We start from the raw sequence: 139,309 nt of genomic DNA, 5'->3' as shown, positions 1-139,309 counted from the left end.
CCACCTCTCTCAACTGTCCCGACGACACCTCAGCACCCACCTCTCTCAACTGTCCCGATGACACCTCAGCACCCCCCTTTCTCAACTGTCCCGATGACACCTCAGCACCCACCTCTCTCAACTGTCCCGACGACACCTCAGCACCTCCCTTTCTCAACTGTCCCGACACCTCAGCACCCACCTTTCCTTTCTGCCAATCCAGTTGGCTAGCCCTCATTTTTCCCTGGCCTCTCCTCTTCCCACATCTCAACTGAGGGTTCTGATGCAGCTGTCTCTCATTGCCCGCTGAGCCTGCTGCATCCTTTCCCTTCTTCCAAAACCCATCTCAGGCCTCCTCCTCCCAGAACCTTCGATGAAAGCTGCAGCCTCCTCTGTTTCTGCCATATTCAGACCCTTCACCCTCTCCTCCAGTCTTCCTGATGGGATGGATACTCATGAGGCTACCTGCGACCCCCTTAAAAGCAGGTGTTGCCTCTTCTCTTTGACGCCTCCTGCAATGCTTAGTCAAGAGTCCATCACTGAATGAATGAGTTAAGGACTGTTACTTAGAAAAGCAATAGCCGTCTGGGATGAAAAGCATCTTTCTAAAACCCAGAGGAAAAGATCCAAGTGGGCCGCCGTAGGATTCCTGAGTTAGAAATAAAAGAAGCTGGAGGTCTTAACCTTGGGAGGGTTATGTCATGTATTCTCTTCTCCTTGCTGCTATAACAAACGACACAATGATAGTCACCTAATGTGAATGGATTACCTCCCCATTCTACGGTCCAGAAAACTGACTTTTAGATTGGGCTAAAAACCATGGTATCAACAAAGCTATGTTTCTGGAAATTCTAGGAATAAACCCCTTTGTGCACCTTTTCTAGTTTCTGAAAATACAGGAATTTCTTGCCTGGTCACCTCTTCCCCCTTCTTTAAAGGTAGATATACATCATCTCTCTGGCTCCGACTCATTCCATGTGCCTCCACCTTCTGGTTTTAAAGACCCTGCTGGTTTCCTTGGGTCTGCCTGGATCCCCCCAGATAAACTTCCTGAACTCAACTGACTGGCAGCCCTCCCTCCTCTTTGCCACATAACCTGGATATTAGAACATGGATACCTCGGGTGGGGGCGGAGGACATTCTTACCCTGCTGTCCCTCCGGATTTCGATGGAGGCATGAAAAAGGCCCTAGAGCCCAAAGAGGGCCTCAAATTATTCCTAGTAGCTCTCTGTGCTTTGGGGGCATCTTCTCTGTTTTCTCTCTGCAGACATATTCTTGCTTTTTACTCTGAAGAGCATAGTGCCTGCTCCCCGGCACTTGAGCCGCTTGGTTCAGAAGAATATTTTGTGTCCAAATCCTCCGTCGAGAATCTGACCCAGGCCGAGTCAGACAACTCTCTCTGACTCCTCTAATAGTCTGAGTCCCTGGGCCAGATGCCAGCACTTCAGGACAGGCCAGCTCTCCCGGAAGGAAGAGAGGTAGCACCAGTACTACCAAAGCTTCAGGAGATGAGGCCACCCGGTATCAAGGAGGAAGAAAGAATAAAGGAAATACACAAGTATCTTCTACCCTCCCCACCCACCCAGTTCACCTATCCTCCCGTCCAACTGTGCCCCCAATTCCTACAAAAGTCTCCAAGTGACCACAATATGGGACGATGGGACTGAGGTGCCACTCACTGAACTATGAGATGCCAATCACTCAGGACATTCCTATTAGCTTTGTTAGGCCCGAAACTCTCACCTAGGTCTGATTTAGCCAGAAGACAGGATCAGGGAGGGAGAGAGCAGCCACATTCGTGCAAGACTGCCCCTGATCTGGTGAGTGGGAAGCCCCACACCAGCAGAGGTTCCTGAGGTTTTGAGTCCTTGGTTTCTTTGCGAGTTTGCTTGCTTTCTTTTTGACCGCTAAGGCCCTGGAAAGCCGCTGGACGTAAATCAAAATACTTTTATGGATTAAATTTTTGGAGAAGGCTCCTGTTTAAAACCATCTCTCTGTAAACACTAGCCTGTATTCATCTGCTGGAGGCGTGCTGACCCACGGTTTCCCCAAAGCAAAGTGCATCTTTTACAAAATGTAGATTTTGTAATTTTACAAAATGTGTGTCATACTTCACAAATGCTGGAAATGTCTTTGACACTGGTGGCCTGACTCTGCAGGGACTGGCTTCTGACTTTCAATCCCACTGTACCTCACGTGGCCTTTTCAAGGGGCTGACACTCTAGAAAGGCAGCAATGGGGAAGTGGGCTCCACCATAAAGGGCAAACGAAAGAATGTTTTATTTACGCTTATGCTCTGCCTCGGAGTAATTCCACAGTGCATTGTTAATTCTAGTTCCCACGGGCACTGGGAAAAGCACGGGGCACTGTAACATTGGGACATGGGCCCGGCAAATGTAGGGTTCGGGAACACTTTGAGATCCTTAGGAAGAAAACAAGGGTTGTGTGGAGGATCACAGGGGAGAATGTTCCCAGTAGAGGGAACTGGATGGGCAGAGAGCTAGGAATTGGGGGGGGGTGTCTTAGAGAGCCCAGGAATGCGAACAAGAGTCCCAGAGCTAGTACCAAGGGGAGCAGAGGAAGCTGGGGTGCAAGTGGGCCAGGAGGCCACTATGTAGGACTTCGTGGCCTTCCTGACAACTTCGATCATGACTTTGGCGAAATGCTAGCTTCAGTTTGAAGCTTGTAGATGAATAGGAAGGTAAAAGACAGAAGACATTTCCCAGCTCAAACAACCAGTGTCAGGGAGGTCAGCCCCTCAGAGTCGGAATAGGATGCTTACAGACACCAAATCTCAGCACCAAGGAGACTTACTACCCAGGAAGGGGCAAGCAGGGAGTCGGGGGAGCCTACAAAGGCAGATGGCAGGCAGTAGCAGCGGCAGCAGCAACAGCAGCAGCAAACAGGTGTTTTTGTTTGTTTGTTGCAGGAGTGAGTGGGTTTTTAAGGCAAAAAGCTGAGAGTCTGTGTTAGGAAGGGTCAGTTGGTAAATCCTGACTGAACAAATTAGCCAAACAGTGAATTGTGCTCATTTACTTTTTCTTAAGATTTATTTTTGTTTATGTGCATTGGTGTCTTGCCTGCACGTGTGCCTCTGTGAGAGTGTCAGATCCCCTGGAACCGTAGTTACAAACAATTGTGAGCTGGAACATGGGTGCTGGGAACTGAACCCTGGTCTTCTGGGAAAGCAGTAGTGCTCTTAGCTACCGAACCATCTCTCCAGCTCCAAACAGTGAATTTTGATTGTTGGACTTTGATATTTTGTCTCAAGAATGAGTCAGTGACCAAATAAGGGAATGGACCATGGGGACTGGCTTTAGGGACGTAATCTAATGGTTTTCAGTAAGGGACGAAGCATGTTTGCCATGCTCAGCCGACTAGCATCCTTCCACCAGTTCTGAGTCCCATCTGGGAGAACGGACTGAAGTGAGGACATCTAAGCGTACCAGAGGTCAGTGACAGTTAATCCTCATTGCCAGCATGACAGATTTGGAATCCCCGAGGCTTCAAACCCTGGATGTGTCTGAGGGGGCTGGCTTTCCAAGAGAAGTTTAACTGAGGAGGGGAACTGGCGGTAACTGTGTTCTGCACCATCACGGGGTGAATGGAGACAGGGAGCTGAGCACACACATCCATCTCTCTGCTTCCTGACTGTAGATCCAACGTGAGCGGCTGCTTCCCACTCCAGCCCCAGACCTCCACTGCCATGGTGGACTGTGTTCTCCAACTCGGAGCCCAAACGAACCTTTCCCACTTTCAAGGCTTCTGGTCGGGTATTTGGTTACCACAAGTAGCCAATTCAATGTCCCGCCCGAGCTGGAGAGGAGTCAGGCACGCAGCAGCCACACACTGCCTAAAGCCGAGGTGATTTAGCTAATGGCTGAAGAGTTGACAGTTACTCTAACCTAAAATAGAAATAGAGAAAGCACAAAAAAAAAATGTGCCATTGGCAAGAGGGTGGAGGTGTGTGAACAGACAACGGTGGGGCCTCTGTGGCTGCAGTGTCATCGTATGACTCAGTACCTTCCCCATCCATGCTGGAAATGATCCGGGTAACTTGGGTGATGAAACCCAGGTACCCTGGCCTCCTCATGCCTCACCCACCCTCAGTGACAGCTGAGGCTTTGGAGCTGGATGAGTCTGGTCTCACATCAACACCCCACTGCCAGGAAGGTGAGGTGGGAGTAAGCTGTGCGCCAGATGTCATGGAAACCACCAGGCCACCGGGTGGAGGTGGGAGGTCTGGGAGGGGAAGCTGAGGACTGAAGGCTTGAAGTATATACAGGTGAAGCTGACAGGGACCAAGGTGGGGTTGGAGCTAGGGTTGGGGGAGAGCAGGAAGCATTTCCAGGAAACGGAGGCACACATGGCAAAAGGATTCGGCTACAGAAAGAGAAATAGATGGGTACAGGGATTGCTTCAGCCCTGTACCAGACTTAAGGCACATTATTAGCTTTAGTGCAAACCCAAAGTATCAGCAATCTGTAAAAGTGAATTTATAGTAAAATGCCCGGTATTCTTCCCTGGGGACAGAAGTGTGAACTAGGAAGTCTCTTGCTTTACAAATTGTTGGTTCTATCACAGAAAACAGTCATGAAAATAACGAACAGTAAGGGACTGGCAAGGGAGGGTGCTCTGTTGTTAACGGTCTTTAGAACTGCAGTGCCTGTTAATCTTTGTTTCCCCATTGAGAAGCTAAACTCGGACTTGCGGGTCACACTGACCAATCCACCGAGAGACCCTTGTCTGTCTGGGAAGGAAGAGGGAAGGTGCAGCCAATCAGAAGGATGGGAGGGAAGCCTGGGGCCTGCACCTGGGGGCTGGAATCATAGCTCCACTGGATAATCCCTTGAGTGAGAAAATGACCCTTTGTAAATGCCAACAATTTTGGGAACCGTGGGACATGGGACTGAAGGGTATGACAGAGATCCAAGCTGCTCACACATCCTAGCAACCTGGACTTCCTCACCCCAGGGTTCTCCTCCTGGAGGACAAGCCGGTTATGTGACTTACAGTAACGCACCTTCACAGTGTGACAGGAAGCGTTCCTGTGTGCCCACAGCCTCTTTAGGACCTGGAGGCAAAAGTAGCTGACACAAATGTGCCCAGGCTCATCCTGCCTGCTGGGCCCTGAGTGATGGGATCCGGTCTGACTCAAGAGCATCCTGTCTTCTGCCAGCATCCAGGAAGCCAGCAAGGAGGATAAAAGCCTGAGCCTTCACAGCTCTGGACACACCCTGTTTACTCTTCCATTTCAGTGTTCTGGGTCACTTCTAATGGATGCATCCGAGCTACAGATTCTTGCAGTATAGTAACAGACCAAGACAACTAAAGAGCCTCTTGCTAGGGCCCAAGTATGAAATCCCCGGAGTCACTGTTGAGGTCTTAGACCCCAGCTGGAAGGCTCTACAAGGAGGCAGTAGAAACTTTAGGGGGTGGGTCCTGGCTGGAGGAAGTAGGCTCCTGTGGGCACATCCTTGAGGGCTGTATTGTTCCTGGCCCTCCTCTGTCTCCCTCTGCTTCCTGGCCACCGTGACTGAGTCCTGTCCTCATTTGCTGGACAGAAACCTTTGAAACCATCGGTCACATTCAATCCTCACTTAAAGCCTGATGTCAGCAGCAAGAAAAGCTAGCCCAACCCTGTCCGTATCACTTTCCCAAGAGCTGCCTACTAAGTTGGCAGAGACCAAGGCAGTACTTGAGGGTATTAAAAACACGAAAATAAATAATGAAACTGAAAACAGTTGCAATCACCCGGGAGAGGGGTTTTTATAAACAATATAAAATCGTCTTTATTTCAGCTTTCCATGATTACACAGACCTCCCTAAAGTAAACAGGGACAGTACGGCGCAAGATGTTTGGATCCTGCTGTGCTTTTCTAAGCCGTGATCTGTAGCTCCACGTGGCACTGATTTTCCAAGGGGCAGAAACAGTCTTTGATCTTTCCAAACCACTTGTCTTCAAATTCTTTGGAGGACGCAATCACCAAGGCGGCCAGGGCTGCGGGGCCAACACACTTCACCTCTGAATGAACTTCGTCTTTTAGTTTTTCTGGGACAATATCTTCCCCCATAGCCTGCAATAAGAGAGGAGGGGGTGAGAGTAGCCCAGTTAAAGGGGCAGCAAACACAGATGGGAGATTATTTACCAGCTGTAAAGCCCTGAACACAAACCCCCCGAGGGAGGCACTCTACCACACCGAGAAGGCCTGTTTCAAAGCTACCATCACAGGTGCTGTTCCCACTCTCACGCTCCCCCGTAATCAAATCCCTGCATCCTCCGGTGGCAGCTGCCCCACCTGGGCTCCTGGGAGCATTGAGTCAACCCTTTCATGTCAGACTGCTCTGTGACAGTGCACCTGTGGCCTTCTCCCTCCTGGCTGGGGCTTGGGCTGAAAAGGTAGGGGCAGAGCTTAGGGTGTGGTGTGAGTCTGGATCTGTCTCCTACGTGTTCTCCCTAAGAAGTCAAAGGCAGCAAAGAATCAAGCGACAAGACTATGTACACCTCTCACGGACCTGGAGACCAAGCCTCCACAGCCAGGGCTCTCTAGAGCCTTAGCACATCCCTGATAAAGGCACACCACTGCTCCCTTCTGGTCACAACTGAACTGCAGGACACACACTCAAACACTGGATTCCTGGATCCCTAGCTTCTCTTTGATGAGTGTCTAGAGAGCCTTTATGCACCCTTCTAAGTGACCCTTTGGCGATGACGGTGATCAGAATGAAGTCCTGACAACTGCCACACTGTCCACCAGGAGCGTTTGCACAGCCTCCAGCAGGGATGCTCACTGTACCGGGAACTGGAGACACTACCATAAGGCCAACCTTGAGGTCTCATGTGGCCTTGAAAACCACAAGTATAGCTAAAGAATGGCTCTTCATAAACTACATGTTTGTGTGTGTGCATGTGTGTGCACGTGTGTGGTGTACGCACGCCTGTGTGTGCAAGTGTGTGTGAGCATATGCACCCTTGCTTGTGTATGCCAAATCCAAATAAAGAATTCTGCTGCCACTCTCGGCCTTCACACGTGTACACGTGAAGAAGAGACGTCAACCTTGAGTGTCAGTCATCGGGCACCTCTGTCTGGGTTTTTAGACAAAGTCTTTCACTTGGCCTAGAAGCCACATCAGGGCATTCTAGTTGGCAAGCTCCAAGGGTCCACCTGCCTCTGCCTCCCAGTACGGGCACCACCACACCCACGTATTGTTTTTAATGTGTATTCTGGGAACGAGATAGGAAGAATGAAAAGAGGGAAGGAAGAAAAGCCAGGCACGCGGACATGCATCTCTAGATCTGACTGCTCAGGAGGCTGAGGCAGGAAGATCCCTGACCCCACAGTGTAGCCTGGACAGCACAGGTTGTCAGGTGACTTCACACAGCAACAAGAAGAGGAATAAGACCTGGCAATGACAACAATACACAGTGTTTCTTAAAGGAACGATGTCAGATGCACACAGATGGGTCGCTCTCATGGGAGAAGCACTGGTGTTGAGCTGAGGGCCAAGCAGACGCTCTGGTGTGCGAACGGGCACCACAGTTAGCCATCTGTCTCGGTTTCTTTGGGACCTGACGCTGTCGAGTCTGGTGGGTACAGAAAGGAAGCAGAAGAGCTTGAGCACATAATCCCCCAATGCATCCTTCAACAGTGTTCTCTACAGAAGGGCTGACAGAGGCTGAAAATGTAAACATCCAGGAAGTGACAGGGTGGACAGAGAGGGAAAACACTTTTCACATCTGGCCCACACTGGCCTTTTAACCTCAGGGAGCCACAACCTCTCTAAGCCTCAACTCCAGTTCTGCCCCTCTTGACTGGCTGTTAGGATGAGTGGAGGGAAGGCACATAAAACTGCACAGCTATGGACATTGGTCCACTAGTTAGAGTAGTCATGGACACTGGTCCACTAGTTAGCGTAGCTATGGACACTGATCCGCTAGTTAAAGTAGCTATGGACACCTGTCTGCCAGTTAAAGTTCAGTACCATATGTGGCTCAGTAGCTTAGTGATTGTGCAGCATGTACAAGGTCCTGGGTTCAATCTCCAAAAAAATGAATTAATCAGTTATTTCCACACTGAAACAAATAAGACAACATGTCACTTAGGATGCTCAAGTGGGCAGGCACTAATGTGACGTGGGATGTCCTTCTGTATATGTGTTGCTTTTATTGGCTAATGAATAAAGCTTCTTTGGCCTATGGCAGGGCAGAATATAGCCAGGATGGAAGAGATATAGAAAAAGAGTAGGCAGAGTCAAAGAGATGCCAGGTAGCTGCCAAAGGAGGCAGACGCATGTACCTGCCCAAGAAACAAGAGATAAGAAATCACAAGCCTCGTGGAAAATATAAAATAATAGAAATGGGTTAATTTAAGATGTAAGAGTTAGTTAATAAGAAGCCTGAGCTAATAGACCAAACCGTGTTGTAATTAATATAGTTTCTGTGTGATTATCTGGGTCTGGGCAGCTGGGAAACAAGTGAGCAGTCTCTGTTTACACTAATGAACACTGGCAAGAACAAGAAGAGATACACAGCAGGGGAATGACGATAAAGGGCCACTTGGATGACTCGGGCAACCCAAAGGCACACAATGAAGAGAGACACAAGTCCTCCAGGAGGAGATGAGATCTGGTCCTGCTGTGGTGTGGGAACGGCACAAGTCAGCACAAGGCTCTGCTCTGCATAGACCTGGATACGCACCTCCTCCATCAACAGCAAAGCATCTGCAGGGAAGTTGAGCTTCTTCACTCTCTCTGCAATTTCCTGCTGAGTTCTCAGGTTCCTCTCCAAAGCAAATGACATTTGCTGAGACTGAGTAAGCTGAAGCAAGAGCCTGAAAAACCAGAAAGTCTCAGTGTGAGAGGCTCTGCCACAGGGCAGCAGGGAACACACACTCCGACAAAGTCAGGCCCTCAGCATCCGCGAGTCTGCACCCTGCACTAGGACCTTCCCCGAGTCCCTAGACTTCAACTCTGAATAAGCTGCCTCCCTTTACATCTTATTCTAAAAGAAAGGACTAGAACTCAAGGGGCTGGGGCAAATCTCAAGTCTGAGGATAGCAGAGTCTACAGTGAGTCTTTGTCTCAAAAACAATAAGGAAAGCCAGCAGGCAGGCAGGCAGGCAGCTGAAAGCAAAAACAACTGACTGAGAAAAGCTTTCTGTCCTGGGTCTGTTCCCAGATGCTGGCATCTCTGACTCCACGGAAACTGAACCCCAAGGACTACTTAGCTTCGCCGGCACACCTGAATACCAAACAGGGCCAAACCTCTGACAACCACTTCACAACTGCCTTACCATGGATGTCCCAGTGATCCTAACCTGGTCTCTTCAGCCATTCATCCCTTCTTCAGAGCTCAACTCCCCATTCTAACGAGGAGCTCAGGCTGGATGTCCCACGGGCACCCAGGTTTCAGTACATCAAGCTGAAGTCATTCTTCCTTGGACCCTGATCTGCCCTGCCTACCCTTTTGTATGCTCCATCCCAGCAAATGGCATCCAAGCCACCTCTGCACCCATGGCACTCTTTGGTGTCTCCTCTTCCTCACCCCCACGCTTCCCGTATAGTCGCTGGTCGCCAAGTCCCATCTGTTCTGTAATGACTCTGTGTTCTACTGCTATTACCACTGCACTAGTCCAGGTCAGATCCCATCACTGATGACCACTGCCTCTCCACTGCTGTCCAAAGTCCCAAATGGCCATTTCCAGCCACCCCCACCCCCAAAAATCACAGCTCTGATCACACTCCAATTCAAACAGGACTAAATCTTGATGACACCTAAGCCAGGGTGGCAGCACATGGCTATGGCCTTTGCATTGGAATGGCTGAAGATGAAGGCATCCAAGTTCCAGGACGACCTTGGCTACACAGTGCGCAATGCCTCAAAATCAACCAAGGAGCCAAAAGGGTAAAGACTTAAGGCAATAAAAGACCAAACACAATGAAAATGCTTAATGGCTACCATTCACCAATAGCTCACCAGCGCCTGTTTCTTCACTGACAAATCACAGACCTGGTCAAAGGCGTTCCTTCTTCCCTTTCTCTCAAACCCATATATTGTTAAGGATCCAAAGTAGTTGGTGTCCCTAGAAGCTAGCACGGAAGGCTCTGTGGCATGAACTAAGCACTAAGCACTATGTACTGTGCACCAAGCACTGTGTGCCCATTATTAACACTGAATGCAAGAGCAGGCTTTCTTCAGATTTTTGCCAGACACAAACAAGAAAGCTCTTCTTTAGAAACGGCTTTCCCTCTTAAATGTGTGTGCATTTTAATTGCTCATCGCATACTTTGTTTCCAGTCTTAACACTCTATCTCAAGTAACAGGAGCTGCATTTTATTGCTTTTTGTTTCTTTCAGGACAGGGCAGGGCACTGACCACTGAGCAGTGTCTGCCTCTTGCCTCCACCACCCCCCGACACTCCTGGGGTGGCACTGGCTGTTTTCCCTGCGCTGACTCCTACAGAAGCCCCCCACCCACTTCCTTCTCACATCACATGGCGCTGGGGTTTCCAATCTACAAGTGCAGGGGAAGGTTTCTTCAGTGACCACTGCCTGAGTTCTTCAGAGGTCCAACCCGTCGTCCCTCACGCCCCCAACTATGAGACTTTGTCTTGTTGAGTCAGGGTCTCACTGCATAGTTCAGGCTGGCTTTGAACTCATGATCCCCCTGGCTCAGGCTCCCAAATGCTGGGATTCCAAGTCTATACCAATAGTATTATGAAATGTTTTAACGTTTATTTGTGTGCTATTGTGGCTTAGTATTCATTTCCCCAATGGTTGAGCTTTCTTGTAACAAGAGAACATTAGAAACCATCATGTCTACTTCTTAATCACTGTAAACAGAGCAGTGCTTACCATGGATGCCCAAGTATCTTTGGGGCATGTTAGTTCAGAGTGCTTCAGATATATGCCACAGATAGGTCATATGATAGCTTTATTTTTGGCTTTTATTTTGGGGTAGATTTGTTTGTTTGAGACAGTCTCTCTCTACATAGCCCCAGCTGTCCTGAAACTCTCGATACAGACCAGGCTGACCTCAAACTCACAGAGATCTACCTGTTTCTGCCTCCCGAATGCTGGGATTAAAGGCAAGCACACCAGGCTCCTGCTTGGTTTTATTATTTTATTTTGGAAACCCCACACTGATTTCTAAGTGGCTGCACTGGTCTAAGTGCTCACCATCCTTGTATGGAATTCCTCATTCCCTACATACCAAGGATGCTAACCTTAAAAATTAACTTAAGTAAGCAAGTCTTTCCTCCCTTCAAACAAAACCCACCTTTCTCCAATCGCATCCTGTGTGCTGACGTGCTCTTTCTTGGCTTACCTGGTGCGAACCAGAGAGGCGCATGCTTTCACCCGAGCCTCCATCCATGCTGCCTCTCTCCGTTGTGCCAGACAGTTCTGCGTATTCTTTGGAGCCTTTTCAGTCTTCTCGATATTACAGCCACTTGCTTCCACGGAAAACACTGCGCTCTCAAGCAAGGTTGCTGGGAAACACAAAAGACGGCCTGTTCCGGAGTGCACAGTGGAGGAACCGTTGGCTTTGTTACTTGAGGGGACACTTGTCTGTCCCCAAGATGATGTACACAGGTCTGTTCCTGGACTCAGGTATGCCTCTGCCAATCTCCACCAGCCCCAAGGGTTCAAAGGATGCAGGGAAATCAGTTTTTGTAGGCACAGAATTGTCTTCTCCAAGCTCTGCAAACTGGAAAAAACAGCCAAGTGGAGATAGAGCACCGTGGTGAGATGGTCCGTGTTGGTTGCTTTATTTTCCTGAGGAGAAGAAAAGGGACAAAAACTCTTAACTACAAAATGTTTTCATATAAAAAACGAAAGCACCTAAAAGCCCAAGTAGTGTATGTTATAAACCAGAAGTATTCTTAAGTGCTAAATGGGTCAAGTGAACTTAATACTTCCACAGACTTTGTGTTTCAAATCATAACTTAGGGTCAGTAAGAGGGCTCAGCAGATAAAGGCATCTGCAGCCAAATCTAACGAAATGAGCTTTATCCCTCGAACATACATGGTGGAGAAAGAAAACAGACTACACATGAAAGCTGTGGCTGGCTGGCACACGCACACATGTGCACATGCACACACACACAAATATGAAACCATAAGCCTAGAAAATGATTCAGCAAATGGTCCCCAGAAACTCCTAGATACCTGTCCTAGGGTTTCTATTGCTGTGAAGGGACACCATGACCATGAAAACTCTTATAAAGGAAAATATTTAATTGGTGTTGACTTATAGTTCAGAGGTTTAGTCCATTATCGTCATAGTGGGTGACAGAGTGGCATGCAGGCAGACAGGTGCTGGAGAAGAAGCTGGAAGTTCTACATCTTGATCCGCAAACAGCAAAAGCAACTCTGTGTCATACTGAGCATAGCTTAAGCATAGGAGATCTTAAAGCCCATTCCCACAGGGACACACTTCCTCCAATAGGGCCACACCCCTAATAGTGCCACTCCCTGTGGGGGCCATTTTCTTTCAAACCATCACAACACCCCAGTGCCATAATGCAGCAACACACGTGTAAGTGGCCTGACAATGTTCAACACCAAAAAACCAATCACCATGGATTGTTCAACTCTCACCATGGTCCTGCTCTGGTTATCTGGGGTCAGGCTGACGAGGGGTGAACTTGTGATGCTCAGTCACAGCACTCAGGGAGCATCTAAGGACAGTTCTAGACTGTACTACTTCAGTGGGGAAGACTTCATGAGCTGGCTTCCTATATGGAGAAACTGGAAAAGAGCCTGCTAGCAACTCTGTCCCACATTGCCTTGGCTGCCAGAAAAGGCTGTTGTCTCAGTGACACCCCCTCCATCATGTCAACTGCCTCACTGCAGCCCGAGACACAGCCCAGTGACCACGGAGAGTGGACTCGGAAACCATGCGCTAAGCACATTTCTCCTGCTGAGTCCTGTCTATTACAGTGATGAGGTCTGACGTGGACTTTCTTACTAGGTACTGGTCTACTGGTTTCATTTTCATACTTCAGGGTTTTTAAACCCCAAGGTAATTTCCTTGGGGACTTGAAGGAATCCCATCTGCATCTTTGACTTGGCTTGAAACTTCTCTTACTCAGGACAACTCTGAAGCTCTCAACTTGTTACTGAACCCAAATGCCTTCCCTGCTGTCCCTGGCAGCAGGAGGTTGTCAACCCCTGAAAATCACACGGTGGAAGGACAGACTAACTCTCACCAGTTGTCAGCCCCCATGATCCCAAAGGGAGTGGCACTATTAGGAAGTACGGCCTTGCTGGAGGAAGCGTGTTATGCAGAGGCGGGCTTTGAGGTCTCTTCAGCTCAAGCTTTGCTCAGTGTGACCCTCAGACCACCTCTTGTTGCCTGTAAGATGGAGGACTCTCAGCTCCTTCTCCAGCACCATGTCCACCTGCACGCTGCCATGCTCCCAGCCATGATGACAACGGACTGAACCTCTGAACTGTAAACAAGCCACCCAATGAAATGTTTTCCTTCACAAGAGGAAAACATTTGTCATGGTCATGGTGTCTCTTCAGAGCAATAGAAACCCTAACTAAGACAACTAACCCAATAAATAAGGATTTGATGGCATAGTAGGCATGTCCCTCTTTGGGCATTAAATTCCATCTGAATGTGTTTTAGGGATTAGAACTTGAACTTGAACAATGGGAACTAGAGACGATTCAGAGGTTAAGAGCTCTTGTTGCTCTTGCAGAGGACCCAAGTTTGGTTCCCAGCACCCACACTGCGTAGCTTACAACCAGCGGTGCTCCAGCTTCAGGGGGATCCAGTGTCTCTAGGCTCCTCAGTACCTGCACTCCATGTCCATACCCACACTTGAACCCCAACACATATATACACATAATTAAAATTTAAAATATATCTTTGAAAAAAATCTAAAAAACTCACACAAAATCCTACCACGCTGAGTATATATTCCTCATAAAAATAAAACTTCTAAAAAGAAGATTTCTAAGCAATAATTCTCATCTTAGCACAGGATGAATATTCCAAGCACATCTATCATTGAAGCTCTGAGCTTCAGGTCAATAATGACACTGCTGATAGTTTCCTTCTGTAATCCCAGCCCTCGATTCTGCCTTTAGCAGGAAGTTTGTTTTTCAGGGAGTAAAGAATGCTGACGTCCCTGGCACAGGAAAGTGTGAGAACAAGCGATGGAGCCACTCACCAAGTTTGCTGCAATCTCCAGTGCTTCCTGGTGTCTCCCCAGGTGAGCCAGACACCGAGCCTGGCCTTCCTGGACATCCCTTTTCATGGCAAAATTGGTAGATGGCAACTGTTCAGAGATGCTGGAGTATTCCCGCAGTGCTTTCTGGAAATTATTAGGAGAAAGAAGGGAAGGCATAAAGAGGGTGGGGAAAGATCTAGTGCAGAGATGACTGTTCCCTGTGCAGAAAGTATTATAACTGACCCCTCCAAAGACCTACAGGAGACCTAAGTGTTTCCACCAGGACTATTAATGTTTTTCTAAAAGGCAGAGACAGAATGGCTGCGGAACATAATGTCTACAACTATGGTAAATATCACAATGTTAGAGCTAGTACATTCTACAGGCAAACAGAATAGGTGTGAGTCCTGGATTGACTGGGACGTGTGTGTGTGTGTATGTGTGTGTGTGTGTGTTATAGATTAATAGACCATAAACTCACAGGGATCCACCTCCCCAGCATTGTGACTGAAGGCATAGGCCACAAGGCCCAGCTATATACCTTATTAATATCTGCACAAATATGAAATGGGACATATATGTGAAGCACTCTGGAATCCAATTGTTTCATTCTTCCCTTTTCCTGCACATTTTGGGGTATTCTGTCCCTGTGACGCATTGGAGAGTCACACGAGAGTCCATATAAAGCCTGGGGAAGCAGACCTATAGGAACTCCCAAAATATTCTTTGGTTGGAATTATAAAAAAACAGAACATAGTATGGACCTCATAGAAAAGACCAAGACTTAGGCTTCTAAGGTCATCTACAGGTATCACGGAAGACTAACTCCATCTCCACGGAGCACACCCCGACCCTGGCGCATGCTCGTTACATGTGCGATTTAGTAGAACAAGCACCCATCACAAGCATCATAGTCTGACACGTGTTGACTCCCACCTCGTATTCCCGTTGTCGGTAGGCCAGGTCCCCTCTAAATTTCTTGAGAGTGAGAACTTCGGAATCATTGCCACTTTCCATCTCTCCATTAAACCACTAGAAATCAAGAAGATGGCGTTTATGAGGAAGAGCGAAGCTAGGCTTTTCTACTTCGCGATCAAAAGAAACTACCATAATACAACTAGACATATTGCTTCAGGATGAGACTCAAGGGAAGACAGTGGACACAGAGTGGCTATTTTTTATTTGGTTCATGGAACGGGGTCTAATTATCTGCACCCCAAGTGCTGAGATTACAGACATGACCACACAGACCAAATGACAGGCAGTTGTATGTCCAGTATATATGTGTGTGCAGGTGTGTATATGCTGTGTCTGGGTGGTGGAAGGGCCAGAAATCAAGTCACTTGTCTTTCTCTATCAGTCTCCATCTTACTATTTCAATACAGGGTCTCTCTCTGAAGCTGGAGCCTGCCATTTGGCTAGACTGGATGCCAGCAAGCCTTAGGATGCTCCTGTCTCCACTTTCCAGGATCGGTTGCCCTACTCAGTTTTTCACACGGGTGCTGGGGTCTGCAGGCTTCGTATCAAACACTACCCACTGAGCCCCACCCCCAGCTACCAATGACAATCTTAATGATGGCTGACTTTTTAAAAACATTTTTTTAATTTATTATATGTGAGGTCAGATGCATGCCACAGTGCACATGTGGAGGTCAGGACACTCTTTGCTGAAGTCGGTTCTCTCCTTCTATTGTGGGGGTTCTGGTGACAGAAGTTGGGAGAAAAGAAAGAAAGAAAGAAAGAAAGAAAGAAAGAAAGAAAGAAAAGAAAAAAAGCACACACATTTTCAACCATATCCTGTATGGTATCAAGGACTTTTAAAGTGTTATCTGGTGCTGGAGAGATGGCTCAGCCGTTAAAGACTAGGCTCACAAAAAAATATAAATGTGTTATCTGTTTTCTTTTAGAGTAAGGAAATGAAAAGGAACTGGCAATGCACAAGCCACACGAGACTGTGGTTATGACAACGGCGCTGTGGTGAAAACGTCACACTGGCACACAGAGAATCCAAGCAAAGGAAAAGGAGGGTCTGGGCACCCCAGACAGACTCAGGAGAACCTCAAGACGGGCCTCTAAGAACGCTTCCTTCTTCTGGTTTAAACGCCCTGCATACAAAGTGAGACTGAGATTTAACTCCCAGAGAAAGGAGACACACACACACACAAAAAAAAGGATGAAAAGCATTCTGTATGCCCAAAGAAGTGTCTCCTACTCCATTTTACAACAAAACCCGCTGAGGCTGAAGAAAGTCTGTCTCTAAATTCTGTTGACTCAAATGTAGTTAGCACATTCTGATGGCTTGGCTGTGTTTCTAAAACACTTCACTAAGTACCAAGACTCATCACAAGTTTGCTAAATTAGTTTCTCTCCTTTTCCCGAGTCATCACGGTAGGGAAAACCTGATTGTATTCTTCAAACCGTGTCACTCAATACTAGATATCTGAGCCACAGTTAGCTTCGGCACTCAGAAGCTATCTAGTCACATACTAGCCAGTCCCAACCTCTTAACAATAATATATAAACCTCCATCCAATTTTCATTATCCTACTAGGGAACGATGGAACAAAACCGGCTTTAAATTATTTTATTTTTCCAAGCAGCCAGCTGGCCTGCAAGAATGCGCAGTTGATCAGCTGGACGGGGCTGGGGGCAGTGAGCTGTTGTGTGGCACTAGCCGGGGCCGGCCAGCGGGACGTAATGGCCGTGGGGGTAAGGAGGGGAAGGTGGGGGAGGCGCAGAAACCACGAGGCTGGGAGAGTGAGGAGGCCGTGCTTACAAGCCCCGGCTCCAGGGCGGCTAGACAGTGACGGTGGCTGGCCTCGCCGCAGACAGGCTCCGGTGCGGGGCGGGGCGGCAGGAGGCCAGCTGTCTCACCTGCGGCTCGCAGAGCTTGGCGCCGTAGGGCGCGGGGGGCTCGGGCCGCCGCTCCGGCCTCTGCTCGAACACTGAGTCCTCAAATTCGCCGCCGAGCACCCAGCACCCGGCCTCCATCGCGTGTGCACGCAGCCAGGCCCGGGAAGGAGGTGACACCTAAAAACGGCGCCCAGCCCCCAGCTTCCAAAACGCGCCGCAGCAGCCAGACGAAACGGTACCCAGAGCGGCGCTGGCGCGCAGCCCGCCCGGAAGCGGTGGGCTGTCGGCCGGAGCGTAGAATTCTGGGAGTAGTAGTCTTCCAGCGGCCGCGCATAGAGTTATTATCCCAAACTGGGGCAGAAATTATTGCCGGACTCTCAGGCTTCTTGAAGCTCACAACGAAGGCTTTGACTTCTCCGTGTCAGGAGCTGGATAAAGTACTCTTTCCCTGCGTACCTTGAAAAGTCAGGGTCCCTAGGGAGCCGGTTAACTTCTTAATGGCCAGTTTTAAACACTGGCAGTATTCTCATTGTGTTACCCGGCCCCCCATTTTATTTTGCATTTTCGGTCTTCTCCCAATAACAATTGCGAGAAAGGCAGTAATTCCTGTTTTGTAAACGAAAATATTGGGCTTGAAGAGATCATGTAAGCTAGCTGAAAAAGCCCTGTGTCTCTAGAGATCAGAACTACTCACGTGTTTATAAAAAATTGGACATAGAAATTTAGACTCAATCAGACTAGCAGAATTTTGAAACTTTCAAGAAATATCTTGATTCTAAAAAGTAAAGGCTGTGAATGAAACACTAATGCAGAGTTAGTTATGAAGCTTTTTTGTTTTTCCTCCCTCTTGATCCTCTTCCACCATTTGTCTTGCAGGGTTCTTTCTCTAGGGCAACCTAAGACCTCCCTCAGTTTCGAAATCCATTTGCTCATAACACACAATGTGGAACCTAGCTTCGTATTCAACAGCCTCATGGGGTAAAAAACAAGGACTTCTTGAATTTTGCATACAAATGGATGGAAATAGAAAACACTATCCTGAGTGAGGTAAGCCAGACCCAAAAAGAGGAACATGGGATGTACTCACTCATATTTGGTTTCTAGCCATAAATAAAGGACATTGAGCTTATAATTCATGTTCCTAGAGAAGCTAAATAAGAAGGTGAATCCAAAGACAAACACATAGGCATCCTCCTGAATATTAACCTTCATCAGGCGATGAAAGGAGACAGAGACCCACATTGGAGCACCGGACAGAAAGGTCCAAATCAGGAGCAGAAGGAGAGGGAGCACGAGTAAGGAACTCAGGACCTCAAGGGGTGCACCCACACACTGAGACAATGTGGATGTTCTATCGGGAACTCACCAAGGCCAGCTGGCCTGGGTCTGAAAAAGCATGGGATAAATCCGGACTAGCTGAACATAGCGGACAATGAGGAATAATGAGAACTCAAGAACAATGGCAATGGGTTTTTGATCCTACTGCACGTACTGGCTTTGGGGGAGCCTAGGCAGTTTGGATGCTCACCTTACTAGATCTGGATAGAGGTGGGCGGTCCTTGGGCTTCCCACAGGTCAGGGAACCCTGATTGCTCTCCTAGCAGATGAGGGAGGGGGACTTGATGGGGGAGGGGGAGGGAAATGGGAGGCGGTGGCGGGGAGGAGGCAGAAATCCTTAATAAATAAATAAATTAAAAAAAAAACAGCCTCATGGGAAGACTCCACTTAGGCAGCCTCCAGGTGGTAGCTACTGATGGATTCATCCAGGGGAAGTCCATTTTTAACAGCTGGTGGGGCGGAGGGGTGTTATTTTGTTTTCTCATCAGAAATGCAATACTCCATATTAAGAAAAATTTGGATTTGGATACTGTAGAAAAATAAAATAAAATAAATCCATAATACTATCACCAAGGGGGGGAAATGAGATCCTAAAGAGAGAGTGAGATTTGCCCTAATTCTGGTATGCATCTTAGAAGGCAATACACAGTACTGAAGGCTGCAAGAGCCTCGTGTATCTGGAGACACGATCCTTGCCTCATTAGCTGTTCAGCCCAGTATGTGAAATGGGTATTGATTAAAATAAGGCTCATAAAGCTTGTCAGGTGGTCAAAGAGTAACATGCATTCATTCAAAAATCCCTGCTTCAGGAGAGCCTAAAAGCATAGCAAAGGAGGCAAGGGAATTTCTTCTAGTCTTTTCTTTATGAAAGCTGTTTGCTCTCAGAATTCTTCCCTCCTGCTCTGAAGCCAGCTAGCTCTAGCCTCCTGCCCAGCAACTAACTGAGCTAGCGCTTGCGCTGAGAAGGCTGCAAGTTGTTTTAGGGCTGCATGTGGGTGATAGTTGCTGTGGTATGGTCTATCCAGACACTGTGGATATATATTGTTCTCACTGGTTGATAAAGATGCTTCAGTGTATGGCAAGGCAGGATAGAGCCAGGAGGGAAATCCAAGCAGAGACACAGGAGAAGAAGGGCAGAGTCTGAGAGATGCCAGCCAGCCATGGAGGAAGCAAGACATGTAGAAAATGAGTTAAAGCCAGAGGCCATAGAGAGATACATAGATTAACAAAAATGGATTAATTTAAATGTTAGAGCCATTGGCCAAGCATTTATAATCACTATTAAGTCTCTGAGCGGTTATTTGGTAACTGGCAGGTGGGAGAGAAACCTCGAGTTACAAATAGCATCCTGTTTAAAGAGAGAGAAACCTGTGATTACAGGTAGTTCTCTGCCCTTTGGACTCAAGATTCCTGGGCTCGGTAGTTTCCAACTTTTTGTCATAAAGCCTTCTTGGCTACTTAACTCCCACAGCCATGGCAGATTTGTATACAAAATAAAACTATGCTTATTGACTAATAATTGCTTCCCTTTCTTTTGAAAAACTGAACCCAAATTCTGCCTAACAGCCAGACCAAGCTTCTACCCAGCTTGAATCTACCAGCATTGCCTTGGTGTATGATAGAATTCCAGTTGAAAGTGAGAATGTAGTTGTTAGGACTGTGATAAGCCTGATAGACAGCAAACTAGTTAGAATTAGGAATTTTCTAATAATACAGTTTGAGTCCCCTGTTGCAGTTTGTTGCGAGATATTTGATTACACTATGTAAAGATGTGTCACTGCGATTGGTTTAATAAAAAGCTAAATGATTGGTTAATAAAAAAGCTAAATGACCAATAAGAAGGCAGGTGTGACTTCTAGATAGAGAGCTCTGGGAGTAATAAGGCGGAGTCACCATCCAGACACAGAGGAAGCAGGACATGTATAAGGAGAAAAGCTATGAGCCACATAGCAGCACTTACATCAATAGAAATGGGTTAATTTAAGTTTTAAGAGCTAGTTAGAAACAAGTCTAAGCTAAGGCTGAGCTTTTGTAGTTAGTAATAAGTCTCTATGTCATTATTTGGGAGCTGGCTGGTGGGACAGAGAAAGATTCACTACAACAGTTGAGGAGCCAGGGTCTGGGAACCTGAGTTGCAAAACACTGCCTCACGTGGTAAGCCCAAAATGGTAAACCACTAAATCAAGAAGGCATCAGACACTGTAACAGTTAAATCTATGTATGCCTCAAGCATAAAATTATTTTCAATCATACTTCATAACTGTAATCTTGCTACAGTTATGAATCATAATGTAAATATTTTTGGAGATACTGGATTGTCAAAGGGGTTCAGGTCCGCAGGTTGAGAATCACTAGGTTAGAGAGTAAACAGGATTTCTACAACTATCAAACTGAGTGGTTGTGATTTTAAAAAACTGTTCCTATAGCTTAATAGCTATTAAAATCTTTGATTGAGGTGCCTGTTTGAGTTGCGAATCACAAGGCAGCTACCCTGTTTTCAGGCAACACTCTGCCCTGTTATCTCCCCCACTGTGGCATTCCATGCACTGCAGACAAAAGGTTGGACACTGTCTTTCTTCACCCTTGGAAACCTAGCTCCCATACAGACCTTGGCCAGAGCAGTTTAATCAATGCCTGCTAACCGGATGAGTGATTGTAAAGGAGGAGCAGTAAGGAGGGCAGGAAAAGTCTTCTCACCTGTGGCTCTCGTGATGGTGTCCTGCCTGGGATCTGGGGAGAAAAGAGCCAGTGTTTCCCTGTAAAAGTGTTCCCCAGTCTAGACCACGAGTCTACCCTGCCTGTACCCCATGGCCTTAAGTGAGCCCTGCTCTCCAGCCTTCTGTTCTCAATAGGCCTACCACGGTCAACCCTCAGTCTTTTCCCTCCTCTTGCAACCCTCCTTGTTCTAACCGGGTACCAACTCACCATTTCCTTTATTAGGAAGGCACCCCACCCCCAGTGCCCTTTAGCTATCTGATTGGTTCCCAGAATCCTTTCCTGACCTCCCCTTCTTTCAGCCTGACTCCCATCACCATCCAGGTTCACACACCACCATGTCCAGGGCACTTTGCATTTCCAAAGGTTGGGGTTGAGGTTTTTGTTTGTTGTTTTGTTTTGTCTAATGCTCACTTGTCAGTCACCATATTAGACCATGAGTTCATTTAGGCCCCAACTAGGTCACTCACTTCTATGTCAGCAGCATAGTCAAAAGGTATGTTACTTTGGAGAAGAGGTTTTGCTTTTGTTTCCACAGGAAATGAGAGACTATGGATTCATTCTTGGTTAAGAAAAATAAGGTTTGATTGAAGAAGACCCCCTGAAAAGTCTCCAGTAGGAGCAGATGGCCCAGATGATCCAACGTTTCACAGCACCTCTGATGCAGTTTCCACTGAGTTCTACATCCAGAAGAGCCTCAAGACTGCAGGCTGAGATGATCCAGCCTCAAAAAATACTCCAGTCAGGACTTGACCATAATCCTAAATTTTCTTTAGGTACCCATAAGATTATCAGCACCCTAAATCAGAAAAAAGTAAGTAGCCTAGAAAACTAAGCCCACATTCCCCCAAAAATGGATTATGGATGTTTGTCTTTGTTTGTTTAGAGTATTGGTTACAAGTTATTGTTGATAATGCTCAGGGGGAAAAGCTAAACAAAGTAGATTAGATTCAGAGTTCTTGTTTTGAAAAGTAAAAGAGGGAAAGTGCTGTGAGACAATGATCTTGTACCCTGTAAAGATTTGTTTTTGTAAAGATTTTGGTTTTTTTGGCTAGTAGCCAGGCAGAAAGTATAGGCGGGGTGACCACACTAGAAGAATTCTGGGAAGAGGAAAGGCTCAGTCTGCAGTCACCAGCCAGATGGAGAGGAAGCAAGGTGAGAATGCCCCACTGAGTAAAGTACCAAGCCACATGGCTAAATATAGATAAGAATTATGGATTAATTTAAGTTGTAAGAGCTAGTTAATAATAAGCCTGAGCTAACAGGCCAATCAGTTTATAATTAAAATAAACCTCTGTGTGTTTTGTTGGAACTGAACAGTTGTGGGACCAGCAGAACAGAAACTTCCATCTACAAATGGCACCCAATGTGGGATGATAGAAGTATTTTTCTTAATTTGCCAAATGTAATGGACTAAATATAGTAACTATAATTTTTGCTTAATAACTGTTTTGTATATGTAATTTTACTAAGTTAAAGTTAAAGCTTTCCTTTTAAATTAGACAGAAAAGGGAAGAAGATGTAGGATGTCCTTCTGTATATGTGTTGCTTTTATTGGTTGATAAATAAAGATGTTTTGGCCAATGACTTAGCAGAGTAAAGCCAGGCGGGAAATCAAAACTATATATATGAGAGAGAGACAGACAGACAGACAGAAAGAAAGAAGGCAGAGTCAGACAAATGCTATGTAGCTGCCAAAGGAGAAGGATGCCAGAACCTTACTGGTAAGCCACAGCCCTCATGGCAATACACAGATTAATAGCAATGGGTTAATTTAAAATATAAGAGCTAGCCTGGAACAAGCCTGATCCATTGGCCAAACAATGTTATAATAGTTTTTGTGTGATTATTAGGGTCTGGGTGACCAAGAAACAAACGTGCAGTCTCTGTTTACATATATCATATATATGATCCTTGCTTCCATGTAAGTCCTATTTTAGGGAGAGACAAATAATAATTAGACAAATAATAATCTGTGTTCTCAGTGTGTGCTCTACCTCCTAGATACAGAAAATGCAGAAAAACCCTCATTATAAATTATTAGATATGTCTATTCTAACTGCCAGGATTTATAGAAGATCCATTTACTTTATATAACCTGGAATTTTGACTAAAAAGCAGTGGGTGTTGTTGGAAAGTGTTTTTTTAAAACTTTTAAACTTTTTAAACTTTTAAAGTCTTGGGACAGATGATTAGTCAAAACAAAATATCATAAAGGCTGAGAGAAAGGAACGGCATCGATTCTTTGTAAATTCACAAGTTCTTATGCATTTGGGAGACGTGGAAAAGCTATGCATATGCCCCAGGCAAGATGTGTGCACAGAAAAGACACAGGAGGATACTAAGCTCTTCATCTGGATGGTTCTAGCTTAGTCCATGCCTGGCTAAATGTCAGAGTGTTCCAGCATGCTCAAATACTGAGATATTTTTGGCCTTTTATGTTCCCCTTCATTTCTTTTTTCATAATTTTAAAATAAATTTTATTTTAAGCATTATTATATAAAAACACATTGAGAGAAAATTTCCCTTTCTGTTTTTTTTTCCTCCTTTGTTTTTTTTTTAAGTCAGTGTTTCTTTCCCTAATAGATGGGTGCCTGGAATTTGCTCTATGGTTCAATCTGACCTTATTCTCTTGATTCTACCTCCTAAGTGCTGGTATAAGTAGAGCATGCCCGTAAACAGAACACCTCTCTGTTCTGACTTAAACATAGTATTAGAGGTCACAGCCAAAGTGATTAGACAAGCAGAGTAAATAAGAGGCACTAAACTGAAGAGAAGATCTACTCACAGATGACAGGATCCTTTGTGTAGAAAGAAAGTCTAGTGAGCCCACAAGAAAGCTGGTAGATGATAAACTGGGTAAGTTGCAATTTACCATATCAAATAAAAATGACTTGCATAATTCCAGGAGCTGGAAAGATAGCGTACCATTGTAATAGTGTACTGCTCCCGCAGAGGACCCAACCTCAATTACCAGCACCCATAGTGGGGGGTTCAGTTGGCACCCAGACTCACATGTACATTTACACACACACACACACACACACACACACACACACACACACACACACACACACACACACATTAAACTAAAAGGGAAAGCAATCCCATTAATATCGAGATCTAACAGAATAAAATATATAGGAGTAAATCAAAAGTGAAAGACTTTCACACTAAAAACTATAAAACATTCCTGAAAGAAATTTACTAAGTCCAAATACATAGAATAGCCAATATCCTGTGTGCACACAGGAAGCCCAACATCATTAGCATGTTATTGCTACCCAAAGAAATCTACAGAATCAGCATAATCTCTACCAACTGTTCAACCATCTGTTTTAAAATGGAGAAGCCAGTTCCCAAATGTACATGGAATTGCAAAAGGAGCTAAACAATCCGCAAAGAAAAAATTTAAATTTATTTATTAATCTTCTATGTGTGAGGGGTCATATATAAAGGTCCAAGAACAACTCAGTTCTCTCTTTCCACCATGTGGTTCTGGAGATGAAACTTAGGAAGTCAGGACTTGCAGCAAGTGTCTTTATCCATGAGCCATCCCCACCAGCCCACAAACAAAAATCACAGAAAAGACAGTTGCTAAACTCATACTCTTGATTTCAAAACTTATTACAAATCTACAAAAATTAAAGTGGTTCAGAGCAAGTATAAGGCCAGAAATATATACCAACAGGATAGCATTAAAAGTCCAGAAAAGAAGCCAATTAATATTTGACAAGGGTGCAAAGTTCGTTCAATGGGGGAAAAACGATCATTCAACAGACGGTTCTGAGACAACTAGATTATCATTTGCAAAGGAAGTAAGTTAGAAATAGCAAAGCAAACTGGATCTCTACATGTACAAGAATTAGATTCATAATTTACTCTGCAGGCATGCACACACTCACAGACACAGAAGACACACACATATTCAAATGTATCAGACCTTAATTTGGAACAAGGAATGGCTCAGCTGGTAAAATGGTTTTGAAACATGAGTACCTAAGTTTGTCCTCCAGCACTAGGTTAAATAAATATTTTTATTTAATTTTTAAAAAGTAGGCGGGTACAGTGACACTAGCTTGATATCACAGCAAGTGATAACTGGGGAGGCAAAGTTAGACGGGTTCCAGGGCCTTGATATCACAGCAAATGATAACTGGGGAGGCAAAGTTAGACGGGCTCCAGGGCCTTGATATCACAGCAAGTGATAACTGGGGAGGCAAAGTTAGACGGGCTCCAGGGCCTTGATATCACAGCAAGTGATAACTGGGGAGGCAAAGTTAGACGGGCTCCAGGGCCTTGATATCACAGCAAGTGATAACTGGGGAGGCAAAGTTAGACGGGCTCCAGGACCTTGATATCACAGCAAGTGATAACTGGGGAGGCAAAGTTAGACGGGCTCCAGGGCCTTGATATCACAGCAAGTGATAACTGGGGAGGCAAAGTTAGACGGGCTCCAGGGCCTTGATATCACAGCAAGTGATAACTGGGGAGGCAAAGTTAGACGGGTTCCAGGGCCTTGATATCACAGCAAGTGATAACTGGGGAGGCAAAGTTAGACGGGTTCCAGGGCCTTGATATCACAGCAAGTGATAACTGGGGAGGCAAAGTTAGACGGGTTCCAGGGCCTTGATATCAAAGCAAGTGATAACTGGGGAGGCAAAGTTAGACGGGCTCCAGGGCCTTGATATCACAGCAAGTGATAACTGGGGAGGCAAAGTTAGACGGGCTCCAGGGCCTTGATATCACAGCAAGTGATAACTGGGGAGGCAAAGTTAGACGGGCTCCAGGGCCTTGATATCACAGCAAGTGATAACTGGGGAGGCAAAGTTAGACGGGCTCCAGGGCCTTGATATCACAGCAAGTGATAACTGGGGAGGCAAAGTTAGACGGGCTCCAGGGCCTTGATATCACAGCAAGTGATAACTGGGGAGGCAAAGTTAGACGGGCTCCAGGGCCTTGATATCACAGCAAGTGATAACTGGGGAGGCAAAGTTAGACGGGCTCCAGGGCCTTGATATCACAGCAAGTGATAACTGGGGAGGCAAAGTTAGACGGGCTCCAGGGCCTTGATATCACAGCAAGTGATAACTGGGGAGGCAAAGTTAGACGGGCTCCAGGGCCTTGATATCACAGCAAGTGATAACTGGGGAGGCAAAGTTAGACGGGCTCCAGGGCCTTGATATCACAGCAAGTGATAACTGGGGAGGCAAAGTTAGACGGGTTCCAGGGCCTTGATATCACAGCAAGTGATAACTGGGGAGGCAAAGTTAGACGGGCTCCAGGGCCTTGATATCACAGCAAGTGATAACTGGGGAGGCAAAGTTAGACGGGCTCCAGGGCCTTGATATCACAGCAAGTGATAACTGGGGAGGCAAAGTTAGACGGGCTCCAGGGCCTTGATATCACAGCAAGTGATAACTGGGGAGGCAAAGTTAGACGGGTTCCAGGGCCTTGATATCACAGCAAGTGATAACTGGGGAGGCAAAGTTAGACGGGCTCCAGGGCCTTGATATCACAGCAAGTGATAACTGGGGAGGCAAAGTTAGACGGGCTCCAGGGCCTTGATATCACAGCAAGTGATAACTGGGGAGGCAAAGTTAGACGGGTTCCAGGGCCTTGATATCACAGCAAGTGATAACTGGGGAGGCAAAGTTAGACGGGCTCCAGGGCCTTGATATCACAGCAAGTGATAACTGGGGAGGCAAAGTTAGACGGGCTCCAGGGCCTTGATATCACAGCAAGTGATAACTGGGGAGGCAAAGTTAGACGGGCTCCAGGGCCTTGATATCACAGCAAGTGATAACTGGGGAGGCAAAGTTAGACGGGCTCCAGGGCCTTGATATCACAGCAAGTGATAACTGGGGAGGCAAAGTTAGACGGGCTCCAGGGCCTTGATATCACAGCAAGTGATAACTGGGGAGGCAAAGTTAGACGGGCTCCAGGGCCTTGATATCACAGCAAGTGATAACTGGGGAGGCAAAGTTAGACGGGTTCCAGGGCCTTGATATCACAGCAAGTGATAACTGGGGAGGCAAAGTTAGACGGGCTCCAGGGCCTTGATATCACAGCAAGTGATAACTGGGGAGGCAAAGTTAGACGGGCTCCAGGGCCTTGATATCACAGCAAGTGATAACTGGGGAGGCAAAGTTAGACGGGCTCCAGGGCCTTGATATCACAGCAAGTGATAACTGGGGAGGCAAAGTTAGACGGGCTCCAGGGCCTTGATATCACAGCAAGTGATAACTGGGGAGGCAAAGTTAGACGGGCTCCAGGGCCTTGATATCACAGCAAGTGATAACTGGGGAGGCAAAGTTAGACGGGTTCCAGGGCCTTGATATCACAGCAAGTGATAACTGGGGAGGCAAAGTTAGACGGGCTCCAGAGCCTTGATATCACAGCAAGTGATAACTGGGGAGGCAAAGTTAGACGGGTTCCAGGGCCTCGATATCACAGCAAGTGATAACTTGGGAGGCAAAGTTAGACGGGCTCCAGGGCCTCGATATCACAGCAAGTGATAACTTGGGAGGCAAAGTTAGACGGGCTCCAGGGCCTTGATATCACAGCAAGTGATAACTGGGGAGGCAAAGTTAGACGGGCTCCAGGGCCTTGATATCACAGCAAGTGATAACTGGGGAGGCAAAGTTAGACGGGCTCCAGGGCCTTGATATCACAGCAAGTGATAACTGGGGAGGCAAAGTTAGACGGGCTCCAGGGCCTCGATATCACAGCAAGTGATAACTGGGGAGGCAAAGTTAGACGGGCTCCAGGGCCTTGATATCACAGCAAGTGATAACTGGGGAGGCAAAGTTAGACGGGCTCCAGGGCCTTGATATCACAGCAAGTGATAACTGGGGAGGCAAAGTTAGACGGGTTCCAGGGCCTTGATATCACAGCAAGTGATAACTGGGGAGGCAAAGTTAGACGGGCTCCAGGGCCTTGATATCACAGCAAGTGATAACTGGGGAGGCAAAGTTAGACGGGCTCCAGGGCCTTGATATCACAGCAAGTGATAACTGGGGAGGCAAAGTTAGACGGGCTCCAGGGCCTTGATATCACAGCAAGTGATAACTGGGGAGGCAAAGTTAGACGGGCTCCAGGGCCTTGATATCACAGCAAGTGATAACTGGGGAGGCAAAGTTAGACGGGCTCCAGGGCCTTGATATCACAGCAAGTGATAACTGGGGAGGCAAAGTTAGACGGGCTCCAGGGCCTTGATATCACAGCAAGTGATAACTGGGGAGGCAAAGTTAGACGGGCTCAGGGCCTTGATATCACAGCAAGTGATAACTGGGGAGGCAAAGTTAGACGGGCTCCAGGGCCTTGATATCACAGCAAGTGATAACTGGGGAGGCAAAGTTAGACGGGTTCCAGGGCCTTGATATCACAGCAAGTGATAACTGGGGAGGCAAAGTTAGACGGGTTCCAGGGCCTTGATATCACAGCAAGTGATAACTGGGGAGGCAAAGTTAGACGGGTTCCAGGGCCTTGATATCACAGCAAGTGATAACTGGGGAGGCAAAGTTAGACGGGTTCCAGGGCCTTGATATCACAGCAAGTGATAACTGGGGAGGCAAAGTTAGACGGGCTCCAGGGCCTTGATATCACAGCAAGTGATAACTGGGGAGGCAAAGTTAGACGGGTTCCAGGGCCTTGATATCACAGCAAGTGATAACTGGGGAGGCAAAGTTAGACGGGCTCCAGGGCCTTGATATCACAGCAAGTGATAACTGGGGAGGCAAAGTTAGACGGGCTCCAGGGCCTTGATATCACAGCAAGTGATAACTGGGGAGGCAAAGTTAGACGGGCTCCAGGGCCTTGATATCACAGCAAGTGATAACTGGGGAGGCAAAGTTAGACGGGTTCCAGGGCCTTGATATCACAGCAAGTGATAACTGGGGAGGCAAAGTTAGACGGGCTCCAGGGCCTTGATATCACAGCAAGTGATAACTGGGGAGGCAAAGTTAGACGGGTTCCAGGGCCTTGCTGGCCAGTCAATCTAGACCAATTATTGAACGTGAGGTTCAGTAAGACCCCTCTCAAAAGATAAGCTGAAGGGCTGGCAAGAATGCATAAGTAACAGGCACTTGCTACCAAACCTGACCTGAGTTCAATCCTCAGGATCCACATGGTGGAAGGAGAGAATTGGTGCCTGCAAGTTGTCATTTGACTTCCACGAGTGCGCTGCAGTTTATGCATTCATAAGCAAATTAAATATGTAGGAAAAACTAAAATAAAAGTGTTTAATGTGGAGAGTGATTGAGGAAGACATCCCCATACACAAACACATACACGAACACACACACACACACACACACACACACACACACACCCCAGATCTAAAACTCTGAGGCAGTGGAGAGACAACTTCAAGATAGACAAATAGGCATAAACTTTCAGGAAAGCACTCCAGTTTCAGCCAGGGATGGTGGTCCACACCTTTAATCCCAGCACTCAGGAGGCAGAGGCAAGTGGATCTCTGTAAGTTCAATGTCAGCCTGATCTACAAAGTGAGTTAGGGCAACCAGGACTCTTACAAAGAAGCCCTGTCTCAAAAACCAAACAAACAAACAAACAAAAGAACTCCATTATCAAAGGATGTAAAGGATGTATAATTTCAAGAACTGATGGGCTTACATGGAGCTCAAAAACAGCGACGGGGCACAGAAAACCATCAGAACAAGAGACAGCCTACAGAGTAGGAGAAAATCTTTGCAAAGCATACATCTGACAGAGAATTGATACCTAGAATCTATAGATTCCAAAAGCTAAACAAACAACATATTTCATCATCAGATAAGTGTAAATAAAAACATTGAGACTCCATTTCATCTCTGCTGAAAAGGCTATTATCAATAAAACAACAGGGACTGAAGAGATGGGTCAGTGGTTAGGTGAACCTGGATTTGATTCCCAGCACTCAAATGACAGAAGACAATGGTCTGTAATTCCAGTTCCAGGCCATTGGCCTCCAGGGGTGCCAGGCACTGGTGTGGTGCATTTACATAGATGCAGGCAAAATACACCTGTATTGCCGGGCGGTGGTGGCACATGCCTTTAATCCCAGCACTCGGGAGGCAGAGGCAGGCGGATCTCTGGGAGTTCGAGGCCAACCTGGTCTACAAGAGCTAGTTCCAGGACAGGCTCCAAAGCTACACAGAAACCCTGTCTCAAAAACAAATATATATATACACACATGTATTTATTTAGTTAGTTAGTTAGTTTCACTTTTCATGACAGGGCTTCTCTGCATAGCCCTTTCTGTCCTGGAACTCGATTTATAGACCAGGCTGGCCTCCAACTCAGAGATCTGCCTGCCTTTGTTCCTGAGTACTGGGATTAAATGTGTGTGCCTCCAAGCCGAGTTCACCCACATATAAGAAGAAAAGAAAGAGGAGGAGGAAGAAGAGGAAGATGAGGAGGAGGAGGAGGAGGAGGAGGAGGAGGAGGAGGAGGAAGAAGAAGAAGAAGAAGAAGAAGAAGAAGAAGAAGAAGAAGAAGAAGAAGAAGAAGAAGAAGAAGAAGAAGAAGAAGAAGAATTAAGGAAGATGCCTGAAGTATAAACACAATTGCTTGTGAGGTCATGGGGAAAGAGACCCTTTCTATACTGCTAGTGGGAATACAAATCTACAAATAGATGCAGTCAATATGGAAATCATTGGGGAACTTCCTTACAAAGCCGAACTTTTATGGTCTGCTAGATGGCTCAATGGGTAGAAGTGTGTGTTGTGCACAGGGAACTGACAACCCAAGGTTGTTCCCTAATTCCACAAAGTGGCAGCGAAGAACAACTCCTAAGATTGTCCTCTTACCTCTACACATGCCATGGCACACACACACCTGCACTTACACACGTGCGCGCACAAACACACACAGAGAGGGAGGGGAGACGGAAAGGGGAGGTTAAAATATATTAACTGCTATAAACCATTCCTGGGTATACCCAGAGAAATCTAAGTTAGCATACCACAGAACACCATGTTTATTGCTGTTCCATTCACAACAGCCAAGTTATGCAACCAGCCTGCATGGCCATTGACAGATGAACCATTAAAAATGTGACATATATACTCAGCTGTAGAGAAGAATAAAATTCTGTCATTTTCAGGAAAATAGGCAGAAGAGGAGATCTTCATGTCAGGCAAAACAAGCTAGACTCAAACTAATACTGCACGTTTCTCTCATAACCAGAAACTAGCTTTAAACACAAATACAGATATGGCATGAAAGTGGGAGGGGCCTCAAGTGGGAAGGAGGAGATCTAAAAGGAAAGAGAACAAGAGAGGATAAGGAGGGGACACAAAATATCATAGATTGTCTCTGATGTGAAATAGAGATTTAAATATACACGTGACATGAAAAGAGAAAAGGGATTGTGTGTGGGGAGAGGTCCAGCAAGAAGTGGGGAAGAATATGAGTGGTGGATAAATACGAGCAAGGTATAATGATAGATACATATGGAAATGTCATAATGGGGCTAGCAAGATGGTTCAACTGGAGGTGGTGCTTGCTGCCAAGCCTGATGACTGGAGTTCAACCCATGGGACCCACAGATTGGAAGGAAAGAACTGGTTCCTGAAAGGTGTCCTCTGACTGCTATTCATGCACCAATGTGTGCACTAGATAAACAAATAAACGAATAAGAGTGTCATAATTAAAGCCAATGTTTTAAATGCTATAATTTTAAAAGAGAAAATAATGATTTTAAAAAAGAAAAAGAATGGAGTTGGACACCTTACTCCATAACAAAACTAACTAGGAATGGTTTAAGAACCTAAATACAAGACCCAAAATCATAAAACACTTAAGAAAAAGATATATGAATTGATATTGGCTTTTAAACATGATGCTAAAAGCATAAACAATAATAAGAAATTGAAAATTGCCATGCACCATGCCCGTGTCTGCACTCTGTGCACTGGCACCCAGTTCCCGAGCTTCGGGCACAGGGCTGGAGGTTGAGAACACAGACACAGAGATAGACTGACACACGCAGCTCCAAACGCTGGTTCAGAAAGCCCATCTTTATTAACACCATGTAGACTTAAATACACTGCAGTTAATGGTCAACACGTGATCCTCTGATCCTCTAACTAGGCACAGCTTCTAGTAACTTATATTAGAAGGTTCCAGGAGGGAAAAGCAACTGAAGGCCAGGACTCATTAATCCCAATAGAAAATGAAACTCACAAAAAATTTAAATCTGTGTATTACCAATAAACTAAAAATACAACCCAACACAAAGGAAAAATTACAACTGATTCCCACTACTTTCAATGGTGATGTTCCATAAAAGCACATTATAATTACTGAATAGGGGTTGGAGAGATGGCCCAATAGTTAAGAGCATGTACTACTCTTTAGACAACCTGAGTTCAGTTCCCAGTACCCACAACTCCAGCTCCAGGAAATCTAATGCTCTGACTTCTTAGGGGACCTGCACGTGTGTGTACTCTGTGTACCTGCACACAGACATACATATGCATAATAAAAAATAATAATCAATCTTAAAAGAGAATACTGAACAAGAAGATGTGGTGATTCATGCCTTTAATCCTGAACTTGGGAAGTAGGGGCAAGGAGGATCAAGAATTCAAGTCATCCTTGGCTATGCAGTAAATTGAAAGCCAGCCTGGGCTACATGAAATGCTGTTTCAAAATCAAACGAGAAAACAAAATACAAGCTTCTGACCCTTCCATGTTTTCATCGGTCTCTAAACTTGTCGTATTTCTGTTAAAGACACCTTAGTTAACATACACTATTGATTAATTAACACTGGAAGAACGGCTAGCAGCATGGCAGCTTCCGCTGGAATTCAGCTTAGCTAGCATGCATTCCTCTACATGGCACAAGGCAGACTTACTGCATTTACTAGGCAGCACTCCAGCATTACATTCGGGAACTATTTTTTTTTAATTTATTATGTATACAATATTTTGTCTGCGTGTGTGCCTGCAGCCAGAAGAGGGCAGCAGACCTCATTACAGATGGTTGTGAGCCACCATGTGGTTGCTGGGAATTGAACTCAAGACCTTTGGAAAAGGAGTCAATACTCTTTTTTTTTATCAATATATTTATTTATTAAAGATTTCTGTCTCTTCCCCGCCACCGCCTCCCATTTCCCTCCCCCTTCCCCAAATAAGTCCCCCCCCAGCCCGAAAAGCAATCAGGGTTCCCTGTCCTGTGGGAAGTCCAAGGAACCCCCACCTCCATCCAGGTCTAGTAAGGTGAGCATCCAAACTGCCTAGGCTCCCACAAAGCCAGTACGTGCAGTAGGATCAGAAACCCATTGCCATTGTTCTTGAGTTGTCAGTAGGAGTCAATACTCTTAAGCGCTGAGCCATCTCTACAACCCCTCGGGAACTATTTTAAACAATGAAATTACCAACAAAAAGTACAAGCATACTAAACCTAACATGACACTGCAGAAAGGCTGTTTCTTTGCACTGAGAGAGTTGACACAGCTGACTGACCTCAGCTGGGAATGTGCTCACAGACAACTCAGATGTTTTGCTACTCTGTGCACATAGAGGAATAGCCACACATGTGCACTGAGTATTGAGTTAGGGTTTGCTAATAAATTTTAATAGGTAGGAGCATCTGCATATACAGCATCCACAAATAATGAGGACTGGCTCTATTTGCAAACTATAAGACTTTTTACGGCAGATTATACAAAGCATTTCTAGAACTCAACAACAAAAAAGGTAACCCAATTAAAAAACTGGGTAACGGACTTGAACAGACATTTACAAAAAAGGTATACAAGTGGTTGTCACCACACGCAAAGATGATGTCACTATGGAAATGTCAATCAAAAGCACAATGCTATACTTCACATCCAAGGTGACTATCAGACTGTCATTTTGTTCCCTACTTCATGTTGACTGTATAATACTTGTAATGGTTGAAGGTAAAAGGTATTGGGAAAGATGTGAGAAAGATCCCTTCTACATGGCTGTTGATATGTAAAATGCTTAAGATGCTGGTGAAAACATTTTGGCGCTGTGTAACTGAGTTGGTGATTGCTCAGAAAGTTAAGCAGATATAATGCTAGGTATGGGGCCACAATCCTGTAATCCCAGCACACAAAATGAGGAAACAGTAGAATTGAGGGTTCTAAGCCAGCCTGAGCAATGCAATGAGTTGGAGACCAATCTGAAATGGGCTTGAATTTTTTCTTAAAAAGTTAAGCATAGGCTGGGCAGTGATGGTGCATGCCTTTAATCCCAGCACTCGGGAGGCAGAGGTAGGCAGATCTCCATGAGTTTGAGGCCAGCATGGTCTACAAGAGCCAGTTCCAGGACAGGTACCAAAAACTCCAGAGAAACCCTGTCTTGAAAATAAAAAAAAAAATAGAATTTATCATATAATTCAAGATGTATATCTGAACAAACTGAAAACAGGACTCAAAGGTCAGAATTCATTGCAACATTATTCACAATAACATGAAGGCGGAAACAACCCAAGCGTCCATCAACAGATGATAGCCAAAAGTTAGTGCACAATTCAGCCACCAAAAGGAAATATTATGATATATGCCACAACATAGATGACCTTAAAAACATTATGCCAAGGGAAATGAGGCAGACACAGAAGAAAACCCTGTGTATTTCCACTCACTTGGAATATCAAGTGCAGGCAAATTCATAGAGCAGGAAGTAGAGCAGAGGTCATCAGGAGCTGAGGATGTGGAGTTATTGCTTAATGGTTACAAATCTCTGTATGGGGTGATGAAAAGGTTTTGGAAATAACACTCATGTTGTGTAACACTGTGAATATAATTTAGTGCCATTAAACTGTACACTTAAAATTATAACAGCAAATTCTGTGCATATTTTACCACATTTTTTTAAAACGCTAGCTCAACAAAATTGAAAAAAATCACTCAAAACTGCTTATTATTGCTAAGTTTTATTTTGTATTCAAGGACACAGTCAACCAAGAAAGAAAGGCTCTTTTGCGTTGTCAAATAAATGTGTTTAAAAGCTAGCAAACATCAGAGCAGACTTCCATCTAGCCTGCCAGAGAGATGGGAAATCACGGAGTTATTTGCAGCTATACAAAGTTAGCACAGCACAAAGGAAACATAATGTAAATATATTCAAATCCTTCATCTCTAATCCTTGACATTTTAAGGATTGGATCTTGAGAACATTGAAATTACTGTCAAATAAAACTCAGACCACATTAGCAATGGTTTTAAAAAGGGAGCAATTTAATCATTATAATACAGAGTATTTAAGAAGTTTTTAGATGTGTAAAAGAAAAACAGCTTAGTGCATTCAATTGTTACAGTCTTTACATCACTTCTTTTTAAAAAAGTTAACAGTAGTATGAAAAAAGCCACCCACAAAGCCAGCTGTCTGAGTGAAGAAATCAGCAAATTGCAGCATTTGGGAATTGCTAATAAAGCTATAGTTAAAAAATAAAAAGTTTATAAAAATGAAAGCAGCATGCATATTCAAGGCTTTTTCATAACAGTTTCATTAGCTGACAAACATTTAACCAAGAGCTTAGTATTTATTATTCATTAAATTAGAAAACAAACTGGCCAAACCTACCACATGTGATCATTCAAAAATATATTTTTTGAAGTCCGATCTAATTGAAGCACATTTTGAAAGGTGGTCCTCTGATCACAGAAGAAAGGGGCCTTTTCCAACATGAATGGCAGCACCGTCTTAAATTACAAGTCAGTAGGAACCAAGTCCCCTGATACAGCAGGCACCGTGAACACCCCGATTCTTACAGGAAAAGCTAATTTTCAACTCATTAGGATCAGTTCAGAATTTTTTTTTCATTGTTCACTGAAATCGTTACACAAGGTAGAATGTCATGGAAAGATAATCTTGCAAAATCTGTTCTGCACCTGTCTGGCATTGCGGACCCGCACACCCGGAAGGACACGCTGCATGTACTTGACCGTGGACTGTTCCACGTTTGGAACAGTATTTGGAGTTTCTCCCCAATAAGCTCTTTTCCCTTTGGGCTAGTATCTTCAGTCAGATGCTGACAGAAAGCAGTCACACAATACTGCCAGTGGAAAAAGTGGTTTATCTCAGGGTTTAGAGGAGGGTGCGTGCAGTCATGAAGGCCAGCAAGTCTTCCTGTTCCAACACAATACTCCAGGCTGTTTTTACACTGCAAACTGGGCAAGCCCATGTACAACTTTTAATTTTGGTGTAGGACCTGATTAATAAGACACATAAGTAGACTAGGGTGTGGCTCCCCCTCCCATTTCTAAGAACTTTTACTCTGAAAATGTTTGGTCACTCAAAGCTGTGAGCTTAATCACATGTCCAAGAAAACAGGCGACGCTGCCTACTTTCCACAGCTGTAAGCTCGACTACAAGTGAGGACAAGCTGTAGTGGTCATTAACCCCTTAGAAAGTCAAAGATTCACAAAGTCTCCATCCTAGCAGAATAAAAACGGACTGTATTAAAATCTCACTTTTTACAAGTTGTTTTTAATTAGCGCTCTATTTACATTGCAGACCTTCCCTTGACTGCAGACTTTGGCACGACATCAAGTTCCATTTCTTTTGGACATTGGATCCTGTTTTGAGAGTATGTATGCCCAAAGTACGCATTTTCAGTGTCATCAAGGACTGGGCCATTCACAGTAACTCAGACATCTGGAGCTGAAGAGCTTATTCTCCTTCGGAACTGTAAGTAGCTATAAAAGAAAAAAAAAACAACAACAAAGACAAAACCCTGAAACTTTAAGTACAGCCATATTTTAATTTTTGCTTTTAGAATAAAAAATAGGCTGTTAGCCACAAATACATTCCGCATCCTCTTTAACAGTGAAGTCGCTTATCACACTCACCTCACAGTGCAGTGTGTGTAAACCATGTGTATGTTCTTAATGTACCACATTTGCTTTTACACATACGCCTTTCTGTGATCATTTATAAAATTATTATTAAGAAAATACTTTATTGTTAGTATTTGTAACATGAAATCCAAAGATCTATAATATTTGTTTGTACACAAGACTAGCATGTGAAAAAGATATATGTATATGCATATACATATATATATTTCATGTTCTGCAGTATCTTTTTATCATATTCCTTTGTGTATTTATCAAAGTTCATAATGAGCAATGAGTTCTGGGTTGTAAAAGGGGAATTATTTTTGTACCTGTCTTTTGTGGCTTTGCCCAGTTGCAATGACTATTTGGGGAAGGTTCAGGTAAGCATTTTTGTAAGTTGAACCACATTTAAATGAAACTTTTAAGAGGAAACCTATGCTGAATACGTTGGCATATTTTTTTAAATGAATTATAACATGCTGATTAATGTGTCTTATAATTTTATATTTCCAAGTATTTCTTAAATTGTGTATATGGGATGTATGCTGTGCACATGTTCATGTGAGGGGTGCACATGCCCCATGCACATGTGCCAGCTGTTGGTAGGTGTCACCCCCGGCGTTTCTCGGCTGCTTTTCACCTTAGTTTCAGAGACAGGCTCTCTCAGTAAAGCCAGCTCTGATTCAGCTACCCTGGCTGGCCAGTGAACTCCAGGGACCCAGCTTTTTCCACCCTCTCTCCTAAGTGCTGGGGTTACAAGGGCCAGCTACTGCACCCATAGATGGGTACTGGGAGTCTGAACTCAGGAAAACACTTTACCACTGATCCACTTTCCCAGCCCTGATATATATAACGATATATATATATAGGATACATATACTACATACAATATAAATTTTTGAAAAAAAAGTTTCACGTGAGCTTTATGACCATAATTAGTATCCCTAATCATGTTACTGTATAATTGAAGGTCAGATCCAAGTAAACTGTATGGAAAAGCTCCACCTACTTTTAGACAATTACAACTCCCCAGAAAATGACTGCAAAGGCTGCAACAACAATTCACTGCAGCAACAAATTTGCTGATTTAATCTTGGCTGAGTACACATTCTTGTGTTTAGCAATATAAAAAAAAGCCTGTTAAAAATATTTTATGCATCTGGGTCAGAACAAAGCCTGTCCAGAAGTCTTCTGACATGAGGAAGTGGAGGACTGGGTTTCAAGGTAAAGCTACAAAACGCTTGAGCTTCTTATGACCTAAAATGATGACACAATGTTCTATGATCTGCAATGAGACTTAGACTGCGATGTAAATAAGTGGAGCTCAGTTCTTCTGCCCTTCTGTCTTAAGAGTGTTAGTGAGACGAAAGCTAGAGAGAAACTGTTAGCAATAGGACTAGTGTGTAGCCTTTATTAAGGCCTCTATAAATAATTACTAAAATAAACAAATCAGGAAGATGCCACTCGGGAATTAAGAAAATACTGTGTAGAATAAGAGAGCATGCAAGTAGGTTAGAGAGAAAATAAGAAACTATGCTCATATACAAAATTAAGTCTACATTTCCTTTCCTCCCTCAGTATTTGAGAATACTACAGTAATTTCTGACAAGACACTATTTGAGCTACAGAGAGACAAACACAAGCATTTCATGACAACTACATTGTTTTCAAAATAGTGTGCTTTTATTCTGGAATAATCCCAAAACAAAGAACAGAAAAAAATAAAACGATGTTCTTGGATTCCACAAGAATAAAGAATTGAAGTCCCTCGCTGAGAATGCATGAACAATCCCCCAGTTCAAACCCCACTATGGGAAACTTAAATAGAAAGAATTGAAGTCCTAACTTCAGGTAACTGCTTGCAAATAATACAGTACATTTTAAATTTAATCTTTAATCTATTAAAGAACATGCCAACACTTTTCCAATTTAAACCGTATTTATTTGCACTATTAAGAAGACTACAGAGATTTTATATTGCTTTAAGAGAGGGCCTTGCTATGTAGCCCAGGCTAGCCTCAAACTTGAACTCCATTTCTAAATGTTAGGATTATGAAAATATGGAGCCACATCCAGCAGGAAATTTAATTTCTTTAAAACCAAACATAGTACTTATAAATATTTTGAGGGAGTGAGAGTTAATTTATATCAAATATCAAATCTGTTATCTGCCTTTTGATCTTTATGAAGAAGAATTGTGGCTGCTCAAAAACAGATGCCACTGAAGCACACATGACCTAGAACAGGCAGGCCTTTGTCTTTTAACAGAAAGATCTTAAACTCCAGCTGAAAGGCTGTTAAAGTTTTGGGCAATGGAGAAAAGAAGCACCTACTTTTATTTAGGTTTTCTAAAACCCATCTGTCCTTGTGCTTGTGGTCACTCCCTTCAGTATACCCGTCCTCTTTAGTTTTTCTTAATTGTTCCCTTACACAGGCAAAAATGAAGCATTAGTAGAAAGAAGGTTACAAGAAATATCTTTATTATCTTTAGTGTTTGTTTCCCATTTCCCTTCTTACTTCCTTTTAAAACAAACTAAAATGTTTTGTATGAAAAATAAATAAAGGGACATTAAGACATTAAAATCTGTATAATACAATTACCAAACTACATATCATAACAATACATGTTAGGACTAGTGGCACCTGATCCTCTCATTAGGAAAAAAAAAATATTAGGAAAAAAAATAGTAAAAGTGAAGATGATGGCTAGGGAGATGGCTCAGGTCACTAAAGCACTTTTATAAAGCATAAGACTCTGAGTTCAGACCCAAGAACCCTCATAGGAGTCATGCACAACAGTGTGCACCTGTATTCCTAGCTCAGATGAAGAGAGAGGTGGATTCTTAGAGCTCCCTGGCCACACAGTATTGCTAAATCAGTGAGCTCCAGGTTCAGAGAGGGATGCTGAAATATATGGTGGAAAATAGAGGAAGACTCTGGCCTACACACACACACACACACAACTCCATGTACACACACATATGCACATATACCACACACACAAGTGAAGACGACTGAACCAATAAGGTGGCTGTTAAAATATATGTATGACTGATGATGAATACAAAGTTTAAACACTTACATTTCAGTCATCTGATTTAGAAAGCTTCCGCTTCACATGTCGTGGGGGTTCCCAAGTGTCACTATCATCTGTTTCTTCTTCATCTTCTTCCTGATCATCAATAACTTCATCTTCCTCCTCATTTTCCTCAAATAATTCTATACCTAACTCAGATCTTCTCTGTCTTTCTGCAAACCACTCTCTGACCTGCTCATAGCCCATGTGTGATCTGTTGACAAGTTCATCAAGATCTTGCTCATTAAGAAATTTGTGCTTCAGGTAATAATCCTTAAGTATTGCTGTTCCAGTTTTAAACTTTATGAGTGTTGGTACCCTGTCCCAGGTGTTCATTCTTTTGCCTCCTCTAGGCCTCCCACGCGGTCTGCCTCTGCCCCGTCCTTTGGGTCTGCCTCGCCCTCTTTTCCTATGGGAAGAAAGACCATTCAAACTACTTGAATTGGAGCTTTGATAGTAGTAGTACCATTTCAAGTTTCCATTCTTCCAAGCATAACGGGTGTCCCCAAACCAACTAACTATGTCTGTTCTGGCAAGTCCACTTTCCTCAGCCAACTTGTCATACTCTTCTGGTGATGGCCACTGTGTTCGAACAAATGCACTTTTAAGCATGTGCAGTTGCTCCGGTGTTTTCTTACATATCTTGCCTGTACCTCCCGACTTAGGTGCAACTGCTTCGTCTGCAGGAGAGTTTTCTCCAGGCTCCTCTTTGGAACTGCCTACGTTACTTTCTCCAGGCTCCTCTTTGGAACTCCCTACATTACTTTCATCTACTTCTTTTTTCTCAGCCTTTAAAGCTTTTGTTTTCTTCTTCTCTGTAAACCAAGCGTCAATTTCTCTTCTAGTAAGTTTGGTTTGCGCTCTTAACCTATTTAATTCTTCATCTGTAAGCACAGAACTGTTGAGAAAACTTGCTTGAAGGACACGAAGTTGCTCTGCAGTTTTCTCCTTAAACTTCTGGGGAGCAAAGTCAGGAAAGGGATTCCAGGATTGTTTCGGCTGTGTAGTAACTGCAGCTGGGGGTTCTGGGGTTTCATCACTGGAGTCTATAATGATAGTGGCAGAGGAGTCATTATTGAGATGTAAGCACTGATTACTCTTTGAATTTCTCTGGTTGTACCTTGTATCACTAAACCATTTTTTAATCTCGCCTTTAGTAAGGCCTGTTATTTTCATAAGCCTAATAATTTCTGAGTCGTGGGGAAACTGGTTTTTAAGATAGCTAACCTTCAGTTCTGCCAGTTGTTCTTTAGTCTTTTTGGCTCGAATACCAAATGAATCCGGGTTCACTAGTGCAGCTTCAGGTCTGACACTTGGCGATGCTGGAACTGCTGCTGTGGCTGCTTTTGTTTCTGTAGCAGGCTGAGCAGCAGGGACTTGACTCTTTTGTACATTTGTTTGATTTGGAACCCCTGCCACTGTCAGGGCGATAGGTGCTGTTACTGGCAAAGTGTTTGCTCCAGCTACTTGAGTAAGAACCAGACCTGGCTGACCAACTATTTGGCATGTCTGTAAAATAGACGGTAACCCATTGTTCCCTGTGGAAATGTGTGTAGGAATAACAGTTATAGTCTGAGGTACAGTATGTACTGTTCCATTGAATTGTTTCCTCCTTGCCTCCTCTACTTCTTCAGGAGTCCAACTAACACCATGCTTTAAACGTTGGGCTGAAAACCAGATCTTGATCTGTTCCTCTGTATATTTTGCTTGAGCAGAAAGAACTGTAATTTCTGACACTGTAGGATAAGGGAATTTGTTGTAGGTATTGAGTAGAAGGGGATTGTTATCCAATGCAGCATTGTAGGTAGGAATGCTATTAACAGGGATTAAGACTTTAGGAACCAAGTTCGAATTCTGCTGAGCAGACACTGCAGTGATCACCTGTGCTAATCCAGGAAGAACAGCAGAGGGCGTCACTACTGTGCTAGCGGGATTGGGATGCACTCTGCTGATGGTGGAAGTACTTGTATTGGATTCTGGAGCTGAAGAAGTCGCACTTTCTACATTTTCTTCCCGGCTTACTTTTACTCCATTCTCTTTCTCGTCAGGAGTGTCCTCTGCGGAGTTATGATGGACTGTAATCCGTTTGTTTTCTACCTTATTTTTCATCATTTTCATGATGGGAGTTTTACTGATGGAGATTCCTGAAGAAGAAACATCTATGGATTCTCCATGCTCTGAATTCTCCTCTTTAACAAAACTACCATCAAAAGTCAGATCATTTATTGTCTGTTCAAAGATTGTCTGGTTATTACGCTTCACCATAGTCAGCTTAAAATTTTCTTCTCCTGGGTGGTACTTCAGATTATGCTCAGAAAGTGCATCATACCTTTTGGTAAGAAAATTGCATTCAACACAAACATAGGATGAATTCAGGACAACATTAGGATGTTCTGAATCTACATGGAAAGTAAACATATTTAGATCTGGAGTTTGAAAAGTACAATATTTACATTCATAGCCCCCTTCCACTTTTTTATTTTGCTGATTGTCAGAATCCACAGACTCATGAACTTCTTCATCACTGGAGACACTCTCTGCTTTAGCATTCTCTACGGGGGTAAGGACAGGAGGACCTTCATCCAAATCTGATATCAACTCAAGGTCTGGATCCTGCTCACTGGCAAGGACCATGCAAGGTGTTGTTGATTTTCGTCTGCTTGACATTTTGATTTTAGGGGGTAAATATCAGTGGTGATTTAAAAGCACTGAGGCTTAAAACTGGAATCCTTCATTTGAAAACAGTGGCTTCTGGCTCTTCAAGTCCACTTTTGTGCTCCGCAAGTCTCATTAGTAGCATTTCCATGGTGCAATCAAGTAAAAAGCTTAGTTGGCAGATAAAACACTGCTGAGCTGTTGAAATGTGTGAAGCACAACTCCAACCACCTACATCGGAATAAATTTAAAATGAGTGACTACGATTTTAATAAAATTATGCTACTATATGTACTTAGGCTGTGGCATAAGCCAGTTATACAGAGCTACAATGTAAATCAGGGATCAGGAAAAAAGGGCTCTAAGAATCTAAACAGATGTCTGTCTCCAAGCCAACACACTGAAGACCATGGGATACTTAGGGGTCAAACCCAAGTATGTGTATTTGACTCCTTCAGTCCGCTAGATGGTAGAAAACTAGAGAAGGAGCCTGCTATGGAAGCACACCGTTACCAGTGTAAAGTGCCACCGCCAACAAGGAAGGAGCTGTACGGGCAGCTACAGTGGCATCTATACGAAATTCAAACCATCGGCTAGGTCTTCTTCCTACTCGCCTGTCTGGGCTCAATGCTGACAAAAGAGAGCTGAAGTTCCTTAAGGCATATGCAGTTCCCTTCACTCTCTGGCCCCAACCTCACTTTTCTGCTTCATCTCTTGCCATCTTCTTCCTTTTTCCCATGTCATTGGGAAATGATGGCCATTCCAGGAACACCTGATGTACTTTCACGATTTTACTCAGGCTGTTCTCAATTCCAGGACACTTGTTTGTTAACTTGGCGTAATGTCTTCCTGCATTGTAAATCACCTCTTCTATTTATTTCCTAGTCTAGTGCTAACTATATTGCACCAGATCCCTGCTACCATTTCTGTTCCACTCCCTGCCTATATTTGCGTATCTGTTGTCTCCTTATTAGTGATACTGTGTCCTGTTCTTTTTTTCTCCCCAGTAACAACTTTGTTATGATAAAGGTCTCCACAACTCTATACAAAGCAAAAGACCTCAGTATCTTCAATCTAACACTTTCTCAGCTGAGCTGCTCTGGTTGACCTCTCATGTCATGTTTGATTGACAGTGCAAACAAGAAGTCAGTACTGAAGCAGGTCATCACAGTCAATTAACCTGAATCGGTAGGAATAGGAAAGTAGTTCCAGAGAACCTAACTGGGTTAGAGCATCTAGTATCGTCAATAACCGCTGCAACTCACAATATTGATGCTGTCATCAACATATACACTCTTGAAAATCACTGAATTTTATGTTGAAATAGGTGGAGCTCATAGTACGTGAACTATAGCTCAATAAACTTTTAAATGATTTATTTTATCTTATTTTATTTTTGTTTTTCAAGACAGGGTTTCTCTGGCTGTCCCAGATCTTGCTCTGTAGATCAGGCTGGCCTTGAACTCAAAGATTTGCCTGCCTCTCCCTCCCAAGTACTGGGATTAAAGGTGTGTGTCATCACTGCATGGCTATAAATCTTTAAATTAAAAAATATTCTAATAAACTTGCAATCAAAATATTTAAAGTAAAATTTTGAGGCTAAGTCGAGGTTTATGTGTTTCTGAAGTCTAAACCAAATTCAAATAAATACAATTAGTGTTTATACTTATTTGCCACCAGAATTTCAAGTGATTTTTTTATATATCAGCATCATCCTGTCATTGCTGAAGGAAAAGAAGTCAACTTCAAAGACCTTATAAGAAGGTATGCTGACAGTAACTTTCGGGAAATGAAGCTGTATGCCCTGATTTGAAGGTGCTAAGACTTCTTACATCTGATCATTTAGATACGAACTACACATTCATTGGACAGATACAAAGCAGCACACTAAAAATTTGTATTAAAGATCCCTAACAACGAGCATTAACTGAGTTATACATAGTATTAACAGTCCAAATTTCCACTCTTAAAAATTAAATCATGGGGGCTGGAGAGATGGCTCAGAGGTTTAGAGAACTGGCTGCTATTCAAGAGGTACTGAGTTCAATTCCCAGCAACCACATGGTGGCTCACAACCATCCAAGATCTGGTAGCCTCTTCTAACATGGACATGCAGGCAGAACACTGTATACATAATAAAAAAAATAAATAAATGTAAAAAAATTAAATCATGGGCTGGAGAGATGGCTCAGTGGTTAAGAGTACTAATTGTTCTTCCAGAGGACCCAAGTTCAAAACCCAGCATCCACTTGGTGGTTCAAGACCATCTGTAACTACAGTTCCAGAGAATCCAATGCCCTCTTCTGGCTTCTGTGGGCACTGCATGCATGTAGTGCACAGATATCCATGTAGGCAAAACAACAATATGCATAAAATATAAATAAATCTGAAAAAATGGGAAAAATTGCAAGAAATTGTACAGGTATGGAGGTCATTATGTTAAATAATCTAAAATAAGCTAGAGCAACTGCATATTTTCTCTCATATGTAGAACCAGGCTTTAAATCGTTGTGAGTACATGTATGTATGTATGTACACATATATGAAAACAGACCATATACATATATAGGACTATGTAAAGGGATGTTGGTGTGTCATGAAAGTATAACAGGAACCATGAGCAGAAAGAAACAGTTCTTAAGGGAAAGGAAGAAAGGGGGGGTGGTAGAATATGTGTAGCAGGAAAGCATTAGGGAAGACTGTCTGCAGGCAGGAGACCAACAAGAGGGGATTATGGGGAAAGCACAGTGAAAGCTGGGTATGAATAAGAACAAACTATAATAACATGTATGTGTGAAAGTACCGTTTTAAAACGTGTTTTCTATAATAAAACTTTTTATTTGTAAGAGATTATAAAGAAATCTCTGAAATTCAAACTATTTAGCTCTTATAAACTAGTATCTCCTAACCAAATAGGAATCATCGGTATTTCAAGCTGTCAATCACACAGCTATTTGACAGCTGTTTATCATTAAAAATGGGATTCTCATGGTGAATGACAGCAATGAGACTCTGGGTTCAATCTCCAGGACCAGAAAAAAGAGAAGCAGCAGCAGTTGCCAAGTGGAAGAGCAATGCGTAAACATGAGGACACCACAGAAGGGCAGGAAGTGAGCTACCTTGTGACTTCATTCTCCTGTCACAGAAAGAGGCTGGGATGAACTACCAGCTGTCAAAATTGAAGTTTTAAAGAAAGGAGCCCTTTCTTCAAACAAAATTACTCTGAGAAGCCAAAATGTAAGTCAAATTCTGTTTATCAATGTACACAACTAAAGATCATCATATAAAGTGAAATAATCAATCTCAGAAAGACAAATATTCCCATGTTTTATATTCTTTGTGGATGCTAAGTTTTGGTTTTTTTTGGGGGGGGGTGTTTGTTTTTGTTTTTCTAGACAGGGTTTCTCTGTGGTTTTGGGGCCTGTCCGGGAACTAGCTCTTGTAGACCAGGCTGATCTCGAACTCACAGAGATCCGCCTGCCTCTGCCTCCCAAGTGCTGGGATTAAAGGCGTGCGCCACCACCGCCCGGCATGGATGCTAAGTTTTAAACAGAAACATAAAATTTATTTAATTTATATAAGACATGGAATAGAAGCAAAACTAACTGGAAGAATGGATGAGAATAACAGGAGGTGGGGCTGAGAAAGAACAGGAGGGATGAACATGGTCAAAGCACTTGGTAAAAAATATGAAAATATCTTTTGAAATATACTGCCATATACAATGAGTATATGTCAATAAATACATTTCAGTCGGGCAGTGGTGGCGCACGCCTTTAATCCCAGCACTCAGGAGGCAGAGGCAGAGGCAGGTGGATCTCTGTGAGTTTGAGGCCAGCCTGGTCTACAAGAGCTAGTTCCAGAACAGACTCCAAAGCTACAGAGAAACCCTGTCTTGAAAAAAAAACACACACAAAAAAATACATTTTAAGGTGAGCTGATTGAAGGAGACAGAGCTAAACTACTCCTGACTATAAATAGTCCAGGATCCCAGGATCCCATTTCTATCTCTGAAGGGTTCTATGAGGTATTTGAAAATCTATGTCTTACAAACTTGAAACACTTTCAAAACAATGTATCAATTTCATCCAAATCATCTCTTTATGCCACTACTGTGCATGTTATCAGAAGCCACTCTAAAGTGAATTCAGTGTGACTTTCAGTTAGCTGAAGAAGGCAGACCAAAGGGAGGCTGACACTGGCCAAAAGTTTGAGGCCAGCATGAGCAATTCAGCAAAACTGATTAAAAATAAAGTGTCAACTAAACAAAGTGAGGGTGGGTAAGACTTGCTCTCAGTGGTAAGAGCACTCACCTAGCCCACAGAAGAAGGGAGAAGCAGAACCCAGGGAACCTAGGGGTAGAACAAAGCAGTAGTCAGAAGAGCCGCAGAGGAGAGCCTGAGTAGCCCAGGCCCCTTTACCTTTCTGACTCTTCAGAAAAAGATTCAACTTTTGGGGTTAACGTCTTATTTTTTTAAAGGTTTATTTATTTTCATGTTTCATTGGTGTTTTGCCTACAAATATGTCTGTGTGAGGGTGTCGAATTCAGCTGCCATGTGGGTGCTGAGAATTGAACCCGGGTTCTCTGGAAGAGCATCCAGAGCTCTTAACCATTGAGCCATCTTTCCAGCTCTTAATTTCTTATTTTTTAATCTTATATAACACATAATAAGAATATGCTATCAACTTTTTACTTTTACTTCTTTTTCTACCAGCTCACTAATTCAGATTGGTAAGTAAAAATTTAAGCAGATCTAAACAAATTTTACTTATCCTTACATTTAGAATACGTGTACTCGTAGACATCAGGAGACAATTTGCAGGAGTTGATGCTCTCCTCCTACAGTGTGGGATACAGGGACCCAATTCAGACCATCGGGCTTGGCAGCAAGCACTTTTACCCATGAGTCATCTTGCCAGTTCTAGATCTAAACAAATTTTATAAGCTTAAGTACTTTTATTAAAGTCATGAAAAATATGCTAGGTTATAATCTAGTAATCTATATCAAAGTTGGACTCTTGCCTCTGAAAATATTGACTTTAGAAACATAAATAATTTAGTTGGGCAATGGTGTCACATGCATTTAATCTCAGCACTCAGGAGGCAGAGGCAGGTGGATCTCTGTGAGTTCAAGGCCAGCCTGGTCTACAGAACAAATTTCGGAACAGGAGCCAAAGCTACAGAGAAACCCTGTCTTGACAAACAAACAAACAAAAATCTACAGAATGAGTTCCAGGGCAGCCAGGACTGTTAAACAGAGAAACCCCGTCTCAAACAAACAAACAAACAAACAAACAAACAAACAAACAAATCATAATTTAATTCAAGTTACTGAAAAGAAAGGTTAAAAAGAGAGAGAGAGAAAGACTGAAAGTTGGCTTAGTCATTAAGACTACTTGCTGCTCTTCCAGAGGACCCAAGTTTGGTTCCCAACACCCATGTTAGGTGGCTCACAACAATCAGTAACTTCAACTCTTCAGTTCAGACTAAGAAGGTTGTGTTTGGGAATATGTGTTTCTCTATACATGTATACTTAGAAGCATGTGAAAACTGAATGAAATTTATGCCCTGGCAATGCTGAAGCATGCATGGGAAGCCCGAATATAGTGGTTCTGTTGAACTTGTCCATATTGGGTGTCATGGTCTAAGGTGATGAGGAGGACTGACCAGGTCTCTTCCTCAAAGAGGGCACCAGATCTCATTACAGATGGTTGTGAACCAACATGAGGTTGCTGGGAATTGAACTCAGGACCTTTGGAAGATCAGGCAGTGCTCTTAACTGCTGAGCCATCTCTCCATGTAGCAACAATTAAAAGAAAGACATGAATTTGAAAGAAAGCAAAAAGGGGCATATGGGAGGTTTTGGAGAGAGTTAAGCAAGGGGAGAAATGATGTAATTATATCATAAACTCAAAAATAAAAATGGGGGAAGCCCACATCATTCCCAGTTTACATCTGTCTCATTACTGTGGGTCAGATCTAAGCTACTGCTCTAGAATAATACATGCCTGCTTGCACCCACCCGCCCCCTGCCATGACGGTCATGGACTTGCACCCTCTGGAACTGAGTAACAATTCAGCTCAGCATGCTGGCACAAACTTATAAATTAAAAACTTGCTTTTAGTGTATCTGGTGTTTGTACAGTTTTCATACTAATGATGGCATGATGGTCCCTGGAAGGTCATGAGGGACCTCCAGGGGAACATGTGCCTGACAAGAGTGTAGCAGGCTGTTTCATCTTGTCTTTTGTTGTTGTTGTTGTGCATACTCTGTGATTCAAGAGTATCTGTCATGGTTATTCTTAGTTGTCAACTTTACTGCTTCTGGAATTAACTAAAATACAAAAATGGAAGGCAAAAAAAAAACCCAACAACTTGCTTTTATAAGTTGCTTCGGTCATGGTGTTTTATCACAACAATACAAAAGTAACTAAGACAGTTTTTACGAAAATATGAGAATCCTCACTCCCCCCAAAGATTTAAGATTTGGTCAAATGGTTCAAATCTGCACCTGAATTTAACATAAAGATAGATCAAAAAACAAAAAGGTGGAGTGTGGAGATAGTTAAGTATTTGTTAAACAAGAACAGAGTTCAATCTCCAATTCGCACAACATCAACAACTCAGCCAGATATGGACATGGTAGGGCACTTTTAATTCTAGCACTGGAGAGACAGAGACAGAACCCTGGAGCTCCCTATCTAACCTAGTGTACTTGGCAAGTTCCAGGCCAGTGAGATCCTGCCTCAAATACCAAAGAGGACAGCATCTAAGAAAAGACACCTGAGGTTATCCTCTGTTTTCCACCTGGACACACACACACACACTCACACACACATGCTACAACAACAAAAAGAATCTTTAGGGCTCTTAATATAAAGTTATGATTTTGTAGGAAACAAAAATTTTAGAACAACTGATCAATTTCATGGAAGAAGAAAGTCAGACACAGATTAATAAATTTATAAAGCTGTGTATTTCTTCAAAAATTATTTAATAATATGTGGAATGTCAACCACGTGCCAGGTACTGTGTCATGCACTAGGGATGCGGAAGTGACCAAGACTGACTGCCTCTGTTCAGTCATTAGCAGTGCAGCAAGGAAAACTGACAGTCAAACATTACTTGGAATAGGTTTTTTTTTTAGATTTATTTATATTTGTACACAGTGTTCTGTCTGCACATATGCCTGCAGGCCAGAAGAAGACATCAGATCTCATTACAGCCATGTGGTTGCTGGGAATTGAACTCAGGTCCTCTTGAAGAACAGTCAGTGCTCTTAACCACTGAGCCATCTCTTCAACTTGAAATAGTTCTGACCAACAACAAAAGAATTAGCAGGAACTATATAAAAGCACAGCACAGGAGCCTACCTCTAGGGAAATAGGAATAGCCTTTCTCAAAGGCAAACAGTAAGAGTTTCCTTCACAGCTCATCTACAGTAAGAGCTTAAGTGATACTATCTTTCACTCTCTCAGAAATGCTTTTAGATAAATAAGAGTTAGTGTCTGCATATTATAATTTTTTCTTTTTGAAAGTAACTTAGCTGATAAGATACAAATTGAATTAAAAGTCAGGAATAAAAATCACTACTATGAAGCCAGGTGCTCTCATGCAATCCCAGCACTTGAGAATCAGGAGTTCAATGTCATCCTCTGCTACAGTTTGTAACATGTGACTTGTGGTGGTTTGAAAGAAAATGGCCCCCAAATTGAGTGGCACTATTAGGAAGTGTGGCCTTGTTGGAGTAGGTCTTGTTGGGGGAATGTATCACTGTGGAGGTGGGCTCTGAGGTCTCATATATGCTCAAGTCATGCCCAATGAGACTGTTCACATCCTGTTGTCTGCAAGATGTATAACTCTGAGCCACCACTCCAGCACCATGTCTGCCTGTATGCTACCATGTCCCACCATGATGGTAATGAACTGAACCTCTGAACTGTAAGCGAACCACCACAATGAAAAGTTTTTCTTTATAAGGGTTGCCATGGTTGCTGAGCATTCATGGCGCACGCCTTTAATCCCAGGACTGGGGAGGCAGAGACAGACAGATTACTGTGAGTTTGAGACAGAGTTGTACCTTAGGGCTTCTATTACTGTGAAGAGACATCATGACCACTTTAAAAAAAATTATTAAATAGGTAGAGAGATGGGTCAGTGGATAAAGCACTTGCCACAGGAGCATGAAAACCAGAGTTCAGATCACTGGAAACCCCAAAAGCTGGGTAGGCAAGGTGGCCCACCTGAAATGCCAGCACTACACATATATACACAAAATGGTATTACAATAGTATGGTACCAATTAACCTCTGATTCATTAAAGGCAATGATACTGACACAGGAAAATTGCTATAGAGAAATCACTATTGGTGAAATAATTGGCTCCAAACCAATCTCAGAGCCTTGTACTATTTACTATGGAAAACAGTTAGAGGTCAGCTTCATTGGGCCTTACAACACAGGGCCCTAAAACAAAGTAAAAAGTATCTAAAAATATCAAGCACTGTATGTACAATTACTTTTGGAAACTGTTTCCAGTTCATAGAGCCAAAGAGAAACAGTTTTTAAAAGCTGATCAAATCAGTTGTTACACTGCTATTAAAAATGATAACAGAAAGGATCATGGAATTTTATCCAAATGGTATGTTTTTTAATCTAAATAAAATTTGCATTATTTTAATTATAATAATTAAGAAAATATATACTTTTGGACAAAGACTATATGAAAATATTTTTAAATGAACTTTTCACGTTACAGGTGGAATGTTTATGCTATTTATATATTTTCTTTAATATTGTTCAATACTGTTTTTCTATAAAATATAACAAATAATAGTTTTAAGGACTTAAAATTGCAAGCAGACAGTAATTTATTTATTTTTATGTTTGTGTTAGTTCTGACCTAGTATCAACTAAATAAGCAAGTTTTTTGTTTGTTGAAGCAGGGTCCTGCTATAAAAAACTGGCATCAAATGTAAAATCCCCCTGCCTTAGCCACCTGACCTTACTTCACATTGAGCACTAAGATTGTAGGACATGCCAAGTTCAAGCTGGAAACAATTTTTCTTTTTCTTTTTAAGGCAAAAAAAAAAGTTACACAAAGTTTTTCAAGAGGTAGAGGGAATCAACCCCCTATCACGTATATTTAGGACATTTTTCTTTTATCTAGTTCTAAGAGCCCTCAGAATCACCCATATTATCTAGGATGTAAATCTGGCCAAGCCAGTTTCTATCTACATCCTGGCTCCTTGAGGATAAGATGCTTCTCAACCAACTCATGATTCTGAACTCACTGAAATCATTACAAAAACGTTTCTCTACAGAAAGACTCAACAAAAGCAAAATGTGTTTCATCACAGCATAAAAATGCCAGGAGTTCTTATACAAGAAAAAAAGTGTTTTCCACATTTTTTCCCCACTATATCTCTAGGAACCAACAAAAAGAATATTAAGGGCTCAGCAATGTTTATAAACTTGCTTTTTTAAAAAGAAAGTCTTTAAGGGGGTAGAGAAGTAACTCAATTAGTAGAATGCTTGCTCAGCGTGCATCAAATCCTGAACTGGCTTTCCAGACAGGCATAGAGGCACACACCTGTAATCCCAGCACTCTGGAAATAGGTGAGGATTATAAACTCAAGGTCATCCCTGCCATCAGAAGGAGCCTGGGATACAGGAGAGACCCTGTCTCGTGTTTGGGGAGGTATCTGGAGAGATGGGTAAGCAATTAAGGTTACTGGCACTCTTCCAAAGGTCCTGGGTCCTGTGCCCACACAGTGACTCACAAGCATCTTTAACTCCCTTTTAGGGCATCTAGGACCTTCTTCTAGTTTCCATGGGTACCAGGCATAAAAGTGGTAGGCAACATACACACATACAGACAAAACAATCATACACATAAAAAATGTAAAAACCTTTAATATGTGTGCACATTCCACTGTGAATGATCACTTATGGAAGAACATTGAATATACTGTGTTTTGCTTTACAGATTACTTGTAATAAGCCCACACTGATAAAAAGTCACCTTAGTCGTCAGAATATGAAAATACTCTCAAGCTAAAGCATGGCATTTATTAAAATGTAACGATCAACCTTCAATAAACATTTGGTAGCATCTAATTTTACTAGTAATAAATGAGTTTTATGTCTGACTAGCATATATCTAATTTATAAACTAAGAGTGAAACAAGAGAGGAAAAACATTCAAGTGGCTGTTTCTGCAATGAGATTCCAGTGAAAAGAGCACAGTTCTTGCAACGATAGCAAGTATAATTTGAACTGGGAATCATGGCTTCTGCTCTGTGAAAAAACTAACACGATATAATACAGTTTCAAAATATTAAAAAGTAAAGTTTTCTTCACATAGAAAGTGGGTAGACTTGGGATGTAGAGATGGCTCAGAGTTTAAAATCTCTAGCTGCTCTTCTAGAGAACCCATGTTTGGTTCCCAGAACCCACATGGAGACTCACAAACATCTGTACTTCAGTTCCAGGGGATCCAATGCCCTCCTCTGGCCTCCACAGGCACCAGATGCACACATGGTGTAAAAACATGCATGCAGGAAAAATATTCACATTCATTAAATAAAAATATTTAAAAAATTTAACTAAACTAAAATGAACTAAATGTAAAATTTAGCTAAATTCTATGCTTCTAATAAAAATGTTAAATGTTCTTAAAATGTTTATAAATTAGACAAAGTCATAGCTGCACTGAATTCCCATTTGTTTGTCTTGTATTTCAAATTAAATGATTAACAGATAATAGTATGATGGCCTACTTAGTCACAAAAGATGTTATTTTGGTAAGATTATATATGAATAAAAATAATATTTTATACCAAATGTGGGTCAAATAAAAATATTTTTAGAAGGTGGTATAGTTTGTTAGGTTCAAGTTAATTTTTATCTAGCATCTATTAAATAAACAAATTATAACTAAATAATAAATTTATTATTTGTATTTAGTTTTTATTATTATATTTATCTTATACAATAAATATTTATGTTTATTTATTATTTACAACTAAGTAATAGTCTTTTTTAAACTTTCTTTCAATATTTTATTTATTTTTATGTACATTGGCATTTTGCCAACATATATGTCAATGTGAAGTAGAACTGGAGTGGCGGACAGTTGTGAGCTGCCATGTTGGGAATTGAACCTGGGTCCTCTGAAAGAGTAGCCAGTGCTCTTAACTGCTGAGTCATCTCTCCAGCCCAATAAAACTGTCTTAAGCAAAAATATATGCACTAGAAATCCTTTGGGATTTTCATTCATACAAATTTCCAGAAAATTCTCAGGATTCTGTGTTCCACTTAGTTTTACTTTTTCTCTGAGTCAGAACTCTGTTTGGCTAGCTGAAAAGATATACTTTCACATGTTTTACTTCCACATTCAAAGTAAAAATTACAAATCTGGTAAGATTACAAAATGTTTAAAACAATATACAAAGAATTATGGGATCCAGTTAAGACAAAAGGTATTTAAACAAGAAAGACAAACAGACCTGCAGAAAGGTATCAGGCCTTCATATATTTAAAGTGGTTTCCCATTTAAAATGTAAACATTTACCTAGTCCAAGTCTTAAAAATATTAAATCAGGAATTCTACAACACAAATGTGTAACAGTCTGGGGTAGTTTGAATGTAACTGGCCCCCATAAGCTTCTGTTGAGGTAGGGATGGCCTTGTTGGAGGAAATCTGTCATAGTAGGGGTGGGCCTTAAGGTTTCCTATGCTTTCTTCGCTCAGTGTCCTGTTTCCTTCTGATCAAGATATAGCCAGCACTATGTCTGCCTGAAGAGTGTCATTCTTTCTGCCATAAATATGGACAGAAACTCTGAAACTATAAGCTGCTACCTCAATTAAATGTTTCCTTTATTAGAGCTACCATGGTCATGGTTTCTCTTCATAGCAATAGAAACCCTAATATACAATCCAAAAATTTTTTTTAATATTACTGGCAGCTAGAAGATAAATCTCAAGAAAATGTCAAAACCAAAAGGAGCCCAGTATTAAAGTGACTAGAAAGACAGAAATGGGTAAGTCACAAGCAAAGGCTAATTCCAGAGGGTCCCTTTGCTAATGCTAATAAAGGCTGAAAGACAAGAAACTCTCATTGCTACCTGGCTTTGTTCAAACGGAGAATGGACCTTAATGACACTAAAGACTAAAGAATCCAAGTTGGACAGGGTCCTGCTAGAAAGCTCTGATCCCAGACTGGCCGAGAAAACTCTCTCTAGGACATTAATAGTCCAGTTTGCATCTGCCGGCTGGGAGGTAGGGAGGTGTGCTACACTGAGTGACATAAAATGACTCTACCATGAAAACTGACTTGTTGGTAGTGTGTGAATGTGACCAAAAGTGCTTGTCTGCTGTAGAGTTTTTCCTAGTGTTTGCAGGAAGGTGTGCCGTGTCTTTCACACAAGAATGCTATCCTTAGATCTGAGAAAGGCAACTTTTAAGAAGCTGGAAAATCATTCATCTGTCCATGATAGTACCTGTTTATAAAATAAGGCAACTATTACCTATTTCACTGAGGATATATTTATTTGACTTTAAAAAATATTTAAAATAACACTGAACAACTGCACTAAACTATTTCAAGCATATAGTATATAATCCAATGTTTCCTGTAAAAGCCAAAATTAGACAAAATATATTAGAATGTAAAGTACAGTCAAATAATTAAAAATTAGTACAGTTACTATAAATAAAAGTATAATGTCTAATTTGCATAATTATAATTCACTATTATCAGTGGCCTGAATATTTACAATATATCTTCAGGTATTTATGTCTTGAAGTTATTTTTTAATTGCGTTTCTATTTTTTAAAGATTTATTTTATATTCATTGGTGTTTTGCCTGCAAGTATGTCTGTGTGAGGGTGTCAGACCCTCTGGAACTGGAGTTACAGACTGTTGTAAGCTGCCGTGTGGGTGCAGAAATTTGAACTCAGGTCTTCTGGAAGAGCAGCCATTGCTCTTAACTGCCTTAATTACATTTCTTTACTTTCAGTCTGTGAGCATGTGTGCCACAGAAATATATCAATGTCAACTTGCAAGAGTGCTCCTCTTCTACAGTGATCAAACTCAGGTCATCAGGATTTACAAGTGACTGAGCCATTTCACTGGCCTTGAATTTTTGTTTCGTTTTGGTTTTTAGTTTTTGTTTTCAGGCAGGTCTCACTATGTAACCGTAGCAGGCCTGGAATTTGTTTTGTAGAACAGGCTGGTCTCAAACACAAGAGATTCCCTTTGTCTGTGCCTCCCAAACTCTGGGATTAAAGGCACCATGCCTGGTTATCTTTTTAAATATAGACAACAGAGTAGTAAAATGTTTAGATCGATTTCCCCACATTAAAGGTCCTTCTCTGATGATGCTTCTTTGTCTTTGTACTACATTATTAAAGCATCTGGTGTAATGCCTGACACATGGCAGATTTTGGAAAATATTGGTTGAAAAATACGTTGTAAATACCCTAAATAAGATGTGTTATGAGGGACTAGAGAGACGGCTCGGCAGTTAAGAGCACTTGCTCTTCTGCAGAAGCCTCAGGTTAGGTTTTTATCATTCATGGCAAGGCACTACAACCACCTGTAATTTCACTTCCAGGGGTTATGTCACCCTCTCCTGGGCTGCACAGGCCTGCACCCACATAGTGCACATACATACTCAGGCACACACACACACAAAATTAATCTTAAAAAAAAAACGGGGCTGGAGAGATGGCTCAGTGATTAAGAGCACTGGCTGCTCTTCCAGAGGTCCTGAGTTCAATTCCCAGCAACCACATGGTGGCTCACAACCATCTATAATGGGATCAAATTTCTTCTGGTGTGTATAAAGACAGAACACTCATATACATAAAATACACGAATAAATAAGTTTTTAATACAATTTTTCTCATTTTACATAGCTATCCCCATTCCTACTCCCTCCCCTCCTCTAGAAGAGTAATAAATGCTCATTTTTTGGTGGAGGGAATTTGGGACAGTCTCACTAAGTAGTCCTGGCTGAACTCTTTGTAGATCAGCTTGACCTTTTTTGGGTTTTTTTTTTGTTTTTTTTGTTTTTTTTTTTGGTTTTTCGAGACAGGGTTTCCCAGTGGCTTTGGAGCCTGTCCTGGAACTAGCTCTGTATACCAGGCTGACCTTGAACTCACAGAGCTCTGCCTGCCTCTGCCTCCCAAGTGGTGGAATTAAAGACGTGTGCCACCACGCCCGGCTGCAGTAAGTGACCACTGAGCCACTCTCTAGTCCTCAGCTGTTATTTTAAGGAAAGAGAGAGAGAGAGAGAGAGAGAGAGAGAGAGAGAGAGAAAGAGACTGACTCTTTTTTTAAAGATTCTGTATATGTGTGCATGTACACACCCTCCCAGAGGCAAAAAGAAGGTATAAGATCCCCTGGAATCTGGAGGAGAGGCAGCTTTGTAAACATTAGCAAACACAGTATTGTGAACTCTTCAGTGAGTACATCTATACTGGGGCTTTGCCATCCCAGAATAATGAATACATACCTGCCATAGCTTCCTCAGAATTTTGTTCATTAAAGCGGAAGGTTATCCCTTCAAATGAGGTACTTGGCTCAGGCCATCATCACAGATAGTCCCAAAGTAGCTAGCAGTCTTCTCCTACAAAGAAAAATATACTATTACTTTATTTTTCTAGATATTACTTAGACTTATTAACTATTACAGTCTAGAACTAGGGGTTTTTTTTAGATATTTTAATTCTGGAGGAAGGTATTTTCTCATAAAAATTAATATATACATATTATATATTGCATGTGCATATATATAAATGCTGAAATCAATATTGATATGAAACACAAATTTTTAAAGGTGCTTTAAAATATATTTATACAGAACTCAGTAACTATTATATTATTTTTAATAAAATTCCAAAATTCTATTGTCACAAGATTAGTGACAGAAGCAGCATGAAAGAAAAAGGACTTATTTTGGCTCAGTTTTACAGTGGTGAAGGAATGTTAGCATCCATGGCTATAGGCACATGGAAGAGACTTGCTCACAAATCCATGAACCCAGAAAAGTACAGGAAGGATGGCTCAGCTACATAAAAGCCAGAGACCCACTTCCTCCAGTGGCCCTACCTACTAAAGGTTCCACAACCTCTCAGAATAGCACTACCCCAAGTGTTCAAATTCATGAGCCTAATAGGACATTTTTAAGTCATAAAAGTTTTTAATTAGAAAGTTGCCACAAAATAGCATTTCAGGTGTTGTCAAGTATTAGTACTGTAAAATCAAAAAAATCAGAATTAGCCAGGCAGTGGTGGCGCACATCTTTAATCCTAGCACTTGGGAGGCAGAGACAGGTCAGCCTCTGGTTTTCAAAGTGAGTTCCAGGACAGCCAACGCTATAACACAAAGAAACCCTGTCTCAAAAAAGGAAAACAAACAAATAAAAACTTGAATTGTCCCTCATGGTAGCGCATGGCTTAAACCCCAGCATTTGGGAAGCAGAGGCAGTCGGATCTCTATGAGTCCAAGGGCAGCTGAGTCTACATAGCGATTTCTAGGTTATCCAAAGTTACTTAGTGAGAGACCTTGTCACATACAAAGAAATATTTTAATTTATCATTCTCTGAAAATTCAAACTAATCTCTAAAAATGTCTGGTCTATTTCCAAGAGTACCTAATCCTCTTGGAAACTTTTAATAAAAACACAACTGCTTCTTTTATTAGAATAACAGAAGTACTTTTGAGGGTGGAAATATTTTTTGCTGTTCTTAAAGCACAGTTACTCTAAAACACAGAAAAACAGAAACTCATTTTCTCAAATCTCAAATACCTTCTTATTCCTGCTAATGTTATATATACAAGCTTATAAAGAGTCTTCTTAAGAAATAATAGCTGGGAGGTGGTGGTGCATGCTTTTAATCCCAGGACTCTGGAGGCAGAGGCAGGAGGATCTCTTTGAGTTCAAGACCAACCTGGTCTACAGAGCAAGTTTCAGGACAGAGCTAAAGCTACAGAAAAGCCCTGTCTCGACAAACAAACAAACAAACAAACAAACAAACAAACAAAAATCTACAGAGTTCCAGGGCAGCCAGGGCTGTTATACAGAAAAGCCCTTTCTTGAAAAACCAAAACAATAATAATGGTAATAATAATAATGTAAATATATTAAAACATCCACTTGTTTGCTTGTTTTGTTTTTATTTTTTCAGACAGGGTTTCTTTGTGTAACAGTTCTGGCTGTTCTGGGACTCACTCTGTAGACCAGGTTGGCCTTGAACTCACTAAGATCCACCTGCCTCTGCCTCCCAAGTGATGGGATTAATGGTGTGCACCACCACAGCCCACAAAACACCTACTTGTAAAACTCATAAATTGAGTAAAAGCTTAGGCCAAATAATGTCACTACTTTCATGAAACGTAAAAAAGCATTTTCCTGGCAGACCTAGTGAAGCATTGTAATCTCTCTGTAGTTTAGGTCCCTACAATTTTGTTTTCTAATATTCCCATATTCAGCCACTCCCTAATATCCATCTACAGGACAGGGACTAGAAAATAAAAAACAGCTGCCAAAGAGGGAGGTCATCTTCAAAAGTGAATTATTAATACTGTAGGAAATTGGTAACCAAGTGAAGTTCATTCTTAAATCACACCAAAAGGACAAGATGTTTTACTGAACTAGAGTCTCTTGAGCTGAGCTGCCAAGAGACATGAGGACACAGAGCAACAGAGGCACAACACATGAGCGCTTTGATTCTTCTGAATGAAAACCACATTTGTCTGATGCCATTCCAGTTCCCATACAAAGATTCCTTGAGGACATTTCTCTCTAATTCAGAGTGTGTTTTTAAATTTAGAGTGAGTGTGTTTCAGAAAATAAAGAGCTCAGCCACATATATTATATAATAAAAAAGAATACGCTGTTCTGGCAGTAGATATAAAGACCTAAGAGCCTGGGCTCTGGAACAAGCGGGATGCAAGTCCCAACACTGCTGCTCACTACCTGCTCGGTTGTAGACAAGAGGCTCCGCCTCAGCCTCTTCATCCATTCGGTGGAGCAAATGATAGTGCTTTGCAAACCAGGCTGCTGTGAGGATTGGAGAAGCAAAAGGCTTAGTTTTTAGAGCATTTTCTGGTACTGGTAAGACCACAATGAAGTTTGTTCAGATTTTATTGAGTTATTACTGACAAGTTATATGACAAAGCCTTTGTTTAAAATTGGATCAGTGCCGTTAAATTATAAATTATTTTTAAAATCTAGGTAATGGTCACCCAATATGTTGTATTCCCTATTTATATTGCTGATATATTAGTACAAGTTTGTTTTAACAGTAGACAAACAATATGCAATGTCACAACTCAACTCCCTATACAGGTTCATAAATAATATTACAGTAATGAGGAGAAATTGTACATACTAACCTTTACACTCCCACATACAATCCAAGCCCTGTAAAGTGGTTTGGGTTTTGTGGGGTGGGGGTGGAGCAGCAGAGTTGTGGTGTAGCCCTGGCTGTCTTGGAACTCTGTAGACCAAGCTGGTCTGAAACTCACAAAGATCCGCCTGCCTCTGCCTCCTGAGTGCTGGATTAAGAGTGTGCTCCACCACCACCTGGTCAGTCTAACAACCTTCTTTTTCACAAAAATTGGGCTATGAAAGGGTTTAGAGACAGCAGGAAAGTATAATTATGAATGAATATCTACAAACAATCAAGGCTTCCTAATCCCTTCCATAACAATCGAAAAGGAGAAAGGAATACATATTTAGAAAGAGGAAAAGGGGGAGTTAAATCATGCAGTAAATATTAAATCACTCAAAACTAATGCTAGCTATTATTTACTACTTAGCTTATTTGGGAGGACGGCATTGCCATGGTACAGAGGACAACTTCTGCGAGTCTGCTCCCCTTCTACCATGTAGGATATGGGGATAAAATTTGGTTGGCTTTACAGCAAGTGTCTTTACGAACTGAGCCATCTTACTGACTTTATTTTAAATAATAAATAAAAATCTATAGGTACTGTTTAATGCTGTATTTTAAAAAATAAGCCTTGATATGAATTTTTTAAATTCTAAGTCTAAAAACTGAAAATTAAAACACTATAAAATCATCTGGTCAGGGATGCAGTTACTAGAGCACTCAGCATGCACAAAGCCTTGATTCAATCCCCAGCACAGCATAAACTGAGCCTCACAGAACACAACTGTAACCCTAGAATTTTTAGAAAGGGGAACCTGGAAGATAAGTTCAATGTCCTCCTTGGCTACACATGGAGCTTGAGGCCAGGCTGCGCTACATGACATCCTCAAAAAAAAAAAAGAAAGAGAAAAAAAAAGGTATTCAAACTTTAGCCATATATCTTTAATTCCAACACTCAGGAGGCAGGACTAGAAGTCCCAGGCCAGCCTGAGCTACATAGCAAGGCTATGTCTTAAAAACACACAGAAACAAACTAGGCGGTGATGGCATACACCTTTAATCAAAGTACTTGGGAGGCAGAGGCAGGTGGATCTCTGTGAGTTCAAGACCAACCTAGTCTACAAGAGCTAGTTTCAGGACAGCTAGGACTGTTACACAGAGAAACCCCATCTCGAAAAACAAAAACAAAAACAAAACAAACAAACAAAAAACACACACAGAGAAATAAACATTTATTCAGCTGACTTCCTTGAGCAAACTTCATTCTGAAATAGCCCATATATATTTGTTTCCTAAAATTTATCGTTGTAAAGTTTATCATTAGGCCAAAGGTACATATCAATTAAATAGCTTTGTGTGTGTGTGTGCGTGTATCTTCATGACTCTTAAATATATTAAGGAATACTGATGATATGGAGCTGAAGTGATGGCTCGGTAGTTGGGAGACCAGGCTGTTCTTCCTGAGAACCTGGGTTCAGTTCCCAGCACCCACATGGCAGCTCACAACTGCCTGTAACTCCAGTGCCAGGATATCTGACACCTTCACACCAATGTACATAAAAAAATTAATTACTTTTTAAAAAGAATATTGATTATATAAAAGGTCAAGATTAACTACCTTCTAAGAACAAAACCTGAGCCAGTCGTGGTAGTACACATCTGGAATCCCAGCATTTATTGAGGAAAGTTGGAAACAAGTTTGGGTAACATAGTAGTTTTGAAAAATTTTATTTATTTTTAAAATGATATGCATTGGTGTTTTGCCATGGGTATTGGGTCCCCTGAAACTTGAGTTACAGGCAGTTGTGAGCTGCCATGTGGGTGCTGGGAACTGAACCTGGGTCCTCTAGAAGAACAATCAGTGCTCTTAACTGCTGAGCCATCTCTCCAGCCCCTACATTGTAATTTTAAAATTCTCCTGAATCCTGAGTTAATGCAATGAGACTGCTCAAAAAGTAAAAAACTAAAACAAATAAATAAAATTTAATGAACAAAACCTGGTAAGTACATAAACTTTTTGTATATTTATATAAAAGTCTTATAAAATATAGATTTCCAAAATGTAAACTTAAATGTACATCTTGATTCATATCTTATGTCACCAACTCTATTCAGGCAAATCTGGTTTTTATGAGTAGGATATATCAGAGAAACAAGGATACAAAGATATTACAGTGATATTACAAAAACACTAGTTGTTATTCAAGAGCCAGTATCAAAGCTCTAAAAGTAAATATAATTTAAATTACTTTTAAGATTGCACAGAATAAATTTAAAGAACTTTATTTTTGGAAAAATTAAAATTAACTATGCTTCGATAATGTAAACAGTTATAGTGGTTTTATGTATAATAGGACTGGGAAGATGGCTGTGCTGGTAAAGTGCTTCCTGCACAAGTATGAGCATCTGCCCTCCATCCCCAGCACCTCTATAAAAAGCCAGGCACTATAAGGAACACCATAGTCCCAGCGCTGGAGGGCAACAAGGGATCCCTGTGGTTGGTTGGTCAGTCAGCCTAACCAATTCAGCAAGCTCCAGGTTCAATGAAATACTGTATCTCAAAAAATAAGGTGTCTGAGAAAGACATCCAATGTTGACCTGTGGCTTCTACATGCACCTACATACAAATGCACGCACACACACAAATATGGGTAATCCTGGCTATTATCCTAAACAATACAACAATCCAAGCATCCTCCTCAATAATTGCATTAACTACAGTGCTTACTTAAAACTAGCTTAGTACTGGACTTTCAACATGTTTAAGATTCAAAGAAGCAGGGTCTTAGGAACCCAAAATAAAAATAAAATAAAAAAACTATTTCCTCAAATGCATTTGTGATCAATTTAATTATTTTAATAGGATTTTTATTTAAGTATTAAACCATAACTTAAAGTAAATCTCAACTATAACATCTTCCGTTCAATGTAAAAAAATACAATGTGGAGACTAAGCACATTTTTTTACTAAGAAGCAGAGTAAAAACAAATGTTTGGGCTGGAGCAAGGGCTCAGCAGTTAGGAGCACTGACTTCTTTTCCAAAGGATCCCCAAGGCCCACATGGTGGGTCACATCTGTCTGGAACTCCAGTTCCAAGGAATCCAACGCCCTCTTCTGGCCTCTGAGGGCACTGCACACCATTGTGCACAGACACACGTAGGCAAAACACCCAAACACAAACAATATGGTATTTTTTTTAAAAAAGAGTGCATGACAATAAAAAAATAAAATATTTCATTACATCACCTTTCCATCTGAATATTAAACAAAACAGAAAAACGCTGAAACAAACCTCCACATCTACACTATTAACTACGTTAGTGAAAAGCAAAGTGCTGCTCCTTCCAAGCAAAAGCAAGAACCATGAAAGGCGAAACCACTGTGACATGTTTCATGTCCTACCCTCCCACCCAGCGAAAAGCAAGCTCAGCTGTGAGTGAGACGAAACTACTGATGAGCATCCTCCATGCAGACACATTTATGTTTTCAGCCTTAGCATATTTTCAAACCATCTGGCATCTATGCCTCTCTGGTTTGCCAGACTAATCTGTTCAGAACTGAGTAGAACACTAGAGCTGTATGCACTGCGGGGAAACCAAGGAAGAGCACACAGTTAGAGCAATGTTCCGGATGCTGGGCCATAAGCTCAACCTGTATCTTTAAAACATTTCCACTGAAAACATTAAGTTCTTTTGAGAATACAAGAATGGCTCAGGACATCTGTATGATCATAACTGTCAGCAGTTATCCAAGTCACTAGGGTTGATTTTTATCATTTTAATCTAAGCAGCCAAACGAAACATGTCAAGAGGTAATCCTTATATATATAATCTAAGGGCCAGTGAGGTGGCTCCGTAGGCAAAAGCACTTTCCATCAAGCCTGACAACCTGAGTCTGGTCCTCAGAACCTACACAGTGGGTGGAGAGGCAATTCCTGAAAGTTGTCTTCTGACCTCCACATGCATACAGTAGGATGGGCATGCAACTGCAGCACATAGATGCAGAAGATAATAAATATAAATTATTAGTATAAGCTTAGCTGAAATGGTGGTGCACACTTGCAATCCCAGCATTGAGGAGGCAGAGGCAAGAGGACTGCCATGATTTCAAGGCCAGTCTAGGCTATGTTTTGAAACGTAGTGCAAAATCGAAGATAATACATTTTACCTTGCCTAAAATTGGTCTGCATACCCTTGCTTGGAGGAAGGGGAGAGAAACCAAGAGAAAAAAATGTTCACGGATGTCCTTTTCCTTATATGCCCTGTTACCAAACTACTGTAGTTGGCAGCACTCACCCTAACCCTTCACTAAATCTGGAATCAGAATCGCTTCTTTAGAACTTGAAATCTACGTGCCAAAAGTCCTGTTAGAACAAACTTTTGGTAGTCCCCATTACCAGTTTAAAATAATGACTATTTCAGGGCAATTTTATAAAGAAACAGATAATTACTACCACACACAAATTAAAGCTTTAGGGCAAAGACTGAGATACACTGACAAGCACCACAAACAAAAATGTGTACGTATATCACCCCGCAACACGCACCCATTCTTCCTGGGGGAGGACGGGCTCTTATGGATTTTCATTGGCTATCACATTGACCTCTGAAAGAATTGCTTCTTCGAGTTACATGGAATCCCACCCTAATCACGTCACAAATTCTCAATCAGCCTTTCTTATAATTTCCTCCTAAATAGTATCCCTTTCCCGGTTTTGTTTGTTTTTGTCTTTTAAAGAAGGTCTGGGGAAAGTGCTGTGGTATTCTACTCCAGCCCCGCTTCTGCCCTATGTAGAGTTTCCCAATTGCTTTTCCCAGAGGTTTGATCCCTAAACTAAGGACAGCAAACAGAATCTTTTCCTTGGGTTTTGCTCGTTCCTTCCTGGTACCCCTGGAGTACTGAAACAAAGAATTGCAAGCCCCTTCACTTGGAACTTCGGTGTGAATACACCGGGAAGAGCTTCTGTCAGGGCTTGGCTTCCCACCATCAGACGCCAATTCTTTTTATTTCCTCTTCCTAGCCATTCATCTCCCTCAAGGAATCAGCAGATCGAACTCCCTTTAAGTCCCACAGCTTGGAGATTCCTCTGGGCCATCACCCCCCAACCCCGGTTCATGCACTCCCCGTACCTCTACAGAAAGAGACAGTGTGTTTCCGCCCTCTTTAATCAACTTCTCCCCAAAATCCCGGTCTTCCTCAAAATCGCGCTATACTTCTTAGGGATGCAACTCTGAGTCTCCCCGGCTGAGGTTTCCCGAGGCTCCGACCCCAAAGCCAAGGCACTCCCGTCCAGCAGGAGACCCTCTGCTGACTCTTCCGAGGGGCTGCGCCGCGTCCCCGACGAGGTGGCCCCGCGCCTCCGGAGGCCGAACCCGAGTTAGGGTCCGCTGTCCCAGAGGCGTCCTCCCCCAGGGAGACCGGCTCCCCAGCCCCTCAGCACCCCCAAGTTACTCACTGCTCTCCCAAACCCCCCGCCCCGAGCTCCGTCCTCGCTCTGACACCCCCGAGATCTCCCGGGAGCAGCGAAGCTGTCGGCCGCGGGAGCCTCCCCGCTGCGGGGCAGGCCCGGTCCTCCGGGTCCGCTGCCGCGCGCCCCAACGCTGGGGGCTGGGTCTTGGGGCGGGGGTGGGGGCATCTCTGCCCCGGGGCTGCCCGTCCCGTGCCAGCGCCAGCGCCCGCACCTCTCGGCTTCCCCAGCCGCCACGAGATCCGGCTCGGCTTCCACCCGCGGCCCCGCGCCTGCGGCCCCAGTACCCAGCCGGCTCGCGCAGCTACCTGCAGGGGCCGCCGCGCCTCAGCGCCTCGCCGCCGCCATCTTGCATTTCAGAGCGACTGCACTTTTCAGGGAGTCAACTCTGACCCGTGAACCCTAACCCCGGAACCACTCGGAGGGCCCTCGCGAGGGGGGCCCCACGGAGCTCTGCGGCCCGGCAGGAGCAAGACGCTCTCCAGCCAGGGTGCGACGGATACTCTCGTCCCTGAACCTCCCGGGGCCGCAAGGAGGAGTCAGCCGAGGCGGGGCGAGCCGGCGCCCCACTCGAGGACTCCGCCGCTCCTCTGGGATGCGACCCAGGCCGCTCCCCCAGAGCCCGGCGCTGCGGGAGGTGTGCGCCGCCCCGCCCTCTGTCAGGGAGAGCCACGCCCCCTGTCAGGAGGGACCACGCCTCTGTCCATAGAAGCCCCGCCCATCAGGGAGAAGCCCCGCCTTCTGGTCCCGCTCCTCGCAGGCAATTGCTCCGCCCGCAGTCGTCAGGAGCTGGCTCCCGCCTCCCGCGACCTCTTGTCACTTTCTTCCGTTGAAACTGCCTAGGCCTTCAGAAAATCCCGGGAAACCGACTCTCAGGGCCCCGCCCCCTAGTCGCCACGCCCACTATCGCTCTCTCCGCCCCCTTGGGCGTGTCCCTCTGCATTCCAGCCGCGCCCCCTCCCGCTGTCAACAGTCCCGCGCTCCTGTCAGCTGCGGCTCCGCCTCTTCTCGCCCGAGTCCAGCAGGAGCCTCAGCTCCAGCTTCGGACAGGAAAAGTTGAGTGTGGCCCCGCTTGGAGCCTCCCGCCTCTGCCTCCTGCCGCAGTCCCACGTCCTCCTGCTGAGCCATTCGCTCACTGATGCCGAGCTCTCGGTGGGCACCAGCTCTACAACGTGGCCAGCTGAGGATCTCATCATCTTCCCCACCTCCTCTTCTCTTCATTGTTAAAATGAATATACAAAAGCAGACAAAAAGAAACCACGCACTCAGAGTGTATTCACGGCCGGGACATAAGAGAACTCTTTAGCGCCTGGATGTTTAGTCCCCACCCGCATCCCAATCATGGACCCCTTTGTGCCTTGTTAGCAGGACTCCACCAAGTCACACCAACCCTAAGATCTGCAGTCTGCAGCTGCTTGAAGGGAAGGCCTGTCTGCTCAAATAGACATGCACAGTATTTAGTTGCATCCTGACATTCTAAAACTTGCTACACCGAGGCTTAATGATCTCACCAGCAGAGGTACTCAAGCCTGTCCTGCTCTAAAACAATTTAACGGCACTTTAGCTTCTTGGAACTAAATTCAGAATTAAACTACTTATAGAAATTATTTAAGAAATCAACGTAATTTTTTAATAAGAACAAAAATAGGAAGTAGTTTATATATACTCCACAATGTGTTTAATGCGCTTATCCATAATAAGAAAAATACAAGATAAAAAGACACACACACAGTTTGTGCTCACCCAGAAACAGTTCCAGGTCCACTGAAAATCCCAGATTAGTATTTAACTCTGAGCGAAGAAATATTTCAAATACAGAAACTCATTCTTTTGTTCACACATTCAACCACTGCCTTTTTGAGCACCACATGTGCCCGACACTGTAGGAGACATGAAGCTGAGTTAAGCCATCCAGTTGTCCTCTGGTACCTAAAAGAGGCTGTTCTGGAACCTTCCAGGATACCAAAATCGGGGGTTTGTTCAAGCCCCTTAGATAAACAATTGTGGCGTTTGCATGTAATCCGTGCACGTGCCCCCGTGTGGCTTACATCATCTCTACTACACGATGTCGATGCCAGGCAAAGCACTGCCCTGCTGTAACAGGTTAGCATACCGTGACAAGGAGAAAAGTCGGCACAGTCAGCAGAGATGCAGCATTTTTCCAGAACATTTTGGATTCACAGTTGGTTGAATCGTAGATATGGAAACCATGGATCCGGAAGGCTGTGTTCTGGCTTCCAGGCGCTCTCACAGACTAGATGCTAAGCACAAACATGCTCATAAAACACATCAAAGTGAAAAGCGAGAAGAGGGAGAAACAGAGGCGGTGGAGACATATGGTCTTCACCTCTCTTCCCTAATCCCCGCCCCTCCCCCCTCCCCCCCCCCGTTTTCTTAGTCCTCCTTTTTAGCAACAATTTATAGTCTCCGTCCTTCTCTCTGAAGCAGTCAGCCTGCTTCATTCCCTAAAGCCAACAGCCCAAAAGCCTCCCAATTTCAGGTCATTCCCACTGGGCACTTCTGTCCAGGGAAACAATTTCAATGGCACAGCGCTGGGAACAGTATTTCTGGCTGAAGTGCTGCCAATGACTGGCATCCGTGCACAAAGCAAGACTGTTACCAGCACTTAGGGAAAAAAAAGGTTGCAGACTTAAGCAATATGCATATATGTTTCCATAGCAGATTGTGCCAGCCCACATAAATCTGTCTAGAGACCATGCTTACAGAGTAACTTGTTTTTATTAAAATAAACTCATTTATAAAAATTGTAAATATGATGGATTTTAACAGCTGTGCAGCTCCAGAAGTAAGTTTTCCCCATGGGTTGGCACAGTGAGAAGTCTGGAGTTTTGATGCATAAGCCTGGCAGTTTGTCATACACAGAGTGGCATGACGACACTTCAGGGCTGTTAGAGATGAGAAGTCATTCAGGGGTCTTTTAAAAGCACAGCCCCTTTGCTCTTCAGAGCCTCTGCCACCTTTGGAACAGTGGCAACAGTGTCAGTAGGAAATAAAGCACTTTGAATAAAAAGTGACAAGTACCCGGCTGATATCCACGAGCAGGCTTCCAGCAGCTCTATTGGTAGGTAGAGGCTTCCTTCTGTTGTTCGTTCCCTTCTTTCTTCCCTTTATGAAAAGGCAGTTTTTCAAACATGATACCGTGAGACAGGCCAAAGACACCAAACTAAGATATTTTAAACATTTGACTACAGTTAGGGCAGCCTGGGAAATTTGCCTTAGCAAAAATGTCCTACAATTCTCTAATGGCTAGTTCAGAAGGTGAACAAAATTGGTCATGCTGAATGACTAACTCACCAAAGCAAGCTGCTGAAAAGACCAAGCGCTGGGTGTGGGAGACAGCTGAGGGGTAGAGTGCTTGTCCAGAAGGAACAAGACCTTGAGCGCGATTTCAGCACTGCACAGAGAATACCAAAAAGGTACTTAGCTCACTAGACTGGGGGACAGCTGAATAGTTTGCTTACCTGGACCAGGTTTGAGTGATCTTTGTTGAACTTGCTCCTGTCTTTGTAGTGAGCAGGTAGGTTGTCTGAGGGACTGTTCTGTCTGAGACGACTGCATTTGTGTGACTTGGAGGTACATCTAGAATGGCCTCAGTCACACTAGCAGTGGTCACAGGTATGACTAGTCATGCAGTAGCATAGCTTAGACTCATTCCCATGCAGTCATGGGAGCCCAAATAAGCAAGAAACAGGGTTCAGAGTCTCTTGAAGGTGGCTTATGCCTCCTCCTACTGGCTGTCATCCCCAGTCATAGGCCAGCCTGGATTCCACCTCTTAGTAAGTACAGCCACACAGCTGCACGGCAAGAATAAAGGTCTAATATACCTATTTTTGTCATCAAATGTACCACACACTGAGATCAAGTCAGACTTCTTGTCTGTTTGTTTTTACTTATGTGCAAAATTAAGATAGCGCCACAACTGACGGATCTATTCTGTCTTGAAGGGTTGACAGATTGTGCAAAGGGCTAGGTTATCCTAACATCTCAGAAAGCATTAGTCATGTTGATGACAACGTCCTCTAAGATCTCTCAAACTGGACAGTCTTGAGGATCTGCCAGGACAAGAGGAAAGGAAGCCAGCATGTTTTCTTCCAGCTGACGGTCCTGTAGGTAAGAAAGATGAACGTCCTTATGAGCTAGTTCAATCAGGGGCCAAAGCTCTCTCATGTCCTTTCTAAACTCACCTCTCTTAATCCCCTTTTTTAAAATTTTTTTTTGTTTGAAATATTTATTATGTATACAATATTCTTTCTACATGTATGCCTGCAGGCCAGAAGAGGGCACCAGACCTCATTACAGATGGTTGTGAGCCACCATGTGGTTGCCAGGAATTGAACTCAGGACCTTTGGAAGTTGGAAGAGCAGGCAATGCTCTTAACCGCTGAGCCATCTCTCCAGCCCCCTCTTAATCCCTTTTAAGACTCCTCCACAAACCTGGCCCAGTGGCACACACCTTTCAGGCCAGTGTTTAGGAGACAGACACCAGTGGATCATTGAGATGGACACCAGCCTGGTCTACAAAGCAAATTTCAGGACTGGAGAGATGGCTCAATGGTTAAGAGCACAGCCTGCTCTTCTAGAGGTCCTGAGTTCAATTCCCAGCAATCACATGGTGGCTCACAACCATCTACAGTGAGATCTGGTGCCCTCTTCTGGCCTGCCAGCATATATGTAGGCAGAGCACTGTATACATAATAAATAAATAAATCTTAAAAAAAAAAGCAAATTTTCAGAACAGCCAGGGCTACACAGAGAAAACCTGTCTCAAAAAACAAACGAACACCACAAATAGACAAACAAAGACTCTTGTTTACTGACAGAAGCTCAGTCAGTAAAGTACTGGCTTTAAAGTACAGTCAGTACAAGCAGTCATGAGGATCTGAGTTCAGATTTATAACTTAACCTTAGTACCTGGTGGGGAGGACACAGGAGATAGAGACTGAGTCCCTGGCTAGCGCGTCTAGCCAAATTAGAGAGCTCTGGACTCAGTGAGAGACTGACTCACAAAACAAGGTGGAGTGCAGTGGAATACACTCGTTGTTGACCTCTGACCTTCACACGCATGTGCACGGGCTACATAAAACAAAAACCCTCTAGAACATGGCCCAGTGTTATGACTTGGTTATGAAGTTTCCGTTTTCCCCACTTGGTGGTGCTATTGAGAGGCACTGGATCAGGAATTCATAGCTGGGCTAGCAGGAGGAGGAGTCCGGTCACTAGGGCCTTACTGCTGTCTCTCCCTGGCTTCTTAGCTGTCAGGAAGTGGACAACCTCCTCTGCTTTTCACTCCTTAGGCTATAATACTCTCTTGGTTTAAGCATTAAGGCAGACTCTAGCAGAGTCAAGACAGGCAGAGGTAGGTGGATCTTGCTCTGTAGACCATGCTGACCTCGAACTCAGAGATCCACCAGCTTCTGCCTCCTGAGTACTGGGATTACAGGCGTGTGCCACCACAGCCTGGCCAAAAAAAAAAAAAAAATGAAGTTGTTTGTTTGATTTTGTTTTTCTTTTTACTATTTGACAATGTGAGAGGAGGCTGTGGTGCACGTCTAGAGATGTGAGCTGTTGTATAACTGACTTTGCAGCTATCTTCCAAAACTCCCCTTGCTTGCGTGCATCCTCCAATGCCCACACAAACCTTCCTCTTCTCCCCAACATTGCCCGTTCCTCTTGCTGTAGCTGATTGGACTTTTTTTTTTTCAGTGCTAGGGGTTGAACTTAGGGTTTCATCCATGCTAAGCAAGCAGCCTACCATTGAGCTACATTCCTAGACTATAAAGGACAATAAAAACAGATTACCCTCTTCAAAAAGATCAATTCAACTGTAGGAACAAATGTAAAATGTAAAACCCTAACATTCCTAGGAAATGAAATAGGGGGAAGCCTAGATACTATTGGTGTTTTTTCTAGGGGCGGGGTGTGTGGGGGTTCTAATGACCTTTTAAAGAAAAAGGTACTGGAATGTACAGGTTCTCTCTGGCCTCTCCCAGCCCCCCTGGCTAGAATCTGCCTTAATAACCTCATTTTAACTCATCTCTGCAAAAGAGCCTGACCCTAAACATGAGCACATACTGGGGCACAGGGTGTTAGGAGTTAACCTGTGGGTTTTGGCAGAATTCAGCTGGAAACAACAGGAAAACGGGGTAGAAGGAGGCGGTCTGTTCTTGCTCTTACAACACCAAAGTGTCTGTCTCCAGCTCTGTGTCAGGTAAGACACAGGTCTGTCTCGGTTCCTGAGAAGTGTCCCTTAGTTATTTATTGACTGTGTCTGTTCTTTGTAAATGAGCCCTTTTTTTAGCAACTCAGGTCCATGGATAGGAAGTGATACTGTATACTTTTCAAGACTTTTTACATTATAACCTCTCTGTTTTGAGAATTTTGCAACAAGGTCTTCGTGTATAGTCTAGGCTAGCCTTGGACTGACAAGCCTCCTTCTTCTGCTTCTGCCTACCAAATGCTGGACTTGTAGGCATGCACCACCATCATGCCTTTGTTTTAAATTATATAAAATCAAATTGCATTTTATAGCTCATGTCAGTGTTTTTTCAGCACTACTTAAGACAGTAAAAACACCTGATGCTTCAAAACAAACATCTGTATTCTATCCCCACTCCAACCAATTATTCCCATTTCTTTGGTGTAAAGAGGAATAAAGATGCTGTGTTTCATTCCAGGTGATCTGATACCTTCACACAGATATACATGAGGGCAAAGGAGTGTACCTGAAATAGAAATAAATTTAAAAAAGCAACAACAAAACACAGAGCAGAGGGTTTGTTTATATTTTCCCTTTCTTCCAAATTACGAGCATTTCATTACATTTCCAGGTTGGCTATTTTTAATAAAAGAGTTAGGTTATCTGTTTCGTCTCCTGCAAGACTACCTGGGCTAAGGAGATAAAGACAGGGCCTTTTGGGATAGAATGACATGCTAGTGACTATATTTCATACCACAGCTGTGAGGTGAAGGTTCAGATGAAACCACAGAATTCATGTGAGAGTGGTAATTTACATTTTTCCTAGTGAGGTGGGGAGCCTGGAAAATTTTAAGAAACAGAAAACACACATATGCTCTGGTCCTAAATATAAAGCATATTAAACTGAGTGAAAAAATTAATTACAGAACATAAGATTGAGGGTAACTTATTTTCTTCCTAAATAATTAAAGCAAAAGCTTGTCTTTTTTTTCAAGACTCTGATTTTCCTAAATATTCACCCCAGTAAATAGCTATAATTAGGATTCATCACACGTAATCAGTTTGCAAATTATTTCATGAATACATTATCTATTGCTACGGTCCTTTTTTTCTTCCCCTAGTCCCACAATGGGCTTTTAAAGCTCATGCTTGTAGCTCACAATGCCCACATGTCCAGGGCATCCATATCCGGCTCACTTTGATCTGTGAAGCATTTTCGTCACACCTCTTTGAAATTGTTTTGATTGGGCAGGAGTTCTGAAGACAGAAGTCTTCCAAGGACCCCCTCGCTGCATGCTAAGTGTTGTTCTCTTGATTCCCAGCCAGAGCAATGATGCTGGCAAAGTCGGTTACTCAAACGTGAGCAGTTTCATTTCCAACCTTTGCACGTTAAAATTATCTATCTTAAACACGTTTCTTTTTGTTTTAAAGCAGGCTCCGAACACTGCATGATTATAAAGCAAAACAATTTTTACAATGGGAAGAAATTTGAAAATGAAAGAAAACAATGCTGTTTTGTGAAGTTCAACAGCCAAGTGTTATGGTTTGAATCTGGAAGGTCAGGGGGCTTTGACAGCTGGGATCTAGCTTGAACTAGTCAATAGAAGTCAGTTCTTGAGGCATGTTATACCCCCCTCCCGCCAGCTCCCCCCCCTCCTGGATCCCTCTGTCTGTCTGCTCTTTGCTGTGCTGATATGGATGCTTGACTCAAAGACACAGGACTCAGCAACCATGTACTGATGGAATCCTTTGAAACAGCGGCTCAAGATAAATCTTCCTTCCGCTGTTTCTGTGAGGTTTTTGGTCATAGAGACACAAAAGTAACGAATACCCCAGACCTGAGGTATATCAACAAAAACATTGTAGCTCTTATAAGTACTTAGTATCTTTCAACTTTCATAAATGGAATGAATAGCCTAGGTCAGGCTCTTCCTAAAACAGCCCTAAGCAAAGGATTGCAAAAACGTAAGTGGTTTCTTTGGTAGGTGACGCACCTCTCAGGGAGAGGTGAAACAGGAAAAGGAAGTGTCCAGTAGGGTTTGAACTTGGGAAGCTCCAGTGAAGACGGCATCTCAGATCTATCCAAAGCAGGAGACAAGGCCTCTCTGTAAATACAGCATGTATTCAGTGGTGCGGCCTCCTGGCACCCAGTCAACTCCAGGTGGCAGGTTCCCAGTGCTTGAGGAGGTTGCTGTTGACCCATCCTGGAATGCTGACCGTCAAACGGCGATGGTGGGGAGTGGGGGTAATGTACAATATCTATTAAGAGATGTGATTAAGAAAGTGGGTTTTGCTGAGGATGACGTGGCTCGGTGGTAGAGCACTTCCTTACAGTGTTCGAATCCCAGCATGGTTGCAGAGTGAAACAAGGCTGGAGCTATGACTCAGCAGCTAGCGGCACTGGCTCCTCTTTCAGAGGTCCTGGTCCATTCCCAGTACCCTCAATGTTGCTCTCAGCCATCTGCAGCTCCAGTTTTAAGGTAGCTGACACCCTCTTCTGGCCTCTGGGGGGCGCTGTACACATGCGGTATACAGATAACTGTGCAGGCAAAACACCCATACACGCAAAACAATCTTAAGAAGGAAAAGAGGAAAGGAGGAAAAGAGAGAAGGAAGAGGAAGAAGAGGGGTTTCAAGTCACACAGGCCTAGGTTTAAGTCCTGCTTCTTCCTCTTTTGTGTGACAATGCCCAATGACTTAAGCTAAGCCTATTTTCTTATTTGTAAAGTGAAAATGGTATTAGAACTCACCTCTAATCCTTGTGGGGATTTTGTGAGGATCAATAGATGGGCTGTAGACCATAGATGAGGTGAGACTTCTCTGTATTACAGAGGCGACCCAGATGCACGTTAGAGATGGTGTTGGTGAATTGTGGCTTTGTTTTCCGTGACAGAAAACCTGGGTTGACTTCTGGGCTCACACTTTCTTATAATCTGAGTTTCACACAGAACAGACTAAATTACGCAACACTGGCCTCTCCACTGAGGTTAAGTGAACATGGGCATTTTTGGGTGGGGGGAGCTATTGATTGATTGAGACAGGGTCTCAAGTATCCCAGCTGACCTCAGGACTCAGAAGATGACCTTGAAATTCTAACGCTAGGGATTGAACCCAGGACTCCATTTATGCTAAGCACTTACTCTACCAACTGGGCCCTGAGGTACACAGGGCTTTCAAATGACAAGAGACTCACCAAGCCTGGTGACTCGGTTTTGTTGAGTCACACTCATGACAACTATTTTAAGAACTGCCAATGACTTGGAGGAGCCCGCATCTCTTACATTACATTTTGGGTTTTCCAACCACCTTCTCAAAAATGGGTCTTTCGCTGGGCAGTGGCGGCACACGCCTTTAATCCCAGTACTCAGGAGGCTTTGCTGTCCTATCCTTACTCAGTTTAAGGGGCAGCAAGATGGCCCAGTATATAAAGGCACCTACCATAAAGCCTAATAATCCAGATTTGATCCCTAGGATTAGTGTGAAGGTGGAAGACTCCCCAGAGCTGTCCTCTGACCTTCACATGTGTGTTATGATGAATATACACTCACAATGTTCTTCTAAAGTAAGAACTAAAAACAAGTTAAGCTTTTAACTTTAAAATTTATTATAAATGATGCACAATAAAAGGATACATTTGAAATAAATTATAATAAACATCAGCAAAAACTATTATGTATAATCCCTTTGTTTATTTATTTTTGCTTTTTTTGAGATAGTCTCAAGTACCCAGGCTGGCCTCAAACTTACTGTGTAGCTAATGAATGATCTTCCCGTCTCTGCCTCCAGGGCTGAGATCACAGATGTATTCAATCACACTCAATTTGTACAATATTTAGGAATATGCACATGTTCAAATGTTATCAGTGTTTGGCATTTTTAATAGGTATATAAGGCAGCATCTACTAATTAAGGTATTCAAATTACTGAATCTTAGAAATCTTTTAAACATCCACATAATAAAACTATACTAAAATCTAAACTCTTGAGTTAGGTATGTGCTCAGTGTACACTGGTCTGGGGTTCCATCCTTACCATCACAGCATCAACAAACCACAGCCTCTCACTTTAGTTACCACTTTCTATTCCTCTCAAGCACATTTTCCAAACAGATGCTGCTTTGTAAGCAAAGGCCTTAATGTCCCACCGAACACTGTATAGAAGCAAATGGCTTCAACTTTAAGAAAGCAATGTATTTTTGGTATCAGTAACACAAAATTCACATTCATAGTTATATATGCATATAAAAAGAATTTATAGAATATAACCTAAATACAACGGTAGAAAGATAAACAGTTGTCAAATATAAAACTAGTCACTTGTCATTTGTTGTATATATAATTACAAAGTAAACAATACATTTTTAAACCTTTATTAGCTCAAATTAGAACTATAAAAAATGTTTACCCAAAACATTAATTTTTATATTAAGTACAGAATTGTATTTGAGGCCCTTACAAATCACAACTTTAATTTTGGCAGACGGAGAAAGGTATTAGAGGAAAACAAAGACAAAGAGATGGCAAAAATACAACAAATACAACTCTAGTCTAATACAATAACCTACTAGGAAGGGTCAAATTAAAAGTGCTTTGCTAACAACAACAACAACAACAACAAATCCAATGCTGCTAAATTATTATTAAATGCCACAAAATATTACCAAAATAGCTTTAAGATCTGGACAAACTAGAACTATTACTATTGTTACAGTGTTTTGCTCAAATAAAAATCCACACTTATCAGTTATCTTACCACATGTGCATAAATATCAGGAAATTTAAAATACTTTTACTATTTTAATCTTTTTTTGAAGATACAAGATTTAATTTTATCTTGCATCAGTTATGTCCAAAGACAAACAGGAATTGAATATAAAAATACTTGATGCAATGACATCATGATCTGGAACAATTGAAGTTTTCTACCGCTTGCTCCATTTTCTATGTAAAAGGAAAAAAAAAATAGTTAAGTTTCAATACTTCATTCATGTAAATTCCTGGTAAGTTATTGGTACACTTATATATGATTTAAACAATAGTATTATATAGATAGCATGTACATATCTTAGTATACTAAATAAATATTCCACACATCCTCCCCATATACTAGGTGGCTATACTGGCAACTTAAGTAGCCTTTAACACGTATTTTTCAAAATTAATATTCTTATCCCTTCCATAAAGATCAAGTAAAGACAAGTGGGCTACCTTTGTTTATTCTTGAGAAGAGGTCTTACTAACTAAACTTGATTCCTGTGCTTCAGCTGCCCAAATCTGGGATTAGAGATGTACACCACCATACCTGCCTTAAACACTTAGGGAGAAAATGCTATTTTAAAAGAAGCTATATATCTACTAAAACATACAAAATATTTTTCAGTTTTATCGATACTATGGAGCCACTACTTATTATAGAAACAACCTAATGAAGTTCTAGATTTGTGATACATTGAGTTTGTGAATCCATATCCTTCATATAAGAATGGTCTTTGAATTAGTATTTTTTGGTTTTGAGACAGTTATTTTTGTAGTCAAGCTGGCCTTGAACATACTATATAGTAGACAACCTTAAAACTCTGATCCTTCTGCCTATACCCCAGATATTGTTACTGCACCTTGGTCGGTCTTTAAATTTTTATAAGTTAAAGGTTTCAGTCATCTTTAAGCGTGATATTATATGGCAAAAGGAACATAAAATGTTTTGAGTTAGCCAGGCATGGTGGTACACACCAGAATCCCAGCACCAGGGAGGCCTAAGTAGAAGGTAGATGTCTATGAGTTTGAAGCCTGCCTGGTCTACATGAGTTCCAGACAACTGGTGTTACATAAGGAGACCCTGTCTAAAAATAAACAAAAGTTTTAAGTCAAAAGTTTACCTGAACAAGAACTGTTTTGTCATAGTCCCTGCGATGCTCATAAACACACTGGCTGATTACTGCATACAAGTTTTCCAGCTGGAATATATTATATTCCTGACTTTTCTTAACAACAGTCTTCAAAAGATTCTAAAAGAAAACAAGCATATGTGTCAGATTAATTCCTTGCAGTAAGTTTTCGCTTAGTGAACTATTATAAAGGCAGAATGTAGGCAGACTAAGTCACAGTGGAGACATGGCAGTTTCTGGCAATGATTCTTTTACATTTCCTTCATTCTGTAGCACCCGTCTTGGCCCTGGGTAACTCTTATTATCCCCAAACTATAGCATAAGTGGCTAATTTCAATTGTATACACAAACATCTCCAGACATTTTTTAAATAATCTATTTAAATTTAAGGCGTGCTATGTGCATGCCTGCTGCCCAAAAGTGAGAAGAGGGGGCTGGATCCCAGTGGACCGAGTTTAAAGCCATCATGTAGGTGTTGGGGATTAAACCTAGGTCCTTAAGAGCTCTTAACCTCTGAGTCAATTCTCCAGGTCAGAAGATCTTTTTCTGAGGGACAAGGAAGGTAAAAGGAATCTGTTAATTTACTATTAGTCTGTAATCCAGTGTGCGAGGAAGAGAAAAATGCCTAGTGAAAGCATTATTTCAGCGTAACATACTTTTAACTGCTTATGGTCCACAACAAGTGAGGGTGTAGGCTGAGAGAGAATCGCCAGAGCCTTCTCTACGCTGATGAGATGCTGCTGCTCTACTTGAGACCGTCTAGCTCGAGTCATTCGCAGAATACACATTTCTAGAGTAAAAGATCAAACAATTATTATTTGGTTCACAAACATAATGCCTAAGGCAAGTAATAATTAGATTAATAACAGAATATGTACTTAGGTTATGACATGCCATTTGCATAAAAAAAATAGCATACAGTTTAAGAAGTATTTGGCTGGTTGTGGGAATCCCTCCTGATCTACATGAATTCTAGATCAGTAGAAGCTACTCAGTTAAGCAAACAAACAAACCCCAACAGAAACGTAACAATATCAGAAATAATTCCTCAAATTGAATATTTAGGAAATTCTGTAACAAGTACCTTGAAATTGATAGGAAGGTATCACTTTCTCTTAACAATTAATAGGATCTGATTACTGGAAGCTAATATTAAGCTGGGTGCTAATGGTATAATCTCTTATTTGATCAAAGTCTTTTCAAGTCTTTGCCCATTTACTTGACTCATTTAGTATTCCTTTTGTAGTATATGGCTGAAGGAAAAAGTCTGCATCTTAGCCTCCCTCTTTCCATACCGCCCCCCCCCCCCCCGCACATGGGTTAGTGGTTGGCTTCCATTCTCTTGTGTGCGGTAGTTTGCTCTAATACTGTGGTTGCACTCAATTAATTAAACATTTCTGAGATTTTATTTTTATTGTATGTATACATGCGTGTTTGGTTTATTAGATGAAAGGGTAAGTAAAAATAATGCTATTTTTCTCTAAAAACATTTGTGCTCTAAAAGATGCAAAAAACAATGAAGTGGTGTGACTTGTTTAGGAATCGAGTAAAGGTATATTTACCATTTAAGGAGACTTACCTTTTGATTCATTTTCATCAGGAATCTCTATGATCTGGGAGCTAGAAGCATCTCCATTACAATCAATTTTATCTTTTCTCAGTTCTGTACACTCTGTAGTTTGATTAGATTCTTCAAGTTCATTCTCAATATTAGAGATACTTGAGTTATTTTTCAAGTCTATGTTGCTTTCAGAAGCATTTTGCTTCTCATTTTCCTCTATTGCAGACTCTTCTGTATTTCCAAGCTCAGTGTGTTCTGCACTTGTATGTTGACTTTCCTCTGTATCACTCCTGATTTGATTGTATTTTGCTTGTGAAAGTTTCCTTCGCTTTATTTTGTTATCTACGTGCCACTTTGACTTAGTACGAATTTTCCTCTTCAGCTGAGCTTTAAGGAATTTAACAAAAGAAAAAGATAAAGAATATAAACAATTTTCTTAGTTTTAAGGAAGAGTTTAAAGAGAAAAAAGGTGAAAAAGTAAAGTCAAGAAACCATAGTACTTCCACCTGGCTGAAATACAGAAACAGGGAAGCACTGTGACAAGATTGAGAAATGGAAAGATGTCAGCGGCACACGTCTGTAATCCCAGAAGAGGCCAGTCTGGTCCACAGAGTGAGTTCTAGGGCAGCCAAGGATACACAGAGAAACCCTGTCTCAACAAAACAAAAAACAAACATCTGAGCAGCAATATGTGAAATACACTAAATAATTGAAAGGTAAGAGTTAAAATAGCTTACGCTAATCTATCTATCTATCTATCTATCTATCTATCTATCTATCTATCTATCTATCTATCTATCTATCTATTTTGGTTTTTCGAGACAGGGTTTCTCTGTAGCTTTGTGTAGACCAGGCTGGCCTCGAACTCCCAGAGATCTGCTTCCCGAGTGCTGGGATTAAAGGCGTGTGCTTTAGCTTACGCTAATATAGCTAAAATAGTCTGACCATATTAAAATTTCATTTTTAAGCTGACGAGGTTAGCTACCATTAACATCTTCACTTTACAATGGAAGAAACAAAAGTATAAAGAACTTAAATAATCTGTCTAAGGTAGATACAGTAAGACCGTGCTTCATTGTCTTGGGAAGAGGTGAAACTTAGCAGAAATTACAACAGGAGAGAACATAGGGTAAACTTGAAAGACCATTATGGAAATAGAATTACTAGAACTTGGGAGATAGCTGGTTGGTTGTAAAAAGAGGCAAACTTCAGCACAACGCCAAGGCTCTATCGCTGAACACCCAACTGTATTTGCCAAAATATGGAAGAGAACGATTTAGCTATTTTACAGTTTAGTTGCTTGAATATCAGTAAAACAGATGCAATTTAGTATATTAATAAAGCAAAATACAAGACAGAGGACATGGAGAGAGTATGAAAGAACTTCATAAATGAAAATTACTCAAGAGTACTTACCAGGGGTACTGCAAGCCACAGGAGTACAAGGTGCCTTTAGCTTTTCATTCTGCTCTTGGTCTGACCTCTTATCACCAGCAGAAGTAGAATTTTGCTTCGGCATGACATGGTAATAAGATGGCGCATATTTGGAGGAGCTACAACCTTTTAAATAGATAAGTTTTCAAAATTATTTCCAGAACTCAAAATCATGCAAAGAATGAAAGGATTTATTTAAAACATCTTCTTCAATGCCTAAGCATTTCTCTACCTCTTTTCTTCCTAGATTCCTGAATTTCTTCACAAAGCTGCTCAAAGTCTTCATCAAGCTCTTCTTTGATTATTGCATAGGCAGTGTCTCTTAAAGCACAGGCTCTATGCCTAATAAGACGATCTGAGAAATAAGGAAATAGAATTCTTAATATTTTTCCAAAAGTAAACTTAATATTTTGGGTAAAGATAGTAATCACTACAATTCCTCAACTTCATAAGAAGAGTAACTTTACCAGAACTTTTATATTCTGGTTTAGGTGATAACCTAATGATTTGGATATCTGATTCAATATTGCAGCCTACATCCAAAGCATTTTTGAGGTGCTCTATTAAGATTCAAAATATCAGAAAAAGGGCAAGGGATATAGCTCAGTGTGCTTTCAATTATTTTAAGGAACTTTTCAAATATATCTTTAATGCCAGCATAGGGGACTGAATGGGTGAAGCAGGAGCTCAAGGTCACTCTTAACTACAGCCAGGTCAAGGTCAACCTGAGCTACACCAAATTAATAGGGGCCTAGCATTCTTTAATCCCAGACAGATCTCTGAGTTTTAGGCAAGTAAGGGCTATACTGTGAGACCCAGTCACAAACAAACAACTCCAAATGAACAAAAGAACCATATCCCCACCACCACCACCACCACACACACACACACACACACACACACACACACACACACACGTTGTTTAATCCTTGCTATTCTGGATCTCGCTCTGTAGATAGACCACGCTGACCTCAAACTCAAAGATCCGCCCTGACTCTGCCTCCCAAGTGGTGGGATTGAAAGGTGTATACAACCACCACCCTGCAAAAGGAACTTTTAATAGTTCCCTACATAAATCATTCTAAGTACTACATTTTAGAGGTCTAATGATAGCCCAATTAACTCTATACACATAGGTACCTATGCACACATGTGAGTGTACACACACATGCACGCACACATACCTTTAATATTACTATTAATATTAGGCAAATATTACACTCTATTACTTATGCAATAAAAATGTGTCCAAGCCTAAAAGCACATGCCTATAATCCCAGTATTGAGAGGCAAAGACAGGAATACTGTCTCAAAACAGCAAAAAAGTATGTTTTAACTAAAAGAACACTTTGAGAGATGGCTCAGTTAAGAGCACTGGCTGCTCTTCCAGAAGACCTAGGTTCAACTCCCAGAACCTATAAGGCAGCTCACTACTGTTGGTAAATTCAGTTCCAGGAAACTGGACACTCTCATACAAATAGACATGCAGGCAAAACACCAATGCATATAAAATAATAAATAAATCATTTTTTTTAAAAGGGAAAATACTTTGAAATCTTAAAGGGAATACTTTGAAATTCATTTTATTAGTGTTTATCTTTCTACTTTCAAGAAACATAAACAAGCTAATTTGTCTCATTAGTGAAGCTGTTCTCAACCTAGTGGATGACGACCCCCACAGGGGTTGAATATCAGATATTCTGAATATCAAATACTTACATTATAATTCATAACAGCAGCAAAATTACAGTTATGAAGTAGCAACAAAATAATTTTATTGTTAAGGGCCAGCAAAACTTGAGGAACTATGTTAAAGGTTGAGGACCACTGCATTAAAGGATATATCGTGTGGTTAATATTTGGGAACGTGAGTGAAAAAAAAAAAGTGCATTCAAATATTTTCCTTGTCTGTTCCTGGTACTGTGACCCTGAACAAAGTTTTAATCTTTCTTTCTTTTTCTTGTTTTAGATTTATTTATTTATTATGTATACAACATTCTGCCTCCATATATGCCCACATGCCAGAGGAGGGCGCCAGATCTCATTACAGATGGTTGTGAGCCACCATGTGGTTGCTGGGAATTGAACTCAGGACCTCTGGAAGAGCAGTCAGTGCCCTTAACCACTGAGCCATCTCTCCAGCCCCAAGTTTTAATCTTTCTAAATTATACCTTTCTCAGCCGTAGAATGGGATAAGGCTATTGAGAGAATGACATGATTTTTTTTAATGTAAAATATTTATTATAATGTAACATCCGACATTAAAAAACAAACCATCAGCTGGGTGATGGCGGGGCAAGCCTTTAATCCCAGCACTCAGGAGGCAGAAGCAGGCAGATCTCTGTGAGTTCGAGGCCAGCCTGGTCTACAAGAGCTAGTTCCAAAACAGGCTCCAAAGCAACACAGAAAAACCCTGTTTCGAAAAAACAAAAACAAACAAAACCATTAACCCTTATTAAATGTTAGGAGCCCCACACCAACCCTGAAAAGAAATTCACTCATGCTCACCTCCAGGATCTCGATCTGGATTGTATTCTAAAGCATTACTACAGATTAGATCAATATCCTGCAAATAGTCTTTCACAGTCAAATACTTATGTAAATCAATTTTACTGATTACAGTTGAAAGGTCCATTGGTTGCTTTATCACAGTGACATAATCAGGAACCTAAAATTCAAGCAAATGACCAAATCACTTAATAAACTCTACACATAAAAATAATTAAGTTTTTCTGCAAAGGCAATACAGAGGAAATAGTATAAATAAGGATACTTTTCTTCTATTTCTGCTTTATATTTAGTCCTATTCGTGGTCAGTTATATTCTCCAGTAATATACACTATTTTGTTCCTCATGCCAACTGCAATCCATTCTTCAATGTTGACTTAGGAAAGGACTCTGAAAATACTGCAAGACAAACCTGTAATCCAGCATTCAGGATGCTCAGACAGGAGGATTTTTGAGCTCCACTATAGCCTAGACTATATGGTAATTCCAGGACAGCATGGACTACAAAGCCAATTCCTGTTTCAAAAACCAAAAAAATCCTAACTCTAAGCTCAATTTTGATTCTATATATAGTGGTAATACCATGTGGAATTAAAATATTGTCAAATTTCTTTTGTTTAGATGGGTAGAAAAGCTAATTGTTCTCTGCAACAGAGGAAATAGATTACATAGCTCTTTAAAGTCCATACGTGCTTAGGACACTGAGTTCACGTGTCCATATAGAGAAAACAAGTTCAAAGTAGAGCAGAACACCTACATAAACTATTCAAACTTTCTGCTTTTTTTAAAATTATTATGGCTTATACATATTTCATCCAGAGAGGAAATTAGTAATACCTCATCAGGATCAACAGGCTTGGTAAAGACTCGGAATCGCTTATCAATAGCAAGCCTATGTGTGACATTTCTTAAGAAAATCCTGAGTTCTCTAAATGTATCTTCTTCTTGTTCTTCCAGCTGTTTAACTTCTTCTGCTGTCAGCGATCTTGGTTCAGGTGGTGGTGCTACTGGGAGTACCTCCAAGGCCTGCAAAACTTCATGTGGATGGAAGATTTTAGTTAATACCCTCCACAAAATGGAGGGCAGCAAATGACTCAAATCATACAGAATAAGACTTTGAGGGACTATTTTCTTTACAATTGATAGGAAACCAAGAATTTAGTCTTATCCCTACATATATTCCAGAAATAACTGTAATTTACAAACTTTGAAAATACATTATTATTATTATTATTTTTTTTTTTTTGGTTTTTTGAGACAGGGTTTCTCTGTAGCTTTGGAGCCTGTCCTGGAACTAGCTCTGTAGACCAGGCTGGCCTCAAACTCACAAAGATCCACCTGCCTCTACCTTTCGAATGCTAGGATTAAAGGCATGTGTCTCCAATACCCAGTGAAAATACATTATTCTTAAAACAAGAATATTTTAACGATGAAAAGTCTTTAGTTTGTGAACTAATGGGAAAAAAATGTGATGCTCCAAATATATCAAATTTTTAACTTCCTTTAAGGAAGTAAGACAATGATATTCAGGACTAAAAGAATAATCAAGAAAGGGGACTGGAGGTGGCTTGGTGGGTAAGACTGCCTGCCATCAAGCCCCTGATCTGAGTTCCAGGAGTGACTTCTACAAGCTATCTTTCTAACGTGTGCATGCACACACATAAAGATAAAAAATCTAAGGCAGGCAGTTGTGGCACACACCTTTAGTCCCAACACTTGGGAGGCAGAGGCAGACAGATTTCTTTGAGTTCAAGGTCAGCCTGGTCTATGGAGCTAGTTCTAGAACAGCCAAAGCTATACAGAGAAACCATACCTCAAAAAACAAAGAAGAAATGAGGGGAGCCCTCTCTCAAGAAAGAGCTCAACAGTTAAGAGCTTCTGTTGATCCTGTAGTGAACCTGGGCTCATTCCCAGTACTGATATCCATAACTCTAGCCCCAGGTTAAGTAACTCTTTAGGCAGCAAGGAAGGATAAAGATAGAAACTTTACAAGAACCAAAAGTGAAACTGTGACATTGTGTGTATGTTAAAAAGTTTAAAAACCAAACAAAAAACAGAAAAAGGTGGTGGTACTATAGGTAAAAACACAGTACTAGAGCTGGAGAGGTTGCTCAGTGGTTAAGACTACATCTTGCACTCAGTTCCCAGAACTCAAATCAGGTGGCTCACAACTGCTTAAAACTCTAGTTCCAGGGATTCAGCCACCCTATTCTGACCTTCACCAGCACCAGCTCTCATGTGTGTATACCTCTACACAGTCAAAAATAATTTTGAAAAGAAAAAACACAGTTCTAAAAATGAGCCTGGAAGGACAGGCTGGGGCTATTCTATGAAACACCTTATGTGCCTTAAGAACATTTTAGTCTATTTTAGCAGGAAGCAGAGGTATTTTAAACAGTAAACATGTCACCTTCATAACTGAGGGTTTGAGTTTGTGCTATCAGGTAAATGTCAATTTATTAACTGTTACTTACTTAGTTCCATTTTCTTAAAAATATTCTCTATTAGCTGAAATAACTAACCTGCTTTCTTTTTTGACACAGGAGGCTTTGCAGCTTGTTTTAAAATCAAGTCTTCAAAAAATCTGGTCCGTTCTTCCTTATCTGGTAACTGGACATTAAAAATCTCTCCATAATCATGGGTAAACAATTCTTGTACCTTAAAAAAATAGATATAACATATACAGAATATTCATATATGCAAACACAATGTACATTACTGCACTTAAACAGTATGTTAAACATGTATTTTTAATTTAAAAAGTCTTTTAAAAGTAGATGGAGGTTAGGGGAGATTATTATGACATTATTTCTCATTTTTGCATCTACCATAAGTTATGAGAATCCAATAGCGTTCCTGCATAACATAGCTATCCCACTTGTGAGCATTTTTCTCTTTTTCAGGTCATAGGATTGAAACCAGGGTCTTGGGTATGCTGTATTCAAGTGCTCTACCACAGATAAGCCCAGCACTTACACCATTAAGTGTAAAAATGAAATACTATCCTTATACACATTATGGTCTAATCACTGATTCACTGAAAACCAGAAAGTTAAAAGCTGAATGATTTATTTATAGTCACACAAATTATTCATTCAAAAATAAGCAATTCCTAGGTGGTGGCGTCACGCATCTTTACTTTCAGCACTCAGAAGACAGGTGGATCTCTAAGTTCAAGGCCAGCATAGTCTATTGAGAAAGTACCAAGACAAAGCTACACAGAGAAATCTTGTCTCAAAAAATACCAAAAAACAAAAAAGCAATTCCTCATCCTGTGCCACACCCCTACAAAATGTACTGGAATATACTTCAGAGTTTACAATACAAAAAAGAGTTTGGGCAGAAGTATCCTCTATGAGTGAACAATACTGTTCCCAGAAGATAAGGTAATAAAACCAAAATCTCAGTGCCAGGAACATGGTATCTCCCTACAAATTACTAGTCAGTGAGGCCTCAGAGGAACAAGAAGAAAACAAACAAAACCCCACAAACCAGGGCCATTGCTCTTGTTTGGTTTGTGTACCATAACTGGATGATAAGACTCTACCACTGAAGACATCACTCAATTAAATAAACATAATACATCACTGTCAAAAGACATCAACCTGAAAACTCTGAGGAAACTCTACTTACTGGCTAGCTTACATAGTGCCAGAAGGTGCTATGTAGGCAGCTAAGGCAGAAAACCATAAATGGTCTTCTTACCTAACATTAGGCCCACTACAACACTGACCTGATAGCAATAGTGATATGATGGTTATGGGAGTAACCAGATACTACTTGTTTGGATATAAGATCTGCTCCACAGGAGAGTTTTACTGTCTGGTATTGTAAACCTGATCAAAAGCCTAGAATTAAAAAGATCATAGGCCTTAGCGGGGAACCTACTATTGTTTTGCTAAGTAGTTATGTTGTCAAACTGCATTCTAAATATTTTTATCTATACCCATAGATTTATATAGCTCTCAACTTTGGTCAGAGAAGCGAGCTTAATACACAGATTCTTAATTGGTTGAAGTACTGAGTATAAGCAGCTGTGAATATTAAGCTACAGATGGGGTCATCTGTATCACTCTCCTACCATTAAGCTCACATATGGGGAGAACTGTGAATGCTTATCTTTGGACATGATGTGGCAGCTGCACACATCAACTCACAATAGATGTGGTTTTACCTGCCCATCAAAATTTCAGCATGAATGGGGAGGTGCCTCTGAGGTCTTTCCTTCTGGATAAGCTCTTGAGGGTCTTCTTTTGAGAAAAAGGCCACTGGTAGGCTGCTCGTGCACTAGTGGATGGCCCATATCCACGCATACATGAATAGCAATAATTAGACTCACAGGGCTATTAACAAATATTTTAAGTCATGAAATTGAGAGGTAGATGAGGTAGGTAGCACAAGTAGGAGGGGGTAATAGATTGATACGATCAATATATACTGTATAAATATATGAAACTTTCAGAGTAAGAAACAGCAAAAAACAAAAAAAAAAACTTTTTGCCGATGAACTATATAGCTCAGTGGTAGAGTAGCTGGTTGTCATGTACTAGGCATTCTATTTGATCTCACTATCTTTAATGAGAGAAAAAAAAAAAGAGAGACAGAAACATCCAAAATACCTACCACAGGGATTCAGACTTACAGGTTATAACTCATTACAAGATAATGAAAAGAACATGCAACTCATAAAGGAAGATGTTAAAGACTGAGTGATTCAAAAGGCCAGTGGTGGTGGTGCACGCCTTTAATCCCAGCACTTGGAAGGCAGAGGCAGGTGGATCTCTGAGTTCCAGGCCAGCCAGTGATATACAGATATGCAGAGTAAACATCTTGAATTTAAAAAAAAAAAAAACAAAAACCAGAAAAAAACCCCAAAATCAACAACAAAGAAAGACAACACACAGAAAGTAAATATGGCATAACACATGTACATTCTATACAGTAAGCACACAACACAAACAAGTAACAATGGTGTATTTGATAAAGACTATTTATTGATTCATTTACTTCAGTAGCACTTGAAATTTTACAGTGTTTCTATTTTGGCATAAGAAAACTTAAATAGCACCTTCCCCCACAAATAGGTTACCTCTTCAGGCAAAGATGAATATGGTTTGTCAGAAGTTGCAAGTAGTAAAACTGGAGCAAATGAAGGTATATTCTGTAATAATGTCATAAATGTGGCTTTGAGTGTTGGTCCAACTATTTCCCACCACAAGTGGATATGTGGGACATAGACTATGCTTGGTGCTGTTTTCTTAGCTTCACGAATCATCTAATAAGGAAATTAAATCACATTTGGTTGCAAAGTCAACACACTAATAATACTAGCACAACAACTTCCCAGAATTTTCACATAAAACTTTCAAAGTTCTTGAATGCTGCTTTCAAAAAGCCCTTACAACTCTTTTAAAGTTTTAGAACTTCAGTTCTCACAATAATCAAATTATCTCATATCTTGCAAACAGGAAAAAATGAAATAGACATCTAATAACTCTCCCAAAGTCATACATGTGTTAAGTGGTAGATGTGAGAAATAAAACATATACTATTCAATAACTAAGCAATTATACAGTTCTATATTGTAAACTTTAAGTCAGATTTCTTTTTTCAAAATTCAAGTTCAAAAACAGAGTAACCCTAAACTTTGTCTCAGAATAACTGCTTTATCTTATAACTTGTTGGCTGAAAAACAACTTACCTGAGAACATGTCTCTTCAGGAGATGTAGTACTGATGCCAAAGAGAACAGGAATGTCTAATGTATATACAGTAAATTTTTCCAAAGCATGGATGACAGCTGGTGCCAAGTGAGAACTCTGTCCAAATCCTGGTTCTCCCACTATTAATAATCTTGGCCGAAAAGACATAGGTTGGTAACAGGCGTTTCTGAAAAAAATTAGTAAGTTGTATTTGAGAAAAATTTAAATGTTTCCCTTAAATTGACAATTACAAATCTTCAGAAGCCTTGCCCATATGAATAGCCAATTATAACATGGCTGAGTTAGCAATGATTGTCCCAGATTTAAGAATACTTTTATGTCATAATAACAGCTGTAATACATTTTAAATATTTTTCTTCTTTAAGACAGAGTTTCACTATGTAGCTTTGACTGTCCTAGAACTCAATAAAGCAGACTAGGCTAACCTCAAACTCCTAAAAAGTCCATCTGTTCGTCGCCCAAGCATGGAATTAAAGGTGTATGTCATTACATCCGGCCAAAATTTGCTACTTAAAAATTTATGTGCATGAGTGCTGAATACATGTTTGCACCACCCATATACAATGTCTGTGAAGGCCAGAAAATGTTGTGACCCCCTAGAACTGGAGTCACAGATGGTTATCAGCTGCCATGTGGTTACTGGAAAATGAACCCAGGTCCTCTGGAATAGCAGCCAGTGCTCTTAACTGCTTAGCTATCTCTTCATACTCAAACTTTGATATTCTTTAACGTATGTGGCACAGGCTAGAGACACCCTTAGGTGTCATTCTCAGGAACACTAACTACCTCTACTGGGACTGGGTCGCTTACTGATCTGGATGGAACTCATCAATAAGGTTAGCCTGGGAGTTAGTGAGCCCAGGGATCCTGGCTTCCCAGTACTGGAATTACAAAGACACACCACCATTCTCAGCATTAAGTTTTCATGTTTGTAAATGCAAGCACTTAACCAATTGAGCCCTCTCACCAGCCTGATATTTTAGCTTATATAAAAAGCTGACTGGCTATCATCTTTCACCTTATCAGACAAATTTCACTCCATTTTATGGAATTTACACACCAAAACATTCATTTGCAGGGAAAACATACCTATTTAAATGAAGAAAATTTAAATTTTCTTTTGCCTGATTAAAGGTTTTTTGAGAAAGTCCATTTTCAAACACCGATGGGATATCATCATCACTGTATGCCAAATCACTTTCTAGCAAAGGGCAAGAAACATCTACAAAATAATAAAAAACTCGTCTATTAGTAATTTTTCTTTACCATACTTTCTTTCTTTCAATGGTCAATCAAGTTTTATACCTGAATTTAAATCTTTGTTTGTTCTAACTTCCACATGTGGAAACACTTTCTGTAGGGCTTCTAAGATCATATGGACAGTATTTTGCAGGAGTGGTTTCACAATGGCAGACAGTGCCTGTCCAGGTGATGCCACAGCTCTTTGGGAAGCTGGTATTATCTTCTGCATAGCCATCTCAAAATCCTTAGCTGAGATATTAATTGAAGAGAGATCCAACTGTAGCTTCTCACTGGTGGTGTAGATCTGTGGGTACCGGCGACGTAGGGCACATAAAGCAGCTTCGGCACATATTGACTTGATATCTGCACCACAGTATCCTGTTCCAATAAACCAAGGGGGGGGGGGGGGAGCAAAACCCTCAAGTAAAATTTAAAAATTAAGTCTTAACTAAAATTTTTATAAAGTGAACTTAGATGGCTTCAACACATCAGTAACTTGTGAATGAAACATGCAAGCCCTAAGTACAGGATAAGGGTTAAGAGCAAGAATTCTGTTGGATTTTTTACTCTGTGATCTTTCAAGACTCACTTATATCTATAGAGAATTCTTTATCTGTCCAGTGATAATACTGTCTAATTCACAGGGCTATCACTGTTTTCATATCTAATCTGATCTCCATTTTTAAAAAGACTTTTTAATCATGTGTATGTTTATGTGAAGGGATGTGCATGAGTGCACATGCTCACGGAGGCCAGAAATCCCAGGGTGCTGGAGCCACAGAGTTGTGAGCCACCTTGACTTAGGTTCTGCAGACAGAACTAGAGACCTCTGAAAGAGCAGTATGTTCTAACAACTAAGCTATCTCTCTAGCCCTCAATTTTCTGACCTTTAAATTCTAATTTTTTGAGAAAAGGAATCATTATACAGCCATGGCTGACCTGGTACTCACTATACATGTCAATACTGCCTCAGTTTCCCAAGTGCTGGGGATACAGGAATATGTTGCTACACCTTGGACAGTATCTATACTCTGAAAATATCTAGGATCTTGGAGGGAAATACATGCCACAAAGGAGATGGAAACAAATGATGCCTTCCTTTTTAGATGAGCTCCTCCTCCCTGTGCAGTTGAGGGTGGCCATAGACACGCAGTCTGCCATCATCCGTCACTAGCACTGCATATGTGTGCTGCTGAATCTAGTCACATCTGCCGTTTTGTTGTGCATGACTATGGGTATGCTGAGGTCAGAGGATAACTTTGTAGAGTCCAGTTATTTCCTCCCATCTTCATGTGTCTTCCAGGGATTTAACTCAGGTTACTGGGCTTGAACTGCAAGCAACTTTATCTACTAGGCCAAATCTAAACTTCAAGGCAAGACCCAATTTGTTCCATCTTTGAAATGAACACAACATTTTTCACATGTGCTCAAAACAATATTTACCAACGCAGTTTTCTGCTAATTCTTCTAGAAATATGTCCAGTGGTTTTGGATTCCAATCTCTTGTATGAATCTTCAGAATCTCTTTTCGAGCCTGTGGGGGGGGAAAGCTCTAATTTTAATTTTTATACCTATAATCAAGTTACTCTAAGTAGAAAAGCTTCAATTTAAACTACTTTTGATTATCTAAAATTTTAAAGTAACCAAAACCTAATATAAATAGAAGTATAAGACCACAAAAATGAGGAAAAAGATGTGCCTGTAAGCATTTAACAAAATTAAGCAGATTTCCAAGTAACGTGCCCAAGTTATATTCATCATTTATATAAATTTAAAAATTAAACAAAATATTGTTCATTCTGGAGTGCATTAAGAATTAAAAATACTGACAACTCTACTCAGTTTCTTTGTTAAGAATATATATTTTAGGACTGGAGAGTGAGGGGGAGGGGGAGGGGGAGGGAAATGGGAGGATGCGGAAATTTAATAGATAAATAAAATACTTCACTAAAAAAAAAGAATATATATTTTTTCAATTTTAATTTGTCTGTAAGTGGGTATGTGTACCTGAGTGCAGGTGCTTTTAGATTCAAGAAGAGGGTGTTGTATTCCCTAGCTGGAGTTACAGACCGTCCCGGGCCACCTGAAGGAGGTGTTGGGGACCTAACTTGGGTCCTCTGACAAAGAAAGCACCCTCAGCCATTACTACAGCTCTACTCATATTTTATTATAAGCTTCTCAAAAGCATCAAGTGGCTTTAGCCTAATTGTTGCAGTACAAGGGTGTTTAGGAAAAAGTCACAGCTAATGAGCTGGCTAAGGACTAATTAAGCTACTAAAATGGAAGGATATGCTTAACTTAAAACAATTTTAGGAGCAGTTAAGAAGGGAGATACGCTTAAAGAAAATAAATGACCTCTATTGACTTCTTTTGAACAATCATGATACCAAAGTAAAGTCTTCAACTTTTTACTGTATCAAAACTTGTTGGGCTGGAGAGATGGTTCAGCAGTTAAGAGCACTGGCTGCTCTTCCAGAGGTCCTGAGTTCAATTCCCAGCAACCACATGGCTCACAACCATCTGTAATGAGATCTAGAGCTTTCTTCTGGCCTGCAAGTAAACATGCAGACAGAACACTGCATACATAATAAATAAATAAATAAATAAATAAATAAATAAATAAAATCTTTAAACAACAACAAAAAACTTGTTAGTCGGAGTGGAAAACAGCTCAGTGGATTATGGCACTTGTAACCAAACTTGATGAGCTGAGTCCTACCCACCAAACCAACATAGCACAGGGAGAAAATTGACTCCAAGTTGTTTTCTGACTTCCACACCTGCACTGTGGCACAAACACTCCCTGTCTATTCCCCCACCTGTCATAAAAAGATGTAATTGTACTAAATTGTTAAAAATAAAAAGTATTTAAAATTTTCTTACGTCTTTATCGGGTAGACTAAAAAGGAATTCTCTGTCAAATCGACCAGGCCTTCGTAACGCAGGGTCTATGGAATCTAGTCTGTTGGTAGCTCCAATGACTACAATTTCTCCTCTGCTGTCCAAACCATCCATAAGAGCTAACAGTGTTGAAACAATAGAACTAAACATAAAAATAAGAAAATAAATTAGTGTTATGAACAAAGAGCCTATTACTCAGAAATATTTCTTTTGGTAAGGTTTAATGTATAAACGTGCAAAGGAATTTTCTTATGGAACCTAGCTACTTTTCAATGGAAAACAAATCACAGGGAAACTGAAGAGATGGCTCAAGGGTTTAAGAACCCTTGCTGAGAAAGAGGACCAGAGTTCAAATTCCCCTAGAACCCATATAGAAGTCAGGTATCACTGAGAATGTTTATGGCCTCAGCATTGTGAAACAAAAGATAAGTGAATCACCAAAGCTCACTGGCTCACCAGTTAGTCTAGCCAAGCAGTGAGAGAACTTGTCTCAAAACTAATGAGGGCTGAGGAGATGGCTCAGTAGTTACAGTGCTTGCTTTGCAAGATTAAGAATCGGAGTTTAGATCCCTAGAACACACTTAATAGCCAGGATGAGTGTGGCAAACTTGCCTGTAATTTCTGACAGAGAGCAACCTTGATTGAGGGAGTCATTATGGGGCTAGCAAGAAAGCTGGCACTAGAGAAATTCCCAGAAATCCACAAGGATGACCCCAGCTAAGACCCTAAGCAATTGTGTAGAGGGGGCCCGAACTGGCCTTGCCCTGTAGTCTGACTGTTTAGTATCTTAAATGTCATCATAGAACCTTCATCCAGGAACTGAAAGAAGCAGGTACAGAGATCTATAGCAGAACTCTATCTATCTATCTATCTATCTATCTATCTATCTATCTATCTATCTATCTATCTATCTATCTATCTATCTGGTGTTAGAAAAGCAAAACCTACCTATTAACTACATGATTATATCTTACTCATCTTCTACATTATATATAAACTACTGATGTATTTGAAGGCATGCAATGTGGTTTAGGGTATCTCAAAAAATTGGGCAATCACATGCAGCAACTTGCGATACCATTTGAAAAGAAGCTCTGAGCCGGGCGGCGGTGGCGCACGCTTTTAATCCCAGCACTTGGGAGGCAGAAGCAGGCGGATCTCTGTGAGTTCGAGACCAGCCTGGTCTACAAGAGCTAGTTCCAGACCAGGCTCCAAAACTACAGAGAAACCCTGTCTCGGAAAACCAAAAAAAAAAAAAAAAAAAAAAAGAAAAGAAAAGAAAAGAAGCTCTGAAAAACTAAAGCTGAATTGGGACTGAAAACTTGGGGGCTAGAGAGATGGCTCAGCGGTTAAGAGCATTGCCTGCTCTACCCAAAGGTCCTGAGTTCAATTCCCAGCTACCACATGGTGCCTCACAACCTTCTGTAATGAGGTCTGGTGCCCTCTTCTGGCCTGCAGGCATACATGTAGACAGAATATTATATACATAACAAATAAATAAATATTAAAAATAATAATGTGACTATCCTGGGTTAGTTTTAAAAAAAAAACTTATGGCTGGGAAATGTGGTTCAATTTCTCTGCATAATATGTTTGAGGCCCTGGGTTCACTCCTAACACTTCAAACAAACAAAAACAAACTAACAGAGTTGGTATATTTGTAGGTTCTCTTCTAATCCTGGAGAAAAAGTATCAGGTCCCAAAGAAACCCAGGATAAGTCTAGTCTCACTTACTACCTATGGCCCCTCCTAGTCCTTCTCACCCTTGCCCCCTACCCTAAACCTTTCCAGCCTCGGGGTTGGACTTCTCTTGCCCCAGCTTCTGATTTCTGTATAATCCAGCCATTTGGGACATAGTTCTTTTGGCCCCTTGGCCCTCTCTCTCTGTCCCTCGCTCACTCTCCCCATCTCTCCTTTTATAGCATGGTTCAGTTTGGACCCTTCCAGATGCCTCTGGCTGAATTCTCCCTCATATCTACAATACAACCCTTCTCAGTCATACATAGGAGCAGTTATGTCCTTATTTTCATTCAAAAAGTACAACTTTTCTATCATTTTCTTTGTTTTCAAGACAAGGTTTCTCTACATATCCCTGGCCCTCCTGGAATTCAGGTTGTAGACCAGGCTGGCCTTGAACCCAGAGATCCATCAATGTGCCTCTGCCTCCTGAGTGATGGGATTAAAGGTTTGCACCACCACCACCAAGTGTAGCTCAATTTTTTTTTTTTTTTTTTTGGTTTTTCGAGACAGGGTTTCTCGCTCAATTTTTTTTCCTTATCTTTAAAATGAGGTTTGGTAGTCTTATCTTAAACCAGTAGAATTATTCTAGGAGATATTTTTATTTGGCCCAGGTATCCCCTTAAAAGCCATTTGGGCCATAGTTCTCTTGGCCCTCTCTCCTCTCTTTTTTCTCTCCCTCCCAATGCTTAGTTCAGTCTGGATCCTTCCAGATGCCACATGTGCTGATCTTATTAAGAATGGCGCCCATAGATTCATATATTTGAATGTTGAAGTCACCAGGGAGTAAAACTGTTTGAAAGGTTTAGAAGGACTAGGAGGTGTGGCCTTGTTGGAGGAAGTGGGCTTTGGAGTTTCAAAAGTCCATCTAAGAATCAGTCACTCTCTCTACCTGCTGCTTGTGGATCTAGTGCCTGATTGCATGCCATCATGTCCCTTGCCATAATAGACTAACCTCTGGAACTATAAGCAAGTCCCCAATTAAATGCCTTCCTTAATAAAAGTTGCCTCGGTCATGGTGTCTCTTCACAGCAATAGTGACTAAGACACCTGAGGGCTGTGAATATACCTCAGGGGTAAAGCACTTGAAGAGCAAGCTTAAGGCCCTGGAACAATCCCCAGTACTGAAGGAAGTTTAAAAAGGACAAAGCATCTGAACTAGTTCGCAACATTTAAGATATTTAAATACTTGAACATAAAACTTGAGAAAGAAAATCAAATTCTTAGGTCCCAGTTGTAGACAGGCTAGAATTACAGATAACTGGCTTCATCAGCCACATTCTATATCACAGTCTTATTCTCACCCATGGCCCATGAATATATTTGGATTTTAAGTCATCTCTTCTATAACCAAGATGTTAAAACTATTAATAATAATCTGATTTTCAGAATAGGCTCACTTTAAATATGTGTATGTATTTGGGTTTCTTTCACCATTTAATACTTATCTTTCATGTAACAGCAACACAATCAGTCATGTTTTACCTGTGAATCTGATCTTGCCTGCTAGATCGTACTGGAGCCAAACCATCTATTTCATCAAAGAAAATAATTGCAGGGCGCATCTGATAGGCCTAAAAGAGGGTTCAGGAGTCCTGTGTCAGCATTTTAATCTATTTTCATTCAAATTTGCAAATAACATATAATTTACAAATCAGAATATATACCCTTTTCAATCTATTTTCATTCAGTCTTGCTTACCAGAACGCCATGCATAGCTATTTTATAAGACTGATATAAATCCCAAAAACGGTTTTTAAAATTTTACATATCTATATTATATTAACATAATCTTATTTGCATTTTCTTCTGGAAACAACCAAAATATTCTAGTAGTTAAATATCTTAGATTTCATACAGTTATAGTTACTGGACACACAGAAAAACTTCATCACTGTCTATGAAAACAAATAACGAAGGATAGTAACACTCTCCCCCCATATTAGGTAGAAAAATATTACTCAACAAAATGCCAAACTTAAAAAAGGAACCTTAGTAAAACGAAATGAAAACTTAGCTCTAAAAAAGTGTTCAAAAAGATTGTCAGTATCAGGCATGGTGGTACACATCTTTAATCCCAGCATTTGGGAAGCAGAGCTCTGATTTCAAATCTATCCTGGTCTACATAACGGGTTTCAGGACAGCCAAGGGCTACATGGATCATGCCTTAAAAGCAAAAGCAAAATTCCCTCAAACAAACAAAATCCCCTTCAGAAGTACATCCTAGTAGAGCAGAATGCATTATTTCACAATGTACCTTCAATACAATCTGGCATAGAAACTGAAAGCTATTCCAGGGAAGAATTACATTCAGTTTCTATATTGTGAAGTAATTTACTATCATTAAATCCCTTAGGAGATTATTTCTCCTTCTTACTAGGTATGAGCTCTAATACTTCTAAGGAACTAAAATCCAATTATTCCTATCTCTATATAAAGTTGTTTGCTGTAGGTCAGCATTAAAAAATATTGACACTACAAAAAAAGGAGTCAAGACATTGCTGCTAATGTGATTCAAGATGGCGATTCAAGATGGCATTTCAAGCTGGCAGTCAAACTTGGCAGTACTGTCTATGTGATGCTAGCTTCAGAGGCAAGAAGGGTGCAAGACCAGAGGGAGGGTCATGGATCCTTACTCTACAATGTCAGAGCAGGAAACATGTGGCAGAGGAGTTCCTGCATGAAGGCCCTCTGAGGGCTTTTTGAAACTGAAGCCAAGGTCGTAATGGATACCCCAAGATGTTAGAGAAGCCAGAGCCGTGACATCTGATAAGGAAAACTACATACAAGGAGCGGGACCAGTCCAAGAGAGAATTTTTAAGATATGAACTCCCAGCTTCCTATTCCTGCCACCATGCCTGTTACTTGCTGCTGTGCCTCACACCATGATGGACTCTTATCCCTCTGGAATGGTGAGTCCAGAGTAAACCTTCTTCCACTAAAGAAAAAAAAAAACCCTCATACACTTGAATCTGTATATTAAAATCTAAAGAGGTAAATTTTAATATCATACCTGATCAAATAGCAATCGCAGCTGTCTTTCGGATTCTCCAACCCATTTACTCAGACAATCAGCACCCTTCCTCATGAAAAATGCCACTCTTTTATCCCCTTGACTGCACTCATTGGCAAGTGCTCTAGCAACCAATGTTTTTCCAGTTCCAGGTGGACCATAAAACAAACAACCTCTGTAAAACACATTAAACACTTAGTATTAAATTAAGATAGACTACTGAAACAAAAATTAAGAACCACTCTCATAACCACTTTAATTAGCTAATTAAAAATATTAAATAACTGAAGTAGCTTCATTATACAAAGTACAGGTTAAAACTTTGGGAGTTAATACTAATACAGTACGATTAATCAGAAACTAAATAAATGCTTTTTAAACACATTGTCCTTTACTACTGGACCATGCACAGCATACATATATTATATTACCTTGCATACATAATCACGAAACACAATTATATAATTCTCTTGATTTCGTAGTGGAGGGGATAGTATTTCAAAGAGAAACATACAGAAAATTGGTGTGTATTGGTTTAAAATCTTATTAGTAATTATGTGTGTGACTAGAGGACAACTCTGTAGAGCTGGTTCTCTCTTTCCACCTTTACAATGGTTTTAGGGATCAAACTCAGGCTGCCAGGCTTGTTGTGATTAGGGGTGCTTGATGCTCTTCCAGAACCAGCTCCCAACATTCAAGTCTGGTGGCTCACAAGCAGTCTGTAACTCCAGCTCTAGCAATACAATGACTTCTGGCTTCCACAGGCACTGCCCACACAGGTGGTACACATTCATACCAGCACATAAATATAATTGATTTTAAAAGGGAAACTAGGAGGGGCTGGAGAGATGGCTCAGAGGTTAAGAGCACTGGCTGTACTTCCAGAGGCCCTGAGTTCAATTCCCAGCAACTACATGATGGCTCACAACCATCTGTAATGAGATCTGGTGCCCTCTTCCGGCATGCAGGCATACATGAAGACAGAACACTGTCTACATAATAAATAAATAAATCTAAAAAAAAAAAAAAAAAAAAAAAAGGGAAACTAGGAACTAGCACATTAAAAGGAGTTAATCAGCAAAAAGTTTAAGAGGACAGGGGAAATGCCGTAACCTGTCATAAAAAGCGCTGCTACGTAAGTTTGAGCACCTAAGTTCAAATTCCCAGAACACATGCAAAAAGCTGGTTGAGGTTATGTGTACACCTGTAATTCCAGTGTTGTGGGAAATGGGATAAAAGCATTGCTGGAGCATGCTGGTTGGCAGTCTAGCTCCAGATTCAGCGAGAGCCTGTCTCAAAGGAATAAGGTGGCAAGTATCAGAGCAGACACCTGACAGCTGCCTCTGGCCTCCACACGCTAGCATGTGCACCTGCACCTACTCACCTACTCACTCACTCACTCACTCACTCACTCACTCACTCACTCACTCACGTACATCTCTCACGCATGCAAAATTTAAGTAAAAACTGTAAAGCTGTAAGAAGTCAGAGAAGCAACAGTAGCACAACACACATTATGGCCACAAAAGAAAAAGCATATTTAGGCTACCTTGGGGGTTGAATTTTAAACTTCTCAAAGACTTCTGGATAAAGTAAGGGAAACACCACCATCTCTTTTAGTGCTGCAATATGATTGGACAGGCCACCAACACTATCAAATCGTACCTGGAATGAAATAGGACACAGATCTGAGTTAAAATTCAAACATTGCCCTATATCGTCACATCATCCCACAATCAACTGATTAACTGTAGTGTTCCCAATATATTTTTAAATATTTATTTTGTATGTGTCACCATGTGTAAGTTGGGAATCAAACTCAGGTCCTCTGCAAGAGCAAAAAATGCTAAAAAGGCTGAGCCATCTCTCCAACTCCCAAAAATTTGTTTTTAAAATGTATAAAGATTTAAGTTCCTGATAAGAAAAAAAAATCAGTTTTTTTTTTAAACTTAAAACAAAAGTAAAATTGAAGAAAATTACACCTCAAGTCAAGCACAAATTTTAAAATACTCACTGAAGAATCTAGTTGCATTGGATCAACATCAGCAAGGTTTGCTCCAATTTTCATTCGATCTTTATAAATCCCTCTTATTTCATCTTTCCGAAAATTTAGCGGAAGGCACCTATTAAAAAAACACATGCACACACATGCACAAATACACACACAAACATATATATAAAGTCACACATCAGATCACCCCCCTCCCTAAATCCCATATCACACTATTATTTTTCTTCTTTAAAAATGTTTGGGGTTGGGGAAAATGGCTCAGTGAGTAAAGTACTTGCTGCCAAAATGGAGGAAAAGAGTTTAGCAAACTCCCAAATATATTAGACTCTGGGTAGAAGTGGCAGGCCCACCACAATCTCAGGATCCTCGAAGTAAAGATGAGGAATCCTCAGAGCGAGCTGGTTAGCCATACTAGCCCCAAGACTGAGCCCCTATGCAGTGAGAGACCCTGTCTCAAAACACAAAGTGGAGACTGACTATGGAACCCACCCAGTGTCAACCTTCAGATTCTACACAAACACGTGGACTGGAGTTACAGACCATTTGTGAGCCATCATGTGGTTGCTATAAGGCATGATAGCAGGTGCACTTGGAAAATCAAGAGTTCAAGATCCTAAACTAAGTAACATAAGTTCTAGGCCAGCCTGAGTTATGTTAGACCTTGTCTCAAGAACAATAATCAACCAATCAGCCAAATAACCCAACCCTCCTGATTCAAACATTATTTTCTGCTTGAAAATACTTTATTATTAGAATTCAATATTGCATTCATACCTACCCACCTAGCTATAAACAAGAACAATCCTTGAATTGGCTAGAATGTGGACTTACTACAATTGAAAATAATCTTTCAGTTTCAATTAATAATTTTCCAATTAGTTAAAAAAATTTAAAATGAAAAAAAATTATTCCCTCAAGCTAATGTTCACCAAGCCAATATTAAAATCTATTACAATCCCCTTTATCACCTTGGTGTCTGTAGAGACCTGCTGGGAACAGGACTTCTAAAGGCAAATATATCTGAAAGGCTGTGGTACAAGGCCATTTTTGTGGGTTCTAAGGGCTCTAGAACCAAAAAGAACACATGGCTCCTTTTAAAATTGAAGGTGTTTATGCCTGAGATGAAAATGATTCTACTTAGGCAAGAGATGTGCTAATGTGAATAAAGCCAAAAATAAAACACTGGTTCCTGGAGTCAAACTGAGCAAAAACAGAGGAATCTTGGGTAAGGTAACTTGGGCTTATGTAAACACATTGGCAAGATACCCGTCAAATTCTGATGCAACCTTCTTACAAAGACCCAGCATGTATGTGATACTGAACCCTGACAGATTTAAACTAATGAAAAGTTTATAAATAAGTGTGGATTTGTGCTTTTGGATAAAAAAATAAAAATAAAAAAATCTAATATACTGGTCTATTAAAAAACAAAACTGTAACCATATGTTCTATTCTGTCATTTGTCTTAACTATAGATATTTCTAGTTAGGCAGGAGTTTGCTTTGTGTTAACCTCTGGTGCAACCTTTTAATCAGTTAGGCTGCACTCATTCACAAATTATTCTACTTTCTCGTCATATAAAAAGGTATCTGAGGACCAGCAGCTTGGCTCACAAGTAATTTCTGGAGCCCACACAAGTAGAAGGAAAAACCAACTAAATCAAGTCCTTTGACCTCCACAGGCCATAGCATGCATGTGTCCTGTGCCACAAAACAAATATATAATTGTAAGGAAAATTTATTTTTAAATATATTTGATAGTTTTATAACTCATCCATTCCATCTCTTCTCCCAAATTTTTGTTTTTGTTGAGATCAGGCTTACCACATAGCCCAGGCTGGCCCTAGAACTCTTAAGCCCCAAAGCACTTAAAGGTGCAAGTCACCACACCAGGGTCTGAGCTCACCTGTTAATAGCTCTATTGCGGTTCCTTTTTCTTCTCCTCTCAAAGTGCTCATCTTCAGAAGAAGAAGAGGAAGTAGAGTCACTACTGTGGATTGCGTGCCTTCGCCTAAACAGAGAAACTGAAATCATGATGAGGGAAACAGGAAAACGGCAGAGGACATAAGCACCAGAAATATCTAATGATCTAAAAAGACTTGTGTAAACTTAACATATTCTCTAAAACAATGACGCAAGCTTTGTTGGCTAATTTCTGAGGTAAAGACACAACCAAGAGAAAGAGAAGAAAAACAAGAGGCTAGAGCTGACCTTCAAATGTTCATTAAGATTAAAGATAATGTCGGCAGTGAGCTCTTAGTCTTGAAACAGGGGCTCTGTGTAGTCCTGACTGAGATGAAACTCACTATGTAGAGCAGATGGGCCTTAAACTGACCTGCCTATGTTTCCCAAGTGCTAAGAGTAAAGGCCAGTGGCATCAGGCCTGACTGAATATGCATGTTTAATATTATATAAAGTTTTACATTAGAAATTACCTATTTTTGAAATGACAAGTAATTTTTTTTAAAAAAATACTTTTAATTAAAGAAAAAAGCTATCAAGAAAGAAGGGTAAGCAAGATTGCTCACTGGGTAAGGGTGCCTATCACCGAAGCTAAATACCTGTGTTTTAATTCCTGGGACCCATAAAATGAAAGCAGAGAACTGACTTCCTCAAATTGTCCTGACCTTCATATGTGCATAAACATACACTGGCATGTACTAAACATTTGTAAAATGCTGTGAGGTCTAAGAGTATACCTTACTAGTAAAATGTTTACTTGTTTGACATGAAGGAAGCCCTGGGAAATAGTAAAGAATAAGATGGTGCCAGGCATAGTGGAACACACCTTTAAATCCCAGCACTAGGAAGACAGGATAATCTCTGTGAGTTTAAGATCAGTGAGTTCCAGGACAGTCAAGAGGCACACAGTAAGACCCTGTCTTCAAAAAATACAAAGCAGGTGGTGGTGGCACATGCCTTTAATCCCAGTACTCGGGAGGCAGAGATGGGCAGATCTCTGTGAGTTCAGGGCCAGCCTGGTCTACAAGAGCTAGTTCTAGGGATAGCTAGGACTGTTACACAGAGAAACCCTGTCTCGAAAAATAGAAAACAAAATAAAAAAGAATGGCCTTTTATTTAAAGTATGTTGTCAACTGTATCACCTAACTGTTAAGCATAGTATGGAACTCCAGTTTCCTTACAAAATAATGTGATTAAATTCTTAGATTAGTCAGTAAATAACAAGCCAAGTTCTACAAATACACAGAAAAAATGCCTTTGGACAGTTGCAAAGACTCACAGAAAGAAAGAAAATCTGCCTGAGAAAACTTTAACCATTCTATTGGCTTAGAAGCTACAACTTCTGAGTTAAAAATATAATGAGTAAGCAAGTATTTTCAGACACAAAAGGTTCACAAACTTTTATAAAAGCACCTATACAATCCATGTCTAGAATCTATCTTTAAAAAGACTGGGCTGGAGAAATGCCTTAGAGTTAAGTAAGAGCTCTTCCACAGGACCTGGGTTTGATTCTCAGTACTCACATAAAGGCTTATAACTGTCTGGACTCTAGCTAGTCCCAGGGGATCTGATAACCTCTGTGATCTCAACAAATATTGCACAAAAGATGAACAGATTCGTGTACAGGCAAAACACCCACACACATAAAAATAAATAAACCTCTATAAAACAGCACAAATCAATTTATGGTCTCTATACCATTCACTGTGATTGTTCATAGTTTTTAACAGGAATGCTAACATCTATGAGTTACATGATAACCCTTGTAAACATTTCTTTAAAAAATCTGAAATTTCAAACACAAATATTCTCTAGAGTTTTAAGTAAGGGCTTGTAAAGCCAGACTGAATGAGAAAATAACCCTCTAATGATCTATGTACCAAAGACCATTTCTGTGACATCCTGCAGGCAAAATTATCTAGTGCAAGCCTGCATGTGTAGTAATATTGTCAACACTCTAACATATTCTTACTATATGTAAACTTACCCAATATTCATAGAACCAAAACACATTTCACAGTTTGAAGAAATGTCAGATTTACTGACTGTTTTCCATATACCCATCTGACATATTTATTTCTCACCACCTACTGCTCCAACAAGCATGTGTGGATGGATTCCAGGGCCTTGCATATGTTAAGCAAAAGCTCTACCACAGAGATACACCAACCAGCCTTCTCATTTAATCTTAACTAAAATTCTGGACAATATACATTAGTAGTAGGTTCATGTTACAGTCAGGGTCAGTGAGGTTTAACTGGTTTAAACATCAGAATAAGTCAATGATATTTAAATGCAAACCTACATCTTTTCCAAAAAGCCAAATACTATAGTATTGGTGGTTTCTAAGCTTATCTCACAAGCCAATAAAAGTTGTAAGCAAACAACAAACCTTGTGGACCAACATAAGGTATTGTTTTGTAAATAAAAGAACCCTGACCCCAAAGGCTTATCTATGAAGTTTGTCACCAGATGGTGAGCTATCAAGAGGTAACGAGATCATAAGAATGTTGACCTCATCAATGGATTAGTCCATTTATAAATGAATGAACCATTAGAAAATGAAGTCTAGACCAAGGAAATAGGTCACAGAGAATGTGTCTTTGGAGAATTTTTGAAATGGTCTTGCTAAGTTGACTAGCCTAGCCTTGAAATTGCTCTGTTGCCCAGGTAGGACTTAAACTGTCAATCTTCTGCTTCAGTGTCCAGCTGGGATTAGAGGACCAAACCACCAGGTCTAGCTTTTAATAGCACTCCAAAGAGTTCACGAGAATACCGAAAACGCAGAATCCTTTCAAGTATAACTGATCTTGCGAAACTGGCCTTCCGGCTCCCTCATCCTTCAGGGTTAGGTGAAAGGGATGATAAAAAAGAAAGTCATAATGTCTACTCATGATGCTGACAAAATCAGAAAGCCTAAGGACATAAATAGACTTATTTTTCCTAAAAGAAATGACTCTTTATCACTTAAAGTTTCTGCTTGCAGGACCAACGCATGACCAGATCATTTACAGATTCTGAGAGCTGTTTAAACAGATGAAATCTGATTTCATTCTTCTGAAAATTAATATTTTAAAGTTATCTCACATACCAGTATCATTCTTGTTTTCTTTGCTATTTATAAGCCATGTAATACTACTCACACTCTAGTTATCCTAATTTATCAGAAAATCTTATATTACTCAAGATGTGAAAATAAGTATGTTACCTCTGTAAACTTAAATCTGAAAGAAAACAACTGTTGGGGTATAAAAGAAATCCTCTAGTGAAAAAGACCTCATTTTTTTCTAAAATATAAGAGAAATAAACTATAAAATAGATCCAAAAAAGAAAAGAGGGTGGCCAGTGTCATGATTGAGTCTATAACTTAGAATATTTAAATGGTGGGAGTTGATGCTTGTGGCAATATAGAAAGAAAGGCTACAGTCTAAATGTGAAATTTAAATGCAATAATCTTTATAAAATATTTAACATAGAGCCTACACTACAATATACACCAAGTCAAAGCAGATCTATTATTCAATGTGGTACAATGGAATAAACTATCTTACCAAGTAGTTATTAATACTTTCTATTAATGAAAGCAAAAGCAAAAACAGTCACTGGCAAAGGGAATTAGAGCCCTAAATGCAGAGCAGAGCTCTTCCATGTATGAAATTCTAGAATTCCGTCCTAATACAAAGATTCTAGAATCTTGCCATAACATAGCCAATTATGATATCACAAATCAATCACTATTTCAGAACCTAACCTGTTCAGTCGTTTACAATAGGGACTTCTTGGTCCTGTAGAAGATAGTCGGTATCTTGGTCTTGCAGGAGAAGCTGGGCCACTATAAAATATGTTGGGCTTTCTCTGGTGATGAGGTTCTAGAAAAAGAAGTATGAGCATATATAATGTAAAATATACTAAGAAGTTTGTCCTTTAAATACTAACAAATGTGCTGCCTTCCATGAAAATGCTAGTAAGTATGTAAAGAGTATTTTATTAATGTCATTTATCTATGGGGTTGATAGTAAAAATACGTAGTAGGGGGCTGGAGACACAGTTCAGCAGTAAAGAACACTTGCTTTGAGAAGACCTGAGTTCCAGTCCCGGTACACACTGAGTGACGTACAACCACCTGTAACTCATTACAGGGATTCAACGCCCTTTTGGCCTCCATGGGCACTTGTGTGATGGTGCAGTACATGGACTCATACTGACACACATAAACAAGTATAAATTACGTATAGGACAACCAATATACACACTAGCCATATACAATTATTACGATTATACATGTATAACAGATAGTTTCCCTTGACCGTAAAAGCTCACAAGTTATTGACGTTTGGTATTAACAAAAATCAAAAGCATCTTATCTTTATAAACATAAGATTAGAAAAAAAGATACAAGAAAAAATCTCAAAAGAGGTCAGATATTTGTTTTGTTCAAGGCAATATTTAATTCTTTTTATATTTATTTAACTGGGCGATGGTAGTGCCTTTAATCTCAGCACTTAGGAGGCAGAGGCAGGGAGTAAGTTCAAGGCCAGCCTGGTCTAATAGGGAGTTCTAGGACAGCCAAGACTGTTACACAGATAACCCATCTCGAAAAATCAAAAAAGGAAAGAAGGAAGGCAGGAAGGAAGGCAGGCAGGAATGACGACAATGGGATAAACTACCCTTTCATATCTAATTTAGAATAGAGTAACAACAATGAACAAACCAGGGCTGGTGAGATGAACTGCTACAAAGACTGCCTGATTAACATGAGTATGAGATGAGTCCGCAAGACCCACATAGTAGAAGGTAACTGATTTCACCCCCGTATGCACCACGGCATGTGCACACACACACCACACAGAGTAGATAAGTGCAATAAAAAATGTTTAAGAAAGAAATAATAGGACAGAAAAGTAAGGTACTACAAATCTATCTTTCTCCTGAAAGATCACTGCAGTACTTACTTTCCAGTGGTGCTTGGTAGTAAACAGTTGCTTTTCTCTGCCTAAGATAGTATCGTTTTTGATTATCTTCTTCTCCATCTTCATCATCTTCATCATCTTCTCCATCATCCTCTTCATCTTCACCATCATCTTCCTCTTGCTCTTCCCCCTCTTCAGATGATTCTACAATTAGGAATATACACAGGGGCCAATGAAATGTCTCAGCAGGTAAGAGTAACTGCCACCAAACCGACAAACTGAGTTCTTTGCCCAGAACCCACAAAGTCAGAAAAATCGAGCCCTGCAAATTGTCCTCTGACCTCCACGTGCACTTAGCACTCCCACACAAAATAAACACAATAAAAGTTTACAAAAGAAATGCATCCAATACACTCACCAAAAGGTTAACAATTTTTAACACTGGGAGCTAGGAGAGAAAGAGATCTCCCAGAGAAGAAGGGATCATTTAAAACTTTACCTACTTTTCCATTATTCATAGACAGAATTTGCAACATTAAGAACTTTTCAAAATTAAAGTAAAAATTATAGAATTAAAACTTAGAAGTCAGGTTTGGAAGCACATGCCTTTAATTCCAGTACTCAGGAGACAGAGGCAAGCAATTCTCTACAAATTTGAGGGCCTACAGCCTGGTCTATATAGTAAGTACCAGGCCACCAAGGCAGAAAGTGAGACTTTCAAAAACAAAAACAAAAAAACAGAAGAAAAAGTTAAGTCAAAAAGTTTGAAAACGCTGGGCGGTGGTGGCGCACGCCTTTAATCCCAGCACTTGGGAGGCAGAGGCAGGCGGATCTCTATGAGTTCGAGACCAGTCTGGTCTACAAGAGCTAGTTCCAGGACAGGCTCCAAAGCCACAGAGAAACCCTGTCTCGAAAAACCAAAAAAAAAAAAAAAAAGTTTGAAAACTAATGCTAGTAAATACCATAGTAAAGTTTACAATGTTCTCAGAAATCTCAATATAAGCCAACTTTACCTAAAACTCTCAAGTTCATGTAGCATACTGATAGGTTTTAATGCCATAGACACAAAAGCTTACCTGTTAAAACTTAATGCTACCTAGCTCTCTGGCTATGTGAATTACATAAGTCTAATAAATGCTTTTATGATAATAAGATAACCTCCACCATGTTTAAAATATATTTCAGAAAACTGCTTTCACTCAAGAGAAAACAGAATATGTTAAGCCTCAAAATTAGTAGTAAAATTAAATTTAATAGATGGATGGTGGTAGTGTACGACTTTAATCCCAACACTTTAGGCAGAGGCAGGCAGATCTCTGTGAGTTCAAGATCATCCTGGTCTACAGAGTGAGTTTCAGAGTTACAGAGAAACCATATCTTGAAAACCCAAAAGAATAAATTAACAACTTTAATCATTTTAACTAAGATTGAGATATATGATAAACTAACTGTAGTTTTATTATATAAGCAAACCAATTAATTATTACCTTAAAACTGTTGATTTTAGTTCCTTTCTCCAACAAAACACACTATCCTGTTTTGAGCTCTCCTTTGTTAACACTTCTTTAAATTATAACCACAACTACTGCAAACTACAATAAATGTCAATCTGAGGGCTGGAGAGGTGGCTTAGAGGTTAAGAGCACTGACTGCTCTTCCAGTGGTCCTGAGTTCAAGTCCCAGCAACCACATGGTGGCTCACAACCATCTGTAATGAGATCTGGTGCCCTCTATTGGCCTATAGGATATATGTAGGTAGATTACTGTATACATAATAAATAAATAAATCTTTAAAAAAATATCAATCTGAATAATGAAGCTATTTCTTACTAAGTTAAAAATGTTTAAATTTGAAGCCAGAAAACAGATTTAAACAACAACACACTAACCCACACTGCCGTCTTGGTTATCAGTTGTTTCTTCATCGGCCTGTTGAATAGCCTTCCGCTTTCCTCTTGTGTACATATAAGGATTGCTCTACAAATGTTCAAATAAAATCCATTAACATTTAGTGTATGTTCACACAGAAATTATTCTTTAAAGGAATACATAACTATAAACAAATTCTAGCAGTAATTTTTGAATATAACAAATGTTAAACAAAATGATTAATTAGTACCCTTAAATGGATTATGCACTAAACAGAGATTAAGTCACCACCGAATCTTACCTCTTCTGCTTCATTAAACACTCCCAAATCTTCAAGTTTTTTCATCTGCTGTCTACGCATCTTTTTCATGTCATCCATCTTCTGAAGGACAGCTTCAGCAGTGCTTTAAAAATAGCAATAAATATATTTCAGCAAGAAGCACTAACTTAAGTTGGTAAAATATCCAAACACTTCTTTCCATTAACTTAAACACATACATAGAATGAAGGTTACCAAAAGTCATTCTCCTGCATGTTTCACATAAATCAAACAGATTATAGTATTCAGGACAGGGTCAGGGGTGTAGCTCAATGGTATTGCACTTCCCTGGCATACACAAAATATTCAATCCCTAAAAGGGAAAAGGGAGGCGGGAGTCATGGTGGTGGCAGATACCTTTGATCCTAGTACTTAGGAGGCAGAAGCAGGCAAATCTCTGAGTTCAAGGGCAGCCAGCTACACAGTTTTTGTGTGTTGTGTGTGGGGGTGTTAGTAAAAACTCACAATCCGTCTCTAGTATAGATTGTTCCAGATACATAGTTTTGATCTTGAGCATTTGTACTTACTTTGTTATAAGCTTGTCAAATAGCACAGACTGGTTCACAGTACTGTAACGACTTCTAATCCTACAACTTCTTCGAACTTCAACATCTCCATTCTGTTCACGCAAATGTTCTGTACTCTGAGCAATGTTTCTATTCCTCAACGAGTGAGTAACTGAAATAACTTTGTCTTCATAGATATGTACAGAAAAACAGATTTCAAATAAGCATTAGCAAAACAACTTGAAAATGCACAAGCCACTACTTTAATGTAGCAAAATTATACCACCTCAAACTTGTTTTTCTAGAAAAAATTTTAAGTTACAACATATCCCTATGGTATGAGCTAATGCACTACAGAAAAAAAATGTCATATAAAGATTCATATCAAACAGTTTAAAGCAGCTTGCGATAGCTCCAAACTGAAACTCAAGTCTATCAAAAGAGGATGAGATACAGCCAGGTGTAGCAGAGCATGCCTACAATCCCCACCATCAAGAAGCTCAGGCATATCCTGAGTTTTTTAAAAGATCAGCCTGGGTTACTAGTAAATCATGGTATATTCATATAACAGAATCCTACTCAGCCACAAAAGTAGCAACATAGACAACACTTAAAATTAATTTTGCTGAATGAAATGATAAAAAATATCCTGTATGATTTAGCTTGCATAAACCTCTAGGTAATGCATACTAATCTACAGCAACAAGCCAGGCAATGGTGGTGCACACCTTTAACCTCAGGATTTAGGAAGCAGAGGCAGGTGGATCTCTGTGAGTTCTAGGCCATCCTGGTCTACAGAGCTAGTACCAGGACAGCCAGGGCTACTCAGAGAAACTCTGTCTCTGCAGGAGCAAAAAAGAACATTGGTGATTACTTTGGAACCAGAGGGCAAGGCAGGAACTGAAAGAGTCGAAATAGATTCTATATGAGTGTCTTAGTCACTGTTCTATTGCTGTGAAGAGATAGCATGACCAAGGCAACTCATTAACCCCCCCCAAAAAACATGAAAGCATTTAACTGGGGGATTGCTTAGTTTAAGAGGTTTAGTCCTTTATTATCATGGTCTGGAGCATGAATGAGGGCATGCAGAGGCGGTTTGCTGAAGCAATAGCTAAGAGCAACATCTTGTTTAGTAGATGGAGAAAGGGAAAGACACTAGGTCTGCCTTGAGCTTTTGAAACCTCTAAAGCTCACCCCCAGTGTCAGTTACTTCTCCTAAGGAGGCATCTTCTAATCCTACTAATTTTATCACAGTTCCACCCCCTGGAGATTTAGCATTCGAACATAGGAGCCTATAGAGGCCATTCTTATTCAAACCACCACAGGAGTTTGAAGAAACTTTTAAGGGTAAAGGATATTTTTACTATATTAGTATATAATGGTTTCTTTTACATTCTATGTCAAACCTAACGAAGTACACACTTTATGCACCGGCTATTCTATGTGCTCCAATCAACCTATAAACATGAATCACGTTTTAAAAAGCTGAAGTGCTGTTAGCCAACTTACCTTCTTTGCACTCTTCTTTTTTTTTAGCAGCCTGCTGTCGAGCCAACTGTCTATATAAAAAATGTTAAATGAATTAAAAATAAAATTGACAAGATATTTAAATGCTACATTCTATACAACAAACTGAGATGGAAAGTTAAGTCAAAAAAGAAACTCAAGACACTTAAGAAAATCCAAGAAACATTGAAAACATCTACATGTTATGATTAAACAAATGTCTATTTTGAATTCAATGATTAATCCACTTATTTTTGTTTTTTTGAGACAGGGTCTCACATTGTAGCCCAGGTTATATGTGAACTAATGTCAATACTTCTGCTTAGCCTTCATTTTTATTTACTTTTAATTATGTGTTTGTGCATGTGGAGTCCAGAAGGTGTTGGATAGTCTAAAGCTGAAGTTACAGACTATTGTGAGACTCCTTACATGGCTGCTAGGCATTGCGTTTGGGTCTTAGCTGCAGAGTACTATCTCCAGCCTTAGTGTGCACTACCAACTGCCTACAAACTCGTAGACAAACAGAAAAATCAAGACAAAGCATCTTATTTGATATAAGAAGTAAAATTCTTGGACTAAATCTTTAAGTAGTTGAAGGAAACACTGCATAAAAGCAAGTTTCACACAGATCCACAGCAATCTCATAACCTTGAGAAATTTGCAATTCTAAAGAGATATGTTAATTGTTTTCTAAGAACAGTCGCTTGCTTAAAACTAATCCCAGCATCTGAGAAACTGGATCAAGCAGATCATCAGGGAGTGTTCACAAACTAAGAAAGCCAAGGCACACAGATTTCTGGGTTCAAGACCAGCCTGGTCTATATATCAAGGACAGCCAGGGCTTTACGGGGAGACCTTGTCTCAAAAAGTAAATCATGAATAACAAAGGGATAAACTGAGTTCAAGGCCAGCTTTAAGTGTTTAATGAATTTAAGGTGAGGCTCAAGTAGAGAATTGTCTGAAACTAAACATCCACTCCTTGCCAAAAAAAAAAAAAAAAAAAAAAGGTATAGAAAGTCTACTGAATGGGGAGGAAGGAATCCAAGCCTTAAAAAACAGGACTCCATCATATTTCAAATCCTATGAATATTAGCTTAAATTTATTGGCATTATTCTTTATAAGCACAAACAGTATTCTTTAAAATGAAACAGTTCATTGTTTTAAAAAAACACTTCCTAGTTATGTCTAAAAAGTCTTGGGTTCTATTTTCAGCATAAAAACAAAAAAAGAAAATAAAAAAATATACAAAATCAACACAGTACCTGCTGCACAAGCATAAAGATCTGAGTTTGGATTCCCAGTACCCAACTAAAAGCTGGGAGTATTAGAGCACAGGTATAATAATATCAACACTGGGGTGGGGGTGGAGGTGGGCTGAAACAGGTAGATGTCCAGAGGTTACTGACTAGCTAGCCTAGCTGAAGTGATGAGCTCCAGGCTCACTGAGAATTCCTACTTTAAAATAAGGTAGACTGGTGGGAATGCAAACTTGTGCAACCACTTTGGAAGGCAGTATGGCGGTTTCTCAGGAAATTCGGGATCAACTTACCCCTGGACCCAGCAATACCACTCTTGGGAATATACCCAAGAGAGGCCTTATCATACAACAAAAGTATATGCTCTACAATGTTCATAGCAGCATTGTTTGTGATAGCCAGAACCTGGAAACAACCTAGATGCCCTTCAATGGAAGAATGGATGAAGAAAGTATGGAATTTATACATATTAGAGTACTACTCAGCAATAAAAAACAAGGACTTCTTGAATTTTGCATGCAAATGGATGGAAATAGAAAACACTATCCTGAGTGAGGTAAGCCAGACCCAAAAAGAGGAACATGGGATGTACTCACTCATATTTGGTTTCTAGCCATAAACCAAGGACATTGAGGTTATAATTAGTGATCCTAGAGAAGCTAAATTCGGAGAACCCAAAGAAAAACATATAGGCATCCTCCTGAATATTAATCTTCAGCAAGCGATGAAAGGAGACAGAGACAGAGACCCAAATTGGAGCACAGGACTGAAATCTCAAGGTCCAAATCAGGAGCAGAAGGAGAGAGAGCACGAGCATGGAACTCAGGACTGCGAGGGGTGCACCCACACACTGAGACAATGGGGATGTTCTATTGGGAACTCACCAAGGCCAGCTGGCCTGGGTCTGGAAGATCCTGGGATAAAACCGGACTCTCTGAACATAGCGGACAATGAGGAATACTGAGAACTCAAGAACAATGGCAATGGGTTTCTGATCCTACTGCACGCACTGGCTTTGTGGGAGCCTAGGCAGTTTGGATGCTCAACTTACTAGACCTGGATGGAGGTAGGGGTTCCTTGGACTTCCCACAGGACAGGGAACCCTGATTGCTTCTCGGGCTGGGGGGGGACTTAATTGGGGGAGGGGGAGGGAAATGGGAGGCGGTGGCGGGGAAGAGACAGAAATCTTTAATAAATAAATAAATTAAAAAAAAAATAAAATAAAATAAGGTAGAGAGCTATGGAAGACACCCGACATAGACATCTGGTCTACAAAAATTCATGCATGCCCCTACACACATGTGCATACACCAAAAAATGAACTCATCCCACACAAACATAAAAGGAAACTTTCTAGAATATTTCACCCATATATCCTTTGAAAGGTGTGAACAGTATTACCTCTGTACCTTTCTTGGGACACAGGTAAAACCAAAGAGAAAATAAAGGCTTCTAATTTAAAGCAGGGCCAGTATGATGACTCAGTGGGTAAAAGCTCCTGGCACCAAGGCTGTTGACCTCAGTTTTATCCCTGGAATCAACATAGGAGAAGGAAAAATCCCTGACAGCTGTCATCTGCATGTATATACGCTCACTCAATCAATAAGCATAAAGGGAAAAAAAAGTTTGAAAGGTTTGAGTAATTCATTGAAGAGTTAGTTTAGGCTGATAATTTTTCCTTCTCAAGGAGCCCTGCCCATCAAACCATGTAAAACACTTCAGAAGTAATTAAAGTAATAATTTTTTTGTTGCTATCTTACTGAACCAGATGGGTTTTTAATTTTACAGAAATTCCTAACTTTTTTGTGAAGTTGCTGGATAGTCAATATATTATTATTGTCAGCCATTCTGTGGCTGTCAAAACCATTGGACACTGTAGCATCAAAGAAGCCATAGATAAATAAGCCCAACATTGCGTAGAGTTGTGAGCCAATAAAATCTGTAAAACCAGGTGGCTAGACTTCAACTTCTATGAACTTAATTCCCTAGGAAACTGCATATACAAGCTAAAACATTTCACAAATCTCATGTATTCCCTGAAGATCGCTGGTGTCCTCTCTCGACCCTAGTCAAGCACAGCATGAGCAAAGAAATATATAGATCCACCATTATGGAATGGCTACTCAAATTTTCTACATTTTCTAACAATATTGGTTATCTGATCTTTCAGACAGATGGAAAATGTGGTAAAAAAAAAAAGGAATGAGAAAAAGTTACAATATAGGGTTGCTGTCAACAGTGAAAAGGGGAAGAGCAGGAAGAGTACATCAAGAGACCCTGTGGAGAGCAAACAAGGAGGACACTCCACATCAATCCACTTCCACAGACCTGCCTACACACTCACATGCACAACACATGTAAAGTAGTAAATACATCAAGTAAAATGGGAAAAAAAATCAAGTTAATAAAAATATTATTTTAAATAAAAAAAATATTATTAGTGGTCAAACATCTTTTATTACCTTGTGAAATGTCTGCCATTAGTAGTGTGTTTCTCTGTTCTTTCCATATTCTTATCAAAACTAGAATCTGAAGAAATCTGTTCTTTTTTCCTCAAAGATCTTAAAGAATGCGTATGGCGGTAGATTTCAACCCCCTTAGCTGAGGAGCCATCCTTTAAGAAAAATTAAGAATGTCGTTGTAAGTTTGACTTTAATAGTTAAGACCAACCCTAAGTCCTAAGAATCTTCTATGATTATAAGTTATTAATAGTTGTTTTTAGTGCAGGATGATTTTTACACTTCCCCAAGAAACAATAAATCAAACAATTATTTTATTACAAGAATCAGTAAGGCTATGAAACTGAAAATACAGCATTTACTAGCAGGCCTGGTGAGTGTGATCAGAAGTTCAAGGTCATCCTCAGTTTCACAGAGTGTAAGGCTGAGCTGGAAATACCCATACCAAAGAATATATAAGGTCAGCTAGGTGCTTCAGTGTTAAAAGGATTTTGCTTCCAAGTCTGAAGACCTGAATTAAAATCCAGGACCCGTATGGTGGAAGGAGAGAACAGACTCTTACAAGCTGTTCTGATTTCCCCATGTACTCATACACACACGAAAAAAATTAAATTAAAATATATATCAAAAGGAACTACCAACGGAATAAAAAGGCAACCCACTGAATGGGAGAAAATATATCTACTATATACAAACAATATTTCTTCTTTGGATTTATTGAGTTATGGGGCACTGGTGGCACCCACCTTTAATCTCAGCATTCGGTAATCAGAGGCAGAAGAATCTCTGTGAGTTCAAAGCCACCTTGGGCCACATGAGATTCAATCTGTCCAAAAGAGAAACAAGAGTTCACACCTGTGAGCCCAGCACTTGGGAAGTGGAGACAGGAGTGATAAAGCTGGATGGTGAGAGAAATATTAGGCAGGGGGAGACAAGATCTTGCCCCTACTGTCTGAGGATGCCATAGAGATAAAGTCTCTCTAGTGGCTGGCTCTTTTACTTCTCTGATCTTTCAGCACTCACTGTGATATCTGATTCTCGGTTTTTATTATTAAGACCAATTAGAATTCACACTACAACCCTGTATTGGAAAAACAAAAAAAAAAAAATTTTATTATTGTTGCCTGCAAGTGCCTGGTACCCGTGGAGGTCAGAGGAGGGGGTTAGATCCCCCTGAATTGGAGTTACAAACAGTTGTGAGACATCATGTGGGTGCTGGGAATTGAACCCAGGTCCTCTGCAAAAACAATAATTGTTCTTAACTACTGCCTCATCTCTCCAGCCCCAAACAACTAATACTTCAACAAAGCTTAAAAGAGCAAAGGAAGGCAACAGATAGTTCTCCAAAGAAAATATAGTTAGCCAATATATGGAAATATGCTCAACATCATTAGTCATTACTGAAATGCAAATAAAGCAATAATATATCATCTTACACTTATTAGAATATTTATCTTCCCTCTCCCCAAGCCAGGTATGGTGGTGGAGCACATCTTTAATTCCAACACTTGAGACCTGGACAAGCATATCTCTGAGTTCAAGGCTAGTTTGAGCCAGGGCTGTACAAACAAACAAACAAACAAAAAAAAAAAAACCCTATCATGAAAAGCAAACAGAAGAATTTGAAAAATGGCGTACACGGCTGGGCCATGGTGGCACACACCTTTAATCCCAGCACTCCAGGAGGCGGAGGCACGTGAATCTCTGTGAGTTTGAGGCCAGCCTGGTCTACAAGAGCTAGTTCCAGGATAAAATCGGATACACAGGGAAACCCTATCTCGAACAAACAAACAAACAAAAAAGAAAAAAATGGCATACAAATATAGAAACATACACATAAGCTTGTGAGACCAAAACAGTATGGTCGTTCCTTAATAATCAGAGAATTACAATACAATCCAGGTTTTAAAAGACACCACTTCTGAGTGAGTATACAGCCAAGGAAATAAAAGCAGGGCTCAATCAGATACCGCACATCCATGTTCACAACACAATATTACAATAGCCAAAAAGTGGGATCCACCCAATCATCCATTTGCAGAAGAGAAGATAAATGCAGTGTGGGGCTATCAAGATGACTCAGGAAGGCACTAGTCATGAAATCTGATTATCTGAGTTCACTCCTCAAGGCCTACATGGTAAAAGATGAAAACTGACTAACCTGCCCTCCCCAGAAAAAAAAATAACCTAACATTTTAAGTTGTGAAAAATGCAGGGGGCTGGAGAGATGGCTCAGCGGTTAAGAGCATTGCCTGCTCTTCCAAAGGTCCTGAGTTCAATTCCCAGCAACCACATGGTGACTCACAACCATCTGTAATAGGGTCTGGTGCTCTCTTCTGGCCTTCAGACATACACACAGAAAGAATATTGTATACATAATAAATAAATATTTAAAAAAAAATGCAATATAATATCATGTCTTCAAAAAGAATGAAAATTTAGAGCCGGGCGGTGGTGGCGCACGCCTTTAATCCCAGCACTCGGGAGGCAGAGGCAGGCGGATCTCTGTGAGTTCGAGACAAGCCTGGTCTACAGAGCTAGTTCCAGGACAGGCTCCAAAGCCACAGAGAAACCCTGTCTCGAAAATCCAAAAAAAAAAAGTTGGAGGTATATACATTATTATTGCCAGGCGGTGGTGGCGCACGCCTTTAATCCCAGCACTTGGGAGGCAGAGGCAGGCGGTCTACAAGAGCTAGTTCCAGGACAGGCTCCAAAGCCACATAGAAACCCTGCCTCGAAAAACCAAAAAAAAAGAATGAAAATTTAGAGAGACGGCTCAACAATTGAGAGCAACTGTCCACTCTTCCTGAGGACCTGAATTGATTCCCAACACCCATATGGTGGCTCACAACTGTCTGTAACTCCAGATACACAATGCAAGCTATTAGTGCTATAACCTTCATCTGGTCATCCAAACTCTGGACCTGCTGACTATAATCTCACTTATTTCATCAAATCCCTATTCTAGCTCTTTATGGTTTCCTAATATTGCAACTCCTAAACTTAAATTAAGAGACCTTTCTGGCTCCTACTTCATGAAGACTGTCATGTTACCCAACTTCATAAAGCTCTTCATCATTCTATGACAAACCCCTACTCACAATTTCAGCACCTCACTAAACTATATGCTTTTTACTTTACAAAAAAAAAAAGAAAAGAAAAGAAAAAGAAAGTCTAAGTAACCCAAACTGGCCTTGATTTGGAGCACAGGATGAATTCGAACTTCTACCTCTACCTGTTAGGTACAGGAATAGGTCACTATATTAGGCTCTTAATATAATTCAAAACAAAATTTCCATATATTGCACAAATTAGTATTGAGTATTTCTCCAGATGTTTAAATAAATACAAATTTAAAAAATAGCATATACACACACTTCTATATGCTGCAGTGTCAATAAAACTCTGTCTCAAAAATCAAACAGCTGGGTGTGGGTGGCACATGCCTTTAGACCTAGCACTTGGGAGGTAGGAGCAGGTGAACCTTTATGATTCCAGGCCAGTCTGGTCTATATAGAAATCTCTTAGCTAGACCAGGCTACATAATGGAACCCTGTCTCAAAAATAAACATACAGACTGTGAGATTGAGTTTGGTGCTAGAGTGCTTGCCTAGCTTACTCAAAACTCCATAAAAGTGTAAGTGAATACAATCCAAAATTCTTGTGCAATCAACTCCCCCCACATATGCCTGCTCTACCCAGTCTTAACTCGTTCTTCAGAAACAAAAAACCCCAAATTTCCTGATATCAAAAAGTTACAGACTTGTCAAAGCACAAAAATTGATAATGGCTAGTTAACTCATATAAGTTAAGAAAAAAACAAAACACAAGCCGGGCAGTGGTGGCGCACTTGGGAGGCAGACAGGCGGATCTCTGTGAGTTCCAGGCCAACCTGGTCTACAAAAGCTAGTTTCAGAACAGGCTCCAAAGCTAGAGAAACCCTGTCTCAAAAAAACCAAAACCAAACCAAAACAAAAACTCCACAAATCCCAACAGACACCAGCCAAAATGTCAAACATTCCACATCGCATCCACATTTGTCCAGAAAATGCCGGTGAGGACCTACCAAACAAACTACATACTGGTAACTTAAGTGCCTGCTACCACATTAAAAAACCTACAGTCAATGCAGATGAGAACTAACCTGCTCAAAGTCAAATAATGTTACAGAATTGCCTCAAATAAGTAAATAAAAGAAAAAAGAGAAAAAGATATTATGTAGTTATGAGTCATTCTCAGTACCTTCTGGATTTAAAGGTACTCTACTATTAAACCAGGAAAAGTCAAATTAATGAATTAGAACGAATAAATTTATAACCATCTGAAGAAGTACCATCTCTCTATCTGTTGATAAATGAAACTGGGAATTAGGAAGTTTTCAAATATCAGGATAATGGGAGTTAAGTCTTTGAAAAGTACATTTGATTTCAAGGACTGAACTGAATACAAAGCCTCCATATTAGAAAGCTTTTTTTTCTTTTTTTTTTTTAATTTTCGAGACAGGGTTTCTCCGTAGCTTTTTGGTTCCTGTCCTGGAACTAGCTCTTTAGACAAGGCTGGCCTCGAACTCATAGAGATCCACCTGCCTCTGCCTCCCAAGTGCTGGGATTAAAGGTGTGCGCCACCACCGCCCGGCTAGAAAGCTTTCAAACACAAAGCTATCCCATTCTTGGTACTGATGGGATTTGTAATAGGAATCTGTTATCTTTGAGAACTACTCATTTCTTCACACCCAACCTAACACTTCCTAACTAACCTCTAATCAGAAGGCCTACAACAGTGCCTTGATTTATAGAAGGAAGATTTTATTTCAAAAAGATGGTATGTGGTCAGGTAGATGGTGGCGCATGCCTTTAATCCCAGCACTCCCTAGCACCAAGCAGGCAGCTCTTTCTGAGTTTGAGGCCAGCCTGGTCTACATAGCGAGTTCCAAGACAGCCAGAGCTACACATACACACACACACACACACACACACACACACACACACACACACAAAACAAAACCCTATCACATTAAAAAAAAAAAAAAGAAAAAAGAAAAAAGCCAGGCAGTCTTTGTCTACAAAGCCTGGTCTACAAGAGCTAGTTCCAGGGCAGGCTCCAAAGCTATAGAGAAACCCTGTCTTGAAAAACCATAAATAAAAAAAAAATAAATAAATGCTAAAATATATAGTGTAAACGCTGGCCCGGAGACTATCCTCTTCCTCCTACATTCCAAGGGCTCTCCCTCCATATGGTATGGATAGCGTGCATATAACGCTTAGCCAACAGCTTTGTGAATAAGGACAACCCAAAACAAATGCTGCATCTTTGTGCCATGCTCTGTTCTAGAATACAGTGCTAACAGAAAAATAAAACACACACGCCCCTATAGAGCTACATTTGATTCAGGGAAAAATATAAACAAGAAAAGTTAGGCGATTATAGTTATCCTAGAAGGTTGTAATCACTACAACAGCGGGCAAAATAAAAGATCACATTTTTATTTTTTACTCGGAACGAGTTTGTAATTCCGAGTAAGAAATGTTTAGCCTACTCAGACCTCTGCCCATTCCTGCACCTGAGACTCAAATCCCTCCCGAAGTCAGACCCCAATACAAGGCCATCACTGTATCAACTAAGCGGGCACTGCTGTCTGTGTTAGTGCCACCCCAGTGCTCCTATCCGTCTTTCTGACTTCCAGGCTCCTGGTCAGTTCTCCGGCCCTATTTTTCCTATTGCCATAGCGACTCTCACTGCAACGAGACCATCACTACCTGTTTCGGTAACTTTACTGTGGCCTTTTTAACCTCAACCTTTTTGGTGAATGCTGTCCCCTTCCTCCACTGCCAAAGCGGGCAGATGTCTTCGGGACTCTGACTTCAAAAGTCGCCCTGGTTCTCGACAGTCAAGAAGCATTTGATGCGAGGTCTCCATTCTCTGCAAACATCCCCTTGTAGCTACTGTGGCTGCGGCACGGCGAGCCAGGACAGCAAAGATCCGGGAGGCAGAAACGTCGAAGTTCCAACTTGAGAACTTCCTACCGCTCTCCTGTTGATCTTTCTGGGGTGCATTTATCTGTCACACGGTTGTCATCACCGCAGACCCTCTAAGGCTTGTCACGAGACTTAAAGGAAGGGCACACGAAGTGTTGGTGGCCGTCCCTCCACATTATGCAACCTGATAATTCACTCCGCCGAGGTCCTGATCATGGAACCTCCCTGGACCGTAAAGTGGAGGGCAGTGGAGTCTGAGTTACCGGCTGTGCTCGCACTCCCTAAAATGTCCCTGTGCACGTGCGAGCAGTCAGCAATCTCGGGGTCTCCGGACTGACGCGAACAGGGGACACAGGGAAGTGGGGGAGAAGAGCGGCCCCAAACCACCTCGGCTTGGCCCTACGCGCCGCTTCGGCTCCGGCGGGCCCTGGTTTCCTCTTGCGTAGAAAGAGGTGGCGACCAACTGCTCAGCCCGCTTCCAGTCAGATCAGTCTCACCGGAACCTTGGAACCTTCCAGCACCCCTGCGCGGCACGCCGGTTCCCCCCCACCCGGGTTGCCGGTCCCCACCAGGCGCGGCTCCACCCCGGGTCCAAGGGTTCCCCGCCCCAGGCCGGTACTCACCGCGGTGGAGTCCAGAGATTTCCCCGCGCCTCGGGGCGAGCCGGGCCGCCTCCGGCCGCTGTCCTTCAGGCTGAGGAACTCGTTGGACAGGTCCAGAGAGTCGGTGGCCGAAGAGGTGGTGGAGCGACTGTGCAGCTCCAGGCTGCTGCGGAGGACCACCATGGTGTCCCGCTGCGGGAGCCGGAACCCGTTGTGAGGGAGAGGGTGCGCAGCTCCAGGAGAGGATTGCCTCTCAGGCGCTGGCGCGCTCTGAATTCTGGCGCCACAAACTGCGCGCCCAGAGGCCTCAGAGGACGCGCACGCGCGGAATCCCTCCGCCGCCGGCCCCGCCTCCGCCACCGGCCCCGCCCCCTGCCGCCGGCCCCGCCCCCTCCGCCGCTCCGAGACAGACTCTCCTCCCACCTGCTGAGCGCGGGAGCCTATGCCGAAGTGAGCTGGGACTCAAGCGAGCCGCGAGGAGCGCCCGACTGGAACTTGAGACTTCTTTCTTCCTTCTATAGTTCCGGCTCACGGCCTTCAGTGGAGGGAGACTAGAGAGAGCTGTGCAGCGTCCTGTTTGGAATTTTGGCGCGTGGATTTGGAGGGCCCCTTTGGCTACCTGCCGGCTGCTTCCCGCCATCTCGCCTTCAAACGCAAAATAAAAAAATAAGTAAAACTTTAAAAAGTCCCTAAAGCACTTTGACTTTGAGACTGAAGAGCTTTTTGTTGATGAACGAATGAAAATAAATTAACTACCGGAAAGAAAACCTAGTGGTCCTTAAAGAAAGCTAAAAGAGCTGACAATAGCTATTGGGATAGACAGAGTCATACAATACATACCAGGGATAGAAACTGTAAAAATCCTAATTTTTTAAAAGCTGCTAACTTGCTGTAAACTGTTAAAGACAATTAAGACATGCCAGTTAATGGTCAGTCACCTTATAAATTATGGAATTCTTTAATGTGCTCAGAACTATGTAATCATGCTAAGTACAAATGTAACTCATTTACAGAGACAACTTTAGCCTTCTGTATATGTTGTCAAGGTTAAGACTAAAGCAAGCACCTAAAAATAAGGTGTTTTTAAAATCAGGTACTTACTAGAGTAGATGACAACACTGCCATATGCTTCACCCTCCACCAGGGCCCTGTCCAAACTGTGGGTACTGTTTGGTTGCCTGCGGTACTCTGCCTTGCAAAAGTAGTTCTGTTCCCCAAAATTCTTCTGAAAGACTGCTGCTCAGTCTTTGAGGCTGCTGCTCGGAGTGTTGGTGCAAGGCAGAGGACCTCTGCCACAAATAAGGTCATGTTGGAGTAGCCCAGGATGGCTGTCCAGGTAGCAAGCAAATCTTGGTCATTTTTAATTAATACAGAGGCCATTTGGCATAAAAAAAATTTTAAATTAAAAGTCTTGCAAAACAAGTGATATATAAATATCCCAATTTGATAAGAACAGACATCATTGAGCTTCTAACCTTTCCAGTTCTGCTGCTTTCTCTCTTTCCTTCCTTTTTTTTTGTTTTCTGTTTAAGACGGGTTTCTTTTTTTAATATTTATTTATTATGTATACAATATTCTGAATGTGTATATGCCTGCAGGCCAGAAGAGGGCACCAGACCTCATTACAGATGGTTGTGAGCCACCATGTGGTTGCTGGGACTTGAACTGGGGACCTTTGGAAGAGCAGGCAATGCTCTTAAAGGCTGAGCCATCTCTCCAGCCCAAGACCAAGACAGGGTTTCTTTGTGTAGCCCTGGTTTTAGCTCTGTAGATTAAGCTGACTTCAAACTCAGATATCCACCTACCTCTGCCTCCTGAGTGCTGGGATTAAGGGTGTGTGCCACCTCTGTCCAGTGGGGTTCTCTCTCTCTTTCTCTCTCTCTCTCTCTCTCTCTCTCTCTCTCTCTCTCTCTCTCTCTCTCTCTCTTTGTTTTTTGAGACGGAGTTTCTCTGTAACTTTGGAATTTGTCTGGGAACTAGCTCTTGTAGACCAGGCTGGCCTCGAACTCACAGAGATCCACCTGCCTCTGCCTCCTGAGTGCTGGGATTAAAGGTGTGTACCACCTCTGTCCAGTAGGGTTCTCTCTCTCTCTCTCTCTCTCTCTCTCTCTCTCTCTCTTTGTTTTTTGAGACAGAGTTTCTCTGTAACTTTGGAATTTGTCTGGGAACTAGCTCTTGTACACCAGGCTGGCCTCTAACTCCAGAGATCCACCTGCCTCTGCCTCTCGAGTGCTGGGATTAAATGCGTGTGCCACCACTGCCTGGCAGTACTCTCTTAATAAACATTTTCTGCATGCCCCTGGCCCAGTTCTTTGTTCCGAGACAAAAGAAACAGGAAATCCTGTGGGCATTTGTTGGACCTGACATCCATCTGTAGTACTGCTGCTTCCCATCAGCCCGAGCGCTGGCACGACATGTCTGTACCATCAAGCCCACTTTATGTGGTGCTGGGGATTAAATCCAGGGTTCCTTTCACGGTAGGCAAATATCCTACCAACGAAGGTACATCTCCAGCCACCCTCATTCTAAGTAAAAAGGATTTATGCCAGTCCTAATACTTAGCCTTTGCCCGGAGAGGTGTGAGCATGGGGACAATTTCAAAGGGATGCCAGGCTGGGCGGTGGTGGCGCACGCCTTTAATCCCAGCACTCGGGAGGCAGAGGCAGGCGGATCTCTGTGAGGTCGAGACCAGCCTGGTCTACAGAGCTAGTTCCAGGACAGGCTCCAAAGCCACAGAGAAACCCTGTCTCGAAAAACCAAAAAAAAAAAAAAAAAAAAAAAGACCAAAGGGATGCCAGTTTTTGTATAGGGTACATAGTCACATGATTCCAACGTAGAAACCCTTAGCTGTGAGACTTAACAAAACATTAGCATAGTTTCTAAGAGCTGTGGCGGTAGGATGACATCCCCTCCCTTCTTTCACCCCCATTGAAATGACTGCTTGGAAATTCTACTGTTTGTTCTTGCAAGCACTTTTTTTTAAAATATTTATTTATTTATTATGTATACAATATTCTGTCTGTGTATATGCCTAAAGGCCAGAAGAGGGCACCAGACCCCATTACAGATGGTTGTGAGCCACCATGTGGTTGCTGGGAATTGAACTCAGGACCTTTGGAAGAGCAGCTAGTGCTCTTAACCTCTGAGCCGTCTCTCCAGCCCCTCTTGCCAGCACTTAATGATAGGCCCTGCCCAACCTCCCAGCCCCCAAGCACTTACTAATAAGGTCTTACAATTGTCAATCTGTATCTTTGACAATTCAGAAGTCTCTCTTAAGGACCCACGAACCATTTGAAAGAGAATCCACAGGAAGGGATATGGTTAACTCTTGAAGTCTCTGTGGGAGGACTGTACTCCGGAGAACTGTGACGTCCATGGTTATGTGCCGACAACAACTTGATGTGGGAAAATTGGTAAAGCCTTTGTATCTGGCACGAACACCAGAGTGTTGAGATTGTTTTAAGGTGCACCAAAGCCTTGAGAACTCAGTTTAACCAACAATATATACAAACTCAATCCTTGTAGCACGCCTATTTATTTATTTATTTATTTATTTGGTTTTTCGAGACAGAGTTTCTCTGTAGCTTTGGAGCCTGTCCTGGCACTAGCTCTTGTAGACCAGGCTGGCCTCGAACTCACAGAGATCCGCCTGCCTCTGCCTCCCAAGTGCTGGGATTAAAGGCGTGCGCCACCACCGCCTGGCAGTAGCACGCCTATTTAGAAAACAGCACTGTAAACTTTATTTTACAGATGTGGAAACCGAGGCACAGGGAGTAGGATGGTGGAGAAGTAGCTCTGCTCGAGAGCACACACACTCATAGAACCTGTTAGACAAATTCTAGCCTGTAATTCTACCACTCAGGTGATAGCCAGTGAGGGCCATATGAGACCCTATCTCACCACCACCTTCGCACACAAACTCCAAAATAACAAGGAGACAACACAGATTAGGCAGCGAGCAACTGAAACTACAGAATAGCCGGGTGGTGGTGGCGCACGCCTTTAATCCCAGCACTTGGGAGGCAGAGGCAGATGGATCTCTGTGAGTTCGAGACCAGCCTGGTCTACAAGAGCTAGTTTCAGCACAGGTTCCCAAAGCTACAGAGAAACCCTGTCTTGAAAAACAAAACAAACAAGAAAGAAAGAAAGAAAGAAAGAAAGAAAGAAAGAAAGAAAGACAGACTACACAGACATATGTATGCATCAAAGGCTAGAGCAGAGGACCCAAGAAATAACAAATTTGATACTGGTTCCTCTCTATCTCTTTGAGGAAGGCTTGTTATGCCTATGAGAAGGCAGATCATTTTGCTGGTGTGGGATGATGTGCAGGTGCTGGCCAGAAAGGCAACCCCCAGAATATGGTGTTTGTGTGTGTAGGGAGGTGTTGGACAGTGTGTGGGTCAGTTAGCAACCTGTGAAGGCACCTGAGTTTGAAAAGCAGAGGTGATTCCCACAGCACCTGGGGCAAGAGTACTAGTGAGGGAGGAAAGAGACTAGAAGGTACCTGTGTGAACTTGCTGGCCACCCACAACTGTGTGCAGGCCTCCCCAAGCTCTGGTTTCCCCAAGCTCTGGTTTCTGTGTCCAGAGGGTTGAAGAAAGACTAAACCTTCAAGGTCACATACCACTAGCTACGCTGCCTTCCTAGAAACTGCAGGGAGGCTCTTTCTGAGAAAGATTAACTTCAGGCTCACTTTTTCCTAAACAAGAACCATTAAGTTTAATGACCTTCCCTCCCTACCCTCCAGAGCCTTCTTTGAAGCCGAATATTCAAGCCGAAGCAATAAATTGGTAACAGACACAAACACATTTGTGGGGTTTTTTTTTTTGTTGTTGTTGTTTTTGTAGGATTTATGGGTTTTGGAAGGCAATTACATTCACCAATATACCACCAACACAGCACTTTATGGGTTTTGGGACTTGTGAGGTTGAGAGTCTGTGGGTGGCCTATAAATCAAGCTTAAGAATTACAGTTTCTTTCTTTCTTTTCTTTCTTTTTCTCTTTTGTAGGGAAGTTCCCTGAGCAGTTACACATGTTCAATGCAAACACAGGAAACTAGCAAGTCTAAAGAGACAGTTCTTCATGTCCTTCATTCACTATGAATAAATACTGTTTTGATAATTGGTGTCTTTCCTTCTGCAAATAAATACGATTAATACAGAATGCTATCCAGACTCTTTCCCTTTGGTGTTTCAAGACAGGGTTTCTCTGTGTAAACAGTCCTAGATGTTCTGGATCTCACTTTGTAGACCAGACTGGCCTCGAACTCACTGAGATCCAGTCACCTCTGACTCCCAAGAGCTAGAATTTTTTTTTTAAAAGAAAAATTCTTATGTAGCTCTAGTCTGCTACTATGTAGTCCAAGCTAGTCTTGCACTTAAAGCAATCCTCCTGCCTCGGTCTCCTGCTTGCAGGGATTATAGGGCCCCAGCACCACACCTGTTTACAACTTTTTTACTTACTAGATCAGTCTGTCTTTCTATATATAGATACATTATAAACATCTAAAATTAAAAAGAAATTAAGTAACAATATGGTGAGATTTCGGTGCAATCCTTGGATTAGGTTTTTTTTCTTTCTAGGTTCTGGTTTTGCGTTCTAAAGCTTCAGCTTTCAAGCCCAGCCGGCTCTTTAGATCTTTTCTGGTTCCACACAGCTGTGTAGCATAGCGAGATTCCTACAGATTTCTGCAGTTGGTTTGATTCCGGGGTGTTAGCACGTGGCCTTGACCTGCCTTTTGTGACTGCTGTCTCTGGGTCCTTCACCTTTCGGTGTGAAGTCCGTAAATCTTACCTGAGAGCTTTCTAAAGGTTCAAAGGCTATGCAAAACTTGGTTACGGAGGACTTTGGGAGCTTCAGATAAGAGGTTTTGGTACGCGGAAACTGACTTGCTAAAAGGTGCAATAATAAAGAAGCCCTTGAGTAAGCTACAGGCCGTCAGTTCGCCAGAGGCTGACTCCCTAGTTCGTCCTAGAGTGTGTTACTTCTTTCCACCGACACGCAGGAACCCAACACAGCTGGCAACCTCAGCTGGGGTTGAAGGGGTGTCAGTAAACTCATTCAAGACTTCAACACCAAGCAGTCCCCACCTGATGGCGACTAGGTCCACGCAACACAGCGCACGAACCCCAGCTTGGCCTGGGCGGGGGGAACCCTCACAGTGGAGCCCACTGTGCCACAGGCTCCAGCCATCATGTAAGGGCTGGCGAGAACTACACAGACCTTGGAACCCTAGGAGTCTTGCCCACCCCCCGGCACCCGCTCTTCCAACTCCATCCCACCCCCAACCAGGGCTCCACTCACTTCCGAAGTCCCGCCCACCGGAACCACGCAGTTTTCTACATTCCGGGTTCTGTCCTCACGCTGCACTGGGTCCCGCCCACCAGGTCCCGCTCACCCGGTTCTAGGCTTCTTCCTCCGGCAGGCGCTCTTGGCGGTCCTGGGTCTGTCCTTTCCGCCCGGCGACCTGGCAGCAACTGCTGCCAGCGGGTTGTGTGCTTTTTGTGTAAGCCACAGCTTCGGGCCATGGAGGGGGACGGCCCCACCGCCACGGCCCCGCAGTACCAGTCGGCCTGTCCTACGCGGGACGCGTGTGTCTACAGCAGCTGCTATTGGTGAGAGAGAGCGCGGGCGCGGTGCCGCCACCAAAAGCTTCCTTCTCCCAGCCCTCTCTCTCGAGCGCCGGGCGGGCCTACGCTCCCGGGGTTTGGCGTTTGGGAACGCACCCCTGGTCTCCTTAGCCGAGCATGGGCAGTGGGTGGAGTTGAAGGGGTGACAGCTGTCTGTGCGTTTTGGTGCCTGGGACATAAAAAGGGGAGTTAGGCTGTTGACCCTGGGTAACTGCAGACGTCCGTGTGGTTTCAGAATGAGGTATAGGTCGTTTTTAGTTTAAAAGACAAATGAAGACACAGTTTGAGGTAGCGGGAAATCCAGCCAGGCAACAGTACAACTGTCCTGATCACTGTACTTGCGAGATGAAAGCGGTTGCATTTGCACTGCCCTTGCCGTATGCCAAACATTGTCTTGGGTGCTTCGTGTAAATGAACTCAGTTGAAGTCCACAGTCTCCCCAAGAGGCAGGTTGTGATCGCAGCTTTGGAGAAGAACTCCGAGGCACGGAAGGCATGGTACGGCTGTTTTACTCAAGGCCTCAGATTGTGAGGCTAATATCCTAGGCTGCCTCTGCAGCTCAAACACTGTTCACCTCATCTTCCTTTCCTTGTTTAGGAACTTCTTCCCCAACCCAAGAGCAACTTCAGGGTCATCTAAATCTCCTTCTTCCCCCCTTCACCTGGTCACTCAACCAATGATACTAAGAACTTACGTTTATTCAGCTGTGACTACAAGTAGCCCAAGTCCAAGTGCTTGCAGGGGTTCTCAACCTTCCTCATGCTGCAACCCTTTCGTACAGTTCCTCATGTTGTGGTGACCCCCAACCATAAAATTATTTCGTTGCTACTTCCTAACTGTAATTTTGCTAGTTATGAATCATGGTGCAAATATCTGATAAAGCAAGATATCCGATGCAGCGACCCTTAGGGTTGACACCTGCTGGAAGACAGTTGCCTTGGAGAGGGGTTACGTCAGTACACAGGCTGAGCCGTAGAATGACTGGTTTGTCCCATGCCACACAGCTGAGTGGTGTAATGAAATCTGGAGTCTGTGTGATGGCTCTAGTCTTGAGAGCTGTTGAGTTGCATATCTGCCCCACCTGGTTCCCAAGTCCTGCTGGCTTTTATCCAGAGCGTCAGCTCTGTTTCATTTATTCAGTAAATATTTCTTAGGTATGTGAGACATACGTTGGGTGATTCTCTGCATCGAGGATATAGCAGTGAATAAGTGGGTAAGTTTCCTGGCAAGATTGCAGTATTCTTTTTGTTTGTTTGTTTTCGAGACAGGGTTTCTCCATGCCACGGGCTTAGTCGTCCTGGAACTAGCTCTGGTAGACCATGCTCGCCTCAAACTCACAGAGATCCTTCTGCCTCTGCTTCCCGAGTGCTGATGATAAGGGCTATAAGAACAACAGCAGGATGAGAGAAAAGATGGTGATCAGTACTACTTTGTATTAGGATATTTAAGGAAGACATTGTTGGTAAGGTGATACCGAACAGAGATCTGAGGAAAGAGGATGGGAGCTTTGTAAACATTAGAAGAAGATCGTGTCAGGCAGGGAGCACAGCGAGCACAGAAGCCCAGGGAAGGATGCCTATGGCGAGTATTTCCAGGAGCCATAAAGAATGCAGTGTCTGGTGGAAGAGCAATGAAGTAACTGATCTCCTTTTGACTCCTTCAGCTTCAGCAGAGCCATCATGGAGACTATTCCAGTTGCTTTCTAGTAGGTCTGTTTACCTACTTCCCTGTGATGATTAACACTGTCGATTTGACAGGGTCTTGAATCCCCCACAAGACAAACCTGCGGGCATATCTGTGAGGGAGTTTCTCGGCTGCGTTGAGATGGAAGATCCACCCAAAATGTGGGCAGCAACATTATCAGTCAGGACTGATGTTGTCCCAGTCTGAATAAAAAGGAGAAGCAGAGCCGGGCACTACTGTTTATGCTTCCCAGACTTGGGATGCAATGTGACCAGCTGCTTCACGCTTTCCCCACTGTCAAACCGAGACCTGTTCTTCCCTAAGATGATGCTAGCTGAGCAATGATGGCACACGCCTTTAATCCCAGCCCTCGGAGGCAGACAAATCTCTGAGTTCCAGGCCAGCCTGTTCTACAGAACTAGTTCCAGAATAACCAGGGCTACACAGAGAAACCCTGTCTCAACAGACAAGCAAACAAAAATGTTGCCATATCAATGGAAAAAGTAACTAACACTCTTCCATCCATGCATCTTTATCATTTGGTGTTTTCCTACTGCTCAAAAGTATTCTAAATTGGAATATGTTGAGAATCATCTGAGAGCTTGTAAAACCTGCCCATCTTAGGGTACTACCCCAGAGAGTTTGGACTTACAGGTGGCACAGTGGAGGAGTGTAAGGCTGCTTTTTTTTTTTTAAAGATTTATTTATTGATTATGTATACAGCTATACCTGCACACCAGAAGAGGGCACCAAATCTCATTATAGATGGTTGTGAGCCACCATGTGTTTGCTGGGAATTGAACTCAGGACCTCCGGAAGAGCAGCCAGTGCTCTTAACCTCTGAGCCATCTTTCCAGCCCCTTTTACTTTCTTTTATTATTATTTTTTAACTTGTATGGGTGTTTTGCTTGCATATCCATCCTTGTACTGAATGTGTGATTTTTTTTTTTTTTTTTTTTTTGTAAAAGACAGGATCTCACTATCTGTCCTAAAACTTGCTATGTAAACCAGGCTGGCCTCCAAGTCACAGAAATGTGCTCACCCCCACCTCCTGAGTGCTGGGATTAAAGGCCTGTGCTACCATGCCAGGCTTGCTGATCCTATTTTGTGGAATATTCTTAGCGATAACAAAGTCCATCTGTGTATCACCAGCTATCTGGTTTATTTGTCCAAGGCCTGTGTTTTTCCAACCTCATTTTGAACCTATCTTCTCTGCCCTATTGCAGGTTTATCAGTCTTGGCTCTTTTGGCATTTTGAGTATCAAACCTTTGTTCCATTAGTTTTAAGGGCGTGTGATCACACTTCCTGGCCTGTACCACCCTCAAGATGTGACAACTGAACATATCTCTAGACATGATTGGCGTGTCAATAGGCACACCCGACGGCATTTGTGTTTCTCCGGGTCTTTTGACTTGAAATAAGTACTGCCTCTGCTGTGTTCTGGTAGGCGTTACTTATCTTCCAGATCCACTCAGTGATGCTGACGGTAAACTAGGATTTGTGGGGGACTGTGTGGTTTTGCAGGCTCTCCCACCCCACCCCAGTGCTAAGTACTGAACCACCTAGGGTCCTGAGCTTCTCTTGCACCCTGTGAGATGCTTTCCACCCCTAGCATTTCACATCCACTTGTGTTTGCTGGGGCTAGGGCTGCTCTCCTGAGTCTGCTCCTCTGAATTCAGCTCATGGGTAATGGCTGCGACAGTCTGGCCCCTTCTGTTGCTTTGTTAGCCTTTTTGCTGTGGATAAGATCAGCTGATTATCTTACCCACCTGTCTTATTTTCCCACTTAACAGTTAAGTAGATGCCAGGATCTGTAACATACAGAGCACGTTCTATTTCTGCTGTGGCTCCCAGGATTTCCAAATATAAGGACCTCACTCCTACCTTACTCGAACATCAAAAGTTCTGTGCAAGGGCGGGGCGAGAGAGAAGACTAAGCAGTTAAGAACACTGCTTGTCCAGAAGACTACAGTTTGATTCCCTGTAGCCGCATGGTGGCTCACACTGTCCATAGTACCAGTTGCAGGAGCTCTGATGCCCTCTTCTGACCTCTTCAGGCACTACACACATGTGGTGCACAGACATACATGCAGGCATGACACCCCTACGCATAAAATAAAACTTTATTTATTTATTTTTTTGGTTTTTCAAGACAGGGTTTCCCTGTGGCTTTGGAGCCTGTCCTGGAACTAGCTCTGTAGACCAGGCTGGTCTCGAACTCACAGAGATCCTCCTGCCTCTGCCTCCCGAGTGCTGGGATTAAAGGTGTGCGCCACCATCGCCCGGCTAAAACTTTATTTTTTAAAAAATGTTCATGAGTTGGGTGTGGTGGCTCATGTCTGTAATACTAACACCCATAGGCAGAGGCCAGGAAGATAACCTCAAGTTTGAGTCTGGCCTAAGTTTCATAGCAAGTTCCAGGGCAGACCCTGTTTCAGATATCAAACAACAAATTTCATGATATCCCTTAACTTAGTGTTAAGTTGTATTACTGAAAAATAATCGATGGCTGGGTTTAGTGGCTTTTAATCCTAACACCCAGGCGGAGGCAGAGGCAGGAGGATATTCATGAGTTTGAGGCTAGCCTGAACTACATAGTGAGTTCCAAGCCAGTCAGAGCTGCATAGTGAGACCCTATCTCAAAAAAAAGGAACTCTTAGTTTTATTATTATTTTTACCCTATATAACATTCACAGAAATTTGAAAAATAATGAGCAGTATGTATTCAAGCCATATCATGTATGGTGCCTACTAATGGTGCTTGTGGACTCATGAGCTCTGCATAACTCCAGACCCACCTGTAAGATGGAGACAGGGCCGGGAGAACTGCTGACTTGTATCTCTGCTGTGCATCTTGAGGCTCTTCCATCATAGGCTTTAATTCGTCATCTAAGCACTTAGCTGTGCTTTGTGTCTCCTGTGCTCTTGAAGATGCCTGGGGCTAAGTTCAAAATTCCTGTCGACCAGACCAACACGGGTCTTCTCAGAACCTGGATAGAAATTTAATGGGGTGTGCTCAGAGCAGGGGGCCCAGAGAATGGCTTCTCTGTTTATAACATACCCAAGAAGAATCTGGGGCCATTGTGAGGAGGGGCATAGCACTGTGTCCTCTCTGTGAGCAGATCCCCTACATGCATTTCCCCAATTCATTCATGTGGCTTCCAGGCAAAACCAGTGGGAAAGGGCGCAGCATTAGAGAAAATGCTCCAGGATTTACCTGGGGAGGCCACTGTCTACAGTGTAGTCGGTTCATGTGTGAGGAGTCCATGGGTGGTCTCAGGAATAGAGCCCGAACCTGAGTTCTCTTTCACTACATGGATCCCCAGGCTTGGCCTTTACCTCTTGAGCTATCTAGCCATTCCTGAACCTTTCTTACAGTGGTGTTTGTGGGGAGCTAAAGGTACCTGTCAACAAGCTTGGGGACCCAAGTTCAATCCCTGGGATCCATAAGGTGGAAGAGAGAACTGATTCCTGAAAAGTCGTCTTCTGATTTCTACACATGCACTGTGCCATGCATAAGTCTCAGTCTCTCTGTCTCTGTCTCTGTCTCTGTCTCTGTCTCTGTCTCTCTCTCTCTCTCTAAATGTATTTCTGTAATACTTTTAGTTTAATTTCATAAATTTCTTGCGTGCTCTTTCTGTCTTGCTTCATTTTCAGGTCAAGAGATGTGGCTGACTAGAAACGTGCTGACATACTGAATGAGCTATGAGCAGAGGTGATGTAATTCATCACACAGAGACAGGAACCCAGAGGCTGAGCTGTGGAGACAGCACAGGAGTCTATTCTTGCCTGGGCTCCAGAAGGAGGCTGAGGTGCTGCTCAGGTTGATAGTCTGGCCGGTGCTCACAGGTTTTGACTGCTGTGTCAGATAGGAAGAACTTTGTCTGGGACAGTGTAGGAAGATGAATTCCAGTTCCTAAAAGAACTCTTTCTTTTTAAAGTTGAAATGTATTAGGTTTATCTTTAGTCTTTTATATTTGTGTTTATTAATATGTGCATGTGAGTGTCAGATCGCCCTGGAGCTGGAGTTACAGGAAGTTGTGAGCTGCAGTGTGTGCTGAGAATCAAACGAGGGCCCTCTGGAAGAGCTGTAGGTGCTCTTAACCATTGAGCTACTTCTCCAGCCCTATTTATTTTTGAAACGGTTTTACTATGTGACTCAGCCTGACTTTGAACTTACAGAGATCTGCCTCCCAAGTACTGGGACTAAAGCTGTGCACCACCTTTCTGGCTGCAGAGAGTTTTGGAGCTCCTACCCCAAACTGAAATTGCAGGCCTGTACCTCCATGACCTGCTAACTTTCCACTTAGTGAGGAAGGAAAGACGCAGAGAGGTCTCATGAATAACTCATGAGACAGAAGGCGGGACTTGACCCTGCTGGCCTTCTGCTTCCTAATCCAGGCCTCTCTGCTGTCTGGAGAACACTGTGCACATCTTAGGTTATTGTGAACTGTGGCGGATGCCTGCACTTAACGTTTGGATTTCGTTCCTTCGCCTTGATGTTGACTGCTTAGAAACATTTGCATACGTATGTATGTGTGTACGTATGTATGTGTGCACGTGTGTATGTGTGCACGTATGTGCGTGTGTCTGTCTCTAATTATACAATTAGGAAGGTTTTAAACCAGACATGGAGCGTGCCTATAGTCCCAAGAACTCAAAAGGTCACTGTAAGTTTATAGCCAGTCTGGTCTACACAGTGAGTTCCAGGTCAGCCAAGGTCTACACCATGAGACACTGTCTCAAAAAGAAAGGAAGGAAGGGAATGCAGTCTGTATAAACATGCCATCATATAGTTTGTGAACTACAATTAAGGGACTAAATTCTATCTCAAATTTAATTTTAAAAAATTCTGTCATGGGCCTGGTGGTGGTGGCACATGCCTTTAATCCCAGCACTTGAGATACAGAGGCAGGAGAATCTCTGAGTTCAAGGCCAGCCTATTTTACAGAGAGAGTTCCAGGATAACTAACTACATTGATTACACAGAGAAACCCTGTCTCAAAAAACAAAACAAATAAACAAAAAAATCCTGTCTTATTTCTCAGACAGATGGGGAAATAATGTTAATTGGGATTTGTGGAGGGTTATGGTGTGGTGTGAGAATGTACATTTTACAGAAGAAACAAGTGGCTGCTTAGAGAAGCCAGAGAGCACAAAGCTATACACGAATAATAAAAGCCCAGAGACAGGCAGGATTTAAACTGAAGATCAGAAAAGCAAAAGAGCCAAACCACTAGAGAAGTCTTACCTCTACCAAGGCTGGGTGACTGTAGACTGAGCCCCAAGCCTCTGTCTCCTGTTTTATATTCCCCACTAGTGCTGGAATTAAAGCCGTGACTTCTAGTACTGATATTAAAGGTATGAGCTACCGCCCCCTGGATCTGTTTCTACATTGATTTTGTGTAGCCAGGGTGACCTTGAACTCACAGAGATCCATCTGCCTCTGTCTCCCAAATTTTGGGATCAAAGGTGTGTGATACCACTGCCTGGAAGCTTTATTTATTAAAACATAAATAAAATATCACTATACAAAGCTGCTTTTCTTCTTAGTGGTTGAGTTAGATTCCAGTGGTTTCTCAGCTTCTGGAATCCTGGCATAGTGCTTTGCTGGCCACAGTCAGTCTTCAGTAGTGGATATGCACACAGTACAGTTTGGCTAACATCTTCTTCACTGGTGAGTATGGTCCGTCTGTCTGGACATGTGTACATTGTTTAGGTTGACTAGCACCTTCTTCAGTGGTGGGCGTGGTGTGGTCCCTCTGTCTGGACCTGTGCACAGTACAGGTTGGCTAGCAGCTTATTGACTGTGCTTTAGAGGAGAATCACTGTTAGCCAGCAGTCGGATGAGGTGGTTAAGGTCCTTCACAATTATATCCTCATCATTCTTTTGTTTACATTCAAAAGACATGGTGTGTTCACTTGGAATTATATAGTTTAAACAATTGTTTTTGTTTTCTTTTTCAGTGAGGAAAACATTTGGAAACTCTGTGAATACATCAAAACCCACGACCAGTACCCCTTGGAAGAGTGTTCCGCTGTCTTCATATCAAATGAGAGGAAGATGGTAAGTTGGTAAGTGATGACAGTGGAAATGAGATTTAGACCTCAGAAGCTAAGTGCAGTATGGAAGGAAGCTCGACTGTTCTAAAATGTGCTTTGTAATGGCAGCCTTTCAAAGCTCTTTTTCTTTCTTCATTAGATTTGATTTAGAGGAATTTAGTCCCTTTCTTGAAGGTGATGAAGTATGTGATGGTATGTTTATACAGACTGCATTTCCTTCTCTTTGAGACAGTGTCTCATACCGTAGCCCTTGGATGACCTGGAACTCTAGTGTAGACTAGACTGACCACAAACTCGTGGTGACCTCCGAATCCTGGTATTGTAGGCGTGCTCCACTCTGGCTTAGAACTTTTTTTTTCATATTTATTTATTTATTTATTATGTATACAATATTCTGTCTGTGTATATGCCTGAAGGCCAGAAGAGGGCGCCAGACCTCTTTACAGATGGTTGTGAGCCACCATGTGGTTGTTGGGAATTGAACTCAGGACCTTTGGAAGAGCAGGCAATGCTCTTAACCACTGAGCCATTTCTCCAGCTCCCGCTTAGAACTTTTTAAATTGTATAATTAGAGCCATCTAATAGATTTGAAGGAAAGATTTGTCTCTGAAGTTTGATGAGAGCTGGAGTGAACTTCCATGGAGCATTAGAAGAAGCCCTTTGTGTTTTATAGAGTACTTTTGTTGTCTCGTTTGGGGCTAATAGAAGTTCTGTGAAATAGGCAAGGTGTAGACAACTTTATTTTATTGACTTTACTTGTGTTTTGGAGACAGGTCTCATGTACTTCAGCTCACTAGCCTCACACTCATGTGGCTTAAGGCTGGGCTTTCAGGCATGTACCTCCATGACCTGCTAACTTTCTCCACTTGGTCGGTGAAGAAGGAAAGATGCAGAGAGGTCTCATGAATAACTGAGAGAGAAGGCAGGACTTGACCCTGCTGGCCTTCTGCTTCCTAATCCAGGCCTCTCTGCTGTCTGGAGAACACTGTGTAATATCTGAAGTTCTTGTAAGCTCTCACTAGCACTTAGGACTTAGATTTTATTCTTTCACCTTGATGTTGATTGCTTAGAAACATCAACATTTTTATTTTAGAATTGAATTTAGTTAGCTTATTTATTTATCCTGAGAGATAGGGTCTCACTATGTAGCCCTGACTGGCTTCAAACTCACAGAGAGCCACCTACCTCTGCTTTTGAGTGTTGGGATTAAGGTGTGTGCAATTAACTATGCTTGGCTGCTTGCTTTCTTTCTTTCTTTCTTTCTTTCTTTCTTTCTTTCTTTCTTTCTTTTTTTTCTTTCTTTCATGTGTACAGATGTTTTGCCTTCATACATGTCTGTGTACCTTGTGTGCACTGTGCCTGCAGAGGCCAGAACGGGTTGGATCCCTTGGCCCTGGAGTTACAGATGTTTGTTAGCTGCTAGGAGCAAATCCTAGGTCTCCTGCAAGAGCAGCAAGTGCTATAAACTACTGTACCATCTCCACAGCCCATTTAGGAATAGTTTATTATTCACTAATGTATTGGTGTAGAGAATCTAGAAGGATTTTTTTTATGTTTTTCAAGACAGGGTTTCTCTGTAGCTTTGGAACCTGTCCTGGAACTCGCTCTGCAGACCAGACTGACCTCAAACTCACAGAGATCTACCTGTCTCTGCCTCCTGAGTGCTGGAATTAAAGGCACCTGCCACTGCTGCCCAGCTAAGAAGACTTTGAATGAAACCCTTGCGTGTCCTATATTTTGTAGGTACCTATTTGGAAACAGCAGGCAAGACCTGGGAATGGACCTGTCATCTGGGTAAGATGGCCACCTACAAGCCTCTGATGCATTGTTCCTTGTGGCTTCTGAGTGACCAGTATGCTGTGGTAAAGCAGAATTGAAGGCACACTAGAGATAGGCTATGACAGTTATTAGTAAAAGGATCTTTTGAGAATGGATATTATTCTGTCTGTGGTAGAAGCACTGTGGGCATATATTTTTCCACCTTTTGTTTTGGGATCTGTTTGTGTATGAAATGTCCCCTATAGGCTTGTGTGCTTGAATTCCTGGTCCCCAGCTGGTGATGCTGTTCTGTGAGACTGTGAAATGTCTGAGACCTGAGGCCTAGTTAGTAGAAGTGTGACATTGGGAATGGTACCTGTTCTCTTATTCTCTGCCTCCCAGCCTGTCATCACCTGGTGAACAGTTGTCTCATATTCTGCTGGCATGGACAATCACTCCCATCATTATGCCTTCCCCCTAGAGTTGGTAGACTGTAGCTTCTTGTGGGATATTTGTGCACTGTGTGAAGATGCATTGCTGTGATTGGTGTAATAAAAAGCTGAACAGCCAATAGCTAGGCAGGAGGTATAGGTGGGATTTTCAGGGAGAGAAAGGAAGATGTGGAGGAATCCAGGCATATGAGAGAAGCCAGGAGACAGAGGAAACAGGAGGTACAAGATGGAAGAGGGGTAACATCATGTGATAGAACGTAGGTTAATTTACATGGGTTAAGTTAAAAGAGTTAGTTAGGAACAAGCCTAAGCTATAGGCTGAGTTTTAATAATCAATAAGTCTCCATGTCATTACTTGGGAGCTGGCTGGTGGGACAGAAGAAGACCCGTTATAGTCTTCTGAAACCGTGAACCAAAACAAACATTTCCTCACTTCCTTGTTTCTGTCAGGTGTGGTTATGGAGCTGGGGGTGTTGACTAGTACAGAGTTACTTTTCCTTTTTTTCTTTTCCTTTTTTGGTTTTTAGAGATAGGGTTTCTCTGTAGCTTTGGAGTCTGTCCTGGAACTAGCTCTTGTAGACCAGGCTGGCATCGAACTGACAGAGATCCACCTGCTTCTGCCTCCCAAGTGCTGGGCTTACAGGTGTGCACCACCATCGCCTGGCTGTCTCCATGTCTTAATTTGGGATCGGGTTGGTGGCCCAGAGAAAGCCTGCTATGTAACAGTCTTGACTAACCTGAATCTTCCATTTCTCCTGTCCTAACTCCAAGATTAAAGGCATAGACCATCATGTCTGACTTATAGTAATGTTTATAAATGCCCAGTGTAGGAGAAAAATTTGTGATTTCCCAGTCTTGTATCTATTCTGCACTAGGAGCTTTTTACATATAACCTAGAAGCACGTTTGATTTATCTGGAGACCAGGTAAAAGTATAAGTGCCGTGTTAGTTTATCTGGAGAAGGGATCAAGATTTAGTATCCTCTTTTTTAGTATTTAACTTATTATCTGTGTATTGCATGTGTGTGCAGAGGTGTATGCAGAGGTGAGAACACCACTTTGACATGTTGGCTCTTACCTGCTTTGCTGAGGCGAGTCTTTGTTTCTGCTGCTGTGCTGCAGACTCTAGCTGGCCGGCCTGTGAGCTTCCAGGCTGCTTCCACCTCCTGCCTTGCTGTAGGAGTGCTGGATTATAGGTGTTCAGTGCCACATCCATAGACTTTTTACATGGGTTCCAGGAATGGAACTTGAGCTGTCAGACTTTCGTGACTAAATTTCCTACTGAGCCCTCCACAGCTCAAGATTTAGTATTCTTAACTAATTCCTAGGTAAATGTGACTGAAAACCAGGGTTGTTGTGGAGGGGAAGTAAGGGTCATCAGACCGGGGAGGAAGTAGGCTGTTAGAGGGGCAGCAGCTCTTATCCTAGCTCATCTGGAGGGAGAGAGTGCACTTGGATTCCATCTCTGCTTTCCTTAATTGCAGTGGGAGCTGAAGGGAGCATTCAGCATACATGTGTCTAGTGTCGACTAACTTTCCCGTCTCAGGTCAAAGCAGCGCTAGCATGCTGTGTAAACTATGGAGTGCTGTAAGAACGTCAGGTGCCGGTAGCGTAATTTTAGACTGAAAATGGTT

General features: G+C 41.8%; 4 protein-coding genes and 2 non-coding genes across 9 annotated transcripts in view; 2 read left to right on the top strand and 4 right to left on the bottom strand.

Annotated features, from left to right (window-relative positions):
• Nucleotides 1-5,746: 5,746 nt before the first annotated feature.
• C2H8orf76 (chromosome 2 C8orf76 homolog) lies at nt 5,747-17,268 on the bottom strand. Its single transcript, XM_075960985.1, has 6 exons — nt 17,038-17,268; nt 15,100-15,195; nt 14,164-14,307; nt 11,307-11,755; nt 8,679-8,811; nt 5,747-6,057 (listed from the first exon to the last, which is right to left on the bottom strand). The coding sequence occupies exons 1-6, from the start codon at nt 17,152-17,154 to the stop codon at nt 5,860-5,862; spliced, it is 1,137 nt and encodes a 378-aa protein (XP_075817100.1). The 5' UTR covers nt 17,155-17,268; the 3' UTR covers nt 5,747-5,859.
• Nucleotides 17,269-34,968: 17,700 nt separating this feature from the next.
• Zhx1 (zinc fingers and homeoboxes 1) lies at nt 34,969-66,137 on the bottom strand. 3 transcript variants are annotated; one of them, XM_075960984.1, is made up of 5 exons: nt 65,805-66,137; nt 57,145-57,258; nt 46,935-46,973; nt 39,973-42,852; nt 34,969-36,749 (listed from the first exon to the last, which is right to left on the bottom strand). In XM_075960984.1, the coding sequence occupies exon 4, from the start codon at nt 42,631-42,633 to the stop codon at nt 39,976-39,978; it is 2,658 nt and encodes an 885-aa protein (XP_075817099.1). In that variant the 5' UTR covers nt 42,634-42,852; nt 46,935-46,973; nt 57,145-57,258; nt 65,805-66,137; the 3' UTR covers nt 34,969-36,749; nt 39,973-39,975. The 3 variants fall into 3 exon arrangements, with proteins under 3 accessions (XP_075817099.1, XP_075817097.1, XP_075817098.1); XM_075960982.1 differs by lacking the exon at nt 46,935-46,973; XM_075960983.1 differs by lacking the exons at nt 46,935-46,973; nt 65,805-66,137 and adding an exon at nt 65,159-65,590.
• Nucleotides 37,143-37,269, bottom strand: LOC142845305 (small nucleolar RNA SNORA40). Its single transcript, XR_012909865.1, has one exon. It is a non-coding gene; the product is annotated as a small nucleolar RNA SNORA40 (small nucleolar RNA).
• A 9,156-nt stretch (nt 66,138-75,293) lies between the features above and the next one.
• Atad2 (ATPase family AAA domain containing 2) lies at nt 75,294-121,578 on the bottom strand. 2 transcript variants are annotated; one of them, XM_075960981.1, is made up of 29 exons: nt 121,514-121,578; nt 121,112-121,282; nt 114,517-114,668; nt 110,801-110,850; nt 109,313-109,478; nt 108,768-108,870; nt 108,487-108,574; nt 106,640-106,801; nt 105,439-105,556; nt 101,632-101,736; nt 99,730-99,838; nt 99,265-99,380; nt 97,716-97,890; nt 96,188-96,276; nt 92,948-93,107; nt 91,508-91,598; nt 90,128-90,442; nt 89,912-90,044; nt 88,802-88,988; nt 88,190-88,375; nt 85,623-85,758; nt 83,938-84,134; nt 83,101-83,260; nt 80,825-80,947; nt 80,575-80,718; nt 79,177-79,545; nt 78,254-78,387; nt 77,589-77,717; nt 76,471-76,653 (listed from the first exon to the last, which is right to left on the bottom strand). In XM_075960981.1, the coding sequence occupies exons 2-29, from the start codon at nt 121,271-121,273 to the stop codon at nt 76,609-76,611; spliced, it is 4,104 nt and encodes a 1,367-aa protein (XP_075817096.1). In that variant the 5' UTR covers nt 121,274-121,282; nt 121,514-121,578; the 3' UTR covers nt 76,471-76,608. The 2 variants fall into 2 exon arrangements, with proteins under 2 accessions (XP_075817095.1, XP_075817096.1); XM_075960980.1 differs by lacking the exon at nt 121,514-121,578 and having other exon boundaries at nt 75,294-76,653; nt 121,112-121,411.
• A 5,878-nt stretch (nt 121,579-127,456) lies between these two features.
• Ntaq1 (N-terminal glutamine amidase 1) overlaps nt 127,457-139,309 on the top strand; it is a 16,663-nt gene continuing 4,810 nt past the window's right edge. The window contains exons 1-3 of the mRNA XM_075960979.1: nt 127,457-127,704; nt 135,371-135,470; nt 137,210-137,260. Coding sequence (XP_075817094.1) covers nt 127,616-127,704; nt 135,371-135,470; nt 137,210-137,260 — 240 coding nt within the window. The 5' untranslated portion in view covers nt 127,457-127,615. The remainder of the gene's footprint in view (nt 127,705-135,370; nt 135,471-137,209; nt 137,261-139,309) is intronic.
• Nucleotides 132,411-132,538, top strand: LOC142845318 (small nucleolar RNA SNORA11). Its single transcript, XR_012909878.1, has one exon. It is a non-coding gene; the product is annotated as a small nucleolar RNA SNORA11 (small nucleolar RNA).

Source organism: Microtus pennsylvanicus, chromosome 2 (genome assembly GCF_037038515.1).
Source record: "Microtus pennsylvanicus isolate mMicPen1 chromosome 2, mMicPen1.hap1, whole genome shotgun sequence".
Lineage (NCBI taxonomy): Eukaryota > Metazoa > Chordata > Mammalia > Rodentia > Cricetidae > Microtus > Microtus pennsylvanicus.
This window is presented reverse-complemented; position numbering and strand designations above follow the sequence as displayed.

Excerpts from the sequence above, each read along its gene's own strand:
- C2H8orf76 (XM_075960985.1), bottom strand. The coding sequence starts at position 17,154 with ATGGAGGCCGGGTGCTGGGTGCTCGGCGGCGAATTTGAGGACTCAGTG. Across the intron at positions 15,196-17,037 it reads CCAAGCTCTGCGAGCCGCAG|TGGTTTAATGGAGAGATGGA; the intron begins GTGAGACAGCTG and ends CTTGATTTCTAG. Across the intron at positions 11,756-14,163 it reads TGGAGATTGCAGCAAACTTG|GAAAATAAAGCAACCAACAC; the intron begins GTGAGTGGCTCC and ends TCTTCTCCTCAG.
- Zhx1 (XM_075960984.1), bottom strand. The coding sequence starts at position 42,633 with ATGTCAAGCAGACGAAAATCAACAACACCTTGCATGGTCCTTGCCAGT.
- Atad2 (XM_075960981.1), bottom strand. The coding sequence starts at position 121,273 with ATGGTGGTCCTCCGCAGCAGCCTGGAGCTGCACAGTCGCTCCACCACC. Across the intron at positions 110,851-114,516 it reads AATGGCAGACATTTCACAAG|ACAGTTGGCTCGACAGCAGG; the intron begins GTAATAAAAGAT and ends TTTTTTATATAG. Across the intron at positions 101,737-105,438 it reads TATTGTAAACGACTGAACAG|GCGAAGGCACGCAATCCACA; the intron begins GTTAGGTTCTGA and ends TTCTCTGTTTAG.